Consider the following 129,178-nt stretch of genomic DNA (forward strand, 5'->3'; position numbering starts at 1 on the left):
AATAAGTCCGTAAATCCAGCACGTAATGCCTGGAACTCTAGCTCCGTTTGCCTCATAAATGCTCTTATATCAATTTTGATATGTAGGCATGTAGGGCACGTCCAGTCCAGGTTAGCATTAGATCTAGTGCGATCAGCAATTTGGGCAGCACTGTGCCCAAAGTCTGCACATTTAGCGTGCGCAGTGTTTTCACATAACCAGCAACTAACAATTGGCTGCCGAGAAGTGATTTTACCAACAAATTGGCAACCAACAACACAACAAGCAGACATCGTTTACACGTTGAAGTCAGTTAAATGTAGAATGTAGAAAAAGTAGGAAGCTTTAGATGAGTGCCAACAAACAGCTGTGTGGCTTTGCAGAACGCTGAGGAAAGATTAGAAAAGAGAGCGATAAAACCAATTCAGCAAAGACCCGTTAACTCGAAAATGAGAGCCGGTGACTGAAGTTGGGAGAATGTAGCGGAGCGAACGGCGCGAGAGAGCGCCAAAACAACAATGTAAATAAGAAACAACAACAATGCACAAAGCGTCGTTAACTATTATCCAATATAATAATAAAGATAATGGGTTTAACACAAATAACTAATTTGCATGCAAACGGCGGCCTCAACCGAGTTGAAAATGTAAATTTGGGAATATATCAGATCGGTAATTTAGACACTAGGCGAATAAATGTGGGAGCAAATATAAAACACGCGCGAGTTACCGCCTCAGCACATTCCATCGGCGGTCCCCCACCTAAGCCCCTACGTTTGGCAAGCAGCTAGCAACAAAGTCGCCAACCAAACAAACACCACCAAACGACCACTGCTGAGTCCAAGCCCCAGATAGGCATCCGGTCCAATTACAGATCCATTCCGCTAGGTCAGCACATTGTACGTAAACAATAAGGTTTGAACTAAGAATTATAAAATAAAGACATTCATTCTGGGTTTAACTTGAAACCAGCAAACACCTAACTTTTAATTTGGTCGGGATCTTGTCGGAGACAATCATCAAAGGAACCTACTTATTGATAACTGGCGCAGACGGTAGCTTTCGTCAAAGAACGGATTTAACCAAGGACACAGGAAGGATCCGAGACGGCGAAAGAAAGCAGAAGGAAGGACAGATGTTCTGGATAACGTTTAGCATTATTATGTAAGAGAGTGAGTAGAGTGAAGTGGGTGCAATGGAGTGTAAAAGAAATATATAAAGCTGAAATGAAGAAGAATATAGTAATAAAAAATAAAACTAAACACAATGAGCATAAGGAAATAAATAAATGAAAGAAATAATAACAAGAAAGGAAGTTAGCTTCGGCAAGCCGAAGCTTATATACCCTTGCAGCTATAATTATTAAATTTAAAAACACAAAAAATGATATTCCCAATAGTATAAGATAATATGTCAAAAAACACCGAAGCTATAATTTGTTTCATATTATTTTCCTACCAATTTTCCGATCGTTCCTATGGCAGCTATATGATATAGTCGTCCGATTTTGATAAAATTAAATTCAAAATTCAGAACTAATTAAAAAATCGTATTTCCAAGCGTAGGAGGTTATATGTTAAAAAACACCGAAGCTATAATATGTTTCATATTATTTTCCTACCAATTTTCCGATCGTTCCTATGGCAGCTATATGACATAGTCGTCCGATTTTGATAAAATTTAATTCGAAATTCAGAACTAAATAAAAAATGTTATTTCCAAGCGTTAGAGGTTATATGTTGAAAAACACCGAAGCTATAATTTTTTTCATATTATTTTTCCACAAATTTTCCGATCGTTCCTATGGCAGCTATATGATATAGTCGTCCGATTTCGATAAAATTTAATTCAAAATTCAAAATTATTTAAAAATTGTTATTTCCCAGCTTAGGAGGCCATATGCTAAAAAACACCAAAGATATAATTTTTTTTCACTTATTTGTCCGATTATTCCTATGGGAGCTATAAGATATAGTTGTCCGATCCAGCTGGTTCCGACTTATATACTACCTGCAAAAGATATAAGACTTTTGGGAAAGTTTCAGCCCGATAGCTTTAAAACTGAGAGACTAGTTTGCGTAGAAACGGACGGACAGACGGACAGACGGACAGACGGACAGACGGACATGGCTAGATCGACTCGACTAGTCATGCTGATCAAGAATATATATACTTTATGGGGTCGGAAACGTCTCCTTCACTGCGTTGCAAACTTCTGACTGAAATCAATATACCCTCTGCAAGGGTATAAAAATATGCAAGCAACAAGTTATGAAAAATGGAAATAAAGGCAGTAATTCCAAACGCAGACAAAAATGTAAAGGGGAGTGTAGGACAAGTGCAAAGACCGAAGCTGCACAACAGCAGAGAGAAAAATAAAATAAATAAGTGACCAAGATACAAGTGGAAATGTTTAATAACCAAAGAGTTAGACTAGAATTTTAATTAAATTAAATAGTGTTTGTCTTCGCGAATTAAATGGAAGGTTCGAGTGTAGCACGAACGGTTCGAGGTTGCGTCGAACGGTTCGATCGAACGGTCGGCCGTCGACAAGTGGCGACAGGCGGTCGTGGTTGTCGATGGTTCGATGCGAACCAAACAGCTCGGTCGAACGTTCGATCGCCAACGAAGGGCGGATGAAACATGTTGCAGACAGTTCGTGCTACGACAGCGGTGGTATTCGTTCTTGAGTGATGACAGCCGGGAGAGTGCAGACAGTTTGGGTCGAGTTGGCAACGGCTGGCGGCAAATTCAAGCCAAGACAGAAGAGGGTCGAGCGGTTCGATCGGTGCAGGCACAGTGGGATGTAGACTAGCAGACTAGAGTTCGGGAGCAAGCTTATAAATAGAAAACAATAATAAATAAATAAATTTTCTCCTTTAACATGTATTAGGCGGCAGGCCAAAAATTGGGGCAAAGAAGTTTAGAGAACAGCCCATCCGGAACAAGTATTTTAAATGAAAAGTAATCTCTTATATGTTTAAAATTAAATTTGGTGATGTCAATACCATTTTGATTGGGAAGGGAGAGGTTTGTGACAATATGATGCATCACGTCCTTTACAGTTATTGCTGCATTCAACCTAGACACAAAAATAGATTTTCTAGGTACCATGACAGTGAGTGGTACAGGAGAAGAGAGAGCAGGGCTATGGGTGTTTTTCCTAGGGATCATGCTAGTAAGTGGGACAGGAGGAGGTGCAAGGGTATTAGCTAGAGGCAGTACAAGGTGCGCCAGAGCCCCGGAAGTGGCAACAGCCGGTGAACGGTTAGTGGGCCTTAATGACTCAGGCGAAACTACAGTCCCCGAATCTGGCAGCGATTGCCCCGTGGCGTCATTCGTTGGTGACTCGAGCCCATTGGGATCATCCTCATCGCACGACACATAGCCTGCAGTGGGGCTGGGAAGAGAGAGGTTTGTCGAGAGATCTGGAACATGTAAAGAGACATTAGGCAGTGTAGGACTACGATTTATATTTAATGAAGATTGACTTAGAAGAATCCGACCTTTAAAGTTGGAGTCGCAGACATTAAATCGACTTAATAAGTCCGTAAATCCAGCACGTAATGCCTGGAACTCTAGCTCCGTTTGCCTCATAAATGCTCTTATATCAATTTTGATATGTAGGCATGTAGGGCACGTCCAGTCCAGGTTAGCATTAGATCTAGTGCGATCAGCAATTTGGGCAGCACTGTGCCCAAAGTCTGCACATTTAGCGTGCGCAGTGTTTTCACATAACCAGCAACTAACAATTGGCTGCCGAGAAGTGATTTTACCAACAAATTGGCAACCAACAACACAACAGGCAGACATCGTTTACACGTTGAAGTCAGTTAAATGTAGAATGTAGAAAAAGTAGGAAGCTTTAGATGAGTGCCAACAAACAGCTGTGTGGCTTTGCAGAACGCTGAGGAAAGATTAGAAAAGAGAGCGATAAAACCAATTCAGCAAAGACCCGTTAACTCGAAAATGAGAGCCGGTGACTGAAGTTGGGAGAATGTAGCGGAGCGAACGGCGCGAGAGAGCGCCAAAACAACAATGTAAATAAGAAACAACAACAATGCACAAAGCGTCGTTAACTATTATCCAATATAATAATAAAGATAATGGGTTTAACACAAATAACTAATTTGCATGCAAACGGCGGCCTCAACCGAGTTGAAAATGTAAATTTGGGAATATATCAGATCGGTAATTTAGACACTAGGCGAATAAATGTGGGAGCAAATATAAAACACGCGCGAGTTACCGCCTCAGCACATTCCATCGGCGGTCCCCCACCTAAGCCCCTACGTTTGGCAAGCAGCTAGCAACAAAGTCGCCAACCAAACAAACACCACCAAACGACCACTGCTGAGTCCAAGCCCCAGATAGGCATCCGGTCCAATTACAGATCCATTCCGCTAGGTCAGCACATTGTACGTAAACAATAAGGTTTGAACGAAGAATTATAAAATAAAGACATTCATTCTGGGTTTAACTTGAAACCAGCAAACACCTAACTTTTAATTTGGTCGGGATCTTGTCGGAGACAATCATCAAAGGAACCTACTTATTGATAACTGGCGCAGACGGTAGCTTTCGTCAAAGAACGGATTTAACCAAGGACACAGGAAGGATCCGAGACGGCGAAAGAAAGCAGAAGGAAGGACAGATGTTCTGGATAACGTTTAGCATTATTATGTAAGAGAGTGAGTAGAGTGAAGTGGGTGCAATGGAGTGTAAAAGAAATATATAAAGCTGAAATGAAGAAGAATATAGTAATAAAAAATAAAACTAAACACAATGAGCATAAGGAAATAAATAAATGAAAGAAATAATAACAAGAAAGGAAGTTAGCTTCGGCAAGCCGAAGCTTATATACCCTTGCAGCTATAATTATTAAATTTAAAAACACAAAAAATGATATTCCCAATAGTATAAGATAATATGTCAAAAAACACCGAAGCTATAATTTGTTTCATATTATTTTCCTACCAATTTTCCGATCGTTCCTATGGCAGCTATATGATATAGTCGTCCGATTTTGATAAAATTAAATTCAAAATTCAGAACTAATTAAAAAATCGTATTTCCAAGCGTAGGAGGTTATATGTTAAAAAACACCGAAGCTATAATTTGTTTCATATTATTTTCCTACCAATTTTCCGATCGTTCCTATGGCAGCTATATGACATAGTCGTCCGATTTTGATAAAATTTAATTCGAAATTCAGAACTAAATAAAAAATGTTATTTCCAAGCGTTAGAGGTTATATGTTGAAAAACACCGAAGCTATAATTTTTTTCATATTATTTTTCCACAAATTTTCCGATCGTTCCTATGGCAGCTATATGATATAGTCGTCCGATTTCGATAAAATTTAATTCAAAATTCAAAATTATTTAAAAATTGTTATTTCCCAGCTTAGGAGGCCATATGCTAAAAAACACCAAAGATATAATTTTTTTTCACTTATTTGTCCGATTATTCCTATGGGAGCTATAAGATATAGTTGTCCGATCCAGCTGGTTCCGACTTATATACTACCTGCAAAAGATATAAGACTTTTGGGAAAGTTTCAGCCCGATAGCTTTAAAACTGAGAGACTAGTTTGCGTAGAAACGGACGGACAGACGGACAGACGGACAGACGGACATGGCTAGATCGACTCGACTAGTCATGCTGATCAAGAATATATATACTTTATGGGGTCGGAAACGTCTCCTTCACTGCGTTGCAAACTTCTGACTGAAATCAATATACCCTCTGCAAGGGTATAAAAATATGCAAGCAACAAGTTATGAAAAATGGAAATAAAGGCAGTAATTCCAAACGCAGACAAAAATGTAAAGGGGAGTGTAGGACAAGTGCAAAGACCGAAGCTGCACAACAGCAGAGAGAAAAATAAAATAAATAAGTGACCAAGATACAAGTGGAAATGTTTAATAACCAAAGAGTTAGACTAGAATTTTAATTAAATTAAATAGTGTTTGTCTTCGCGAATTAAATGGAAGGTTCGAGTGTAGCACGAACGGTTCGAGGTTGCGTCGAACGGTTCGATCGAACGGTTCGATCGAACGGTCGGCCGTCGACAAGTGGCGACAGGCGGTCGTGGTTGTCGATGGTTCGATGCGAACCAAACAGCTCGGTCGAACGTTCGATCGCCAACGAAGGGCGGATGAAACATGTTGCAGACAGTTCGTGCTACGACAGCGGTGGTATTCGTTCTTGAGTGATGACAGCCGGGAGAGTGCAGACAGTTTGGGTCGAGTTGGCAACGGCTGGCGGCAAATTCAAGCCAAGACAGAAGAGGGTCGAGCGGTTCGATCGGTGCAGGCACAGTGGGATGTAGACTAGCAGACTAGAGTTCGGGAGCAAGCTTATAAATAGAAAACAATAATAAATAAATAAATTTTCTCCTTTAACATGTATTAGGCGGCCCACTGTGTTACACAAGGCGGCCGCTTAGCATGAGAAAGGGGGCAAAGTAATATGAAGAAATGTCGATTTATAATAAATACTATCGGATTGGGCTTTCATTTGTATTAGGCGGCAAACTGCGGAAGCAGAGCGGCCGCTTAGCAAGGGAAGTACCAGTTCGATGGAACAACTAAAATAAAAGTTTATATAGACCCATTAACATGTATTGGGCGGCGCACTGTAATGCACAAAGCGGCCGCTTAGCATGGGGATGAGGTGATGTACTAGTAAACAAGAACAATATAAGAGACTATCCACATGTATTAGGCGATACACTGTAGAGAACGGGGTACTCGCGTAGCATGGGGATGGCCAAAACAAATACCCTAAGGGCAATGTCTGTCCGCATTTGGTCGTGAGGTTGTATCGCACAGCCGATCGGCTAGCTTCAGCATGTCGGGTAACTTGAAAAAAAAAAAATAATAATAAAATAATAATAATAATAATAAAGAGAATAAGTATACAGCAATCGTAGTTATTTCAATGAGTTTAGACGACAGGAAGACAGGGAAACAATAACAATAACAAGAAATAAATAATAAAATTTTGAGACCCATTGTTGATATTTATTTGTTTAAAAATCGATTAAGAGAAAAGTACTCATTTTAAATTAATTCCAGAACTCCATTACACCACACGGAAGCTCGTTGAACCACGACACACTACCAACAAACAGAAGATAACCTATATAACTAAAACGATAAAATAAGTACATACATGTCGGAGATGTATAAGAAGAAAGAAAATGTAAAGGAAACTGTAAAGCATTAAGAAAGAGAAAGAATAAAGAATAAAATAAACTAGTCATTAGGTTATTTGTGGTTCCTTTTAATTGCACAATTGCTGAGAGTGTGGACTGAGAACGAGAGAGAGTGTCGTCTCAGCCGAGTATGGACTCTGAGAGAGAGAGAGAAGAACCAAAAAGGAATTGCATATGAGAGAGAAAAGAAAGGAATTTGCAATTGGATGAGGCAATACCTTTTGACGTGTGTCAGAAGAAGCCGGCAGAAGGAAGCCGACTTTCACTTTGCTTTTGATATCTAAACGGAGAAGACGTTGACCGCGACTCACTACGCAACTGCAGCAAAAATGCAAGAAGGAGACCAGCAAATGTCTCAGCCCCTGACATCAGAAGTGGGATCGGCTCAGGCCCAGCGTGATAGTGAATGGCGATCTCTGTCGGAAGCACAAAATCTACGATTCATCGAAATATTAAAAACAATGCAGCAGCCTGCTTCAACAACAACAAGTGAAAAATCATTGAGACTACCAAAGTTTAATCCAGACGCGGCTGAAGCTGACGCCAGCGCGTGGCGCAAAACAGCCGACATGATTCTCACGGAGCATCCTCTGGAGGGCAGTGCGCTGGTTATGTCGCTGAGTGGAGCACTAGAAGGGAGCGCTTCCCAATGGCTTGCACAGATCAGCTATGCTCGTATTACCTGGCCACAATTCCAAGAGTTGTTTGTTCAGCGCTACGACGATTCTGAGACGCCGGCCGCCACCTTATTGAACATTCTCAACGGACGGCCGAAAACGGGCGAGTGTTTGTCAGCGTACGGTAGCCGATTAGTGACGTCACTTTTGACAAAATGGAAGTCGATGGACATCGAAGAAATAGCTGTTTCTTTCGTGCTGGCACACACGTCACAAATCGACACTAGACTGCAGCGTCTACTGTTCACCACCAATATAACGAACAGAAATGAACTACAGCAGCAGTTGAAGGCGCATACAGCAAGCGAAGTGAGCATTTGGCTTCAGATCTTTCGATAGGCCCCGACAGGAAGAGATTCAAGGCACACACACCAATGAAGTGCCATTACTGTGGAATTTCTGGACACAAAATGCTGGAATGCCGTAAAAGGAAGGCAGAACAATCAAAACCAAATCAATCGTTTGGAAGACCACTGGCGGGACGAGACAGGACTGGCGTGACTTGCTTTAAATGTGGAATCGTCGGTCATATTGCATCGGCATGTATGAAGGGAACAGCAGCATCGAGTAGCAGTATGAACGAGAAGCGAGTAGATGTCTGTGCAGTGTTGGAGCCGAAAGGAATTTTATATCAATTTGGTGAGGCCTTTCCATTCTTTTTCGACTCGGGTGCCGAGTGCTCCTTAATAAAGGAAAAGTTAGCAAACTGGCCGGAAAAAGATTTAATAATTTAGTCATTCTAAAAGGAATTGGAACAAATGTTGTACACTGTAATTTACAAATACTGTCCACCATATAAATTTGTAAATTTAATTTGGAAATCATGTTTAATGTAGTTATGGACGAGCATTTGAAACATGACATAATGATTGGTCGTGAAATCTTGGCACTTGGCTTTGGCATAACGATGGATGCTGATAAATTTAATATTTTTAAAAGTAAACAAATTAATTCAATATCCGAAGAAACTATTACAAATTATGATAAGCTATTTGATGAAAATTATGATTTAAGTGATAATGATAAGTCTAAATTGAAGAACATTTTTGACCAATACACTGAGCATTTTATTATTGGAATACCGAGCCGACGTGTCACGACTGGAGAATTAGAAATTCGTTTATTAGATGCCAACAAGACTGTGCAGAGACGTCCATATCGACTTGGCGTAGATGAAAAGGAATTAGTTAGAGATAAAATCAAAGAAATGTTGGCGGCAAATGTAATACGTCCAAGTAATTCTCCATTCGCGAGTCCAATCTTGTTAGTTAAGAAGAAAGATGGCAGTGATCGTTTGTGCATAGATTATAAAGAGCTAAACGCAAATACAGTGGCTGACAAATATCCTTTGCCTCTAATATCAGATCAAGTAAACAGACTGCGTGGGGGTAAATACTTCTCTTGTTTAGATATGGCTAGTGGGTTTTATCAGAGTCCAATAGATGTAGGATCTATAGAGCGAACTGCTTTTGTAACCCCTGAGGGCCAGTACGAGTTTCTATCTATGCCATTTGGGCTGAAGAATGCCTCTTCGATTTTTCAGCGAGCTATAGCGCGAGCACTGGGTGACCTGGCGTACTCCTATGCAATTGTTTACATTGATGATGTAGTGATAGTAGCAAGGTCAAAAGAGGAAGCATTTGAAAGATTGACAGTTGTGCTAAAGGCTCTATCGGAAGCAGGATTTTCATTTAATATAAAAAAATGCTCTTTTCTGAAAACTGAAATAGAATATCTTGGCTACTTGGTCAAGGATGGGAGTATTGAACCAAATCCGCGAAAAATACAAGCTCTGGCTGGACTATCTCAACCAAAGAATGTTTCACAATTACGACAATTTATAGGATTAGCGTCGTACTTCCGAAAATTTGTCCCACAGTTCTCTGAACAGATGAAACCGTTATATCAGTTGACTTCCAAAATTAGTAGTTTCGTTTGGAAAGCTGAGCATGAAGAAATACGGCAAAAGATCAACTCAGTACTAACGCATGATCCGGTTTTAATTATTTTTGATCCACAATATCCCATAGAGCTGCATACAGATGCAAGTGCAAGTGGCTATGGTGCCATTCTCATGCACAAAATAGACGGTAAGCCTAGAGTGGTCGAATACTTTAGCAAGTGTACATCGCCCCCAGAATCGAGGTATCATTCATACGAATTAGAAACTCTGGCAGTATACAACGCTGTAAAAAGTTTCCGACATTACCTTCACGGTCGAAAGTTTGTAATATTCACAGATTGTAATTCATTGAAAGCAAGTCGTGCTAAAATAGAACTAACGCCGAGAGTTCACCGTTGGTGGGCATATTTGCAATCATTTGATTTCACTGTAGATTACCGCAAGGGAAATCGCATGGCGCACGTGGACTTTTTATCCAGAAATCCGATTGTCATTGAATGTGAGACAACCAATAGAGTACCCGAAGTCCGCATCGACCTGACAGAGGTGACAGACAACTGGCTTGTAGCTGAGCAGCAGCGTGATTCGTGTGTAAGGGAAATTATAGTCCAGTTGAATGATGGAGAGTTGTTGGAGAGTTTAGCAAAGACGTATGAGCTAAGAGCAGGAATTCTGTATCGGAAAATTCAGAGAAATGGAAAAACACGCTGTCTACCTGTAATCCCAAGAGCCTTTAGGTGGTCTGTAGTAAATCACGTCCATGAAGCAATCATGCATTTGGGGTGGCAGAAAACGTTAGACAAGGTTTATGAGCAGTATTGGTTCGAGCATATGTCCAAGTATGTACGAAAATTTGTAGAAAACTGCATCAAATGCAAACTAGCAAAGCCTCCATCAGGGAAAATTCAAATGGAATTGCATCCAATTCCGAAAGTTGAGATACCTTGGCATAATGTGCACATTGATATTAGTGGAAAGCTGAGTGGTAAAAATGATACCAAGGAATATGTCATAGTACAAATAGACGCATTTACTAAATTTGTTCACCTATATCATACTGTGCATTTAGATGCAGAAAACTGTATTAAGGCTGTAAAATCAACAATATCACTTTTTGGGGTACCTAACCGTATCATAGCAGATCAATGCAGGAGTTTCTCTTGTGGGAAATTTCGTGAGTTCTGTTCAATGCATAAAATAGAGTTACATTTGATAGCAACAGGTGCAAGTAGGGCCAATGGACAGGTTGAAAGAGTCATGAGCACGATAAAGAGTATGTCGACAGCGGTAGAGATAGGTGAACGTTCCTGGCAGGATGCACTCAGTGAAGTACAGTTAGCCATGAATTGTGCAACGAACAGGGTAACAAAGTATAGCCCATTAGAAATATTGATTGGAAGAGAGGCCAGGCCAATGGGCTTATTGCCAATAAATGAAGAGACTAAAATAGATTGTAAGCAAGCGAGGGCTCAGGCCAAAGAAAATATTGAAATAAATGCGAAATATGAAAAGAATCGAGTTGATAAGAATAAGGCCAAAGTTGTAAAACACAAGGTTGGGGATCATGTCTTGCTTAGAAGTGAAGAGCGGCATCAGACCAAATTGGATCCTAAGTTCAAAGGACCTTTTGTGGTTGCCGAGTTGTTGGAAGGTGATCGATACCTGTTAAAATCGTTAACTAGCAAGCGAACCTACAAGTATTCGCACGAGAGTTTGAGAAGGCTGCCGGACGAGCAGATCTTTGATGAGACTATTGAGAAAAGTGACAGTGGTGAAAAAGACACTCGTCGTGAGACATCAAACACAGGGGCCAGATTTGATCAACAATAGTCATGCCTAGTATGGATGATATTGTGTGATGCAGTTTGGATCTGAGCAGATCGTGGCACTAAAGGTGCAAAGCGTCGCGTGGGACGGCAAGAGCCTGTAACTGTGGTTTGATGACAAGGATAGCCAAATGGTCGGGTTTGCGCAGAAGAGTACGAGCTACTGAGAGAAAAATGAACCAGGTCAAGCCGAAGGCACAAGTGTGGAACCAGAAGTGTTCTGTCATGGCGTGTGGCGCGGTTGACTGGTGTGACAAGTTTGATTTGACTCACTGTATGATGTAAAACAGGGAGATAGCCTGCGAAACCGACATTTGATGACGCAATTTACAAAGTTGTGTGTGTAGACTATTTGTTAAGTTAAGAATGATGTTGAGAGATGTAAAAGAGGAAAAGAGAAATAAAGCAAGAATGATACCAACCTAGTGTTACAGTATGCACACGAGGACGTGTGAAAGTCAGGATGGCCGTGTCGGAGATGTATAAGAAGAAAGAAAATGTAAAGGAAACTGTAAAGCATTAAGAAAGAGAAAGAATAAAGAATAAAATAAACTAGTCATTAGGTTATTTGTGGTTCCTTTTAATTGCACAATTGCTGAGAGCGTGGACTGAGAACGAGAGAGAGTGTCGTCTCAGCCGAGTGTGGCGCGGTCATGGTCTAGGTCAAGGACTCTGAGAGAGAGAGAGAAGAACCAAAAAGGAATTGCATATGAGAGAGAAAAGAAAGGAATTTGCAATTGGATGAGGCAATACCTTTTGACGTGTGTCAGAAGAAGCCGGCAGAAGGAAGCGACTTTCACTATGGTTTTGATATCTAAACGGAGAAGACGTTGACCGCGACTCACTACGCAACTGCAGCAAAAATGCAAGAAGGAGTCCAGCAAATGTCTCAGCCCCTGACATACACAATAACACACACATACAATTTAAGAGCACTAATAATTAAGAAACAAACACAGACATAAGCGAGAAGCAAAAACAAGTTAGAAGTAGACGCAAAAGCACAAGCAATCGAATCCATAAACCAATGACAGAAGAAGGAAGGCCTACAAGAATGGCAACAACAAACGTGTTAGAAGCTATCAAGGTAATAGACCTGGTAGAAATCATTCCGAAGTATGAAGGAGAGGCAGGAAAGTTAGACGGTTTTATAGGAGCAGTGGAACAGGTACTGAGCCTCATAAAAGGGGAGGAAAGATCGAATATAGGAATAATCGCTCTTAGAGCGGTAAGGAGTAAGATCATAGGACAAACAGATAAAGTCCTTGACTTGGATGAGTCGGAATTAAATTGGGATCAAATAAAGAAAATATTAATTACTAATTTCAAAGATAAGAGATCCGAACAGGATTTGATTATGGAGTTGACTCATATTAAGGAAAAGAAATTAGATTTGGAAACCCTATACACGAAAGTAATGACCCTGAAGAAGGCCCTAGTGAGCCTAGTTAAATCCAATGAGCAGGGCATCTTGTTGAGGAGCGAGAAGGTTAAATGGTACGAAGAAATGGCGTTAAACGCTTTCGTTTCAGCTTTGAAGGGCCCAATAGGGGTAACTATCAGAAACATGGAGGTGCCCAATATAGCCAAGGCATACGAAATTGCTTGTAGAGAGAAAAATTTGGGTACCTTACAAGAAGCACAGGAAGAGGCAAAGGGCCAGGGACCGACCGAAACCCAGACCAAAGAGGGCAAAGTAATTCCGAAACAGGAGCTGGACAAACAAGACAATCCAGGGCCGGAGTCGCAAACTGGCATGTGGTCTCAATACCGGTGGGCAGCTAATGCCCAACCGCAGTTCCCAATGCCGTTTCCGGTACCAAATATGGATGGATGGCCAGGATTTGGATTTCCGTATCCAATGATGGGGAACCCATTCAGGACAGACAGTAGTAGTCAAGGAGAAACTTCCAACTATCAAAGACCATACCGAAATTATCAAAACAGGAATAATAAGTGGAATTATGGACAGAATAGTCGAGGCAGACAGTGGTATGGAAACAATAATTATAACAACAACAAGCCTAGAGAGGGCCAGCTAGCCATCCAAGCGGCTCGCGACGCAGTAGGCAGTGGCCAGACTAGAATGACTAGGAATTCGAACTTTTCCGGGCAGTTATATAATTCGAACAATTCAAGGCAGTCGAATAACACGATCGATTCAAGACGGTCATATAATTCGACTCAGAGCAGCAACGCAGAGAGGGGCGGAAATCGACCGTCGACAAGCGGTCAGTTACATAATATTCAGGAGGATGATGCAAATTTTTCGCAATCAGCCTCGAACAACCAACAGGATATTTAGGAGCTAGAAGGGGCCACTCCACCCTACCATATGTAAAGATCAAAATCACTCCACAAAAAACAATAAAGTTACTAATTGATACAGGATCTACTTACTCCTTCATTCGTCCCGAATTAGCTCAAGCGCAATACGTGAAGGAGCTGAAAGACCCCATAGCCATTAAAACAATTACACAGTCCCACACTATTCTGCAAGAAGCACACGTACCAATGTTCAGAGAATTCGGAGGAGTAGGAAAAATGAGGTTATTACTTTTCAAATTCCACCAATTTTTTGAAGGTTTAATAGGTATAGATTTGCTGCAACAAATGAAAGCCGTGATCGATATTGAGAAAGGTCGGTTCCGTACGGTAGACACAGAATTGCAGATACATTTCGCTAAGTATAGGCCCAGCGAGGTCCACTCAATAGAAGCAGGGACAAAGACAGTCATTCCTATTCCGGTACAGGTACCCGATGGGGATTTTTTGTTAAACAAAACAATAGTAAAGGAGGATTTGATAATTTCAGAAGGAATTTATAGGGCAGTGGCTGGAAGGAGCCTGGTTGAAATAACAAACTATGCAGAGGAAGACCAGGAATTATTTTTAGAGGAGCCGTTGGAAGGTGCTGAATTCGAAACTGACCAACATTTCGAGCTCAACAATATAGAGGTGACAGACAATGAAAATAGGAGGATACCATTCGATAAGATCAGAACGGAACACTTGAATAGAGAGGAGCTTGAAGAGCTCCAACGAATTTGTAAGAAATATCCGAAAGTATTCCATAAAGAAGGAGACCATTTGTCATTCACTAATGCGGTCAAGCACCAAATTAGAACGACTGACGACATACCGGTGTACGCAAGGCCGTACAGGTATGCATTCCAAGAAAGACAGGAGGTGAGAAGACAACTAGAAAAGCTGTTAGAGCAGAAAATCATTAGACATAGCCATTCTCCTTGGAGTGCGCCGGTGTGGCTAGTGCCCAAGAAAAAGGATGCCTCCGGAGAGAGGAAATGGAGAATGGTGGTGGACTATAGAAAACTCAATGGGAAGGTAATTAAAGACAGATACCCTATGCCATTAATCAATGACGTATTAGATAGCTTGGGTAGGGCTAAATATTTCTCAACTTTAGATCTGGCGAGTGGATACCACCAGATCGAGGTGAAGGAAGAAGACATCCCAAAAACTGCCTTCTCGGCAGAAGGGGGTCACTTCGAATATGTCCGAATGCCGTTCGGGCTAAATAACGCCCCAGCAACATTTCAAAGGTTAATGAATAATATTTTCGGAGAGTTACTTGGGAAGTGTTGTCTGATATATATGGATATATGATTCATACTCACCACAGATGCAAGTAATTATGCTATTGGCGCCGTCCTATCCCAAGGAAATTTGGGAACGGACAGACCAATAGCATACGCCAATAGAACCCTGTCAGAATCAGAAGTAAATTATGCCACAATAGAAAAAGAAATGCTCGCCATTATTTGGGCGATTAAGCATTTTAGGCATTATGTATTTGGCACAAAGTTCAAGATAGTCACAGACCATAGACCATTAACATGGTTAATGAGTGTCAAGGAACCCGATTCCAAGCTGGTGAGATGGAGACTCCAAATGTTGGAGTACGATTTTGAAATTGTATACAAGAAGGGTTCGCTGAATGTGGTGGCTGACGCACTGAGCAGAATTCAGCCGGAGCTCAATGTGTTGGAAGATGCCTCAGAGATGGCAACCAATGGAGAGACAATCCACTCTGCGGGGGAAGATCTCCAGTTGGGATTTCCAATATCAGAGAAACCACTAAACGAGTATAACATTCAGGTGGTCATACAGGAAGGTAGAGTAGGGAAAATAGATAAACGAATTCCATTCAGGAATAAATTAAGAATAACTTGGACGAAAAACTGTTTTGATGAGGAAACAATTGGTCGTAGGCTAAAAGAAATCCTAAAACCCAAAAGAACGGTGGCGCTATTGATCCCAGAAAATCTGGTGATTGTGATCCAAAACGTTTATTGCAAATACTTTGCTTACAGTAAGTTGTATAGGGCAATAAGATGTACAGTCTTATTGCCGGATATAACGGAGAAAAACGAGCAAGAACAGGTTATTAAAGAATATCATGAAAAAAGCAACCATAGGGGGATAGAAGAGACGTTAGCTCACCTCAAAAGGAAGGTGTTTTTCGTACATATGAGACAGGCAATTGCACAAACGATAAATAATTGTGACAGTTGCCAGACTCAGAAGTACGATAGGAGACCAAACAAGATAATATACAGTCTGAAAGAAACACCAGAGAGGCCTATGGAAATAGTGCACATTGACTTGTATTTTGTAAACAAGAAAAGTGTACTAACCTTAATTGACAATTTCTCGAGATACGCTTGGGGATTAACAATTCCAGCAAAAGAAAGCGTAAATATCGTTAAGGCAGTAAAGAGCTTCATGGCCTTATTCGGAGTGCCTAAGAAGAGAGTCTGTGACCAAGGAGTGGAATTCACTTCCAACTTGTTCAAGGATTTTTGTAGACAATACGAATTAGAGCTACACACTACATCCTTTCAGCAATCGTCAAGCAATTCTACGGTCGAAAGACTGCACTCGACGATTACAGAAATATATAGGCTAATAAATGAGACAAGGAAGAAAAACAAACTCGAAAGCAAACATGAGGAAGTCCTGGATAAGGCATTTATAATAATAATAACTTATAATAATAACTAACAAAACCAAACGAACAATAATTACAGGTGGGCCAGGATCACGGCAGCGGAAAGGAAACTTGAGATCCGACCATTGCTAGGGGAAGAACCACTAGCACAAATAAATCTAGGCGAAGCAAGGATAATACAAACACATAAAACATTGGTACACGTGGTAAAATTACAAGAATATCAAGAGGCAATAGAACAGTTAGAACGAACACTTACGGAGGTAATTGAAGACTCGGAAACCAGAGACCTTGTTAGGGTTTTGCAATACAAATTACAGATGATCAAGAACAGATTAGAGGCAATATGCCCCAGGAAGAGGAAAGCAAGAGGACTAATCAATGGATTAGGATCTGTCGTTAAATCCATAACAGGAAACTTAGACGCGGAAGACGCAGAGAGGTTAGAAGAGGAGATAAGGAAGATGCAGGAAGAGGAAAGAAGATTGAAGGAGAATTTGAGTTCACAAGAGAGGACAGGAGCTAAATTCATGATAGGGTTTAAGAACTTGACGAAATATATTAACGATGAACAAAGACGAGTAACGACATTTATTAACAATTACAAAAACGGAATAAGCAAAACATTTTTAGAGGAAGATAAGATTATTTATAAGTTAGAATATATCGACAGAATTTCAGTAACAATAGACATGCTCGGATTAAATATAAATGATGTAGCCGAAAGTTTGTTATAGGCAAAAATTGGATTAATTTCAAAATTCATATTCGACAAGCAGGAAACAGCCAAATGCGTACGAGAATTAGAAGAACAGGGCATACGCATAATATCGGAAGAGCACATGTACGAATTTCTAGAATTCAAAGCGATTATGAATAAGACAGATTTAATATTTGCGATAGAATTACCCATTTTTAAGAAAGGAACGTATTCTTTACAGAGAATTATATCCCTACCTATGAATAAGACAGAATTTGTAATAACGCCAGAATACGTGGTAATGAATAACGAAGAAATGTACTACTACAAAAACAAATGTCAAAAAATTAGAAATTTGTAAACATGTAAGAACAACAAAATTGTAAATCAGTTAAATGAAAATTGTTTAAAAAACCTGATCAGCGGAAAGGAAGCGGACTGCGAAACAAGGGATGCTGGGCTCAGAACCAGGATCTTTGAACCAGAAGAAGGATATATGGCAATTTTCAATGGAGAAAATGTAAAGCTGCAAACGGACTGCGGAGAAGAGAGAACGGTAAATGGATCGGCATTAATCGCATTTGAGGGATGCAGAACCATGGTGAGCAACGTCCAGTACGAGGCGGTAGAGAGACTTGGCACAACAAAGCTAAAATTGGAGATACCTCAAATCGAAGCCATTAAGAAAAATAGAACAACCCAAGAATTGGGAATACACGAGCTGGAGTTGGAAGATATCGAAACAAAGCTACAAATCAACAGAATACAAGCTGTAACAACAATACACACAACAGCGACGTATACAATGCTAACCGTGTTACTGATAGTGGTGTTAGCCGTGGCCGTCTGTTCAAAAAGGACGATCACCTTCACACCAGAGGCTCCGCCGGTAACCTTCACGCCAACCATTGCTCCACCGGTCACCTTCACGCCAACCATTGCTCCACCGGTCACCTTCACACCAACCATCGCTCCACTATGGTCGGTAGTTCAGTTTGAGGGGGGAGGAGTTACCGCCTCAGCACATTCCATCGGCGGTCCCCCACCTAAGCCCCTACGTTTGGCAAGCAGCTAGCAACAAAGTCGCCAACCAAACAAACACCACCAAACACCACCAAACGACCACTGCTGAGTCCAAGCCCCAGATAGGCATCCGGTCCAATTACAGATCCATTCCGCTAGGTCAGCACATTGTACGTAAACAATAAGGTTTGAACGAAGAATTATAAAATAAAGACATTCATTCTGGGTTTAACTTGAAACCAGCAAACACCTAACTTTTAATTTGGTCGGGATCTTGTCGGAGACAATCATCAAAGGAACCTACTTATTGATAACTCGCGTGTACAACAGAGACCGAAATCTGATGATCCTTAACTTCGAGTAAAAGTGTGTTTAATTGGAATAACGAGTTGGAAGATATTAGAAAAAATATTATTGCTATCCATATAAATGAGCCTGTACTTGTTATTTTTGATCCACAACATCCAATAGAGTTACACACAGATGCAAGCTCTTACGGTTATGGTGCAATGTTAATGCATCGAATCAATGGTAGTCCTCATGTAATAGAGTATTTTAGTAAAACTACTTCCCCTGCAGAGTCTAGATACCATTCATACGAATTAAAAACCTTGGCAGTGGTAGAATCCGTTAAACAGTTCCGTCATTATTTAGTTGGTCGTACGTTTGTAGTGTATACTGACTGTAATTCTCTTAAATCATCGCGGACAAAGATTGATATGACACCAAGAGTGCATCGACTGGCTTACTGATATTATTAACAAACTTAACTCTAAAGAGTTGACAGATGATGTTACACAGACTTGAGTTGAGAAAAGGTGTCTTGTTTCGTAAAGTCCAGAGAAATGGAAGAACCCGTTGCTTGCCAGTAGTGCCCCATGCATTTCGATGGGCAGTAATAAATCAAGTGCACGAGTCCATCCTGCATTTGGGATTGAAAAAGACTCTTGAGAAAACTTACCAATATTATTGGTTTGCTAAGATGAATAAATATGTTAGGAAGTTTATCGATAGCTGCATTACATGTAAAACTGTTAAGGGTTCATCTGGGAAGATACAAGCCGAGTTACATCCAATTCCAAAAGTGAATGTGCCATGGCACACGGTGCATATCGACATCACTGGAAAATTAAGTGGGAAGAATGATCTTAAGGAATACGTGATAGTACAAATTGATGCCTTGACAAAATTTGTTTATTTGTTTCATACTTCAAGATTAGATTCTGACAGTTGTATTCAGGCAATGAAAATGAAATCATCTATTTCTTTGATCGGAATACCGCAGCGTATAATAGCTGATCAGGGTAGATGTTTTACTATTGGGAAATTTTCAGAATTTTGTACATCACAGAAGATTAAGCTTCATCTTATAGCTACAGGAGGAAGCCGTGCAAACGGCCAAGTTGAACGTGTGATGAGTACCCTTAAGAATCTACTGTCAGCGGTTGAATCAAGTCACCGATCTTGGCAGGATACTAACTTTGCACAGTTAGTAGTACAACCAAAGCAAGTCCCCTAGAGTTAATTGTCGGCAAGGAGGCTCGTCCTTTAGGTTTGATTCCACCGTATGATACGGAGATGGAGGTAGATAAAGCTAATGCTAGAGATAGGAAAATTGAAAATATGAACAATCAAGCTAGTTACGACAAAATAAGATTCGATAAAAATAAAGCAGCAGTTGAACGACATAAAATTGGAGATTTTGTTTTACTGAAAAATGAAGAACATATAAATATTGTCATGAAGATTTGAAAAAGATGCCAGATGGTTATGTTCCGAGTGAATTGGAGTGCCCGCCTGAGACTTGTTGAAATGGTTATAATATATTCGTGTGAGAGGATATGTTATGTGAAAACAAAATGTTCATATGGAGTATGGAATGGTTGAAATGAAGTTGCAATAGACTTCGATAAGAAAATGTTTGTGAATGGCGGATGTGTTTGAGAATTCGAATGGAAATAACCTGGCGGATGCAAAGTTTATGTATGGTTGATATATGACAATATTTGATTGAAATGTATGAGTTAAAGGTATGGTTTTGAGATTTAAGCTATCTGCGTCATTGGGCGTTCTTGACGGGACTAAGCTCTTAATCAAAAGGAAATCATAGTGACGATAACTAGAGTCGAGTTTTGAAATGCTGAGAAGAAAATGGAATGAATTAAATGTTAAAAAAAAAGTCCCACCCATAGTCAACTTCGAAAGAAGATACAAAATTCATATACCCACCCGTTCAGACTGGGACAACCTCCCACATCAATTCGTAAACGCCGTCAACATATACACGGACGGCTCCAAGTTTAACTCCCAAACAGGTGGGGGAGTCTTCTCCCCCGAATTAGACATAAAAGTCTCATTCCGCCTACCAGACCACTGTAGTGTTTTCCAAGCGGAAGTGATGGCAATTCAGGAAGCCACTACCCACCTGAACACGTCTGTACATAAGGACAGTGATATCTTCATATTCTCGGATAGTCAAGCTGCCCTCAGGGCCCTCGACTCCTACACAACGAGCTCAAAAACAATCTCTGAATGCCGCAAATCTCTTAACGAGATGGCCACTCATCTGAGAATCAACCTCATCTGGGTGCCTGGGCACCGCAACATTGAGGGCAACTGCATAGCAGACGAGCTGGCAAGACAGGGGACAACCGCCGATATCCTTCGTGATAAGGACACGGTAGGGATGCCCATGGCTACCTGCAAGCTCCATCTCAGGCAGAGATTGTATACTCTTTCCAACAACCGTTGGAACTCAATCTCAACATGCCACAATTCTAGACTCACATGGCCAAACTATAACACGAAAAGAACAAAAACTCTCCTACAATGTAGTAGGGAGGACATCTCCACTCTCCTAAATGCCCTCACGGGCCACTGTCTTATAGGGACTCATGCGATAAGGCTGGGTTTAAGTAACCACGACTTCTGCCGCAGCTGCAAGGAGATAGACGAAGAGGAGAGCATCGAACACCTCCTATGCTTCTGCCCAGCGCATAACCTAAAGCGCTTTCAAACCCTAGGTAGCTACACACTTCCGAACCTTGCGGCCATTCAGGACGTAAGCATTCAAAAATTACTATGCTTCTTAAGAAGAACAGAATACTTCGAGAAGGCAGAAAACCCATGAGCTAGGGAAACGGATCTTTCAGAGATCATGTGGTATCACAAGGGGCCCATTGTGGCCTAAGTGAGGGGACTAATATTTAGTCTCCAACCACTCCTACCTAACCTAACCTAACCTAAATGTTAAAATGAATTTGATTATGCAATGAGAATAAGAATTGAAATTTGTTTAGAACGTTGTGTAAAATGTAAAATAATGAAAGATTATGAAATAAGAGAAAAATGTTAAGTGTAAGATAATATATCGAATAAATAAATGATATTTGAAATTGATGAGTAAAAGAAAACACAAGCTATAATCACGGATTTATAAGTCATATTTAAAATATTAAGATTACAGTACACGAGGACGTGTAATTGTCAGAATGGCCGTGTCGGATCTTAAATTAAGGTAGTCAGTGTAAAAGCATTAAATCAACTGTGACATCAGACAATGTGACATAAATCAACCAAGTGACAATTCTCGTCTCTGCACTCTAACGGTTGTTTGTTAGTACGCTTTGTTTCGTCTATTCGCCAGATGGTCAGTATAGTTCGATGGGAACATGAGAGAGAGAGTTGTGTGAGGTTAGAGGTTTGAGAGAGAGATGCGCACTACGATTGTTGTGCGTGTATGCTTGAGCCACTGCGAGAGATAGAGATACAAGTATGGTCGTTGCAGCATTTTCGGGAGAGCATTTTCGGTATGCTAGAAGGCTGGCGCGCATTCTCAAGTCGGCAGTGGCGTGCTCAAGTATATTCGCGGTATACAATCTGCGCAAAAATATGGAAAATCATATCAATAAGCCGACATATACAAATCTGTTGTACTTGTGTAGAAATAGGGGGTTAATAATGGGTAGGAATTTTATCTAAAATACTAAAAATATACTGAAAAGTTGGGTTTAAATCCATGGTAATGACAGTGAAAGGAAAGAAACAAATTTGAATTTTAAATGCAAAAAAAAAATTTGTCTTCTATAAAACAAAATCATTGAATAACAATTTCAATGGAAGAAAATCCCTCAAGAAAGCGAGCAAGGGAGGTGGAAACTAAGCGATGGTCTGAGAGCGAACATAATAAAGTCCTAGATTGCATGTTGGAGCAATACAAAAATTTAAAAGTTATCTTTTTTTTGTACGTCAATTTCCTGCGACGATGTTTTAAAATAGAGGGCGTTCACAATTCTCGTCTGGCAAACTTACAAAGTTTACACTTTTGCAACGCAATTGAATACCCTAAATATATTTATTTTGGCACAATTACAAATAATAAATTAAATAATTGTTATTTTATTTAATTCATTTGTTTGTAGTTTGTATGTTCAATGTACATATGCCCTATTGTACATATGTACTATGTTATTTTATTGTGTTCATATTGAACTAAATTGCCTACACTTTACTTACCTGTGAAAATATTGATGTAAGATTGGTGGCAGAATTTTTTCAAAACACGTGGCACGAACTTCACTTTTCAGAATTAAAAGTGCAACTGACGCGCGCTTCCTTGCATGTTCCCTTTTGTCTTTATTATTTGTTTGTCAAGAGAAAAGTTCCGAAAAAACGATCGTAAAAAAACGGGCATCGGCAACCCTCGGGTTTCATTTTTGTTTTTTTACATTCCCATCAAAATAAACCTGGAACCACATCTGTAAGGCACCGCAAAAGACTGCACCTAGTACGCACATTTGCCTTGGTAAATTTTCATGCGTGTTGTTTTGCGTTAAAGAGATACGACCCAAAATGATTTGTTTCAGAATACGTTTCCGAATTTCCGTTTGGGCATGCATCTGGATGCACTATTTTGAAACACACCCAAATGGCACGCACATTTGCCCTTCTAAATTTGCATGCGTGTTGTTTTGCGTAACAGAGATGCGACCTAGAATAATTTTTTTTAACACGTTCCCGAACTTACGACTGCCTTGCACTGAGCAAAAATATTTTGAACAAAATGGGGGGTATGCTTTTTTCAATTATTTTAAAACGTGGGAAAGAATATAAAACAAATTAAATACGAAATAACGAAAAAAAACCCAAATATTAAAGACCATAGAATCCGCAAATATAAATAATATTTAAAAATAATAATGGGAATTTGGGAAACAAAAAAAAAAATCCAAAAACCATGAAAAAACATTTGATAACGTCTGTCTTTAGGTAGGTAGGTAGGTAGGAGTGGTTGGAGACTAACTATTAGTCCCCTCACTTAGGCCACAATGGGCCCCTTGTGATACCACATGATCTCTGAAAGATCCGTTTCCCTAGCTCATGGGTTTTCTGCCTTCTCGAAGTATTCTGTTCTTCTTAAGAAGCATAGTAATTTTTGAATGCTTACGTCCTGAATGGCCGCAAGGTTCGGAAGTGTGTAGCTACCTAGGGTTTGAAAGCGCTTTAGGTTATGCGCTGGGCAGAAGCATAGGAGGTGTTCGATGCTCTCCTCTTCGTCTATCTCCTTGCAGCTGCGGCAGAAGTCGTGGTTACTTAAACCCAGCCTTATCGCATGAGTCCCTATAAGACAGTGGCCCGTGAGGGCATTTAGGAGAGTGGAGATGTCCTCCCTACTACATTGTAGGAGAGTTTTTGTTCTTTTCGTGTTATAGTTTGGCCATGTGAGTCTAGAATTGTGGCATGTTGAGATTGAGTTCCAACGGTTATTGGAAAGAGTATACAATCTCTGCCTGAGATGGAGCTTGCAGGTAGCCATGGGCATCCCTACCGTGTCCTTATCACGAAGGATATCGGCGGTTGTCCCCTGTCTTGCCAGCTCGTCTGCTATGCAGTTGCCCTCAATGTTGCGGTGCCCAGGCACCCAGATGAGGCTGATTCTCAGATGAGTGGCCATCTCGTTAAGAGATTTGCGGCATTCAGAGATTGTTTTTGAGCTCGTTGTGTAGGAGTCGAGGGCCCGGAGGGCAGCTTGACTATCCGAGAATATGAAGATATCACTGTCCTTATGTACAGACGTGTTCAGGTGAGTAGTGGCTTCCTGAATTGCCATCACTTCCGCTTGGAAAACACTACAGTGGTCTGGTAGGCGGAATGAGACTTTTATGTCTAATTCGGGGGAGAAGACTCCCCCACCTGTTTGGGAGTTAAACTTGGAGCCGTCCGTGTATATGTTGACGGCGTTTACGAATTGATGTGGGAGGTTGTCCCAGTCTGAACGGGTGGGTATATGAATTTTGTATCTTCTTTCGAAGTTGACTATGGGTGGGACGTAGTCTGTATAACGTGGTAGGGGTGAATGTTTTGATAGGATAATGGAGTGACCCGTGGAGCCCGTTGTCCATGCCGCTGCTTCACGGAGCCTCAGCGCTGTTGCAGATGCCCAGCTTTTGGCAAGTAGGTCCAGGGGTTGGAGATCGAGAATTGTGTTTAGAGCCTCAGTGGCGGTAGTGCGCAGCGCCCCACTGATGCAGAGTTCTGCGCTCCTTTGGATCTTGTGAAGGATCCGGAGGTTGCAGTTCTTATCTAGAGAAGGCCACCAAACGATGTTTCCGTAGAGGAGAATGGGCCTGACTATTGCAGTATATAGCCAGTGAACTATCATGGGGGAGAAACCCCACTTCCTCCCTATGGCTTTTTTACAAGCGAAAAGGGCTATGGCCGCTTTGCGTGTGCGATCTAGGATGTTGTCAGTCCAGAGGAGCTTTTTGTCAAGAATGACACCTAGGTACTTTGCTTGGTTGCTGAAGGTTAGGCGCGTTTGGTGTAGTTTTGGGGGAACTAGAATTGGTATCTTGTACTTCCTTGTAAAGAGAACTAGTTCGGTCTTTTCCGGGTTAACTCCCAGTCCACAGCCAGCCGTCCACCGGGAAAGGGTGGATAGGGCTGTCTCCATCAGATTACAAAGGGTTTGCGGGAATTTGCCCTGCAGTAGGATAACCACGTCATCCGCGTAGGCTACCACTTTTGTGCCCGCCTCTTCTAGAAGTGATAGCAGTTTGTTGGCCACCAAAACCCATAGAAGAGGTGAGAGTACTCCCCCTTGTGGGGTTCCTCTACTGACATTCCTGGTCGAGAGGGCCGATCCCATAGTGGAGTGCACTACCCTGCTGGTTAGCATGGTGTGTATGAGTCCCACTATGGGCCGCTCAATGCCCAATTCAGTCAGAGCACCAGTGATCGCCGTTGGGGTGACGTTGTTGAAGGCGCCTTCTATGTCTAGAAACGCTGCAAGAGAGTATTCCTTATTGTGGAAGCCTCGTTCTATACTGTACACTAGAGAGTGGAGGGCGGTATCGGTTGATCTACCCTTACGGTACGCATGCTGTGCGTCAGAGAGTAGGCTATGGTCGATGGTTAGTCTGATATGGGTGTCAATTAGCCTTTCCAGGGTCTTCAACAAGAAGGAAGAGAGACTGATCGGGCGGAAGTCCTTTGGGTTGGTGTGGGAGGGCTTGCCGGCTTTCGGTATAAAAATTACCTTAACGTCCAGCCACCTTGTTGGAATATGGTTTAGAGCAAGGCAGCCGTGGAAGATGGCTGTCAGCCAGGGAAGGGACATATCTAATGTCCGTTGTAGCTGGGCCGGGAAGAACCCATCTGGGCCAGGTGATTTGAAGGGCTTAAAAGAGTTAACAGCCCACTGAATGCGGTCAGGGTTTGAAATGTTGGCAATACTCTGGTCGTCTAGATTCTCCTCTATGTGGAGGTCCTCCACTACCTGGGTATTGTTAGGGAAGTGTGTGTCTAACAGCAGTTCAAGGGTTTCCTGACTGTTTTCCGTCCAGCCATCATCATTGGTTTTAAGATAGCCAATGGTAGCTGGAGCTTTAGCTAGAATTCTTCTGAGTCTGGATGCCTCCGCAGTAGATTCTATGTTACTGCAGAAATTAGCCCAGGCTCTTCGTTTTGATATTCTTATTTCCTTTTTGTATAGGCTTAGTTTTGAATGATATAGATTCCAGGAGGATTCGCTATTGTTATATTTAGCTTTATTGAAGTAAGTTCTACACTCTCTTTTAAGGTTCGACAGGGTTGGGTTCCACCATGGGGGTTTGTGCTTTGTTTTGCCTGTTCTACTTGGGCAAGCCCTTTTTAAGGCCTCCCCGCAGATATCGGTAAAAGTGTTAACTAGGTTATCTAATTCTTGACGGTTGTGTATGCGTGTCGGGGGAGCGAGTAGGTTCCTGCTGAGGAGATTTTTGTAGTATCCCCAGTTGGTTAATCTTAGATTAGTGATGTTCTCGGCTGGAGGATGGTCTAGACTTATTGTAAATTCTATGTACCGGTGGTCTGAGAATGAGTGTTCGGTCCCCACCTTCCACGTTTCAAGTTGGTTAAGTAGGGGATCAGATATTAGAGTAATGTCTAGTACTTCCCTCCTATTTCTAGTGATGAAAGTTGGGTCATTACCTTTGTTGCAGATGAATAGATTTGATTGAAGGAGATAATCGTAGAGTAACTCACCCCTTTCGTTGGTGTTTGTACTTCCCCATTGTGTGTGGTGAGAGTTAGCGTCCCCACCCAGGATGAGTTCCTTAGATGAGTGAGTGTGTATGAGTTGTTGTGTAGTGGTGTTTGGTAGTGGCCCTTCGTGGTCGTGAGCCAGATAGAATGATGCTATGGTGTGATGGGTGTGTTCGCTTAGCTCCAGCCTGACCGTGGTAAGGTCGCCTTCGCTAAACTGTGGAATAAGAGATGTGTTAAAGTGTGTTTTTGTGAGAACGCAGGTTCTGGTTTTACCCTTGTCCTTGGTGTAAAAAAGCTTGTATAGGGGGGTTGATAAGCCACAGATGTTGTTACCAACAATCCATGGCTCTTGAATGAGGACTACGTCTATGTTGCCTGTTGCCAGGCGGGTGAGGAGGGCAGCGGATGCTGCCTTGCTGTGGTGCAGATTAATTTGCAGAAACTGCACCATCTTTGGGACTGGGGTCGGGCTGGGTTCCCTCCGCTTCCTCCGCTATGTCCTGGAGGACAGAGCGCCCTGGTCGGGCTGTGTCCTGGGTGCACAGCTGTTTCAGGCTCTCCGTCAGCTCCGAGTCGGTTGACACGTAGCCGGTGAGGGTGGCCTCCTCGTGATCTGGTTCGTCGTCGCTCGGGGGTTCGTACGACGCACAGGCAGCCAGGTTGTCTGCCGCTATCTTGTCTGTGTCGTAAATACGAAGCTGCACCTTATCGAACCCGTAGTTCACTCGGTGCTGCTGGGCTGCGAGGGGTTCCAAGCATGCCTGGTTCAGGAGGATGACCACGCTCATGGTGACTCGCTCGGTCTTCTCCACCTTGACCACCTTCCAACCGTCTGTTGGAAGTTTTGGGTTGAACCTGGTCAGCAGGCTGAGTATAGCCTCTGGTTCCGATGGTTCAGACGGCAGCCACACCCTCGCTCTCGGTCGAGACGGGATGTCTGCAGCCTCACAAACTGCCAGCTTGGCCCCGGGGTAGACCTCGCCGACTTTGTCAATTGCAGCCTTGTAGAGTGCTGCCGATCTCTCGTCTTCGCAGGCGATCAACTTTACGTTGCCCTGGTACCACCCTGCATCTGTGCAATCGGGTGGCGGTCCTGGGTTTTCGTCCAGCACTTTCAAGGCCACTGTCGCAAGGGCCCGTCTAACCAGACCCCAATGGTTTCTTGGGATCCTTCCGCCTTCATCGCTCTGGTCGATGACTCCAATGATCTTCCGATCCTTTACCACTTCCGCAAAGGATCTCGACCATGTGCCGCGGTTGGTTACTTTGGCCTTCTTGCTCGCTGGTTGAGCTGACTCCATCGACCTCTCACGCTTGTTGCTGGTAGTCATAGCGATGTCGAAATCTGGGATAACTGCCTTCGCCCAGGCTATGTCCTCTTGGATTTTCTGGTAATCCAATTTCGAAGTCTGATCCTCACGTATCGGATTGGTGGCCAGCCGTTTGAGGATCCTGGAAGCCTTCTTTCTTTCAAGAGGTCCAGCCTGGTTAGGTGGAACCCTCTTGAACTCCTTTGCCCTGGTACTCACCACGAGACCGGCTTTGGCGCTCCCCTCAGGTTGGAGTGACTGGTTAGCCACACCTACGCTGGTGGGAGGCTTGGGCTTGTCGCTATGGCGAGTTGGGCTTAGCCGGCTGCGTTGTTCGCTGGCCTTGGCAGGGGTAGACGTCACGTGGACTGGGGTAGTCAGAGCCGTGATCTTGCTCTTTCTTTCGTCGTTGGTTACGACTTCCGACTTTATAAGAGTGTCGGGCTCTCGTTTTGTGCAGTCTGTTTGTTTATTGTTATTTGAGTTCTCCATGTTAAATCCCACGAGCTGCGGAGAAAGGACAGGTCCACCCGGGCAGAGATCCGCCGTACCCGGGTAAGGCTGACTTAGAACAGGCGGTCGCCACTTGCCTGAGCTCACCGTTTGAGACTGAGTTATTTGATGACTCGGGCTCCCAGCCAGATTGACTCTCGGCACGGTACGAGTGACACCTTAGTCCAGCCCGGGGTGAGATGAGTTGTGTGGGTAGGGAAGAGGTAGGTTCAAAGAGTGTGGGAAGGGGGTGTGTGTGAGCTATTTGTCGGAGGCGGCAGCACAAGCGCGACGTCGGTACTGCTACGGCGCAGATACCCGCTGACTGTCCGGGGCTACTTATTTGCGCTTCGTGTTGGGGGCTTGGCGGTAGCCGGGCCGTGTCCAGCTTCCACGCTTATTCGTAGCTACCCTGGAGAACCAGGGCGCTCGCTATCCGCAACCTGCGACCCGTTCGGTAGCCTTCAGCTCGGCGCCCTCAGAGCCATCCCACTAGCTCTTTGGCCGAAACGTCTGTCTTTAAATTTAATAAAAAAAAGCTAAAGCTAACGCTACGACATTAGACGCTCTTTTCAAAGCTAAGTTGTTGTTATTTGGATTCGTATGGGCAATATGATATAGAGAATATTGCGCTTTTATCACTAACAATTTTCCTGCAATTTCCAATATTTTCCATAAAGAAATATTGCATTTCTCAATTTTCATCGAATTTCATTTTTCTCAGTGTGTTTCAAAAAGTTGAGCAGCGTGGTCTCTCTGTGTCGACGGCTCAGCAGCAAGGGATTTTGATTTCTGTCGCCTGTGAAGACGAATGTTCCGTTATGTTCGGCTAGCGACTAATATTTCGGCGGAAAAATTTTCGTAGAGCAGCGACATGTGAATGCCTTAATATATTAGAAGCATTATTGTATATCGAAAAAAACAACTTATATTGTTTTATAAAAGTAAACTATTTGGTTTTAGTAAAATTTAGTAAATTGAATTTACTTATAATTTTATATTTACTTATTATATATTTTTTTTACATAATAATTTTTTAGTTAAGTTATTTAAGTTAAGTCCGTTAAAATTGATTTAAGTATTTAAAAGATTTTAGTGCTAACATTTTTAAAAAACTCGTATTGTATTTTTTACTCAAGAAGTAAAAACTATATAGTCGGATATTTTTGCTTTAGAAAGAGTATAGGTGCAGTGGCACGCGCCAACAGCGAAGAGAAAACAAAAGAAATCAAGTAAAGGGGTGAGAAGAAGACTTGGTGCATTCTGTTTGTGTGATTAAAAGGGAAGCATCCATTTCAATTGTGCGCAGCAGAGTTACTTTAATTGTTTAGTTAATATAATAAAGTCAGGTAAGTGCTACATTAGTTTAAGATGTTGTGCATTGATCTTAGTTTAAAATACCTATATTTTGAAGGTATTCAATGGGTTCCGTTAGCCGAAAGTGGATGACGAAATGTTTTGTGCCAAAAAATCCCGCAAAGTGTTTATACACAGTTATATAAGGTAAATATACAAATTAAAAAGTAAAACGCATTTTTTAATCATATGCCCATACATTTTTTCAGGAGCGTTGGCCAAGGACTCCAAAGACCCGGACAAATGTTTGAGAAAGGCGATGACGAACGTGAAAAACAAACTAACAAAACAAAAAAACAGAAATACTAACAATAATTGTCCCCTTATTGAAAATCTGAATAATACGATCTAATTAAAATGAATTTAAATGTAATTAAAAATGTATGTATTTTAAATTCTATATTATCATAATTGAAAACTCATGGGAAAAATTCTGATTTTCACAAGTGATTTCACTTGGGACGTGTCACTTGCTAGTGATTTCATAAGTGAAAGCTCATGGAAAAATTCTGATTTTCACAAGTGATTCACTTGGGACGTGTCACCGGCACGTTACAGACCATACGAAAAATGAGTATAAGGAACAAGTGAAATCCCGTAGGACTTCAAAAAATTTTCATTTGAATTTTCACTTGTGAAAATGCGGACATCCCATACAATTTTCTATATGGAGCGTCACTTGTTCTTCACTTGTACAAGAGGCCATGTCCCACGTGATTCACAAGTGAAACTTTTTTTTGGACTGAAGGGTTCAGTTCGGAACTGAAAATCAGAATTTTTCCATGAGTTTTCACTTATGAAATCATTGGCAAGTGACACGTCCAAAGTGAAATCACTTGTGAAAATCAGAATTTTTCCATGAGTTTTCACTTGTGAAATCACTTGCAAGTGACACGTCCCAAGTGAAATCACTTGTGAAAATCAGAATTTTTCCTATGAGTTTTCAATTATGAAAATTTTGAATTTAAAGTAAATACATATTTATATACATTTTAATTAGATGGTATTATTCAAATTTTCAACTAATGGACAATTATTGTTTCGGTTTTTTGTAAGCTTATTTTAACATTTGTCATCGCCGTTCTTAAACCTTTGTCCGGGTCCTCTGACTCCTTGGCCAACGCTCCTGAAAAACATATGTTTAAAAAATGCGTTTTATTTGTTTATTTGTATATTTACCTTTTAGAGCTGTGTATAAACCCTTTGCGGGATTTTTTTGGCACAAAACATTTCATCATCCTCTTTCGGCTAACGGAACCCATTGAATACCGTCAGAATTTACGTACTTTAAACTAAGATCAATGCACAACATCTTAAACTTAATGTAGCACTTACCTGACTTTATTATATTAACTAAACGATTAAAGTAACTCTGCTGCGCACAATTAAAATGGATGCTTCCCTTTTAATAACTCAAACAGAATGCACCAAGTCTTCTCATCCCTTTACTTGATTTCTTTTGTTTTCTCTTCGCTGTTGGCGCGTGCCACTGCACTTATACTCTTATTAGGCGAAATATATCCGACTATATAATTTGTACTCCTTAAGTAAAATATACAATACGAATTTTTTAAAAATGTTATAACTAAAATGTTTTAAATACTTAAATCAATTTTAACGGACTAATTTTCTATAACTACACTAAAAAAATATTTACATTATAAGTAAATCCGAATAACTTAATCTTACTATAATCAAAAAATTTACTTTTATAAAACAATATAAGTTGTTTATTTTCGATATACAATAATGCTCATTAAATATTAGAGCATTCACATGTCGCTGCTCCACGAAAATTTTTCCGCCGAAATATTAGTCGCTAGCCGAACATAACGGAGAGACGCAAAAAAAATAACAGACCGGCCGAAATTTGTCTCTGAGAGCGCCGAGTGCAGGCAGATTATAAGACAAGAAAGAGAGGGAAATATCCGAATATCTGTCTGTCTTTGTTGCACGATCGTTTTCGTATGCAGTCTTTTACGCTGCGCCGACTTCTCTGGTGACGTCAACAGCGGCACAGCGTCTTAGGCACACAAAAAAAACAAAAAAGCTCTTTGCCTTGAGCCATCTCACCGCGTCCCTACTGCATATCTGAAGGGAAGGGACGTTACACGTGAGCGAGCAGCGGATCAGCGGCAGAACAATTCCCTATGCCCATTTAATAGGGCGCTGCCGACCGCTGCGTTTAACGGATGGTCCATAAGGTATTGCCGTTTCGAGAATTTCCCAGTTATGGCGTCTTCCCACAGAGATAAATCCGCCATCTACTATCCGTTGAACGGATGGTCCACAAGGTTTTGGCGTTCCCAGAACTTTTTAGTTAGTTTTCCAGCCAAATTTGACGGACTCCACAAAGGAATTGCGGGCGGAGGAGTCACTGCCTGATAAGCACGAAGAGTTTTTAGGCTCTTTGCGAATAGCTCAACTGCTGGTCAAAATGAGAACCTTTCGAATAAGAATAGGGGTGAATAGTTTTAACAACTTTGTAAAACCGCTCATTAAAGTTTACTCCAAATTTTAAATATCCGATGCCGAACCGAATATCATGGGCAAAAGCCGAGCGATGCTCTTTTTTCACCATATCTTCAAATTTTATACGTGAACAAGATACGCTAACCGAAAGGTGGTCTTGTAATTTAATTAAAAGGTAATATTAAGTTAAAGTATCTCTATATTTGATTCCATGACCGATAGTTAGGCGATTTTTTTTGGTGCAACTCTGAGTTCGTCTTGACAGTGGAAATGACAGTGGAAACATTCACTACGAAAACGTTAACAATGATGGCAGGGAACAATCGAAAATGGAATGCGCAGAAGCAAGAGGCGTTGTTTGATTAGCCACAGGTCTTCAAATCAGCTGTTATCGGATGGTAGATGGTGAACGTGCCCTTTGGGAATAGGAGTTTCACATTTGTCAAAAATCCTAACCGTTTCGAGGCTATTGCATACAAGAAAGAATCGACCTGTATTCGGTACGTTAACACTATTTTCAGTGCTAGAAATCGCAAGTAATTAATACGTATACGGCTACGTATATTACGAATGTGTTTCCCTGATGTTGGTCAAGAAGGGGAATAAGAAAATTATTTTGGCGATTTTTGAGTGGAATATTCGTTTTCCTTAATTGCGACGAATAATAACCTGTCTCTGGATATATGTATGATTAACCAAGACACATCGCAATGTATATAAATGTGAAACAGTTGTTATCGCTGGTACGTCTGGTGGTTGGCGTCATTTCTGCATACATATTTACATATGTGCATATATGTACTTTTGCCTTTGTAGTTTTTCGTCGTCAAATTTCTGATGAACTGCAATTATAGTAGTCAAGAAAATCAAGAACTGTGCCTAACAGTTTTGCTAATCGGATCTTCTAACATAAAAAGTGATAAAATATAATATTCCACAGACGTACCAGCAGTCACTCGGAACAAGAAATATATCGCATGGAATAACACAGCTGTAGAAGATGGATCCGCAGAAGATCGCTGAGATGGCCAGCCTTCTACGTCAGAACGGCGACAAAGTATTGAGCTCCGAGTTTACCTTGACGTTATCAGGTGAGAAAGATGAAACAAATCTCAAACGAATCCAAGCAAAAGGTAGCACACTGATCATGCGCATATTGGCTAGTGACTGGGCTTTGTTACAGCCCCCATTTCGAGTCCGTTCACTTATCGCAGCTTTCATTGCACTTGGCATAGGTCCTCTCCTGCGGGCGCTGAACGACTCCTTTACCCTCATCGCAGATATTGAGATTGGTTCCGGCGTCATTCATCAGCAGTCCTTTCAAGTGGTCAGACCCATCAACGCGAAGTCCAGCGTTTTTTCCGACCTGCAGTTGGTTTACGACTTTGTGCAGAAGACGACGCTGCTGAGGCTGTCCTTCTTCCCCAGCGAGGTTTACTTTGAGGGCGTCATGAACATCGCCAAGTTCCGAGCACTGCGGCGGCTCGAAGTGAACAAAATCAACATCGGGCAGGTAGTGGGAATCCAACCGCTGCGGGGCCAGCTGCAGCACCTGATCTGCGTGAGGAGCTTGACCTGTGTAGACGACATAATTATTCGCTGCGGCGGTGACAACTCCAACGGTTTTGTGTGGAACGAACTACAGTCAGCCGACTTCAGCTACAACAGCCTGCGCAGCGTGGACACAGCCCTAGAGTTTGCACAGCACCTGCAACATCTGAACCTACGGCACAACAAGCTCAACAGTGTGGCCGCTATCAAATGGCTGCCGCATCTAAAGACCTTGGACCTAAGCTACAACTGCCTCACGCACCTTCCACAGTTTCACATGGAGGCCTGTAAGCGGCTACAGTTGCTTAACACTAGCAACAACTACATAGAGGAGCTACTGGACGTGGCAAACCTGGACGCTTTAAAAAACCTGGATCTGTCCGATAACTGCCTGCTAGAGCACTCGCAGCTGCTGCCACTAAGTGCCCTGCATGCACTAACCGTGCTGAACCTTCAGGGCAATCCGCTTGCTTGCAATCCCAAACATCGACAAGCAACAGCACAGTATCTGAGCAAGAACTCGGCGTCGGTAAAATTTGTTTTGGACTTTACGCCACTGACTAAGGCGGAGAAGGCGCTGACGGGCAGCCAGACGTGTTGTTACATAGGTTCGCTAAACAACCGACATCCCAGAAGTAGCTCCATGTCCATAAACAGCTCCAGTGCCAACAGCGATGGATCTCAGTTTTCCAGCGTCGGCTCTCGGCGTTCGATGACAGTCAAGGGACATAACTACCCAGTGACGGCAGAACAGTCGATGGCAGTACCAACCTCGCAATTGACCAAAAAGTCTGCATCGAAAAAGATCAGGACAGTAGACATAGAGGAGAATCTTGAGACCGAGTCAGAAGCGTGCGCTATTTCCCCTCAAAAGCTTCAGTCCGACTCCGATGAGGGAACCGATTCCTCCCACCTGGAGACTAAAAAGCAAATTGAGAAACTTCGCCTTACTTATGGCAATGAATGGTTAAAGACCGGCAATGCCGAGATGATGCTGGGAATCGAATCGCCGCAGCCTTCTGAACTAGAGCGCGACAATGCTCGTCAGCTGTTCAATGAGTTCTTGGGGGAATTTTCAGGTTCATCAAGCATAATAGTTAATTCTCAAGCGGATCCTGAACATCTCCAAATTTTCTCTACTCCAGCGAATAACGTTTTGTTAAAAACAACCTTTGACACCACTCTGACCCCTATTAAGTCGGATGCGAACGATACAAGTGGGCTACATTTTTATGAGACCTGCACTGAAGGAGAAGTGACAAACTACGATAGCATCGCCAGCACCACAAAGGAATTGCGGGCGGAGGAGTCACTGCCTGATAAGCACGAAGAGTTTTTTAGGCTCTTTGCAAATAGCTCAAGTGCTGGTCAAAATGAGAACCTTCCGAATGAGAATACGGGTGAATAGTTTTAACAACTTTGTAAATCCGCTCTTTAAAGTTTACTCGTATTTTTAAGTGTCCGATGCCGAATCTGACGAGGAAACCTTCATAGTCTATCATGAGCAAAAGCCGAGCGATGCTCTTTTTTTCACCATATCTTCAAATTTTATACGTGAAAAAGATACGCTAACCGAAAGGTGGTCTTGTAATTTAATTAAAAGGTAATTTTAAGTTAAAGTATCTCTGTCTCTTATTCTATTACCGAGTAGGACTAAAACCAAATGGAGTCTAAAAATACTGGAGTCATGCGAGCGAGTAAAGTGCAATACCTTACGAATAATATTCGACACGATGCGTAAGGATAAACAGGAGAGAATCTATTGTGTTGAGAGTACATTGTGTCGGGTAGGTAAATAGGTGATTTTCTAATAACAGCTAATAAAAAGCTCGAATTTGATCTTAAGTAGGAACTGGAAAAGAAACTGCGAGACATTCTCTGTCAGCGTGATCTGAACGAAATGAACATTTCCATTTATCGCTGCGTGAGTTGTCTAACTCAATTTACCATTGAGCAAAAAAGCAAGCGACATAAAAAAAAAGGTATTACGTAGATCACCTATTAAGAACACTTTATTTTACTTTGAAATTTAAACTTTCTTAGACTTGCGATGTCCAGACTGTCGTAGTGCATATGTGGCCGAAGTAACTGAGTTGTCTTCCTCTTTGACCAAACATTCGGAGGAAGTGGTGGCAGAGCACAAACATTCCCCCCCAGACATATTGATGGAGGAAACGGTTGTTGAGACATTTACAGGGTCAACAAATAAGGAAGAAAGCAAAAGCATTGGCAAGTCCTTACCCAATTTCATTTCTTAACTTAATTAGTTTCTTTCAAATTTGTAAAGATTTTTTCGTTATTTTCAAGTTTTTGGTTTCTGATCCATTTTAACCAGTTGTCAGCACATTTTTTGACATTTGCTTTGGTGCTTGTTCTATTTAGTTAATGTTTGGTGTGGACATAATAACTGAACATTAATTTCATTTCTATATCTTGTTTAGCTTTTTTTTGCATGCGAACACAAATGAAAAAGGGCTAAATCCAACCTATCTTACGTATTGCATTACAATCCATTGTATTTTTTTAGACTTTTTCTCACCCACCGACAAAAATTAAAATGTTTTGATGTGAAAAAAAAGAATACTTTAGTGACAAACTTCAGGCTTACAACTGCTAAAAGCACACAAGCGTAGGAGTTGCATAATGCAAAAGGAATTTAGGGCACTATTAGTGGTTGTTTTAATGTTATATACATTTTTGTAAAATTTGTAACTGGTAAATTAATTTTCGTGTTTGGACTTAAATTTTCCCAATTTATATAAGACAAAACTCCGACAAGTGTATCAAAATTTAAAGCTTTTTAAGCTTAGAGAGCAATGCTGCTTCAACTACAAAAATTAAGTTTACGAGGAATCCTTATTGTAATACATTGAGATTTTAGGTTCCGGCAATTTATTTTCGCACTTTATATAAGACAAAACTCCGACATGTATATCCAAATTCATAGCTTTTTAAGCTTAAACCCATTAAATAAAATAAAGTTTACGAGAGATCCTCATTATAATATATTGACATTTTAGGTTCCGGCAATTCACTAAGCGAGAGCAGCTCTTGCTCGAAAATTACTAACTCGCAGAGCTCTTTTGACTCTAATCAGTCCGTTGTGGGTAGCTCTAACACGGATCGTGATATAGAGTTTCGGGCTAACGAAAGTGATGTGGACATCATCTCCAATCCGAGCCAGTCAAGCATAGAGGTGATAGATCCAAACTACGCACAGAGCACTAGTCGCAAGACCTTAGAAGAGCGCCATCTGTCACATCTCGAAACGATAAGCGATGAAAAAGGGCAATCTAAAAGGTTCTTAGATCGAAAGTTCGATTTAATTCAGGCGGAACAGGGTCAGACTGCAGCTCCCGTATCATTATCTGTGTCCCAAGTTCCGCTCACAGAAAGCAGCTCGTCAGGATCTATTACCGACAGCATTTGTACAACCTACGAGCAGCTGGGCATTGATGGGCCGACAAGTCTTTCAAATTTGCTGCTTTCCGAATCTTTAAATAGTCAAATAAGTAGCTCAAATACGGACTCAATAAGCCGTTTAAAAAGAGCTGATGAAGTCAGCCTTTTACCGTTTGCAGCCGTATTTCGTTCAACTAATCTGCTCATGTCCAGCTCAAAGAAGATGGTAGACTCTGAAGCTAATGTCTTGGGTACTCAGCCCTACAAATTTAACTACATTGACTTTGATGATATCGATCACCGTCTAAAACTCTTCTTCTACCAGAGCAAGTTTAAGGAGGATGGTGAACATTTTAAGTGGTTGGCAAAGGGACGCGTCTTTAACGAGCAGACCCAGGTCCTGGGAGAAGGACTCGTGGTGATGTCCAACTGCAATTGCTTTTTAATGGAATCCTTTGCATTACCCCAAGACGATGTGGCCAAGTGGCTTCGGCAAGTCGTCAGAGTGTCGGTTAGTCGATTAAAGGCGGTTGAACTGCTGCCCTGGAAGCTTGGATTATCCTTTACCTTAAAGGATTGGGGCGGATTTATGTTGCTGTTGCACGACATGCTTACGACCGATAGCTTACTTCTTTTCTTGCGACGTAAGTTATCTTTACACGAAGTTTATTGGACAAAAATTAAATATTTTTTTATAGATCACCCTCTACCAGAGCAGTGCAAACTTAATTACAAACCATCCACCACCCTCAGCAATCCGTTGCAAACTATTGCATCCGAACCAGTTAAAATGTGCTCCCTGCTTCGTAGCAGCCAATGGATTCGTGAACAAGAGAAGAAGAACTTTGAAGACTGTCTGCTCCTAATTACAGAGTCACATTTGTACATATCGGCAAATTTAAAATTCTCGTGGCTTTCAAACAAAATTCAGGATAAATCCACGCAACCGGAACTTACCCTTAGACAGCCCATGAGCAACTTAGTAGACGTGGAACGCATTACGGATAAAAAATATGTGATGAACTTTAGCGACGAGACCCAAAACAAGTGCGAGATGTGGCAGTTGCTGTTCGAAACGCATAACAATTCCACGTGTTGTCTGAATGTCATCGGTAAAACTTGGGAGCAGCTGTTTGGCGTTCCATTCAGCCTATCTGAAACGTAGCAGAGCTCAACGCCAAGGAACCAACTAGAACGGATTACCATACATTTCAATTTATTGTGCAAAGCTTAGAATTGTTGATCTTTATTGACTACGTTATTTAATGTCACATTAGTTTTCTTAACTTAACCTTCGTATTTGTGAGTCGTTGGCTATGTTTTTTTTAGTTATGCAAAAGTGGTGCTTGCCGACCAAATAAATGTAAATATTTTAAAATGTAAAGGTTATTTTCTAAATCGCTGCAATATATACAAACAAAAAATATTAATATGAATAGTTATAAAAATGTTAAAGCAATTTTTGGTAGTATTCTAAACATTAACAAGTATTTTTGCAGTGTGCCGCGTTCAAACTAACAAACACAAATCACATAACTAAAATTGTATGCTCAGAACCTAAATTTAAATTTAAATTCGTTATATCCGTTACTCGTAGAATAAGAGATATTTTATTCATCGGAACGTATGTAACAGGTGGAACGAAGCCTTTCCTACCCTATAAATTAGTGGTGCCCTCTGGCCTGACTCGCAAGTCTGGGAGTCCTCTGCCACGACACCGACTCTGTAAACGCTCCTGTGGCCTTGGCCGGCGTCTTCGGTTTACGCACATACATAAATGATAGTCTTTCATTTCATTGTATTTGTGTGGGTACCACTGCCATGAAGTATATATATTTGTGATCAAGATCGTGAGCTATGTTCGTCTGTCCGTATAAACGCTTAGACCTCGAAAACTATAAATGTTAGAAAGTTGAGATTAAGAATACAGACTCAAGAGATTCTCGCGCATCGCAAACTTATTTCAGTAAGGTGCCACGCCAGTTTCTAGCGAGGACATGGTCAATAACGTCACATACAGTAGATAAAGGTGAAAAGTGTAAAATGTTGAAATCGATGTTTCTTTGCACCTATTCGAAGAATTTTTTCTTGGGAGGCTGGGAGGCTGTCCATTACGACGGACTTTGTTTTTTATGAAATTTGAAACGTCTTACTGACCCCATTATCAATTTCCGTTTGGTATTTAGATAGTAAGTTTCTCGATCCCTGCTAAAAAAAACTGTTATTTGAAGACTTACAGAAAACGTCAAAAATAATTGTTATTTAATGATCAAAAATATATGTCTTAAATATCTGGGGATGACACAGAGAGCTCGTCTGCTGGAACTCGGTTGGTTCCTCTCAAATTCGAGAATTCATATTTTTGGGAATTCATGGATGGCTTAAAATGGCCAGCATTAACAAATTTGTTAACATGGTCATTACTGGTTCCACTTTCTCTGAAGAATTTGCGGTCGCGTTGTGTCGTAGAATTCATGTGTATAAGTAAAAAAAGGCAATTTTAAGAACATACATACGAACAAATTCCAACCGAATTCAAACAAAATCAAGAAAGAGCGCTATAGCCGAGTACCTCTACTATCAGATACCTGTTACTCAGCTAAAGGGACCAAAGGGAAATGGAGATATGCAAGCAGCAAAGCGTGATTGAAATGCACCACCTACCGGCGGTAGACAGATTTAAGCGAAAAAGATCAGGACAGTAGACATAGAGGAGAATATTGAGGCCGAGTCAGAAGCGTGCGCTATTTCCCCTCAAAAGCTTCAGTCCGACTCCGATGAGGGAACCGATTTGTCCCACCTGGAGACTAAAAAGCAAATTGAGGAACTTCGCCTTACTTATGGCAATGAATGGTTAAAGACCGGTAGTGCCGAGATGATGCTGGGAATCGAATCGCCGCAGCCTTCTGAACTAGAGCGCGACAATGCTCGTCAGCTGTTCAATGAGTTCTTGGGGGAATTTTCAGGTTCATCAAGCATAATAGTTAATTCTCAAGCGGATCCTGAACATCTCCAAATTTTCTCTACTCCAGCGAATAACGTTTTGTTAAAAACAACCTTTGACACCACTCTGACCCCTATTAAGTCGGATGCGAACGATACAAGTGGGCTACATTTTTATGAGACCTGCACTGAAGGAGAAGTGACAAACTACGATAGCATCGCCAGCACCACAAAGGAATTGCGGGCGGAGGAGTCACTGCCTGATAAGCACGAAGAGTTTTTTAGGCTCTTTGCAAATAGCTCAAGTGCTGGTCAAAATGAGAACCTTCCGAATGAGAATACGGGTGAATAGTTTTAACAACTTTGTAAATCCGCTCTTTAAAGTTTACTCGTCCGATGCCGAATCTGACAAGGAAACCTTCATAGTCTATCATGAGCAAAAGCCGAGCGATGTTCTTTTTTTCACCACATCTTCAAATTTTATACGTGAAAAAGATTCGCTAACCGATAGGTGGTCTTGTAATTTAATTAAAAGGTAATTTTAAGTTAAAGGATCTCTGTCTCTTATTCTATTACCGAGTAGGACTAAAACCAAATGGAGTCTAAAAATACTGGAGTCATGCGAGCGAGTAAAGTGCAATACCTTACGAATAATATTCGACACGATGCGTAAGGATAAACAGGAGGGAATCTATTGTGTTGAGAGTACATTGTTTCGGGTAGGTAAATAGGTGACTTTCTAATAACAGCTAATAAAAAGCTCGAATTTGATCCTAAGTAGGAACTGGAAAAGAAACTGCGAGACATTCTCTGTCAGCGTGATCTGAACGAAATGAACATTTCCATTTATCGCTGCGTGAGTTGTCTAACTCAATTTACCATTGAGCAAAAAGGCAAACGACATAAAAAAAAGGGTATTACGTAGATCACCTATTAAGAACACTTTATTTTACTTTAAAATTTAAACTTTCTTAGACTTGAGATGTCTAGACTATCGTAGTGCATATGTGGCCGAAGTAACTGAGTTGTCTTCCTCTTTGACCAAACATTCGGAGGAAGTGGTGGCAGAGCACAAACATTCCCCCCCAGACATATTGATGGAGGAAACGCTTGTTGAGACATTTACAGGGTCAACAAATAAGGAAGAAAGCAAAAGCATTGGCAAGTCCTTACCCAATTTCATTTCTTAACTTAATTAGTTTCTTTCAAATTTTGTAAAGATTTTTTCGTTATATTCAATTTTTTGGTTTCTGATCCATTTTAACCAGTTGTCAGCACATTTTTTGACATTTGCTTTGGTGCTTGTTCTATTTAGTTAATGTTTGGTGTGGACATAATAACTGAACATTAATTTCATTTGTATTTCTTGTTTAGTTTTTTTTTGCATGCGAACACAAATGAAAAAGGGCTAAATCCAACCTATCTTACGTATTGCATTACAATCCATTGTATTTTCTTAGACTTTTTCTCACCCACCGACAAAAATTAAAATGTTTTGATGTAAAAAAAAAGAATACTTTAGTGACAAACTTCAGGCTTACAACTGCTAAAAGCACACAAGCGTAGGAGTTGCATAATGCAAAAGGAATTTAGGGCACTATTAGTGGTTGTTTTAATGTTATATACATTTTTCTAAAATTTGTAACTGGTAAATTAATTTTCGTAATTGGACTTAAATTTTCCCAATTTATATAAGACAAAACTCCGACAAGAATATCAAAATTTAAAGCTTTTTAAGCTTAGAGAGCAATGCTGCTTCAACTACAAAAATTAAGTTTACGAGGAATCCTTATTCTAGTACATTGACATTTTAGGTTCCGGCAATTTATTTTCGCACTTTATATAAGACAAAACTCCGACATGTATATCCAAATTCATAGCTTTTTAAGCTTAAACCCATTAAATAAAATAAAGTTTACGAGAGATCCTCATTATAATATATTGACATTTTAGGTTCCGGCAATTCACTAAGCGAGAGCAGCTCATGCTCGAAAATTACTAACTCGCAGAGCTCTTTTGACTCTAATCAGTCCGTTGTGGGTAGCTCTAACACGGATCGTGATATAGAGTTTCGGGCTAACGAAAGTGATGTGGACATCATCTCCAATCCGAGCCAGTCAAGCATAGAGGTGATAGATCCAAACTACGCACAGAGCACTAGTCGCAAGACCTTAGAAGAGCGCCATCTGTCACATCTCGAAACGATAAGCGATGAAAAAGGGCAATCTAAAAGGTTCTTAGATCGAAAGTTCGATTTAATTCAGGCGGAACAGGGTCAGACTGCAGCTCCCGTATCATTATCTGTGTCCCAAGTTCCGCTCACAGAAAGCAGCTCGTCAGGATCTATTACCGACAGCATTTGTACAACCTACGAGCAGCTGGGCATTGATGGGCCGACAAGTCTTTCAAATTTGCTGCTTTCCGAATCTTTAAATAGTCAAATAAGTAGCTCAAATACGGACTCAATAAGCCGTTTAAAAAGAGCTGATGAAGTCAGCCTTTTACCGTTTGCAGCCGTATTTCGTTCAACTAATCTGCTCATGTCCAGCTCAAAGAAGATGGTAGACTCTGAAGCTAATGTCTTGGGTACTCAGCCCTACAAATTTAACTACATTGACTTTGATGATATCGATCACCGTCTAAAACTCTTCTTCTACCAGAGCAAGTTTAAGGAGGATGGTGAACATTTTAAGTGGTTGGCAAAGGGACGCGTCTTTAACGAGCAGATCCAGGTCCTGGGAGAAGGACTCGTGGTGATGTCCAACTGCAATTGCTTTTTAATGGAATCCTTTGCATTACCCCAAGACGATGTGGCCAAGTGGCTTCGGCAAGTCGTAAGAGTGTCGGTTAGTCGATTAAAGGCGGTTGAACTGCTGCCCTGGAAGCTTGGATTATCCTTTACCTTAAAGGATTGGGGCGGATTTATGTTGCTGTTGCACGACATGCTTACGACCGATAGCTTACTTCTTTTCTTGCGACGTAAGTTATCTTTACACGAAGTTTATTGGACAAAAATTAAATATTTTTTTATAGATCACCCTCTACCAGAGCAGTGCCAACTTAATTACAAACCATCCACCACCCTCAGCAATCCGTTGCAAACTATTGCATTTGAACCAGTTAAAATGCGCTCCCTGCTTCGTAGCAGCCAATGGATTCGAGAACAAGAGAAGAACTTTGAACAATTTCTGCTCCTAATTACAGAGTCACATTTGTACATATCGGCAGATTTAAAATTCTCGTGGCTTTCAAACAAAATTCAGGATAAATCCACGCAACCGGAACTTACCCTTAGACAGCCCATGAGCAACTTAGTAGACGTGGAACGCATTACGGATAAAAAATATGTGATGAACTTTAGCGACGAGACCCAAAACAAGTGCGAGATGTGGCAGTTGCTGTTCGAAACGCATAACAATTCCACGTGTTGTCTGAATGTCATCGGTAAAACATGGGAGCAGCTGTTTGGCGTTCCATTCAGCCTATCTGAAACGTAGCAGAGCTCAACGCCAAGGAACCAACTAGAACGGATTACCATACATTTCCATTTATTGTGCAAAGCTTAGAATTGTTGATCTTTATTGACTACGTTATTTAATGTCACATTAGTTTTCTTAACTTAACCTTCGTATTTGTGAGTCGTTGGCTAGGTTTTTTTTAGTTATGCAAAAGTGGTGCTTGCCGACCAAATAAATGTAAATATTTTAAAATGTAAAGGTTATTTTCTAAATCGCTGCAATATATACAAACAAAAAATATTAATATGAATAGTTATAAAAATGTTAAAGCAATTGTTGGTAGTATTCTAAACATTAACAAGTATTTTTGCAGTGTGCCGCGTTCAAACTAACAAACACAAATCACATAACTAAAATTGTATGCTCAGAACCTAAATTTAAATTTAAATTCGTTATATCCGTTACTCGTAGAATAAGAGATATTTTATTCATCGGAACGTATGTAACAGGTGGAACGAAGCCTTTCCTACCCTATAAATTAGTGGTGCCCTCTGGCCTGACTCGCAAGTCTGGGAGTCCTCTGCCACGACACCGACTCTGTAAACGCTCCTGTGGCCTTGGCCGGCGTCTTCGGTTTACGCACATACATAAATGATAGTCTTTCATTTCATTGTATTTGTGTGGGTACCACTGCCATGAAGTATATATATTTGTGATCAAGATCGTGAGCTATGTTCGTCTGTCCGTATAAACGCTTAGACCTCGAAAACTATAAATGTTAGAAAGTTGAGATTAAGAATACAGACTCAAGAGATTCTTGCGCATCGCAAACTTCTTTCAGTAAGGTGCCACGCCAGTTTCTAGCGAGGACATGGTCAATAACGTCACATACAGTAGATAAAGGTGAAAAGTGTAAAATGTTGAAATCGATGTTTCTTTGCACCTATTCGAAGAATTTTTTCTTGGGAGGCTGGGAGGCTGTTTATTAAGACGGACTTTGTTTTTTATGAAATTTGAAACGTCTTACTGACCCCATTATCAATTTCCTTTTGGTATTTAGATAGTAAGTTTCTCGATCCCTGCTAAAAAAAACTGTTATTTGAAGACTTACAGAAAACGTCAAAAATAATTGTTATTTAATGATCAAAAATATATGTCTTAAATATCTGGGGATGACACAGAGAGCTCGTCTGCTGGAACTCGGTTGGTTCCTCTCAAATTCGAGAATTCATATTTTTGGGAATTCATGGATGGCTTAAAATGGCCAGCATTAACAAATTTGTTAACATGGTCATTACTGGTTCCACTTTCTCTGAAGAATTTGCGGTCGCGTTGTGTCGTAGAATTCATGTGTATAAGTAAAAAAAGGCAATTTTAAGAACATACATACGAACAAATTCCAACCGAATTCAAACAAAATCAAGAAAGAGCGCTATAGTCGAGTACCTCTACTATCAGATACCCGTTACTCAGCTAAAGGGACCAAAGGGAAATGGAGATATGCAAGCAGCAAAGCGTGATTGAAATGCACCACCTACCGGCGGTAGACAGATTTAAGCGAAAAAGATCAGGACAGTAGACATAGAGGAGAATATTGAGGCCGAGTCAGAAGCGTGCGCTATTTCCCCTCAAAAGCTTCAGTCCGACTCCGATGAGGGAACCGATTCCTCCCACCTGGAGACTAAAAAGCAAATTGAGAAACTTCGCCTTACTTATGGCAATGAATGGTTAAAGACCGGTAATGCCGAGATGATGCTGGGAATCGAATCGCCGCAGCCTTCTGAACTAGAGCGCGACAATGCTCGTCAGCTGTTCAATGAGTTCTTGGGGGAATTTTCAGGTTCATCAAGCATAATAGTTAATTCTCAAGCGGATCCTGAACATCTCCAAATTTTCTCTACTCCAGCGAATAACGTTTTGTTAAATACAACCTTTGACACCACTCTGACTCGGATGCGAACGATACAAGTGGGCTACATTTTTATGAGACCTGCACTGAAGGAGAAGTGACAAACTACGATAGCATCGTCAGCACCACAAAGGAATTGCGGGCGGAGGAGTCACTGCCTGATAAGCACGAAGAGTTTTTTAGGCTCTTTGCAAATAGCTCAAGTGCTGGTCAAAATGAGAACCTTCCGAATGAGAATACGGGTGAATAGTTTTAACAACTTTGTAAATCCGCTCTTTAAAGTTTACTCGTCCGATGCCGAATCTGACAAGGAAACCTTCATAGTCTATCATGAGCAAAAGCCGAGCGATGTTCTTTTTTTCACCACATCTTCAAATTTTATACGTGAAAAAGATTCGCTAACCGATAGGTGGTCTTGTAATTTAATTAAAAGGTAATTTTAAGTTAAAGGATCTCTGTCTCTTATTCTATTACCGAGTAGGACTAAAACCAAATGGAGTCTAAAAATACTGGAGTCATGCGAGCGAGTAAAGTGCAATACCTTACGAATAATATTCGACACGATGCGTAAGGATAAACAGGAGGGAATCTATTGTGTTGAGAGTACATTCTGTCAGCTAATAAAAAGCTCGAATTTGATCCTAAGTAGGAACTGGAAAAGAAACTGCGAGACATTCTCTGTCAGCGTGATCTGAACGAAATGAACATTTCCATTTATCGCTGTGTTAGTTGTCTAACTCAATTTACCATTGAGCAAAAAGGCAAGCGACATAAAAAAAAGGGTATTACGTAGATCACCTATTAAGAACACTTTATTTTACTTTGAAATTTAAACTTTCTTAGACTTGAGATGTCTAGACTATCGTAGTGCATACGTGGCCGAAGTAACTGAGTTGTCTTCCTCTTTGACCAAACATTCGGAGGAAGTGGTGGCAGAGCACAAACATTCCCCCCCAGACATATTGATGGAGGAAACGCTTGTTGAGACAGTCCTTACCGAATTTCATTTCTTAACTTAATTAGTTTCTTTCAAATTTGTAAAGATTTTTTCGTTATATTCAAGTTTTTGGTTTCTGATCCATTTTAACCAGTTGTCAGCACATTTTTTGACATTTGCTTTGGTGCTTGTTCTATTTAGTTAATGTTTGGTGTGGACATAATAACTGAACATTAATTTCATTTGTATTTCTTGTTTAGTTTTTTTTTGCATGCGAACACAAATGAAAAAGGGCTAAATCCAACCTATCTTACGTATTGCATTACAATCCATTGTACTTTTTTAGACTTTTTCTCACCCACCGACAAAAATTAAAATGTTTTGATGTAAAAAAAAAGAATACTTTAGTGACAAACTTCAGGCTTACAACTGCTAAAAGCACACAAGCGTAGGAGTTGCATAATGCAAAAGGAATTTAGGGCACTATTAGTGGTTGTTTTAATGTTATATACATTTTTCTAAAATTTGTAACTGGTAAATTAATTTTCGTATTTGGACTTAAATTTTCCCAATTTATATAAGACAAAACTCCGACAAGTGTATCAAAATTTAAAGCTTTTTAAGCTTAGAGAGCAATGCTGCTTCAACTACAAAAATTAAGTTTACGAGGAATCCTTATTCTAGTACATTGACATTTTAGGTTCCGGCAATTTATTTTCGCACTTTATATAAGACAAAACTCCGACATGTATATCCAAATTCATAGCTTTTTAAGCTTAAACCCATTAAATAAAATAAAGTTTACGAGAGATCCTCATTATAATATATTGACATTTTAGGTTCCGGCAATTCACTAAGCGAGAGCAGCTCTTGCTCGAAAATTACTAACTCGCAGAGCTCTTTTGACTCTAATCAGTCCGTTGTGGGTAGCTCTAACACGGATCGTGATATAGAGTTTCGGGCTAACGAAAGTGATGTGGACATCATCTCCAATCCGAGCCAGTCAAGCATAGAGGTGATAGATCCAAACTACGCACAGAGCACTAGTCGCAAGACCTTAGAAGAGCGCCATCTGTCACATCTCGAAACGATAAGCGATGAAAAAGGGCAATCTAAAAGGTTCTTAGATCGAAAGTTCGATTTAATTCAGGCGGAACAGGGTCAGACTGCAGCTCCCGTATCATTATCTGTGTCCCAAGTTCCGCTCACAGAAGGCAGCTCGTCAGGATCTATTACCGACAGCATTTGTACAACCTACGAGCAGCTGGGCATTGATGGGCCAACAAGTCTTTCAAATTTGCTGCTTTCCGAATCTTTAAATAGTCAAATAAGTAGCTCAAATACGGACTCAATAAGCCGTTTAAAAAGAGCTGATGGAGTCAGCCGTTTACCGTTTGCAGCCGTATTTCGTTCAACTAATCTGCTCATGTCCAGCTCAAAGAAGATGGTAGACTCTGAAGCTAATGTCTTGGGTACTCAGCCCTACAAATTTAACTACATTGACTTTGATGATATCGATCACCGTCTAAAACTCTTCTTCTACCAGAGCAAGTTTAAGGAGGATGGTGAACATTTTAAGTGGTTGGCAAAGGGACGCGTCTTTAACGAGCAGACCCAGGTCCTGGGAGAAGGACTCGTGGTGATGTCCAACTGCAATTGCTTTTTAATGGAATCCTTTGCATTACCCCAAGACGATGTGGCCAAGTGGCTTCGGCAAGTCGTCAGAGTGTCGGTTAGTCGATTAAAGGCGGTTGAACTGCTGCCCTGGAAGCTTGGATTATCCTTTACCTTAAAGGATTGGGGCGGATTTATGTTGCTGTTGCACGACATGCTTACGACCGATAGCTTACTTCTTTTCTTGCGACGTAAGTTATCTTTACACGAAGTTTATTGGACAAAAATTAAATATTTTTTTATAGATCACCCTCTACCAGAGCAGTGCAAACTTAATTACAAACCATCCACCACCCTCAGCAATCCGTTGCAAACTATTGCATCCGAACCAGTTAAAATGTGCTCCCTGCTTCGTAGCAGCCAATGGATTCGTGAACAAGAGAAGAAGAACTTTGAACACTGTCTGCTCCTAATTACAGAGTCACATTTGTACATATCGGCAAATTTAAAACTCTCGTGGCTTTCAAACAAAATTCAGGATAAATCCACGCAACCGGAACTTACCCTTAGACAGCCCATGAGCAACTTAGTAGACGTGGAACGCATTACGGATAAAAAATATGTGATGAACTTTAGCGACGAGACCCAAAACAAGTGCGAGATGTGGCAGTTGCTGTTCGAAACGCATTACAATTCCACGTGTTGTCTGAATGTCATCGGTAAGACATGGGAGCAGCTGTTTGGCGTTCCATTCAGCCTATCTAAAACTTAGCAGAGCTCAACGCCAAGGAACCAACTAGAACGGATTACCATACATTTCAATTTATTGTGCAAAGCTTAGAATTGTTGATCTTTGTTGACTACGTTATTTAATATCACATTAGTTTTCTTAACTTAACCTTCGTATTTGTGAGTCGTTGGCTAGGTTTTTTTTAGTTATGCAAAAGTGGTGCTTGCCGACCAAATAAATGTAAATATTTTAAAATGTAAAGGTTATTTTCTAAATCGCTGCAATATATACAAACAAAAAATATTAATATGAATAGTTATAAAAATGTTAAAGCAATTTTTGGTAGTATTCTAAACATTAACAAGTATTTTTGCAGTGTGCCGCGTTCAAACTAACAAACACAAATCACATAACTAAAATTGTATGCTCAGAACCTAAATTTAAATTTAAATTCGTTATATCCGTTACTCGTAGAATAAGAGATATTGTGTTCATCGGAACGTATGTAACAGGTGGAACGAAGCCTTTCCTACCCTATAAATTAGTGGTGCCCTCTGGCCTGACTCGCAAGTCTGGGAGTCCTCTGCCACGACACCGACTCTGTAAACGCTCCTGTGGCCTTGGCCGGCGTCTTCGGTTTACGCACATACATAAATGATAGTCTTTCATTTCATTGTATTTGTGTGGGTACCACTGCCATGAAGTATATATATTTGTGATCAAGATCGTGAGCTATGTTCGTCTGTCCGTATAAACGCTTAGACCTCGAAAACTATAAATGTTAGAAAGTTGAGATTAAGAATACAGACTCAAGAGATTCTTGCGCATCGCAAACTTATTTCAGTAAGGTGCCACGCCAGTTTCTAGCGAGGACATGGTCAATAACGTCACATACAGTAGATAAAGGTGAAAAGTGTAAAATGTTGAAATCGATGTTTCTTTGCACCTATTCGAAGAATTTTTTCTTGGGAGGCTGGGAGGCTGTTTATTAAGACGGACTTTGTTTTTTATGAAATTTGAAACGTCTTACTGACCCCATTATCAATTTCCTTTTGGTATTTGGATAGTAAGTTTCTCGATCCCTGCTAAAAAAAAACTGTTATTTGAAGACTTACAGAAAACGTCAAAAATAATTGTTATTTAATGATCAAAAATATATGTCTTAAATATCTGGGGATGACACAGAGAGCTCGTCTGCTGGAACTCGGTTGGTTCCTCTCAAATTCGAGAATTCATATTTTTGGGAATTCATGGATGGCTTAAAATGGCCAGCATTAACAAATTTGTTAACATGGTCATTACTGGTTCCACTTTCTCTGAAGAATTTGCGGTCGCGTTGTGTCGTAGAATTCATGTGTATAAGTAAAAAAGGCAATTTTAAGAACATACATACGAACAAATTCCAACCGAATTCAAACAAAATCAAGAAAGAGCGCTATAGTCGAGTACCTCTACTATCAGATACCCGTTACTCAGCTAAAGGGACCAAAGGGAAATGGAGATATGCAAGCAGCAAAGCGTGATTGAAATGCACCACCTACCGGCGGTAGACAGATTTAAGCGAAAAAGATCAGGACAGTAGACATAGAGGAGAATATTGAGGCCGAGTCAGAAGCGTGCGCTGTTTCCCCTCAAAAGCTTTAGTCCCACTCCGATGAGGGAACCGATTCCTCCCACCTGGAGACTAAAAAGCAAATTGAGGAACTTCGCCTTACTTATGGCAATGAATGGTTACAGACCGGTAATGCCGAGATGATGCTGGGAATCGAATCGCCGCAGCCTTCTTAACTAGAGCGCGACAATGCTCGTCAGCTGTTCAATGAGTTCTTGGGGGAATTTTCAGGTTCATCAAGCATAATAGTTAATTCTCAAGCGGATCCTGAACATCTCCAAATTTTCTCTACTCCAGCGAATAACGTTTTGTTAAATACAACCTTTGACACCACTCTGACTCGGATGCGAACGATACAAGTGGGCTACATTTTTATGAGACCTGCACTGAAGGAGAAGTGACAAACTACGATAGCATCGTCAGCACCACAAAGGAATTGCGGGCGGAGGAGTCACTGCCTGATAAGCACGAAGAGTTTTTTAGGCTCTTTGCAAATAGCTCAAGTGCTGGTCAAAATGAGAACCTTCCGAATGAGAATACGGGTGAATAGTTTTAACAACTTTGTAAATCCGCTCTTTAAAGTTTACTCGTCCGATGCCGAATCTGACAAGGAAACCTTCATAGTCTATCATGAGCAAAAGCCGAGCGATGTTCTTTTTTTCACCACATCTTCAACTTTTATACGTGAAAAGGATTCGCTAACCGAAAGGTGGTCTTGTAATTTAATTAAAAGGTAATTTTAAGTTAAAGGATCTCTGTCTCTTATTCTATTACCGAGTAGGACTAAAACCAAATGGAGTCTAAAAATACTGGAGTCATGCGAGCGAGTAAAGTGCAATACCTTACGAATAATATTCGACACGATTCGTAAGGATAAACAGGAGAGAATCTATTGTGTTGAGAGTACATTGTGTCGGGTAGGTAAATAGGTGATTTTCTAATAACAGCTAATAAAAAGCTCGAATTTGATCCTAAGTAGGAACTGGAAAAGAAACTGCGAGACATTCTCTGTCAGCGTGATCTGAACGAAATGAACATTTCCATTTATCGCTGTGTTAGTTGTCTAACTCAATTTACCATTGAGCAAAAAGGCAAGCGACATAAAAAAAAGGGTATTACGTAGATCACCTATTAAGAACACTTTATTTGAAATTTAAACTTTCTTAGACTTGAGATGTCTAGACTATCGTAGTGCATATGTCGCCGAAGTAACTGAGTTGTCTTCCTCTTTGACCAAACATTTGGAGGAAGTGGTGGCAGAGCACAAACATTCCCCCCCAGACATATTGATGGAGGAAATGCTTGTTGAGACATTTACAGGGTCAACAAATAAGGAAGAAAGCAAAAGCATTGGCAAGTCCTTACCCAATTTCATTTCTTAACTTAATTAGTTTCTTTCAAATTTGTAATAAAGATTTTTTCGTTATTTGCAAGTTTTTGGTTTCTGATCCATTTTACCAGTTGTCAGCACATTTTTTGACATTTGCTTTGGTGCTTGTTCTAGTTAGTTAATGTTTGGTGTGGACAACTGTGTTACAACTGCTAAAAGCACACAAGCGTAGGAGTTGCATAATGCAAAAGGAATTTAGCGCACTATTAGTGGTTGGTTTAATGTTATATACATTTTTGTAAAATTTGTAACTGGTAAATTAATTTTCGTATTTGGACTTAAATTTTCCCAATTTATATAAGACAAAACTCCGACAAGTATATCAAAATTTAAAGCTTTTTAAGCTTAGAGAGCAATGCTGCTTCAACTACAAAAATTAAGTTTACGAGGAATCCTTATTCTAGTACATTGACATTTTAGGTTCCGGCAATTTATTTTCGCACTTTATATAAGACAAAACTCCGACATGTATATCCAAATTCATAGCTTTTTAAGCTTAAACCCATTAAATAAAATAAAGTTTACGAGAGATCCTCATTATAATATATTGACATTTTAGGTTCCGGCAATTCACTAAGCGAGAGCAGCTCTTGCTCGAAAATTACTAACTCGCAGAGCTCTTTTGACTCTAATCAGTCCGTTGTGGGTAGCTCTAACACGGATCGTGATATAGAGTTTCGGGCTAACGAAAGTGATGTGGACATCATCTCCAATCCGAGCCAGTCAAGCATAGAGGTGATAGATCCAAACTACGCACAGAGCACTAGTCGCAAGACCTTAGAAGAGCGCCATCTGTCACATCTCGAAACGATAAGCGATGAAAAAGGGCAATCTAAAAGGTTCTTAGATCGAAAGTTCGATTTAATTCAGGCGGAACAGGGTCAGATTGCAGCTCCTGTATCATTATCTGTGTCCCAAGTTCCGCTCACAGAAGGCAGCTCGTCAGGATCTATTACCGACAGCATTTGTACAACCTACGAGCAGCTGGGCATTGATGGGCCAACAAGTCTTTCAAATTTGCTGCTTTCCGAATCTTTAAATAGTCAAATAAGTAGCTCAAATACGGACTCAATAAGCCGTTTAAAAAGAGCTGATGGAGTCAGCCGTTTACCGTTTGCAGCCGTATTTCGTTCAACTAATCTGCTCATGTCCAGCTCAAAGAAGATGGTAGACTCTGAAGCTAATGTCTTGGGTACTCAGCCCTACAAATTTAACTACATTGACTTTGATGATATCGATCACCGTCTAAAACTCTTCTTCTACCAGAGCAAGTTTAAGGAGGATGGTGAACATTTTAAGTGGTTGGCAAAGGGACGCGTCTTTAACGAGCAGACCCAGGTCCTGGGAGAAGGACTCGTGGTGATGTCCAACTGCAATTGCTTTTTAATGGAATCCTTTGCATTACCCCAAGACGATGTGGCCAAGTGGCTTCGGCAAGTTGTCAGAGTGTCGGTTAGTCGATTAAAGGCGGTTGAACTGCTGCCCTGGAAGCTTGGATTATCCTTTACCTTAAAGGATTGGGGCGGATTTATGTTGCTGTTGCACGACATGCTTACGACCGATAGCTTACTTCTTTTCTTGCGACGTAAGTTATCTTTACACGAAGTTTATTGGACAAAAATTAAATATTTTTTTATAGATCACCCTCTACCAGAGCAGTGCAAACTTAATTACAAACCATCCACCACCCTCAGCAATCCGTTGCAAACTATTGCATCCGAACCAGTTAAAATGTGCTCCCTGCTTCGTAGCAGCCAATGGATTCGTGAACAAGAGAAGAAGAACTTTGAACACTGTCTGCTCCTAATTACAGAGTCACATTTGTACATATCGGCAAATTTAAAACTCTCGTGGCTTTCAAACAAAATTCAGGATAAATCCACGCAACCGGAACTTACCCTTAGACAGCCCATGAGCAACTTAGTAGACGTGGAACGCATTACGGATAAAAAATATGTGATGAACTTTAGCGACGAGACCCAAAACAAGTGCGAGATGTGGCAGTTGCTGTTCGAAACGCATTACAATTCCACGTGTTGTCTGAATGTCATCGGTAAGACATGGGAGCAGCTGTTTGGCGTTCCATTCAGCCTATCTAAAACTTAGCAGAGCTCAACGCCAAGGAACCAACTAGAACGGATTACCATACATTTCAATTTATTGTGCAAAGCTTAGAATTGTTGATCTTTGTTGACTACGTTATTTAATATCACATTAGTTTTCTTAACTTAACCTTCGTATTTGTGAGTCGTTGGCTAGGTTTTTTTTAGTTATGCAAAAGTGGTGCTAAATGTTAGAAATAAATAAATGTTAGAAAGTTGAGATTAAGAATACAGACTCAAGAGATTCTTGCGCATCGCAAACTTATTTCAGTAAGGTGCCACGCCAGTTTCTAGCGAGGACATGGTCATTAACGTCACATACAGTAGATAAAGGTGAAAAGTGTAAAATGTTGAAATCGATGTTTCTTTGCACCTATTCGAAGAATTATTTCTTGGGAGGCTGTCCATTAAGACGGACTTTGTTTTTTATGAAATTTGAAACGTCTTACTGACCCCATTATCAATTTCCTTTTGGTATTTAGATAGTAAGTTTCTCGATCCCTGCTAAAAAAAAATGTTATTTGAAGACTTACAGAAAACGTCAAAAATAATTGTTATTTAATGATCAAAAATATATGTCTTAAATATCTGGGGATGACACAGAGAGCTCGTCTGCTGGAACTCGGTTGGTTCCTCTCAAATTCGAGAATTCATATTTTTGGGAATTCATGGATGGCTTAAAATGGCCAGCATTAACAGATTTGTTAACATGGTCATTACTGGTTCCACTTTCTCTGAAGAATTTGCGGTCGCGTTGTGTTGTAGAATTCATGTGTATAAGTAAAAAAAGGCAATTTTAAGAACATACATACGAACAAATTCCAACCGAATTCAAACAAAATCAAGAAAGAGCGCTATAGTCGAGTACCTCTACTATCAGATACCCGTTACTCAGCTAAAGGGACCAAAGGGAAATGGAGATATGCAAGCAGCAAAGCGAGATTGAAATGCACCACCTACCGGCGGTAGACAGATTTAAGCGAAAAAGATCAGGACAGTAGACATAGAGGAGAATATTGAGGCCGAGTCAGAAGCGTGCGCTATTTCCCCTCAAAAGCTTCAGTCCGACTCCGATGAGGGAACCGATTCCTCCCACCTGGAGACTAAAAAGCAAATTGAGGAACTTCGCCTTACTTATGGCAATGAATGGTTAAAGACCGGTAGTGCCGAGATGATGCTGGGAATCGAATCGCCGCAGCCTTCTGAACTAGAGCGCGACAATGCTCGTCAGCTGTTCAATGAGTTCTTGGGGGAATTTTCAGGTTCATCAAGCATAATAGTTAATTCTCAAGCGGATCCTGAACATCTCCAAATTTTCTCTAATCCAGCGAATAACGTTTTGTTAAATACAACCTTTGACACCACTCTGACTCGGATGCGAACGATACAAGTGGGCTACATTTTTATGAGACCTGCACTGAAGGAGAAGTGACAAACTACGATAGCATCGTCAGCACCACAAAGGAATTGCGGGCGGAGGAGTCACTGCCTGATAAGCACGAAGAGTTTTTTAGGCTCTTTGCAAATAGCTCAAGTGCTGGTCAAAATGAGAACCTTCCGAATGAGAATACGGGTGAATAGTTTTAACAACTTTGTAAATCCGCTCTTTAAAGTTTACTCGTCCGATGCCGAATCTGACAAGGAAACCTTCATAGTCTATCATGAGCAAAAGCCGAGCGATGTTCTTTTTTTCACCACATCTTCAAATTTTATACGTGAAAAAGATTCGCTAACCGATAGGTGGTCTTGTAATTTAATTAAAAGGTAATTTTAAGTTAAAGGATCTCTGTCTCTTATTCTATTACCGAGTAGGACTAAAACCAAATGGAGTCTAAAAATACTGGAGTCATGCGAGCGAGTAAAGTGCAATACCTTACGAATAATATTCGACACGATGCGTAAGGATAAACAGGAGGGAATCTATTGTGTTGAGAGTACATTGTGTCGGGTAGGTAAATAGGTGATTTTCTAATAACAGCTAATAAAAAGCTCGAATTTGATCCTAAGTAGGAACTGGAAAAGAAACTGCGAGACATTCTCTGTCAGCGTGATCTGAACGAAATGAACATTTCCATTTATCGCTGTGTTAGTTGTCTAACTCAATTTACCATTGAGCAAAAAGGCAAGCGACATAAAAAAAAGGGTATTACGTAGATCACCTATTAAGAACACTTTATTTTACTTTGAAATTTAAACTTTCTTAGACTTGAGATGTGCATATGTGGCCGAAGTAACTGAGTTGCCTTCCTCTTTGACCAAACATTTGGAGGAAGTGGTGGCAGAGCACAAACATTCCCCCCCCAGACATATTGATGGAGGAAACGCTTGTTGAGACATTTACAGGGTCAACAAATAAGGAAGAAAGCAAAAGCATGGGCAAGTCCTTACCCAATTTCATTTCTTAACTTAATTAGTTTCTTTCAAATTTGTAAAGATTTTTTCGTTATTTGCAAGTTTTTGGTTTCTGATCCATTTTACCAGTTGTCAGCACATTTTTTGACATTTGCTTTGGTGCTTGTTCTATTTAGTTAATGTTTGGTGTGGACATAATAACTGAACATTAATTTCATTTGTATTTCTTGTTTAGTTTTTTTTTGCTTGCGAACACAAATGAAAAAGGGCTAAATCCAACCTATCTAACTTATTGTATTACAATCCATTGTATTTTTTAGACTTTTTCTCACCCACCCACCGACAAAAACTAAAATGTTTTGAAGTAAAAAAAAAGAATACGTTAGTGACAAACTACAGGCTTACAACTGCTAAAAGCACACAAGCGTAGGAGTTGCATAATGCAAAAGGAATTTAGCGCACTATTAGTGGTTGGTTTAATGTTATATACATTTTTGTAAAATTTGTAACTGGTAAATTAATTTTCGTATTTGGACTTAAATTTTCCCAATTTATATAAGACAAAACTCCGACAAGTATATCAAAATTTAAAGCTTTTTAAGCTTAGAGAGCAATGCTGCTTCAACTACAAAAATTAAGTTTACGAGGAATCCTTATTCTAGTACATTGACATTTTAGGTTCCGGCAATTTATTTTCGCACTTTATATAAGACAAAACTCCGACATGTATATCCAAATTCATAGCTTTTTAAGCTTAAACCCATTAAATAAAATAAAGTTTACGAGAGATCCTCATTATAATATATTGACATTTTAGGTTCCGGCAATTCACTAAGCGAGAGCAGCTCTTGCTCGAAAATTACTAACTCGCAGAGCTCTTTTGACTCTAATCAGTCCGTTGTGGGTAGCTCTAACACGGATCGTGATATAGAGTTTCGGGCTAACGAAAGTGATGTGGACATCATCTCCAATCCGAGCCAGTCAAGCATAGAGGTGATAGATCCAAACTACGCACAGAGCACTAGTCGCAAGTCCTTAGAAGAGCGCCATCTGTCACATCTCGAAACGATAAGCGATGAAAAAGGGCAATCTAAAAGGTTCTTAGATCGAAAGTTCGATTTAATTCAGGCGGAACAGGGTCAGACTGCAGCTCCCGTATCATTATCTGTGTCCCAAGTTCCGCTCACAGAAGGCAGCTCGTCAGGATCTATTACCGACAGCATTTGTACAACCTACGAGCAGCTGGGCATTGATGGGCCAACAAGTCTTTCAAATTTGCTGCTTTCCGAATCTTTAAATAGTCAAATAAGTGGCTCAAATACGGACTCAATAAGCCGTTTAAAAAGAGCTGATGGAGTCAGCCGTTTACCGTTTGCAGCCGTATTTCGTTCAACTAATCTGCTCATGTCCAGCTCAAAGAAGATGGTAGACTCTGAAGCTAATGTCTTGGGTACTCAGCCCTACAAATTTAACTACATTGACTTTAATGATATCGATCACCGTCTAAAACTCTTCTTCTACCAGAGCAAGTTTAAGGAGGATGGTGAACATTTTAAGTGGTTGGCAAAGGGACGCTTCTTTAACGAGCAGACCCAGGTCCTGGGAGAAGGACTCGTGGTGATGTCCAACTGCAATTGCTTTTTAATGGAATCCTTTGCATTACCCCAAGACGATGTGGCCAAGTGGCTTCGGCAAGTCGTAAGAGTGTCGGTTAGTCGATTAAAGGCGGTTGAACTGCTGCCCTGGAAGCTTGGATTATCCTTTACCTTAAAGGATTGGGGCGGATTTATGTTGCTGTTGCACGACATGCTTTCGACCGATAGCTTACTTCTTTTCTAGCGACGTAAGTTATCTTTACACGAAGTTTATTAGACAAAAATTAAATATTTTTTTATAGATCACCCTCTACCAGAGCAGTGCAAACTTAATTACAAACCATCCACCACCCTCAGCAATCCGTTGCAAACTATTGCATCCGAACCAGTTAAAATGTGCTCCCTGCTTCGTAGCAGCCAATGGATTCGTGAACAAGAGAAAAAGAACTTTGAACACTGTGTGCTCCTAATTACAGAGTCACATTTGTACATATCGGCAAATTTAAAATTCTCGTGGCTTTCAAACAAAATTCAGGATAAATCCACGCAACCGGAACTTACCCTTAGACAGCCCATGAGCAACTTAGAAGACTTGGAACGCATTACGGATAAAAAATATGTGATGAACTTTAGCGACGAGACCCAAAACAAGTGCGAGATGTGGCAGTTGCTGTTCGAAACGCATAACAATTCCACGTGTTGTCTGAATGTCATCGGTAAAACATGGGAGCAGATGTTTGGCGTTCCATTCAGCCTATCTGAAAGGTAGCAGAGCTCAACGCCAAGGAACCAACTAGAACGGATTTCCATACATGTCAATTTATTGTGCAAAGCTTAGAATTGTTGATCTTTATTGACTACGTTATTTAATGTCACATTAGTTTTCTTAACTTAACCTTCGTATTTGTGAGTCGTTGGCTAGGTTTTTTTTAGTTATGCAAAAGTGGTGCTTGCCGACCAAATAAATGTAAATATTTTAAAATGTAAAGGTTATTTTCTAAATCGCTGCAATATATACAAACAAAAAATATTAATATATTAAATATAGAATAGTTATAAAAATGTTAAAGCATTTTTTGGTAGTATTCTAAACATTAACAAGTATTTTTGCACTGTGCCGCGTTCAAACTAACAAACACAAATCACATAACTAAAATTGCTCAGAACCTAAACTTAAATTTAAATTCGTTATATCCGTTACTCGTAGAATAAGAGATATTGTGTTCATCGGAACGTATGTAACAGGTGGAACGAAGCCTTTCCTACCCTATAAATTAGTGGTGCCCTCTGGCCTGACTCGCCAGTCTGGGAGTCCTCTGCCACGACACCGACTCTGTAAACGCTCGTGTGGCTTTGGCCGGCGTCTTCGGTTTACGCACATACATAAATGAAAGTCTTTCATTTCATTGTATTTGTGTGGGTACCACTGCCATGAAGTATATATATTTGTGATCAAGATCGTGAGCTATGTTCGTCTGTCCGTATAAACGCTTAGACCTCGAAAACGATAAATGTTAGAAAGTTGAGATTAAGAATACAGACTCAAGAGATTCTTGCGCATCGCAAACTTATTTCAGTAAGGTGCCACGCCAGTTTCTAGCGAGGACATGGTCATTAACGTCACATACAGTAGATAAAGGTGAAAAGTGTAAAATGTTGAAATCGATGTTTCTTTGCACCTATTCGAAGAATTATTTCTTGGGAGGCTGTCCATTAAGACGGACTTTGTTTTTTATGAAATTTGAAACGTCTTACTGACCCCATTATCAATTTCCTTTTGGTATTTAGATAGTAAGTTTCTCGATCCCTGCTAAAAAAAATGTTATTTGAAGACTTACAGAAAACGTCAAAAATAATTGTTATTTAATGATCAAAAATATATGTCTTAAATATCTGGGGATGACACAGAGAGCTCGTCTGCTGGAACTCGGTTGGTTCCTCTCAAATTCGAGACTTCATATTTTTGGGAATTCATGGATGGCTTAAAATGGCCAGCATTAACAGATTTGTTAACATGGTCATTACTGGTTCCACTTTCTCTGAAGAATTTGCGGTCGCGTTGTTTTGTATAAGTAAAAAAAGGCAATTTTAAGAACATACATACGAACAAATTCCAACCGAATTCAAACAAAATCAAGAAAGAGCGCTATAGTCGAGTACCTCTACTATCAGATACCCGTTACTCAGCTAAAGGGACCAAAGGGAAATGGAGATATGCAAGCAGCAAAGCGAGATTGAAATGCACCACCTACCGGCGGTAGACAGATTTAAGCGAAAAAGATCAGGACAGTAGACATAGAGGAGAATATTGAGGCCGAGTCAGAAGCGTGCGCTATTTCCCCTCAAAAGCTTCAGTCCGACTCCGATGAGGGAACCGATTCCTCCCACCTGGAGACTAAAAAGCAAATTGAGGAACTTCGCCTTACTTATGGCAATGAATGGTTAAAGACCGGTAGTGCCGAGATGATGCTGGGAATCGAATCGCCGCAGCCTTCTGAACTAGAGCGCGACAATGCTCGTCAGCTGTTCAATGAGTTCTTGGGGGAATTTTCAGGTTCATCAAGCATAATAGTTAATTCTCAAGCGGATCCTGAACATCTCCAAATTTTCTCTACTCCAGCGAATAACGTTTTGTTAAATACAACCTTTGACACCACTCTGACTCGGATGCGAACGATACAAGTGGGCTACATTTTTATGAGACCTGCACTGAAGGAGAAGTGACAAACTACGATAGCATCGTCAGCACCACAAAGGAATTGCGGGCGGAGGAGTCACTGCCTGATAAGCACGAAGAGTTTTTTAGGCTCTTTGCAAATAGCTCAAGTGCTGGTCAAAATGAGAACCTTCCGAATGAGAATACGGGTGAATAGTTTTAACAACTTTGAAAATCCGCTCTTTAAAGTTTACTCGTCCGATGCCGAACCTGACAAGGAAACCTTCATAGTCTATCATGAGCAAAAGCCGAGCGATGTTCTTTTTTTCACCACATCTTCAAATTTTATACGTGAAAAAGATTCGCTAACCGATAGGTGGTCTTGTAATTTAATTAAAAGGTAATTTTAAGTTAAAGGATCTCTGTCTCTTATTCTATTACCGAGTAGGACTAAAACCAAATGGAGTCTAAAAATACTGGAGTCATGCGAGCGAGTAAAGTGCAATACCTTACGAATAATATTCGACACGATGCGTAAGGATAAACAGGAGGGAATCTATTGTGTTGAGAGTACATTGTAACAGCTAATAAAAAGCTCGAATTTGATCCTAAATAGGAACTGGAAAAGAAACTGCGAGACATTCTCTGTCAGCGTGATCTGAACGAAATGAACATTTCCATTTATCGCTGTGTTAGTTGTCTAACTCAATTTACCATTGAGCAAAAAGGCAAGCGACATAAAAAAAGGGTATTACGTAGATCACCTATTAAGAACACTTTATTTTACTTTGAAATTTAAACTTTCTTAGACTTGAGATGTGCATATGTGGCCGAAGTAACTGAGTTGCCTTCCTCTTTGACCAAACATTTGGAGGAAGTGGTGGCAGAGCACAAACATTCCCCCCCAGACATATTGATGGAGGAAACGCTTGTTGAGACATTTACAGGGTCAACAAATAAGGAAGAAAGCAAAAGCATGGGCAAGTCCTTACCCAATTTCATTTCTTAACTTAATTAGTTTCTTTCAAATTTGTAAAGATTTTTTCGTTATTTGCAAGTTTTTGGTTTCTGATCCATTTTACCAGTTGTCAGCACATTTTTTGACATTTGCTTTGGTGCTTGTTCTATTTAGTTAATGTTTGGTGTGGACATAATAACTGAACATTAATTTCATTTGTATTTCTTGTTTAGTTTTTTTTTGCTTGCGAACACAAATGAAAAAGGGCTAAATCCAACCTATCTAACTTATTGTATTACAATCCATTGTATTTTTTAGACTTTTTCTCACCCACCCACCGACAAAAACTAAAATGTTTTGAAGTAAAAAAAAAGAATACGTTAGTGACAAACTACAGGCTTACAACTGCTAAAAGCACACAAGCGTAGGAGTTGCATAATGCAAAAGGAATTTAGCGCACTATTAGTGGTTGGTTTAATGTTATATACATTTTTGTAAAATTTGTAACTGGTAAATTAATTTTCGTATTTGGACTTAAATTTTCCCAATTTATATAAGACAAAACTCCGACAAGTATATCAAAATTTAAAGCTTTTTAAGCTTAGAGAGCAATGCTGCTTCAACTACAAAAATTAAGTTTACGAGGAATCCTTATTCTAGTACATTGACATTTTAGGTTCCGGCAATTTATTTTTTATATAAGACAAAACTCCGACATGTATATCCAAATTCATAGCTTTTTAAGCTTAAACCCATTAAATAAAATAAAGTTTACGAGAGATCCTCATTATAATATATTGACATTTTAGGTTCCGGCAATTCACTAAGCGAGAGCAGCTCTTGCTCGAAAATTACTAACTCGCAGAGCTCTTTTGACTCTAATCAGTCCGTTGTGGGTAGCTCTAACACGGATCGTGATATAGAGTTTCGGGCTAACGAAAGTGATGTGGACATCATCTCCAATCCGAGCCAGTCAAGCATAGAGGTGATAGATCCAAACTACGCACAGAGCACTAGTCGCAAGACCTTAGAAGAGCGCCATCTGTCACATCTCGAAACGATAAGCGATGAAAAAGGGCAATCTAAAAGGTTCTTAGATCGAAAGTTCGATTTAATTCAGGCGGAACAGGGTCAGACTGCAGCTCCCGTATCATTATCTGTGTCCCAAGTTCCGCTCACAGAAGGCAGCTCGTCAGGATCTATTACCGACAGCATTTGTACAACCTACGAGCAGCTGGGCATTGATGGGCCAACAAGTCTTTCAAATTTGCTGCTTTCCGAATCTTTAAATAGTCAAATAAGTAGCTCAAATACGGACTCAATAAGCCGTTTAAAAAGAGCTGATGGAGTCAGCCGTTTACCGTTTGCAGCCGTATTTCGTTCAACTAATCTGCTCATGTCCAGCTCAAAGAAGATGGTAGACTCTGAAGCTAATGTCTTGGGTACTCAGCCCTACAAATTTAACTACATTGACTTTAATGATATCGATCACCGTCTAAAACTCTTCTTCTACCAGAGCAAGTTTAAGGAGGATGGTGAACATTTTAAGTGGTTGGCAAAGGGACGCTTCTTTAACGAGCAGACCCAGGTCCTGGGAGAAGGACTCGTGGTGATGTCCAACTGCAATTGCTTTTTAATGGAATCCTTTGCATTACCCCAAGACGATGTGGCCAAGTGGCTTCGGCAAGTCGTAAGAGTGTCGGTTAGTCGATTAAAGGCGGTTGAACTGCTGCCCTGGAAGCTTGGATTATCCTTTACCTTAAAGGATTGGGGCGGATTTATGTTGCTGTTGCACGACATGCTTTCGACCGATAGCTTACTTCTTTTCTTGCGACGTAAGTTATCTTTACACGAAGTTTATTAGACAAAAATTAAATATTTTTTTATAGATCACCCTCTACCAGAGCAGTGCAAACTTAATTACAAACCATCCACCACCCTCAGCAATCCGTTGCAAACTATTGCATCCGAACCAGTTAAAATGTGCTCCCTGCTTCGTAGCAGCCAATGGATTCGTGAACAAGAGAAAAAGAACTTTGAACACTGTGTGCTCCTAATTACAGAGTCACATTTGTACATATCGGCAAATTTAAAATTCTCGTGGCTTTCAAACAAAATTCAGGATAAATCCACGCAACCGGAACTTACCCTTAGACAGCCCATGAGCAACTTAGAAGACTTGGAACGCATTACGGATAAAAAATATGTGATGAACTTTAGCGACGAGACCCAAAACAAGTGCGAGATGTGGCAGTTGCTGTTCGAAACGCATAACAATTCCACGTGTTGTCTGAATGTCATCGGTAAAACATGGGAGCAGATGTTTGGCGTTCCATTCAGCCTATCTGAAAGGTAGCAGAGCTCAACGCCAAGGAACCAACTAGAACGGATTTCCATACATGTCAATTTATTGTGCAAAGCTTAGAATTGTTGATCTTTATTGACTACGTTATTTAATGTCACATTAGTTTTCTTAACTTAACCTTCGTATTTGTGAGTCGTTGGCTAGGTTTTTTTTAGTTATGCAAAAGTGGTGCTTGCCGACCAAATAAATGTAAATATTTTAAAATGTAAAGGTTATTTTCTAAATCGCTGCAATATATACAAACAAAAAATATTAATATATTAAATATAGAATAGTTATAAAAATGTTAAAGCATTTTTTGGTAGTATTCTAAACATTAACAAGTATTTTTGCACTGTGCCGCGTTCAAACTAACAAACACAAATCACATAACTAAAATTGCTCAGAACCTAAATTTAAATTTAAATTCGTTATATCCGTTACTCGTAGAATAAGAGATATTGTGTTCATCGGAACGTATGTAACAGGTGGAACGAAGCCTTTCCTACCCTATAAATTAGTGGTGCCCTCTGGCCTGACTCGCCAGTCTGGGAGTCCTCTGCCACGACACCGACTCTGTAAACGCTCGTGTGGCTTTGGCCGGCGTCTTCGGTTTACGCACATACATAAATGAAAGTCTTTCATTTCATTGTATTTGTGTGGGTACCACTGCCATGAAGTATATATATTTGTGATCAAGATCGTGAGCTATGTTCGTCTGTCCGTATAAACGCTTAGACCTCGAAAACGATAAATGTTAGAAAGTTGAGATTAAGAATACAGACTCAAGAGATTCTTGCGCATCGCAAACTTATTTCAGTAAGGTGCCACGCCAGTTTCTAGCGAGGACATGGTCATTAACGTCACATACAGTAGATAAAGGTGAAAAGTGTAAAATGTTGAAATCGATGTTTCTTTGCACCTATTCGAAGAATTATTTCTTGGGAGGCTGTCCATTAAGACGGACTTTGTTTTTTATGAAATTTGAAACGTCTTACTGACCCCATTATCAATTTCCTTTTGGTATTTAGATAGTAAGTTTCTCGATCCCTGCTAAAAAAAAATGTTATTTGAAGACTTACAGAAATCGTCAAAAATAATTGTTATTTAATGATCAAAAATATATGTCTTAAATATCTGGGGATGACACAGAGAGCTCGTCTGCTGGAACTCGGTTGGTTCCTCTCAAATTCGAGAATTCATATTTTTGGGAATTCATGGATGGCTTAAAATGGCCAGCATTAACAGATTTGTTAACATGGTCATTACTGGTTCCACTTTCTCTGAAGAATTTGCGGTCGCGTTGTGTTGTAGAATTCATGTGTAAAAGTAAAAAAAGGCAATTTTAAGAACATACATACGAACAAATTCCAACCGAATTCAAACAAAATCAAGAAAGAGCGCTATAGTCGAGTACCTCTACTATCAGATACCCGTTACTCAGCTAAAGGGACCAAAGGGAAATGGAGATATGCAAGCAGCAAAGCGAGATTGAAATGCACCACCTACCGGCGGTAGACAGATTTAAGCGAAAAAGATCAGGACAGTAGACATAGAGGAGAATATTGAGGCCGAGTCAGAAGCGTGCGCTATTTCCCCTCAAAAGCTTCAGTCCGACTCCGATGAGGGAACCGATTCCTCCCACCTGGAGATTAAAAAGCAAATTGAGGAACTTCGCCTTACTTATGGCAATGAATGGTTAAAGACCGGTAGTGCCGAGATGATGCTGGGAATCGAATCGCCGCAGCCTTCTGAACTAGAGCGCGACAATGCTCGTCAGCTGTTCAATGAGTTCTTGGGGGAATTTTCAGGTTCATCAAGCATAATAGTTAATTCTCAAGCGGATCCTGAACATCTCCAAATTTTCTCTACTCCAGCGAATAACGTTTTGTTAAATACAACCTTTGACACCACTCTGACTCGGATGCGAACGATACAAGTGGGCTACATTTTTATGAGACCTGCACTGAAGGAGAAGTGACAAACTACGGTAGCATCGTCAGCACCACAAAGGAATTGCGGGCGGAGGAGTCACTGCCTGATAAGCACGAAGAGTTTTTTAGGCTCTTTGCAAATAGCTCAAGTGCTGGTCAAAATGAGAACCTTCCGAATGAGAATACGGGTGAATAGTTTTAACAACTTTGTAAATCCGCTCTTTAAAGTTTACTCGTCCGATGCCGAATCTGACAAGGAAACCTTCATAGTCTATCATGAGCAAAAGCCGAGCGATGTTCTTTTTTTCACCACATCTTCAAATTTTATACGTGAAAAAGATTCGCTAACCGATAGGTGGTCTTGTAATTTAATTAAAAGGTAATTTTAAGTTAAAGGATCTCTGTCTCTTATTCTATTACCGAGTAGGACTAAAACCAAATGGAGTCTAAAAATACTGGAGTCATGCGAGCGAAAATGCGAGGGAATCTATTGTGTTGAGAGTACATTGTGTCGGGTAGGTAAATAGGTGATTTTCTAATAACAGCTAATAAAAAGCTCGAATTTGATCCTAAGTAGGAACTGGAAAAGAAACTGCGAGACATTCTCTGTCAGCGTGATCTGAACGAAATGAACATTTCCATTTATCGCTGTGTTAGTTGTCTAACTCAATTTACCATTGAGCAAAAAGGCAAGCGACATAAAAAAAAGGGTATTACGTAGATCACCTATTAAGAACACTTTATTTTACTTTGAAATTTAAACTTTCTTAGACTTGAGATGTGCATATGTGGCCGAAGTAACTGAGTTGCCTTCCTCTTTGACCAAACATTTGGAGGAAGTGGTGGCAGAGCACAAACATTCCCCCCCAGACATATTGATGGAGGAAACGCTTGTTGAGACATTTACAGGGTCAACAAATAAGGAAGAAAGCAAAAGCATTGGCAAGTCCTTACCCAATTTCATTTCTTAACTTAATTAGTTTCTTTCAAATTTGTAAAGATTTTTTCGTTATTTGCAAGTTTTTGGTTTCTGATCCATTTTACCAGTTGTCAGCACATTTTTTGACATTTGCTTTGGTGCTTGTTCTATTTAGTTAATGTTTGGTGTGGACATAATAACTGAACATTAATTTCATTTGTATTTCTTGTTTAGTTTTTTTTTGCTTGCGAACACAAATGAAAAAGGGCTAAATCCAACCTATCTAACTTATTGTATTACAATCCATTGTATTTTTTAGACTTTTTCTCACCCACCCACCGACAAAAACTAAAATGTTTTGAAGTAAAAAAAAAGAATACGTTAGTGACAAACTACAGGCTTACAACTGCTAAAAGCACACAAGCGTAGGAGTTGCATAATGCAAAAGGAATTTAGCGCACTATTAGTGGTTGGTTTAATGTTATATACATTTTTGTAAAATTTGTAACTGGTAAATTAATTTTCGTATTTGGACTTAAATTTTCCCAATTTATATAAGACAAAACTCCGACAAGTATATCAAAATTTAAAGCTTTTTAAGCTTAGAGAGCAATGATGCTTCAACTACAAAAATTAAGTTTACGAGGAATCCTTATTCTAGTACATTGACATTTTAGGTTCCGGCAATTTATTTTCGCACTTTATATAAGACAAAACTCCGACATGTATATCCAAATTCATAGCTTTTTAAGCTTAAACCCATTAAATAAAATAAAGTTTACGAGAGATCCTCATTATAATATATTGACATTTTAGGTTCCGGCAATTCACTAAGCGAGAGCAGCTCATGTTCGAAAATTACTAACTCGCAGAGCTCTTTTGACTCTAATCAGTCCGTTGTGGGTAGCTCTAACACGGATCGTGATATAGAGTTTCGGGCTAACGAAAGTGATGTGGACATCATCTCCAATCCGAGCCAGTCAAGCATAGAGGTGATAGATCCAAACTACGCACAGAGCACTAGTCGCAAGACCTTAGAAGAGCGCCATCTGTCACATCTCGAAACGATAAGCGATGAAAAAGGGCAATCTAAAAGGTTCTTAGATCGAAAGTTCGATTTAATTCAGGCGGAACAGGGTCAGACTGCAGCTCCCGTATCATTATCTGTGTCCCAAGTTCCGCTCACAGAAGGCAGCTCGTCAGGATCTATTACCGACAGCATTTGTACAACCTACGAGCAGCTGGGCATTGATGGGCCAACAAGTCTTTCAAATTTGCTGCTTTCCGAATCTTTAAATAGTCAAATAAGTAGCTCAAGTACGGACTCAATAAGCCGTTTAAAAAGAGCTGATGGAGTCAGCCGTTTACCGTTTGCAGCCGTATTTCGTTCAACTAATCTGCTCATGTCCAGCTCAAAGAAGATGGTAGACTCTGAAGCTAATGTCTTGGGTACTCAGCCCTACAAATTTAACTACATTGACTTTGATGATATCGATCACCGTCTAAAACTCTTCTTCTACCAGAGCAAGTTTAAGGAGGATGGTGAACATTTTAAGTGGTTGGCAAAGGGACGCTTCTTTAACGAGCAGACCCAGGTCCTGGGAGAAGGACTCGTGGTGATGTCCAACTGCAATTGCTTTTTAATGGAATCCTTTGCATTACCCCAAGACGATGTGGCCAAGTGGCTTCGGCAAGTCGTAAGAGTGTCGGTTAGTCGATTAAAGGCGGTTGAACTGCTGCCCTGGAAGCTTGGATTATCCTTTACCTTAATGGATTGGGGCGGATTTATGTTGCTGTTGCACGACATGCTTACGACCGATAGCTTACTTCTTTTCTTGCGACGTAAGTTATCTTTACACGAAGTTTATTAGACAAAAATTAAATATTTTTTTATAGATCACCCTCTACCAGAGCAGTGCAAACTTAATTACAAACCATCCACCACCCTCAGCAATCCGTTGCAAACTATTGCATCCGAACCAGTTAAAATGTGCTCCCTGCTTCGTAGCAGCCAATGGATTCGTGAACAAGAGAAGAAGAACTTTGAACACTGTCTGCTCCTAATTACAGAGTCACATTTGTACATATCGGCAAATTTAAAATTCTCGTGGCTTTCAAACAAAATTCAGGATAAATCCACGCAACCGGAACTTACCCTTAGACAGCCCATGAGCAACTTAGTAGACGTGGAACGCATTACGGATAAAAAATATGTGATGAACTTTAGCGACGAGACCCAAAACAAGTGCGAGATGTGGCAGTTGCTGTTCGAAACGCATAACAATTCCACGTGTTGTCTGAATGTCATCGGTAAAACTTGGGAGCAGCTGTTTGGCGTTCCATTCAGCCTATCTGAAACGTAGCAGAGCTCAACGCCAAGGAACCAACTAGAACGGATTACCATACATTTCCATTTATTGTGCAAAGCTTAGAATTGTTGATCTTTATTGACTACGTTATTTAATGTCACATTAGTTTTCTTAACTTAACCTTCGTATTTGTGAGTCGTTGGCTATGTTTTTTTTAGTTATGCAAAAGTGGTGCTTGCCGACCAAATAAATGTAAATATTTTAAAATGTAAAGGTTATTTTCTAAATCGCTGCAATATATACAAACAAAAAATATTAATATGTTAAATATAGAATAGTTATAAAAATGTTAAAGCATTTTTTGGTAGTATTCTAAACATTAACAAGTATTTTTGCACTGTGCCGCGTTCAAACTAACAAACACAAATCACATAACTAAAATTGCTCAGAACCTAAATTTAAATTTAAATTCGTTATATCCGTTACTCGTAAAATAAGAGATATTGTGTTCATCGGAACGTATGTAACAAGTGGAACGAAGCCTTTCCTACCCTATAAATTAGTGGTGCCCTCTGGCCTGACTCGCCAGTCTGGGAGTCCTCTGCCACGACACCGACTCTGTAAACGCTCGTGTGGCTTTGGCCGGCGTCTTCGGTTTACGCACATACATAAATGATAGTCTTTCATTTCATTGTATTTGTGTGGGTACCACTGCCATGAAGTATATATATTTGTGATCAAGATCGTGAGCTATGTTCGTCTGTCCGTATAAACGCTTAGACCTCGAAAACGATAAATGTTAGAAAGTTGAGATTAAGAATACAGACTCAAGAGATTCTTGCGCATCGCAAACTTATTTCAGTAAGGTGCCACGCCAGTTTCTAGCGAGGACATGGTCAATAACGTCACATACAGTAGATAAAGGTGAAAAGTGTAAAATGTTGAAATCGATGTTTCTTTGCACCTATTCGAAGAATTATTTCTTGGGAGGCTGGGAGGCTGTCCATTAAGACGGACTTTGTTTTTTATGAAATTTGAAACGTCTTACTGACCCCATTATCAATTTCCTTTTGGTATTTAGGTAGTAAGTTTCTCGATCCCTGCTAAAAAAAACTGTTATTTGAAGACTTACAGAAAACGTCAAAAATAATTGTTATTTAATGATCAAAAATATATGTCTTAAATATCTGGGGATGACACAGAGAGCTCGTCTGCTGGAACTCGGTTGGTTCCTCTCAAATTCGAGAATTCATATTTTTGGGAATTCATGGATGGCTTAAAATGGCCAGCATTAACAAATTTGTTAACATGGTCATTACTGGTTCCACTTTCTCTGAAGAATTTGCGGTCGCGTTGTGTCGTAGAATTCATGTGTATAAGTAAAAAAAGGCAATTTTAATAACATACATACGAACAAATTCCAACCGAATTCAAACAAAATCAAGAAAGAGCGCTATAGTCGAGTACCTCTACTATCAGATACCCGTTACTCAGCTAAAGGGACCAAAGGGAAATGGAGATATGCAAGCAGCAAAGCGTGATTGAAATGCACCACCTACCGGCGGTAGACAGATTTAAGCGAAAAAGATCAGGACAGTAGACATAGAGGAGAATATTGAGGCCGAGTCAGAAGCGTGCGCTATTTCCCCTCAAAAGCTTCAGTCCGACTCCGTTTAGGGAACCGATTCCTCCCACCTGGAGACTAAAAAGCAAATTGAGAAACTTCGCCTTACTTATGGCAATGAATGGTTAAAGACCGGTAATGCCGAGATGATGCTGGGAATCGAATCGCCGCAGCCTTCTGAACTAGAGCGCGACAATGCTCGTCAGCTGTTCAATGAGTTCTTGGGGGAATATTCAGGTTCATCAAGCATAATAGTTAATTCTCAAGCGGATCCTGAACATCTCCAAATTTTCTCTACTCCAGCGAATAACGTTTTGTTAAATACAACCTTTGACACCACTCTGACTCGGATGCGAACGATACAAGTGGGCTACATTTTTATGAGACCTGCACTGAAGGAGAAGTGACAAACTACAATAGCATCGTCAGCACCACAAAGGAATTGCGGGCGGAGGAGTCACTGCCTGATAAGCACGAAGAGTTTTTTAGGCTCTTTGCAAATAGCTCAAGTGCTGGTCAAAATGAGAACCTTCCGAATGAGAATACGGGTGAATAGTTTTAACAACTTTGTAAATCCGCTCTTTAAAGTTTACTCGTCCGATGCCGAATCTGACAAGGAAACCTTTATAGTCTATCATGAGCAAAAGCCGAGCGATGTTCTTTTTTTCACCACATCTTCAAATTTTATACGTGAAAAAGATTCGCTAACCGATAGGTGGTCTTGTAATTTAATTAAAAGGTAATTTTAAGTTAAAGGATCTCTGTCTCTTATTCTATTACCGAGTAGGACTAAAACCAAATGGAGTCTAAAAATACTGGAGTCATGCGAGCGAGTAAAGTGCAATACCTTACGAATAATATTCGACACGATGCGTAAGGATAAACAGGAGGGAATCTATTGTGTTGAGAGTACATTGTGTCGGGTAGGTAAATAGGTGATTTTCTAATAACAGCTAATAAAAAGCTCGAATTTGATCCTAAGTAGGAACTGGAAAAGAAACTGCGAGACATTCTCTGTCAGCGTGATCTGAACGAAATGAACATTTCCATTTATCGCTGTGTTAGTTGTCTAACTCAATTTACCATTGAGCAAAAAGGCAAGCGACATAAAAAAAAGGGTATTACGTAGATCACCTATTAAGAACACTTTATTTTACTTTGAAATTTAAACTTTCTTAGACTTGAGATGTCTAGACTATCGTAGTGCATATGTGGCCGAAGTAACTGAGTTGTCTTCCTCTTTGACCAAACATTCGGAGGAAGTGGTGGCAGAGCACAAACATTCCCCCCCCAGACATATTGATGGAGGAAACGCTTGTTGAGACATTTACAGGGTCAACAAATAAGGAAGAAAGCAAAAGCATTGGCAAGTCCTTACCCAATTTCATTTCTTAACTTAATTAGTTTCTTTCAAATTTGTAAAGATTTTTTCGTTATATTCAAGTTTTTGGTTTCTGATCCATTTTAACCAGTTGTCAGCACATTTTTTGACATTTGCTTTGGTGCTTGTTCTATTTAGTTAATGTATGGTGTGGACATAATAACTGAATATTAATTTCATTTGTATTTCTTGTTTAGTTTTTTTTTGCATGCGAACACAAATGAAAAAGGGCTAAATCCAACCTATCTTACGTATTGCATTACAATCCATTGTATTTTTTTAGACTTTTTCTCACCCACCGACAAAAATTAAAATGTTTTGATGTAAAAAAAAAGAATACGTTAGTGACAAACTTCAGGCTTACAACTGCTAAAAGCACACAAGCGTAGGAGTTGCATAATGCAAAAGGAATTTAGCGCACTATTAGTGGTTGTTTTAATGTTATATACATTTTTGTAAAATTTGTAACTGGTAAATTAATTTTCGTATTTGGACTTAAATTTTCCCAATTTATATAAGACAAAACTCCGACAAGTATATCAAAATTTAAAGCTTTTTAAGCTTAGAGAGCAATGATGCTTCAACTACAAAAATTAAGTTTACGAGGAATCCTTATTCTAGTACATTGACATTTTAGGTTCCGGCAATTTATTTTCGCACTTTATATAAGACAAAACTCCGACATGTATATCCAAATTCATAGCTTTTTAAGCTTAAACCCATTAAATAAAATAAAGTTTACGAGAGATCCTCATTATAATATATTGACATTTTAGGTTCCGGCAATTCACTAAGCGAGAGCAGCTCATGTTCGAAAATTACTAACTCGCAGAGCTCTTTTGACTCTAATCAGTCCGTTGTGGGTAGCTCTAACACGGATCGTGATATAGAGTTTCGGGCTAACGAAAGTGATGTGGACATCATCTCCAATCCGAGCCAGTCAAGCATAGAGGTGATAGATCCAAACTACGCACAGAGCACTAGTCGCAAGACCTTAGAAGAGCGCCATCTGTCACATCTCGAAACGATAAGCGATGAAAAAGGGCAATCTAAAAGGTTCTTAGATCGAAAGTTCGATTTAATTCAGGCGGAACAGGGTCAGACTGCAGCTCCCGTATCATTATCTGTGTCCCAAGTTCCGCTCACAGAAGGCAGCTCGTCAGGATCTATTACCGACAGCATTTGTACAACCTACGAGCAGCTGGGCATTGATGGGCCAACAAGTCTTTCAAATTTGCTGCTTTCCGAATCTTTAAATAGTCAAATAAGTAGCTCAAGTACGGACTCAATAAGCCGTTTAAAAAGAGCTGATGGAGTCAGCCGTTTACCGTTTGCAGCCGTATTTCGTTCAACTAATCTACTCATGTCCAGCTCAAAGAAGATGGTAGACTCTGAAGCTAATGTCTTGGGTACTCAGCCCTACAAATTTAACTACATTGACTTTGATGATATCGATCACCGTCTAAAACTCTTCTTCTACCAGAGCAAGTTTAAGGAGGATGGTGAACATTTTAAGTGGTTGGCAAAGGGACGCTTCTTTAACGAGCAGACCCAGGTCCTGGGAGAAGGACTCGTGGTGATGTCCAACTGCAATTGCTTTTTAATGGAATCCTTTGCATTACCCCAAGACGATGTGGCCAAGTGGCTTCGGCAAGTCGTAAGAGTGTCGGTTAGTCGATTAAAGGCGGTTGAACTGCTGCCCTGGAAGCTTGGATTATCCTTTACCTTAATGGATTGGGGCGGATTTATGTTGCTGTTGCACGACATGCTTACGACCGATAGCTTACTTCTTTTCTTGCGACGTAAGTTATCTTTACACGAAGTTTATTAGACAAAAATTAAATATTTTTTTATAGATCACCCTCTACCAGAGCAGTGCAAACTTAATTACAAACCATCCACCACCCTCAGCAATCCGTTGCAAACTATTGCATCCGAACCAGTTAAAATGTGCTCCCTGCTTCGTAGCAGCCAATGGATTCGTGAACAAGAGAAGAAGAACTTTGAACACTGTCTGCTCCTAATTACAGAGTCACATTTGTACATATCGGCAAATTTAAAATTCTCGTGGCTTTCAAACAAAATTCAGGATAAATCCACGCAACCGGAACTTACCCTTAGACAGCCCATGAGCAACTTAGTAGACGTGGAACGCATTACGGATAAAAAATATGTGATGAACTTTAGCGACGAGACCCAAAACAAGTGCGAGATGTGGCAGTTGCTGTTCGAAACGCATAACAATTCCACGTGTTGTCTGAATGTCATCGGTAAAACTTGGGAGCAGCTGTTTGGCGTTCCATTCAGCCTATCTGAAACGTAGCAGAGCTCAACGCCAAGGAACCAACTAGAACGGATTACCATACATTTCCATTTATTGTGCAAAGCTTAGAATTGTTGATCTTTATTGACTACGTTATTTAATGTCACATTAGTTTTCTTAACTTAACCTTCGTATTTGTGAGTCGTTGGCTATGTTTTTTTTAGTTATGCAAAAGTGGTGCTTGCCGACCAAATAAATGTAAATATTTTAAAATGTAAAGGTTATTTTCTAAATCGCTGCAATATATACAAACAAAAAATATTAATATGTTAAATATAGAATAGTTATAAAAATGTTAAAGCATTTTTTGGTAGTATTCTAAACATTAACAAGTATTTTTGCACTGTGCCGCGTTCAAACTAACAAACACAAATCACATAACTAAAATTGCTCAGAACCTAAATTTAAATTTAAATTCGTTATATCCGTTACTCGTAAAATAAGAGATATTGTGTTCATCGGAACGTATGTAACAGGTGGAACGAAGCCTTTCCTACCCTATAAATTAGTGGTGCCCTCTGGCCTGACTCGCCAGTCTGGGAGTCCTCTGCCACGACACCGACTCTGTAAACGCTCGTGTGGCTTTGGCCGGCGTCTTCGGTTTACGCACATACATAAATGATAGTCTTTCATTTCATTGTATTTGTGTGGGTACCACTGCCATGAAGTATATATATTTGTGATCAAGATCGTGAGCTATGTTCGTCTGTCCGTATAAACGCTTAGACCTCGAAAACGATAAATGTTAGAAAGTTGAGATTAAGAATACAGACTCAAGAGATTCTTGCGCATCGCAAACTTATTTCAGTAAGGTGCCACGCCAGTTTCTAGCGAGGACATGGTCATTAACGTCACATACAGTAGATAAAGGTGAAAAGTGTAAAATGTTGAAATCGATGTTTCTTTGCACCTATTCGAAGAATTATTTCTTGGGAGGCTGGGAGGCTGTCCATTAAGACGGACTTTGTTTTTTATGAAATTTGAAACGTCTTACTGACCCCATTATCAATTTCCTTTTGGTATTTAGGTAGTAAGTTTCTCGATCCCTGCTAAAAAAAACTGTTATTTGAAGACTTACAGAAAACGTCAAAAATAATTGTTATTTAATGATCAAAAATATATGTCTTAAATATCTGGGGATGACACAGAGAGCTCGTCTGCTGGAACTCGGTTGGTTCCTCTCAAATTCGAGAATTCATATTTTTGGGAATTCATGGATGGCTTAAAATGGCCAGCATTAACAAATTTGTTAACATGGTCATTACTGGTTCCACTTTCTCTGAAGAATTTGCGGTCGCGTTGTGTCGTAGAATTCATGTGTATAAGTAAAAAAAGGCAATTTTAATAACATACATACGAACAAATTCCAACCGAATTCAAACAAAATCAAGAAAGAGCGCTATAGTCGAGTACCTCTACTATCAGATACCCGTTACTCAGCTAAAGGGACCAAAGGGAAATGGAGATATGCAAGCAGCAAAGCGTGATTGAAATGCACCACCTACCGGCGGTAGACAGATTTAAGCGAAAAAGATCAGGACAGTAGACATAGAGGAGAATATTGAGGCCGAGTCAGAAGCGTGCGCTATTTCCCCTCAAAAGCTTCAGTCCGACTCCGTTTAGGGAACCGATTCCTCCCACCTGGAGACTAAAAAGCAAATTGAGAAACTTCGCCTTACTTATGGCAATGAATGGTTAAAGACCGGTAATGCCGAGATGATGCTGGGAATCGAATCGCCGCAGCCTTCTGAACTAGAGCGCGACAATGCTCGTCAGCTGTTCAATGAGTTCTTGGGGGAATTTTCAGGTTCATCAAGCATAATAGTTAATTCTCAAGCGGATCCTGAACATCTCCAAATTTTCTCTACTCCAGCGAATAACGTTTTGTTAAATACAACCTTTGACACCACTCTGACTCGGATGCGAACGATACAAGTGGGCTACATTTTTATGAGACCTGCACTGAAGGAGAAGTGACAAACTACGATAGCATCGTCAGCACCACAAAGGAATTGCGGGCGGAGGAGTCACTGCCTGATAAGCACGAAGAGTTTTTTAGGCTCTTTGCAAATAGCTCAAGTGCTGGTCAAAATGAGAACCTTCCGAATGAGAATACGGGTGAATAGTTTTAACAACTTTGTAAATCCGCTCTTTAAAGTTTACTCGTCCGATGCCGAATCTGACAAGGAAACCTTTATAGTCTATCATGAGCAAAAGCCGAGCGATGTTCTTTTTTTCACCACATCTTCAAATTTTATACGTGAAAAAGATTCGCTAACCGATAGGTGGTCTTGTAATTTAATTAAAAGGTAATTTTAAGTTAAAGGATCTCTGTCTCTTATTCTATTACCGAGTAGGACTAAAACCAAATGGAGTCTAAAAATACTGGAGTCATGCGAGCGAGTAAAGTGCAATACCTTACGAATAATATTCGACACGATGCGTAAGGATAAACAGGAGGGAATCTATTGTGTTGAGAGTACATTGTGTCGGGTAGGTAAATAGGTGATTTTCTAATAACAGCTAATAAAAAGCTCGAATTTGATCCTAAGTAGGAACTGGAAAAGAAACTGCGAGACATTCTCTGTCAGCGTGATCTGAACGAAATGAACATTTCCATTTATCGCTGTGTTAGTTGTCTAACTCAATTTACCATTGAGCAAAAAGGCAAGCGACATAAAAAAAAGGGTATTACGTAGATCACCTATTAAGAACACTTTATTTTACTTTGAAATTTAAACTTTCTTAGACTTGAGATGTCTAGACTATCGTAGTGCATATGTGGCCGAAGTAACTGAGTTGTCTTCCTCTTTGACCAAACATTCGGAGGAAGTGGTGGCAGAGCACAAACATTCCCCCCCCAGACATATTGATGGAGGAAACGCTTGTTGAGACATTTACAGGGTCAACAAATAAGGAAGAAAGCAAAAGCATTGGCAAGTCCTTACCCAATTTCATTTCTTAACTTAATTAGTTTCTTTCAAATTTGTAAAGATTTTTTCGTTATATTCAAGTTTTTGGTTTCTGATCCATTTTAACCAGTTGTCAGCACATTTTTTGACATTTGCTTTGGTGCTTGTTCTATTTAGTTAATGTATGGTGTGGACATAATAACTGAATATTAATTTCATTTGTATTTCTTGTTTAGTTTTTTTTTGCATGCGAACACAAATGAAAAAGGGCTAAATCCAACCTATCTTACGTATTGCATTACAATCCATTGTATTTTTTTAGACTTTTTCTCACCCACCGACAAAAATTAAAATGTTTTGATGTAAAAAAAAAGAATACGTTAGTGACAAACTTCAGGCTTACAACTGCTAAAAGCACACAAGCGTAGGAGTTGCATAATGCAAAAGGAATTTAGCGCACTATTAGTGGTTGTTTTAATGTTATATACATTTTTGTAAAATTTGTAACTGGTAAATTAATTTTCGTATTTGGACTTAAATTTTCCCAATTTATATAAGACAAAACTCCGACAAGTGTATCAAAATTTAAAGCTTTTTAAGCTTAGAGAGCAATGCTGCTTCAACTACAAAAATTAAGTTTACGAGGAATCCTTATTGTAATACATTGTGATTTTAGGTTCCGGCAATTTATTTTCGCACTTTATATAAGACAAAACTCCGACATGTATATCCAAATTCATAGCTTTTTAAGCTTAAACCCATTAAATAAAATAAAGTTTACGAGAGATCCTCATTATAATATATTGACATTTTAGGTTCCGGCAATTCACTAAGCGAGAGCAGCTCTTGCTCGAAAATTACTAACTCGCAGAGCTCTTTTGACTCTAATCAGTCCGTTGTGGGTAGCTCTAACACGGATCGTGATATAGAGTTTCGGGCTAACGAAAGTGATGTGGACATCATCTCCAATCCGAGCCAGTCAAGCATAGAGGTGATAGATCCAAACTACGCACAGAGCACTAGTCGCAAGACCTTAGAAGAGCGCCATCTGTCACATCTCGAAACGATAAGCGATGAAAAAGGGCAATCTAAAAGGTTCTTAGATCGAAAGTTCGATTTAATTCAGGCGGAACAGGGTCAGACTGCAGCTCCCGTATCATTATCTGTGTCCCAAGTTCCGCTCACAGAAAGCAGCTCGTCAGGATATATTACCGACAGCATTTGTACAACCTACGAGCAGCTGGGCATTGATGGGCCGACAAGTCTTTCAAATTTGCTGCTTTCCGAATCTTTAAGTAGTCAAATAAGTAGCTCAAATACGGACTCAATAAGCCGTTTAAAAAGAGCTGATGGAGTCAGCCTTTTACCGTTTGCAGCCGTATTTCGTTCAACTAATCTGCTCATGTCCAGCTCAAAGAAGATGGTAGACTCTGAAGCTAATGTCTTGGGTACTCAGCCCTACAAATTTAACTACATTGACTTTGATGATATCGATCACCGTCTAAAACTCTTCTTCTACCAGAGCAAGTTTAAGGAGGATGGTGAACATTTTAAGTGGTTGGCAAAGGGACGCGTCTTTAACGAGCAGACCCAGGTCCTGGGAGAAGGACTCGTGGTGATGTCCAACTGCAATTGCTTTTTAATGGAATCCTTTGCATTACCCCAAGACGATGTGGCCAAGTGGCTTCGGCAACTCGTCAGAGTGTCGGTTAGTCGATTAAAGGCGGTTGAACTGCTGCCCTGGAAGCTTGGATTATCCTTTACCTTAAAGGATTGGGGCGGATTTATGTTGCTGTTGCACGACATGCTTACGACCGATAGCTTACTTCTTTTCTTGCGACGTAAGTTATCTTTACACGAAGTTTATTGGACAAAAATTAAATATTTTTTTATAGATCACCCTCTACCAGAGCAGTGCAAACTTAATTACAAACCATCCACCACTCTCAGCAATCCGTTGCAAACTATTGCATCCGAACCAGTTAAAATGTGCTCCCTGCTTCGTAGCAGCCAATGGATTCGTGAACAAGAGAAGAAGAACTTTGAACACTGTCTGCTCCTAATTACAGAGTCACATTTGTACATATCGGCAAATTTAAAATTCTCGTGGCTTTCAAACAAAATTCAGGATAAATCCACGCAACCGGAACTTACCCTTAGACAGCCCATGAGCAACTTAGTAGACGTGGAACGCATTACGGATAAAAAATATGTGATGAACTTTAGCGACGAGACCCAAAACAAGTGCGAGATGTGGCAGTTGCTGTTCGAAACGCATAACAATTCCACGTGTTGTCTGAATGTCATCTGTAAAACATGGGAGCAGCTGTTTGGCGTTCCATTCAGCCTATCTAAAACTTAGCAGATCAAAGCCAAGGAACCAACTAGAACGGATTACCATACATTTCAATTTATTGTGCAAAGCTTAGAATTGTTGATCTTTATTGACTACGTTATTTAATGTCACATTAGTTTTCTTAACTTAACCTTCGTATTTGTGAGTCGTTGGCTAGGTTTTTTTTAGTTATGCAAAAGTGGTGCTTGCCGACTAAATAAATGTAAATATTTTAAAATGTAAAGGTTATTTTCTAAATCGCTGCAATATATACAAACAAAAAATATTAATATGAATAGTTATAAAAATGTTGAAGCAATTTTTGGTAGTATTCTAAACATTAACAAGTATCTTTGCAGTGTGCCGCGTTCAAACTAACAAACACAAATCACATAACTAAAATTGTATGCTCAGAACTCTAATTTAAATTTAAATTCGTTATATCCGTTACTCGTAGAATAAGAGATATTTTATTCATCGGAACGTTTGTAAAAGGTGGAACGAAGCCTTTCCTACCCTATAAATTAGTGGTGCCCTCTGGCCTGACTCGCAAGTCTGGGAGTCCTCTGCCACGACACCGACTCTGTAAACGCTCGTGTGGCTTTGGCCGGCGTCTTCGGTTTACGCACATACATAAATGAAAGTCTTTCATTTCATTGTATTTGTGTGGGTACCACTGCCATGAAGTATATATATTTGTGATCAAGATCGTGAGCTATGTTCGTCTGTCCGTATAAACGCTTAGACCTCGAAAACGATAAATGTTAGAAAGTTGAGATTAAGAATACAGACTCAAGAGATTCTTGCGCATCGCAAACTTATTTCAGTAAGGTGCCACGCCAGTTTCTAGCGAGGACATGGTCATTAACGTCACATACAGTAGATAAAGGTGAAAAGTGTAAAATGTTGAAATCGATGTTTCTTTGCACCTATTCGAAGAATTATTTCTTGGGAGGCTGTCCATTAAGACGGACTTTGTTTTTTATGAAATTTGAAACGTCTTACTGACCCCATTATCAATTTCCTTTTGGTATTTAGATAGTAAGTTTCTCGATCCCTGCTAAAAAAAAATGTTATTTGAAGACTTACAGAAAACGTCAAAAATAATTGTTATTTAATGATCAAAAATATATGTCTTAAATATCTGGGGATGACACAGAGAGCTCGTCTGCTGGAACTCGGTTGGTTCCTCTCAAATTCGAGAATTCATATTTTTGGGAATTCATGGATGGCTTAAAATGGCCAGCATTAACAGATTTGTTAACATGGTCATTACTGGTTCCACTTTCTCTGAAGAATTTGCGGTCGCGTTGTGTTGTAGAATTCATGTGTATAAGTAAAAAAAGGCAATTTTAAGAACATACATACAAACAAATTCCAACCGAATTCAAACAAAATCAAGAAAGAGCGCTATAGTCGAGTACCTCTACTATCAGATACCCGTTACTCAGCTAAAGGGACCAAAGGGAAATGGAGATATGCAAGCAGCAAAGCGAGATTGAAATGCACCACCTACCGGCGGTAGACAGATTTAAGCGAAAAAGATCAGGACAGTAGACATAGAGGAGAATATTGAGGCCGAGTCAGAAGCGTGCGCTATTTCCCCTCAAAAGCTTCAGTCCGACTCCGATGAGGGAACCGATTCCTCCCACCTGGAGACTAAAAAGCAAATTGAGAAACTTCGCCTTACTTATGGCAATGAATGGTTAAAGACCGGTAATGCCGAGATGATGCTGGGAATCGAATCGCCGCAGCCTTCTGAACTAGAGCGCGACAATGCTCGTCAGCTGTTCAATGAGTTCTTGGGGGAATTTTCAGGTTCATCAAGCATAATAGTTAATTCTCAAGCGGATCCTGAACATCTCCAAATTTTCTCTACTCCAGCGAATAACATTTTGTTAAATACAACCTTTGACACCACTCTGACTCGGATGCGAACGTTACAAGTGGGCTACATTTTTATGATACCTGCACTGAAGGAGAAGTGACAAACTACGATAGCATCGTCAGCACCACAAAGGAATTGCGGGCGGAGGAGTCACTGCCTGATAAGCACGAAGAGTTTTTTAGGCTCTTTGCAAATAGCTCAAGTGCTGGTCAAAATGAGAACCTTCCGAATGAGAATACGGGTGAATAGTTTTAACAACTTTGTAAATCCGCTCTTTAAAGTTTACTCGTCCGATGCCGAATCTGACAAGGAAACCTTCATAGTCTATCATGAGCAAAAGCCGAGCGATGTTCTTTTTTTCACCACATCTTCAAATTTTATACGTGAAAAAGATTCGCTAACCGATAGGTGGTCTTGTAATTTAATTAAAAGGTAATTTTAAGTTAAAGGATCTCTGTCTCTTATTCTATTACCGTGTAGGACTAAAACCAAATGGAGTCTAAAAATACTGGAGTCATGCGAGCGAGTAAAGTGCAATACCTTACGAATAATATTCGACACGATGCGTAAGGATAAACAGGAGGGAATCTATTGTGTTGAGAGTACATTGTGTCGGGTAGGTAAATAGGTGATTTTCTAATAACAGCTAATAAAAAGCTCGAATTTGATCCTAAGTAGGAACTGGAAAAGAAACTGCGAGACATTCTCTGTCAGCGTGATCTGAACGAAATGAACATTTCCATTTATCGCTGTGTTAGTTGTCTAACTCAATTTACCATTGAGCAAAAAGGCAAGCGACATAAAAAAAAGGGTATTACGTAGATCACCTATTAAGAACACTTTATTTTACTTTGAAATTTAAACTTTCTTAGACTTGAGATGTCTAGACTATCGTAGTGCATATGTGGCCGAAGTAACTGAGTTGTCTTCCTCTTTGACCAAACATTCGGAGGAAGTGGTGGCAGAGCACAAACATTCCCCCCCAGACATATTGATGGAGGAAACGCTTGTTGAGACATTAACAGGGTCAACAAATAAGGAAGAAAGCAAAAGCATTGGAAAGTCCTTACCCAATTTCATTTGTTAACTTAGTTAGTTTCTTTCAAATTTGTAAAGATTTTTTCGTTATATTCAAGTTTTTGGTTTCTGATCCATTTTAACCAGTTGTCAGCACATTTTTTGACATTTGCTTTGGTGCTTGTTCTATTTAGTTAATGTATGGTGTGGACATAATAACTGAATATTAATTTCATTTGTATTTCTTGTTTAGTTTTTTTTTGCATGCGAACACAAATGAAAAAGGGCTAAGTCCAACCTATCTTACGTATTGTATTACAATTCATTGTATTCTTTAGACGTTTTCTCACCCACCTATGATGTAAGAAAAAAGAATACTTTAGTGACAAACTACAGGCTTACAACTGCTAAAAGCACACAAGCGTAGGAGTTGCATAATGCAAAAGGAATTTAGGGCGTTATTAGTGGTTGTTTTAATGTTATATACATTTTTGTAAAATTTGTAACTGGTAAATTAATTTTCGTATTTGGACTTAAATTTTCCCAATTTATATAAGACAAAACTCCGACAAGTGTATCAAAATTTAAAGCTTTTTAAGCTTAGAGAGCAATGCTGCTTCAACTACAAAAATTAAGTTTACGAGGAATCCTTATTGTAATACATTGAGATTTTAGGTTCCGGCAATTTATTTTCGCACTTTATATAAGACAAAACTCCGACATGTATATCCAAATTCATAGCTTTTTAACCTTAAACCCATTAAATAAAATAAAGTTTACGAGAGATCCTCATTATAATATATTGACATTTTAGGTTCCGGCAATTCACTAAGCGAGAGCAGCTCTTGCTCGAAAATTACTAACTCGCAGAGCTCTTTTGACTCTAATCAGTCCGTTGTGGGTAGCTCTAACACGGATCGTGATATAGAGTTTCGGGCTAACGAAAGTGATGTGGACATCATCTCCAATCCGAGCCAGTCAAGCATAGAGGTGATAGATCCAAACTACGCACAGAGCACTAGTCGCAAGACCTTAGAAGAGCGCCATCTGTCACATCTCGAAACGATAAGCGATGAAAAAGGGCAATCTAAAAGGTTCTTAGATCGAAAGTTCGATTTAATTCAGGCGGAACAGGGTCAGACTGCAGCTCCCGTATCATTATCTGTGTCCCAAGTTTCGCTCACAGAAAGCAGCTCGTCAGGATCTATTACCGACAGCATTTGTACAACCTACGAGCAGCTGGGCATTGATGGGCCGACAAGTCTTTCAAATTTGCTGCTTTCCGAATCTTTAAATAGTCAAATAAGTAGCTCAAATACGGACTCAATAAGCCGTTTAAAAAGAGCTGATGGAGTCAGCCTTTTACCGTTTGCAGCCGTATTTCGTTCAACTAATCTGCTCATGTCCAGCTCAAAGAAGATGGTAGACTCTGAAGCTAATGTCTTGGGTACTCAGCCCTACAAATTTAACTACATTGACTTTGATGATATCGATCACCGTCTAAAACTCTTCTTCTACCAGAGCAAGTTTAAGGAGGATGGTGAACATTTTAAGTGGTTGGCAAAGGGACGCGTCTTTAACGAGCAGACCCAGGAGTAGTATGGAAACGCGGATTCTGGGACAATTAGCATATTAATGGCCCCCGCCCCCTTACTAATTAGCATATTAATGACCCCGCCTCTCACTGATTAACATATTAATGACCCCCGCCTCTTCATTAACGTATGCGGGTTCTGGGACAATTAGGATAATCCAATAAATTAAGTGATTTTAATGGACTTTGAACTCATAAAAATGTCACGATCATGTCTATAAAGAGTATACTTAATTGCCCCCAACCCCACACCACCATGTGACAATACTGATCACGTGACCTTTTTGCCTCATTATCAACAATAAATATTCAGCAGGTGTTGCTGTACACGGGAGAAAGGTCGCACACTTTCCCCACATCCCCATGTGACAATATTGATCATGTATCCTTTTCCTCATTATTAGCAATTAATATTCAGCAGGTGTTGCTGTGCACGTGAGAAAGGTCGCAAACCCAAAACATCTAAAGATGGTTGCCTTAGAGGAACATGTCCGATCATGTTGGGGAATAACGTTTCCTATGACTGTAAAATTAATTTAGAAATCAAAAGAACCCCAATAAAATGAATCCCACAAGTTAATAATTCTCAGATGTCAAATATTTTCAAACAGACATTTTTGTTTCCGCCCCAGAAGGTTTAACTGGTAAATTCTCTAAGATTCTCTCCTTTCCACAAACGGGTCATAAACATATCAAAAAAGGGATTCAAGCAAGAGCTACCCGAACATGCGCACCTGTCTATTACCTGACCGGAATAAAAGGGACACATGCACAAGTCTGAAGGCGCACGCCCATTGACAAGATCATGGGCCTCACGCCAACGACCTCACGGCTGACTGCTAGCTCTAATACGTTCCCATAATAGGGGTTGAAATCACGACCGCGCAACAACTCGCAAGTAGCCGACATATCTCAGTCAAGGAAATATTTTCCATTCTCCATACCTGTAAATTTAACTCGAAATAAAAAGTCAGAAGTGTATTTTGTAGCATAATAATACATTTATTCATTATATTGGTATTGCGAACATGTTTGATTATATATTGAAATTAATTTGATTCTTGCTTTGATTCCGACGATTTGCATAGAAGAAGCAGGCGCACGTTTCCGACGTCATTTCTGGATTACAAAATGTAAAGTGTTCACCATAATTCGTAGTAGTGAGATCATGTCCACCTCGATTCATGAACATAGTTTTTGTGTTTAGAAGGTATTGAAAATGCTGACCAATTATCTCTCCTTTAAATTGTTTAATAAATTGGTCAACTTCCTCATGAAACTTCATTTGGTTAATTTTATTTTCTTAAGAGCACAAACCCCGCCCTTAAGGTGTGTTTCACAATAGGGAAACCGGTTTCCTTTAAACCTGTTTAATGACGGACACCCCATTTCCTCGATATCAATGAGCTGACGACTCCCAAAAAACTTCTCTAGAAATCGTTTCTTTTCCACACCTTTACAAATAATTTGTTTTCCGCTTGTAATTGTCCTTAGATACTTTCGAGTTTGTGGAAATCTATTTTAAAAATTTTGTGATGTGTATTGGTTAACCAAATTGCAGTCTTTCGAGATTTGGTATTTAGCATAGTAAAATCATATGGTGGTTCTATTAAAAAACTATTATTCAAGTTTGGATCTTTTTCGAATACAATTCCAATTTCCTTTAGAATAAAATTATTATTATTATCAAAGAAACCTTGAACATCAATCGATACAATATCTTTCAACATTTTTCTAATGTTAAACAACTCGTTGTACTAGTCCGTTTAGTGGGTTATATTCAACTAAACGGTCATATATGAGGAGACAGTAAGCTTGGATATTTTCATGACTTGGTGTCCTTAGTTCTATTAAAATTCTCACATCAATAGGACCAATTTTTACTGATTCGTTTTGATATGAAAGCTTAACCACAATAATAAGGGTCTTCAAAATAAATTTATTTGGGGTCAAAAATGGTTGTGATTAACGATTATAGTAACTAGATTGAAATCTTGTATACATTTCATATAGGTGAGCATACTAATTCTTACTAAAATCAACATTCAGATTAATTTTTATGACTTGGTGTCTTTAGTTCTATTGAAATTCTCACATCAATAGGACCAATTAATTTACTGATTCGTTTTGATATGAAAGATCAACCACAATAATAGGGGTCTTCAATTTAAATTCATTTGGGGTCAAAAATGGTTTTGATTCACGATTATAGTAACTAGATTGAAATCTTGTATACATTTCATATAGGTGAGCATACTAATTCTTACTAAAATCGACATTCAGATTATTATGGAAATGACTCAGAATTCATGTGAACTTTCAAGTTTGATAAGTTATTTGTGATAAGTTCTCCATTTAGTGTAAATCCAATTATGGCAAATCTTGGTTTTTCAAGGTTAACCGACAATTTCACATTTCAGCTCTATTGATTCCCATACCCCAATTTGGGGTTAACATATAAATCCCAACTCTGGAATGCGATTGGTAGGTTTACACAACTTTTAATAATATCGTACATCTTAATTTTTGCAAAATAGCTCAGAGTTACATGGGGAACTTTCCAGGTTTTTTTCGTAATTTTCAGTTTAAAAGTTTTTTCATTTCTGGTTTGTTCAAGACTCACCACGATTCTTAGTTAGCATCATTACAATTTAACAAAACTTTTTTATAAACCTCAGCCAATCCCAACAAAATTTGATTGGTACAGAAAAGATGAAGTGGGGTCCTGTAGAAATTTCATCTCCACTGCTCCATCCAGAATTTAATAGGTATTGACTTTGAAGATTATCCAGAGATATATAATTTTTTAGGGTAGTACTCATATTGACATGGACTTGACACGTTGAACACGTTGTATTTAGTTGTTACTTAGCAGTATTTTGATGGTTACTTTCTGTTTAGTATTGTTTTTGGATGGTTACTTTTTGTATAGTACCTGTACAGTACTTGGTTTTGGATGGTTACTATCTGTATAGTATCTGTAAAGTACTTGGTTTTAGATGGTTACTAAATGTTAACAAGTATTATGAGATGCTATAGTCTCTTATTAAGAATTATCAAAGAACACAAGTTAAAGTTTCTAAATGTGTTAGCCAAACACACTTTCAGTGAACTATCATTACCTGACCGTCATCAAAGTCACATGCCCAAGACCCAAGGACATTGAATAAAATCCTTCCCCTTCATTTGTACCTGTAGTTTTAATTACAGTCAGAAGCAAAATTTGTAGGATAATTCAATATTTTTTTTTATATTTAATTATTGTAAACATATTTCATTAAATTCATAATTAATTATATTTTATGTATATTTGTATATAATTAATTTTCTTACTCAATCCCTCTGTAAGAAACATGCCGGTTATTCCAAACGCAGATTTTCGCTTGGTTCCCATAGATAGATGTAAAATAGGTCTCACAATGTAATCTTTCTCAGATGTTGGATTATTTTTAAAGCATTCATTTGTTCTAACCCATAATAATATTATATCATATTTCGAAAGCATCATTAGCTAGCATAGGAGCGTCTTTCAATTTAATTTCTGATTCAAGTTTATGATAGAGGTGTTGGGACCTGGTAATATCGGTTTTTGTTGTCAACTATTTTTCTAGTTCTAGTTTTCTAGTTCTATTCTAATTGTATACTATTTGTATGAGTAAGGCATCATTGTGTAAGATTCTGAATAAGTTTAATAAACTCTTTTATTACAATACTCATCTGGTTTTCGTGATTCATGATGGCGGTTGAACTGCTTGGACTTTGATTACTAGCTATTATTAGATGGTTACTATCTGCTTGGTAGATGTCTATTAGTTGCTTACTAGTTTTTATTAGCTGGTTACTATATGTTTAGTAGATGTATACAAGTTGTTTAGTAGATGTATACAAGTTGTTTACTAGATGTATACAAGTTGTTTACTAGATGTATACAAGTTGTTTTCTAGCTGTTTAGTATCTGGTTTTATATGTTTAGTAGATGTATAAAAGTTGTTTAGTAGATGTATACAAGTTGTTTAGTATCGGGTTTCTATATGTTTAGTATCTGTTTACTTGATGTTTACTAATTATTATTAGCTGGTTACTAGTTGTTATTAACGTCTACGAGGTTTTATAGTCTTTTGTTAAGAATGATCAAAAATTCTTGATCACTAGACGACTTTCGATGTGAAGTAAAAACTTACACTCTGATTTTCAATGTGTTTGCTATGTACATGAGAAAGAACGCAAAGCCAAAATATCTCAGGACTGATATATAAATCTTAGAGGAACATATCCGATTATGTTGGGGGACACTCTGATTTTCAATGTGTTTGCTATGTACATGAGAAAGAACGCAAAGCCAAAATATCTCAGGACTGATATATAAATCTTAGAGGAACATATCCGATTATGTTGGGGGAAGATGTATCCTGTGATTGTAAAACTAATTAAGAAATAAATTGTTCACAAGCTGTCTAAAAACTGTTAAGAAGCTCTTTTGATAAACAATTTTGATTTATAATGACAGATATTAAGAATATATAATAATATCATCCACTTTAACTAGTATATTGTTAAAATAAAACATTTCCATTTTCATGTTTTTTCATCTTATGTAGGTATAATAAATGTAATCTTAACTAGCTAGCCTTACATCCCATAACTATAGTTATAAGCTACAATAAAATGTCTAGAAAGAACAAAATATATGAATGTCAAAAACGATTTAAAACTAACTATAATTGGGAAAGTAATTGAAATCACTCCGGCGTAATACAGTAAAAAGAAAAAACACTGTGATTATCCCATATTCTATCACCATAACAAATGTGTATACCCACACCTAAATGACCAATTGTATCCTTTGTCCAAAAATGTCTGTGACTTTCACTTATAAATTTGTCACCGATAATTTAAATCCCATTAAGCAAACCACCCATTGCTAACCATACCATAACCCCAGAGTCAAGTTGGTTACCTACAATAAACATAGGTGATGGTGTAAAGGATTGCTAAAATGCCTCGACGGAGGCGCAAAGGTCATAAAAAATGGTCATAAAAATGTTAATTAGGAAAGTATTTTTTATTTGCGAGCCATTTATAACTGTTGCCAACGACACAAACAGTTGTTACAAAGGATTTGCTTAAATGCCTCGACGCAGGCGCAAAGGTCAAGGTATTGGAAAAAATTCATGGAATATTATCCCTTCATAAAAGAGGTCATAAAACATATAATTAGGAAAGTATTTTTTTATTTGCGAACAAATTATAACTGGTACCAACAACACAAATAGTTGTTACAAAGGATTGCTAAAATGCCTTGATGCAGGCGCAAAGGTCAAGGTAATTAAAAAATTCCTGGAATATTATCCCTTGACCAAAAACGAAAATTTCTTCTATTTGGATAATAAAAAAATATATATTTATTCAATACTTTGATTTTTCCATCAAGCTGCTTGATAAATCTAGTTGTTTGATATTCTCTAACTAATTGAGTAATAAGTTTTCATGTGTCTATTTAATTTACCAAAAGCAGTATTAGTCTTCTCTCATAAAATTGAACTTTTGGATCTCTCTAATTCCCCACCGGTGAAATATATGTTCCTCATATTTAAAAATTATGGTTTGCCAACCCCGACCAACCTCCGCAACATAGATGGGTACTTGTAATTCATATTTAAGATATTTCCTCCTTCTCTAACTAATATCCTTTTATCCATCATGTAAACAGGTTTAGAATTGTATTGCATGCTTCAACCCCTAGCCACACCCACCACTGTTACAGATTTGACTTTTCCAATGGCTGCCCCAGCTACCTAAGCTGTACATTTCTTTTGATTTTCTCTTTTTCTTTCTAAGCAATGTACACAATTTTTAAACTGGTTCTGACCTCCCTCTTTAATGGCATCCTCTACTTTATTTTCGTTATATTTCTGATCTTTTCGTAACAGTAGGTTGTTGCTCTTTTATCATTTTATGGGATTACTGAGCACCCGAAATCCCAGATATTAACTCATAACATGTAATTAGCAGAATATAGTCAAAGATATCACACTCTAAAAAGACAAGATTTACCTACAATTCAATTTACCATCTACAATCCCTGGAGAAGATTTTAGTATTTGCAGTTTAATTTTCTAATTTATTGATTTCACAGATTCCCGCTGGTAAATACCAATTTTTAACAAATGGCTTCCAACTTCATACCATTCAGACAACCAACATAATAGAACTGACTCTCAAGGTATCTGTAACGCACAATATATTTCCGTCTCTTTTCTTCTAATCAATATTAAAAAATTTCAAAAACTGTTTTTTGGAGTTCATTTTATTCTTAGAATTGAATTATTAAAAATCATTAAGCCAACAGAGATAATAATGTTTTTGTGATAATATCCCATGAATAATACATAATTCTTATTTGTATATTTTCAAAATTATTTATTTCAGAAAATTATTCATTAATCGCATTCAAATAATATTCATAATATATCTTACAATTTTTCAGATTTATCAATAGAGTTTGCCAATTATTAATATTAAATGATATTGCATCATATCTATTTTTAAGATTAAATATTATGAATAAAAATTCTGTACCATTCCTCTTACTTAATGATGACCATTATAAAATTATAATTATCAACAACTAATATATTAAATACAATTAAATGTACGCATACTCTTATAACAACAGTTCTCAATATCGATATGTATTGGGCTACAATCTTACTTTGCCTTTGATTTCCGGTTTCTTATGTATTCTTCTTCTCACTTTGACACAGTGTGGAATGGTTTTACTTAAGCCAATCGCATGGGATGGTGGTTTGATTCTTGGGGAGGGGGTTTGATCCTTGGATATAAAGTACCTGCTCGATTCTACGTTCTGTCTTTTCCTGGTTGATGAGATTACAAAACCTAAAACAGTACAAAATTTAAATCGAAAGACAAAAGATGACTGAAATCAATAACCAAATCAACCAGTGTGACTTTAAAATAAATGAAGATTTGATGATTGAAATAAGAATCTTTAAGGAAATTTTAAAGGTTTCCAAGGAGTTGCGACGAGAATTCGGTAGTATCTATTACGATAATATAGAAGAGTTGGATATCCTGAAATGGCGCTTGGTGGATTTGCAGAGCGAAAACAATACCGATTCCCATCTATTTGATATTGAGAACGTGGAAAATCGAATCACCGAGCTGATGATGGAGACAACCAAGTTACAACACCAAATTGATCTTCACGATGCGGAAATCGAAAATAATCCGCTGTCACGACTGCTACTGCAAGTTAAGGAGATGATTTTTCGTATAGGGGATTCAGTATCAGACTTAGAATGCCTTAAATTTAATGGTGAGGCAGACCAATGTGAGTTGGTCAGCGCTATGTCTCGCGAGGACGACCCTATCTTAATATTTAATCTTAAAAATAGATATGATGCAATATCATTTAATATTAATAATTGGCAAACTCTATTGATAAATCTGAAAAATTGTAAGATATATTATGAATATTATTTGAATGCGATTAATGAATAATTTTCTGAAATAAATAATTTTGAAAATATACAAATAAGAATTATGTATTATTCATGGGATATTATCACAAAAACATTATTATCTCTGTTGGCTTAATGATTTTTAATAATTCAATTCTAAGAATAAAATGAACTCCAAAAAACAGTTTTTGAAATTTTTTAATATTGATTAGAAGAAAAGAGACGGAAATATATTGTGCGTTACAGATACCTTGAGAGTCAGTTCTATTATGTTGGTTGTCTGAATGGTATGAAGTTGGAAGCCATTTGTTAAAAATTGGTATTTACCAGCGGGAATCTGTGAAATCAATAAATTAGAAAATTAAACTGCAAATACTAAAATCTTCTCCAGGGATTGTAGATGGTAAATTGAATTGTAGGTAAATCTTGTCTTTTTAGAGTCTGATATCTTTGACTATATTCTGCTAATTACATGTTATGAGTTAATATCTGGGATTTCGGGTGCTCAATAATCCCATAAAATGATAAAAGAGCAACAACCTACTGTTACGAAAAGATCAGAAATATAACGAAAATAAAGTAGAGGATGCCATTAAAGAGGGAGGTCAGAACCAGTTTAAAAATTGTGTACATTGCTTAGAAAGAAAAAGAGAAAATCAAAAGAAATGTACAGCTTAGGTAGCTGGGGCAGCCATTGGAAAAGTCAAATCTGTAACAGTGGTGGGTGTGGCTAGGGGTTGAAGCATGCAATACAATTCTAAACCTGTTTACATGATGGATAAAAGGATATTAGTTAGAGAAGGAGGAAATATCTTAAATATGAATTACAAGTACCCATCTATGTTGCGGAGGTTGGTCGGGGTTGGCAAACCATAATTTTTAAATATGAGGAACATATATTTCACCGGTGGGGAATTAGAGAGATCCAAAAGTTCAATTTTATGAGAGAAGACTAATACTGCTTTTGGTAAATTAAATAGACACATGAAAACTTATTACTCAATTAGTTAGAGAATATCAAACAACTAGATTTATCAAGCAGCTTGATGGAAAAATCAAAGTATTGAATAAATATATATTTTTTTATTATCCAAATAGAAGAAATTTTCGTTTTTGGTCAAGGGATAATATTCCAGGAATTTTTTAATTACCTTGACCTTTGCGCCTGCATCAAGGCATTTTAGCAATCCTTTGTAACAACTATTTGTGTTGTTGGTACCAGTTATAATTTGTTCGCAAATAAAAAAATACTTTCCTAATTATATGTTTTATGACCTCTTTTATGAAGGGATAATATTCCATGAATTTTTTCCAATACCTTGACCTTTGCGCCTGCGTCGAGGCATTTAAGCAAATCCTTTGTAACAACTGTTTGTGTCGTTGGCAACAGTTATAAATGGCTCGCAAATAAAAAATACTTTCCTAATTAACATTTTTATGACCATTTTTTATGACCTTTGCGCCTCCGTCGAGGCATTTTAGCAATCCTTTACACCATCACCTATGTTTATTGTAGGTAACCAACTTGACTCTGGGGTTATGGTATGGTTAGCAATGGGTGGTTTGCTTAATGGGATTTAAATTATCGGTGACAAATTTATAAGTGAAAGTCACAGACATTTTTGGACAAAGGATACAATTGGTCATTTAGGTGTGGGTATACACATTTGTTATGGTGATAGAAAATGGGATAATCACAGTGTTTTTTCTTTTTACTGTATTACGCCGGAGTGATTTCAATTACTTTCCCAATTATAGTTAGTTTTAAATCGTTTTTGACATTCATATATAATTCTTAATAAGAGACTATAGCATCTCATAATACTTGTTAACATTTAGTAACCATCTAAAACCAAGTACTTTACAGATACTATACAGATAGTAACCATCCAAAACCAAGTACTGTACAGGTACTATACAAAAAGTAACCATCCAAAAACAATACTAAACAGAAAGTAACCATCAAAATACTGCTAAGTAACAACTAAATACAACGTGTTCAACGTGTCAAGTCCATGTCAATATGAGTACTACCCTAAACAATTATATATCTCTGGATAATCTTCAAAGTCAATACCTATTAAATTCTGGATGGAGCAGTGGAGATGAAATTTCTACAGGACCCCACTTCATCTTTTCTGTACCAATCAAATTTTGTTGGGATTGGCTGAGGTTTATAAAAAAGTTTTGTTAAATTGTAATGATGCTAACTAAGAATCGTGGTGAGTCTTGAACAAACCAGAAATGAAAAAACTTTTAAACTGAAAATTACGAAAAAAACCTGGAAAGTTCCCCATGTAACTCTGAGCTATTTTGCAAAAATTAAGATGTACGATATTATTAAAAGTTGTGTAAACCTACCAATCGCATTCCAGAGTTGGGATTTATATGTTAACCCCAAATTGGGGTATGGGAATCAATAGAGCTGAAATGTGAAATTGTCGGTTAACCTTGAAAAACCAAGATTTGCCATAATTGGATTTACACTAAATGGAGAACTTATCACAAATAACTTATCAAACTTGAAAGTTCACATGAATTCTGAGTCATTTCCATAATAATCTGAATGTCGATTTTAGTAAGAATTAGTATGCTCACCTATATGAAATGTATACAAGATTTCATTCTAGTTACTATAATCGTGAATCAAAACCATTTTTGACCCCAAATGAATTTAAATTGAAGACCCCTATTATTGTGGTTGATCTTTCATATCAAAACGAATCAGTAAATTAATTGGTCCTATTGATGTGAGAATTTCAATAGAACTAAAGACACCAAGTCATAAAAATTAATCTGAATGTTGATTTTAGTAAGAATTAGTATGCTCACCTATATGAAATGTATACAAGATTTCAATCTAGTTACTATAATCGTTAATCACAACCATTTTTGACCCCAAATAAATTTATTTTGAAGACCCTTATTATTGTGGTTAAGCTTTCATATCAAAACGAATCAGTAAAAATTGGTCCTATTGATGTGAGAATTTTAATAGAACTAAGGACACCAAGTCATGAAAATATCCAAGCTTACTGTCTCCTCATATATGACCGTTTAGTTGAATATAACCCACTAAACGGACTAGTACAACGAGTTGTTTAACATTAGAAAAATGTTGAAAGATATTGTATCGATTGATGTTCAAGGTTTCTTTGATAATAATAATAATTTTATTCTAAAGGAAATTGGAATTGTATTCGAAAAAGATCCAAACTTGAATAATAGTTTTTTAATAGAACCACCATATGATTTTACTATGCTAAATACCAAATCTCGAAAGACTGCAATTTGGTTAACCAATACACATCACAAAATTTTTTGGAATGATGGAGAAAATAGATTTCCACAAACTCGAAAGTATCTAAGGACAATTACAAGCGGAAAACAAATTATTTGTAAAGGTGTGGAAAAGAAACGATTTCTAGAGAAGTTTTTTGGGAGTCGTCAGCTCATTGATATCGAGGAAATGGGGTGTCCGTCATTAAACAGGTTTAAAGGAAACCGGTTTCCCTATTGTGAAACACACCTTAAGGGCGGGGTTTGTGCTCTTAAGAAAATAAAATTAACCAAATGAAGTTTCATGAGGAAGTTGACCAACTTATTAAACAATTTAAAGGAGAGATAATTGGTCAGCATTTTCAATACCTTCTAAACACAAAAACTATGTTCATGAATCGAGGTGGACATGATCTCACTACTACGAATTATGGTGAACACTTTACATTTTGTAATCCAGAAATGACGTCGGAAACGTGCGCCTGCTTCTTCTATGCAAATCGTCGGAATCAAAGCAAGAATCAAATTAATTTCAATATATAATCAAACATGTTCGCAATACCAATATAATGAATAAATGTATTATTATGCTACAAAATACACTTCTGACTTTTTATTTCGAGTTAAATTTACAGGTATGGAGAATGGAAAATATTTCCTTGACTGAGATTAGAGCTAGCAGTCAGCCGTGAGGTCGTTGGCGTGAGGCCCATGATCTTGTCAATGGGCGTGCGCCTTCAGACTTGTGCATGTGTCCCTTTTATTCCGGTCAGGTAATAGACAGGTGCGCATGTTCGGGTAGCTCTTGCTTGAATCCCTTTTTTGATATGTTTATGACCCGTTTGTGGAAAGGAGAGAATCTTAGAGAATTTACCAGTTAAACCTTCTGGGGCGGAAACAAAAATGTCTGTTTGAAAATATTCGACATCTGAGAATTATTAACTTGTGGGATTCATTTTATTGGGGTTCTTTTGATTTCTAAATTAATTTTACAGTCATAGGAAACGTTATTCCCCAACATGATCGGACATGTTCCTCTAAGGCAACCATCTTTAGATGTTTTGGGTTTGCGACCTTTCTCACGTGCACAGCAACACCTGCTGAATATTAATTGCTAATAATGAGGAAAAGGATACATGATCAATATTGTCACATGGGGATGTGGGGAAAGTGTGCGACCTTTCTCCCGTGTACAGCAACACCTGCTGAATATTTATTGTTGATAATGAGGCAAAAAGGTCACGTGATCAGTATTGTCACATGGTGGTGTGGGGTTGGGGGCAATTAAGTATACTCTTTATAGACATGATCGTGACATTTTTATGAGTTCAAAGTCCATTAAAATCACTTAATTTATTGGATTATCCTAATTGTCCCAGAACCCGCATACGTTAATGAAGAGGCGGGGGTCATTAATATGTTAATCAGTGAGAGGCGGGGTCATTAATATGCTAATTAGTAAGGGGGCGGGGGCCATTAATATGCTAATTGTCCCAGAATCCGCGTTTCCATACTACTCCCAGGTCCTGAAAGAAGGACTCGTGGTGATGTCCAACTGCAATTGCTTTTTAATGGAATCCTTTGCATTACCCCAAGACGATGTGGCCAAGTGGCTTCGGCAAGTCGTCAGAGTATCGGTTAGTCGATTAAAGGCGGTTGAACTGCGACGTAAGTTATCTTTACACGAAGTTTATTGGACAAAAATTAAATATTTTTTTATAGATCACCCTCTACCAGAGCAGTGCAAACTTAATTACAAACCATCCACCACTCTCAGCAATCCGTTGCAAACTATTGCATCCGAACCAGTTAAAATGTGCTCCCTGCTTCGTAGCAGCCAATGGATTCGTGAACAAGAGAAGAAGAACTTTGAACACTGTCTGCTCCTAATTACAGAGTCACATTTGTACATATCGGCAAATTTAAAACTCTCGTGGCTTTCAAACAAAATTCAGGATAAATCCACGCAACCGGAACTTACCCTTAGACAGCCCATGAGCAACTTAGTAGACGTGGAACGCATTACGGATAAAAAATATGTGATAAACTTTAGCGACGAGACCCAAAACAAGTGCGAGATGTGGCAGTTGCTGTTCGAAACGCATAACAATTCCACGTGTTGTCTGAATGTCATCGGTAAAACATGGGAGCAGCTGTTTGGCGTTCCATTCAGCCTATCTAAAACTTAGCAGAGCTCAACGCCAAGGAACCAACGAGAACGGATTACCATACATTTCAATTTATTGTGCAAAGCTTAGAATTGTTGATCTTTATTGACTACGTTATTTAATGTCACATTAGTTTTCTTAACTTAACCTTCGTATTTGTGAGTCGTTGGCTAGGTTTTTTTAGTTATGCAAAAGTGGTGCTTGCCGACCAAATAAATGTAAATATTTTAAAATGTAAAGGTTATTTTCTAAATCGCTGCAATATATACAAACAAAAAATATTAATATGAATAGTTATAAAAATGTTGAAGCAATTTTTGGTAGTATTCTAAACATTAACACATACATTAACATTATACAAACAAAAAATATTAATATATTAAATATAGAATAGTTTTAAAAATGTTAAAGCATTTTTTGGTAGTATTCTAAACATTAACAAGTATTTTTGCACTGTGCCGCGTTCAAACTAACAAACACAAATCACATAACTAAAATTGTATGCTCAGAACCTAAATTTAAATTTAAATTCGTTATATCCGTTACTCGTAGAATAAGAGATATTGTGTTCATCGGAACGTATGTAACAGGTGGAACGAAGCCTTTCCTACCCTATAAATTAGTGGTGCCCTCTGGCCTGACTCGCAAGTCTGGGAGTCCTCTGCCACGACACCGACTCTGTAAACGCTCGTGTGGCTTTGGCCGGCGTCTTCGGTTTACGCACATACATAAATGATAGTCTTTCATTTCATTGTATTTGTGTGGGTACCACTGCCATGAAGTATATATATTTGTGATCAAGATCGTGAGCTATGTTCGTCTGTCCGTATAAACGCTTAGACCTCGAAAACTATAAATGTTAGAAAGTTGAGATTAAGAATACAGACTCAAGAGATTCTTGCGCATCGCAAACTTATTTCAGTAAGGTGCCACGCCAGTTTCTAGCGAGGACATGGTCAATAACGTCACATACAGTAGATAAAGGTGAAAAGTGTAAAATGTTGAAATCGATGTTTCTTTGCACCTTTTCGAAGAATTATTTCTTGGGAGGCTGGGAGGCTGTCCATTAAGACGGACTTTGTTTTTTATGAAATTTGAAACGTCTTACTGATCCCATTATCAATTTCCTTTTGGTATTTAGATAGTAAGTTTCTCGATCCCTGCTAAAAAAAACTGTTATTTGAAGACTTACAGAAAACGTCAAAAATAATTGTTATTTAATGATCAAAAATATATGTCTTAAATATCTGGGGATGACACAGAGAGCTCGTCTGCTGGAACTCGGTTGGTTCCTCTCAAATTCGAGAATTCATATTTTTGGGAATTCATGGATGGCTTAAAATGGCCAGCATTAACAAATTTGTTAACATGGTCATTACTAGTTCCACTTTCTCTGAAGAATTTGCGGTCGCGTTGTGTCGTAGAATTCATGTGTATGAGTAAAAAAGGCAATTTTAAGAACATACATACGAACAAATTCCAACCGAATTCAAACAAAATCAAGAAAGAGCGCTATAGTCGAGTACCTCTACTATCAGATACCCGTTACTCAGCTAAAGGGACCAAAGGGAAATAGAGATATGCAAGCAGCAAAGCGAGATTGAAATGCACCACCTACCGGCGGTAGACAGATTTAAGCGTTATGGGCGTTAGAGTGGACGGCAGAACAGTCGATGGCAGTACCAACCTCGCAATTGACCAAAAAGTCTGCATCGAAAAAGATCAGGACAGTAGACATAGAGGAGAATCTTGAGACCGAGTCAGAAGCGTGCGCTATTTCCCCTCAAAAGCTTCAGTCCGACTCCGATGAGGGAACCGATTCCTCTCACCTGGAGACTAAAAAGCAAATTGAGAAACTTCGCCTTACTTATGGCAATGAATGGTTAAAGACCGGCAATGCCGAGATGATGCTGGGAATCGAATCGCCGCAGCCTTCTGAACTAGAGCGCGACAATGCTCGTCAGCTGTTCAATGAGTTCTTGGGGGAATTTTCAGGTTCATCAAGCATAATAGTTAATTCTCAAGCGGATCCTGAACATCTCCAAATTTTCTCTACTCCAGCGAATAACGTTTTGTTAAATACAACCTTTGACACCACTCTGACTCGGATGCGAACGATACAAGTGGGCTACATTTTTATGAGACCTGCACTGAAGGAGAAGTGACAAACTACGATAGCATCGTCAGCACCACAAAGGAATTGCGGGCGGAGGAGTCACTGCCTGATAAGCACGAAGAGTTTTTTAGGCTCTTTGCAAATAGCTCAAGTGCTGGTCAAAATGAGAACCTTCCGAATGAGAATACGGGTGAATAGTTTTAACAACTTTGTAAATCCGCTCTTTAAAGTTTACTCGTATTTTTAAGTGTCCGATGCCGAATCTGACGAGGAAACCTTCATAGTCTATCATGAGCAAAAGCCGAGCGATGCTCTTTTTTCACCATATCTTCAAATTTTATACGTGAAAGAGATACGCCAACCGAAAGGTGGTCTTGTAATTTAATTAAAAGGTAATTTTAAGTTAAAGTATCTCTGTCTCTTATTCTATTACCGAGTAGGACTAAAACCAAATGGAGTCTAAAAATACTGGAGTCATGCGAGCGAGTAAAGTGCAATACCTTACGAATAATATTCGACACGATGCGTAAGGATAAACAGGAGAGAATCTATTGTGTTGAGAGTACATTGTGTCGGGTAGGTAAATAGGTGATTTTCTAATAACAGCTAATAAAAAGCTCGAATTTGATCTTAAGTAGGAACTGGAAAAGAAACTGCGAGACATTCTCTGTCAGCGTGATCTGAACGAAATGAACATTTCCATTTATCGCTGCGTGAGTTGTCTAACTCAATTTACCATTGAGCAAAAAAGCAAGCGACATAAAAAAAAGGGTATTACGTAGATCACCTATTAAGAACACTTTATTTTACTTTGAAATTTAAACTTTCTTAGACTTGAGATGTCTAGACTATCGTAGTGCATATGTGGCCGAAGTAACTGAGTTGTCTTCCTCTTTGACCAAACATTCGGAGGAAGTGGTGGCAGAGCACAAACATTCCCCCCCAGACATATTGATGGAGGAAACGCTTGTTGAGACATTTACAGGGTAAACAAATAAGGAAGAAAGCAAAAGCATTGGCAAGTCCTTACCCAATTTCATTTCTTAACTTAATTAGTTTCTTTCAAATTTGTAAAGATTTTTTCGTTATTTGCAAGTTTTTGGTTTCTGATCCATTTTAACCAGTTGTCAGCACATTTTTTGACATTTGCTTTGGTGCTTGTTCTATTTAGTTAATGTTTGGTGTGGACATAATAACTGAACATTAATTTCATTTGTATTTCTTGTTTAGTTTTTTTTTTGCTTGCGAACACAAATGAAAAAGGGCTAAATCCAACCTATCTTACTTATTGTATTACAATCCATTGTATTTTTTAGACTTTTTCTCACCCACCTACCGACAAAAACTAAAATGTTTTGATGTAAAAAAAGAATACTTTAGTGACAAACTACAGGCTTACAACTGCTAAAAGCACACAAGCGTAGGAGTTGCATAATGCAAAAGGAATTTAGCGCACTATTAGTGGTTGGTTTAATGTTATATACATTTTTGTAAAATTTGTAATTGGTAAATTAATTTTCGTATTTGGACTTAAATTTTCCCAATTTATATAAGACAAAACTCCGACAAGTATATCAAAATTTAAAGCTTTTTAAGCTTAGAGAGCAATGCTGCTTCAACTACAAAAATTAAGTTTACGAGGAATCCTTATTGTAATACATTGAGATTTTAGGTTCCGGCAATTTATTTTCGCACTTTATATAAGACAAAACTCCGACATGTATATCCAAATTCATAGCTTTTTAAGCTTAAACCCATTAAATAAAATAAAGTTTACGAGAGATCCTCATTATAATATATTGACATTTTAGGTTCCGGCAATTCACTAAGCGAGAGCAGCTCTTGCTCGAAAATTACTAACTCGCAGAGCTCTTTTGACTCTAATCAGTCCGTTGTGGGTAGCTCTAACACGGATCGTGATATAGAGTTTCGGGCTAACGAAAGTGATGTGGACATCATCTCCAATTCGAGCCAGTCAAGCATAGAGGTGATAGATCCAAACTACGCACAGAGCACTAGTCGCAAGTCCTTAGAAGAGCGCCATCTGTCACATCTCGAAACGATAAGCGATGAAAAAGGGCAATCTAAAAGGTTCTTAGATCGAAAGTTCGATTTAATTCAGGCGGAACAGGGTCAGACTGCAGCTCCCGTATCATTATCTGTGTCCCAAGTTCCGCTCACAGAAGGCAGCTCGTCAGGATCTATTACCGACAGCATTTGTACAACCTACGAGCAGCTGGGCATTGATGGGCCAACAAGTCTTTCAAATTTGCTGCTTTCCGAATCTTTAAATAGTCAAATAAGTAGCTCAAATACGGACTCAATAAGCCGTTTAAAAAGAGCTGATGGAGTCAGCCTTTTACCGTTTGCAGCCGTATTTCGTTCAACTAATCTGCTCATGTCCAGCTCAAAGAAGATGGTAGACTCTGAAGCTAATGTCTTGGGTACTCAGCCCTACAAATTTAACTACATTGACTTTGATGATATCGATCACCGTCTAAAACTCTTCTTCTACCAGAGCAAGTTTAAGGAGGATGGTGAACATTTTAAGTGGTTGGCAAAGGGACGCGTCTTTAACGAGCAGACCCAGGTCCTGGGAGAAGGACTCGTGGTGATGTCCAACTGCAATTGCTTTTTAATGGAATCCTTTGCATTACCCCAAGACGATGTGGCCAAGTGGCTTCGGCAACTCGTCAGAGTGTCGGTTAGTCGATTAAAGGCGGTTGAACTGCTGCCCTGGAAGCTTGGATTATCCTTTACCTTAAAGGATTGGGGCGGATTTATGTTGCTGTTGCACGACATGCTTACGACCGATAGCTTACTTCTTTTCTTGCGACGTAAGTTATCTTTACACGAAGTTTATTGGACAAAAATTAAATATTTTTTTATAGATCACCCTCTACCAGAGCAGTGCAAACTTAATTACAAACCATCCACCACTCTCAGCAATCCGTTGCAAACTATTGCATCCGAACCAGTTAAAATGTGCTCCCTGCTTCGTAGCAGCCAATGGATTCGTGAACAAGAGAAGAAGAACTTTGAACACTGTCTGCTCCTAATAACAGAGTCACATTTGTACATATCGGCAAATTTAAAATTCTCGTGGCTTTCAAACAAAATTCCGGATAAATCCACGCAACCGGAACTTACCCTTACGGATAAAAAATATGTGATGAACTTTAGCGACGAGACCCAAAACAAGTGCGAGATGTGGCAGTTGCTGTTCGAAACGCATAACAATTCCACGTGTTGTCTGAATGTCATCGGTAAAACATGGGAGCAGCTGTTTGGCGTTCCATTCAGCCTATCTGAAACGTAGCAGAGCTCAACGCCAAGGAACCAACTAGAACGGATTACCATACATTTCAATTTATTGTGCAAAGCTTAGAATTGTTGATCTTTATTGACTACGTTATTTAATGTCACATTAGTTTTCTTAACTTAACCTTCGTATTTGTGAGTCGTTGGCTAGGTTTTTTTTAGTTATGCAAAAGTGGTGCTTGCCGACCAAATAAATGTAAATATTTTAAAATGTAAAGGTTATTTTCTAAATCGCTGCAATATATACAAACAAAAAATATTAATATGAATAGTTATAAAAATGTTAAAGCATTTTTTGGTAGTATTCTAAACATTAACAAGTATTTTTGCAGTGTGCCGCGTTCAAACTAACAAACACAAATCACATAACTAAAATTGTATGCTCAGAACCTAAATTTAAATTTACATTCGTTATATCCATTACTCGTAGAATAAGAGGTATTGTGTTCATCGGAACGTATGTAACAGGTGGAACGAAGCCTTTCCTACCCTATAAATTAGTGGTGCCCTCTGGCCTGACTCGCCAGTCTGGGAGTCCTCTGCCACGACACCGACTCTGTAAACGCTCGTGTGGCTTTGGCCGGCGTCTTCGGTTTACGCACATACATAAATGAAAGTCTTTCATTTCATTGTATTTGTGTGGGTACCACTGCCATGAAGTATATATATTTGTGATCAAGATCGTGAGCTATGTTCGTCTGTCCGTATAAACGCTTAGACCTCGAAAACTATAAATGCTCGAAAGTTGAGATTAAGAATACAGACTCAAGAGATTCTTGCGTATCGCAAACTTATTTCAGTAAGGTGCCACGCCAGTTTCTAGCGAGGACATGGTCATTAACGTCACATACAGTAGATAAAGGTGAAAAGTGTAAAATGTTGAAATCGATGTTTCTTTGCACCTATTCGAAGAATTATTTCTTGGGAGGCTGGGAGGCTGTCCATTAAGACGGACTTTGTTTTTTATGAAATTTGAAACGTCTTACTGACCCCATTATCAATTTCCTTTTGGTATTTAGATAGTAAGTTTCTCGATCCCTGCTAAAAAAAACTGTTATTTGAAGACTTACAGAAAACGTGAAAAATAATTGTTATTTAATGATCAAAAATATATGTCTTAAATATCTGGGGATGACACAGAGAGCTCGTCTGCTGGAACTCTGTTGGTTCCTCTCAAATTCGAGAATTCATATTTTTGGGAATTCATGGATGGCTTAAAATGGCCAGCATTAACAAATTTGTTAACATGGTCATTACTGGTTCCCCTTTCTCTGAAGAATTTGCGGTCGCGTTGTGTCGTAGAATTCATGTGTATAAGTAAAAAAAGGCAATTTTAAGAACATACATACGAACAAATTCCAACCAAATTCAAACAAAATCAAGAAAGAGCGCTATAGTCGAGTACCTCTACTATCAGATACCCGTTACTCAGCTAAAGGGACCAAAGGGAAATGGAGATATGCAAGCAGCAAAGCGAGATTGAAATGCACCACCTACCGGCGGTAGACAGATTTAAGCGTTATGGGCGTTAGATTGGGTGTGGCAAATACCCAGTGACTGCAGAACAGTCGATGGCAGTACCAACCTCGCAATTGACCAAAAAGTCTGCATCGAAAAAGATCAGGACAGTAGACATAGAGGAGAATATTGAGACCGAGTCAGAAGCGTCCGCTATTTCCCCTCAAAAGCTTCAGTCCGACTCCGGTGAGGGAACCGATTCCTCCCACCTATAGACTAAAAAGCAAATTGAGAAACTTCGCCTTACTTATGGCAATGAATGGTTAAAGACCGGCAATGCCGAGATGATGCTGGGAATCGAATCGCCGCAGCCTTCTGAACTAGAGCGCGACAATGCTCGTCAGCTGTTCAATGAGTTCTTGGGGGAATTTTCAGGTTCATCAAGCATAATAGTTAATGCTCAAGCGGATCCTGAACATCTCCAAATTTTCTCTACTCCAGCGAATAACGTTTTGTTAAATACAACCTTTGACACCACTCTGACTCGGATGAGAACGATACAAGTGGGCTACATTTTTATGAGACCTGCACTGAAGGAGAAGTGACAAACTACGATAGCATCGTCAGCACCACAAAGGAATTGCGGGCGGAGGAGTCACGAAGCACGAAGCACGAAGAGTTTTTTAGGCTCTTTGCCAATAGCTCAAGTGCTGGTCAAAATGAGAACCTTCCGAATGAGAATACGGGTGAATAGTTTTAACAACTTTGTAAATCCGCTCTTTAAAGTTTACTCGTATTTTTAAGTGTCCGATGCCGAATCTGACGAGGAAACCTTCATAGTCTATCATGAGCAAAAGCCGAGCGATGCTCTTTTTTTCACCATATCTTCAAATTTTATACGTGAAAGAGATACGCCAACCGAAAGGTGGTCTTGTAATTTAATTAAAAGGTAATTTTAAGTTAAAGTATCTCTGTCTCTTATTCTATTACCGAGTAGGACTAAAACCAAATGGAGTCTAAAAATACTGGAGTCATGCGAGCGAGTAAAGTGCAATACCTTACGAATAATATTCGACACGATGCGTAAGGATAAACAGGAGAGAATCTATTGTGTTGAGAGTACATTGTGTCGGGTAGGTAAATAGGTGATTTTCTAATAACAGCTAATAAAAAGCTCGAATTTGATCTTAAGTAGGAACTGGAAAAGAAACTGCGAGACATTCTCTGTCAGCGTGATCTGAACGAAATGAACATTTCCATTTATCGCTGCGTGAGTTGTCTAACTCAATTTACCATTGAGCAAAAAAGCAAGCGACATAAAAAAAGGGTATTACGTAGATCACCTATTAAGAACACTTTATTTTAATTTGAAATTTAAACTTTCTTAGACTTGCGATGTCCAGACTGTCGTAGTGCATATGTGGCCGAAGTAACTGAGTTGTCTTCCTCTTTGACCAAACATTCGGAGGAAGTGGTGGCAGAGCACAAACATTCCCCCCAGACATATTGATGGAGGAAAAGCTTATTGAGACATTAACAGGGTCAACAAATAAGGAAGAAAGCAAAAGCATTGGCAAGTCCTTACCCAATTTCATTTCTTAACTTAATTAGTTTCTTTCAAATTTGTAAAGATTTTTTCGATATATTCAAGTTTTTGGTTTCTGATCCATTTTAACCAGTTGTCAGCACATTTTTTGACATTTGCTTTGGTGCTTGTTCTATTTAGTTAATGTTTGGTGTGGACATAATAACTGAACATTAATTTCATTTGTATTTCTTGTTTAGTTTTTTTTTGCATGCGATCACAAATGAAAAAGGGCTAATCCAACCTATCTTACGTATTGTATTACAATCCATTGTATTCTTTAGACTTTTTCTCACCCACCTACCGACAAAAATTAAAATGTTTTGATGTAAAAAAAAAAGAATACTTTAGTGACAAACTACAAGCTTACAACTGCTAAAAGCACACAAGCGTAGGAGTTGCATAATGCAAAAGGAATTTAGCGCACTATTAGTGGTTGGTTTAATGTTATATACATTTTTGTAAAATTTGTAACTGGTAAATTAATTTTCGTATTTGGACTTAAATTTTCCCAATTTATATAAGACAAAACTCCGACAAGTATATCAAAATTTAAAGCTTTTTAAGCTTAGAGAGCAATGCTGCTTCAACTACAAAAATTAAGTTTACGAGGAATCCTTATTCTAATACATTGACATTTTAGGTTCCGGCAATTTATTTTCGCACTTTATATAAGACAAAACTCCGACATGTATATCCAAATTCATAGCTTTTTAAGCTTAAGCCCATTAAATAAAATAAAGTTTACGAGAGATCCTCATTATAATATATTGACATTTCAGGTTCCGGCAATTCACTAAGCGAGAGCAGCTCTTGCTCGAAAATTACTAACTCGCAGAGCTCTTTTGACTCTAATCAGTCCGTTGTGGGTAGCTCTAACACGGATCGTGATATAGAGTTTCGGGCTAACGAAAGTGATGTGGACATCATCTCCAATCCGAGCCAGTCAAACATAGAGGTGATAGATCCAAACTAAGCACAGAGCACTAGTCGCAAGACCTTAGAAGAGCGCCATCTGTCACATCTCGAAACGATAATCGATGAAAAAGGGCAATCTAAAAGGTCCTTAGATCGAAAGTTCGATTTAATTCAGGCGGAACAGGGTCAGACTGCAGCTCCCGTATCATTATCTGTGTCCCAAGTTCCGATCACAGAAAGCAGCTCGTCAGGATCTATTACCGACAACATTTGTACAACCTACGAGCATTGATGGGCCGACAAGTCTTTCAAATTTGCTGCTTTCCGAATCTTTAAATAGTCAAATAAGTAGCTCAAATACGGACTCAATAAGCCGTTTAAAAAGAGCTGATGAAGTCAGCCTTTTACCGTTTGCAGCCGTATTTCGTTCAACTAATCTGCTCATGTCCAGCTCAAAGAAGATGGTAGACTCTGAAGCTAATGTCTTGGGTACTCAGCCCTACAAATTTAACTACATTGACTTTGATGATATCGATCACCGTCTAAAACTCTTCTTCTAACAGAGCTAGTTTAAGGAGGATGGTGAACATTTTAAGTGGTTAGCAATGGGACGCGTCTTCAACGAGCAGACCCAGGTCCTGGGAGAAGGACTCGTGGTGATGTCCAACTGCAATTGCTTTTTAATGGAATCCTTTGCATTACCCCAAGACGATGTGGCCAAGTGGCTTCGGCAAGTCGTAAGAGTGTCGGTTAGTCGATTAAAGGCGGTTGAACTGCTGCCCTGGAAGCTTGGATTATCCTTTACCTTAAAGGATTGGGGCGGATTTATGTTGCTGTTGCACGACATGCTTACGACCGATAGCTTACTTTTTTTCTTGCGACGTAAGTTATCTTTACACGAAGTTTATTGGACAAAAATTAAATATTTTTTTATAGATCACCCTTTACCAGAGCAGTGCAAACTTAATTACAAACCATCCACCACCCTCAGCAATCCGTTGCAAACTATTGCATCCGAACCAGTTAAAACGTGCTCCCTGCTTCGTAGCAGCCAATGGATTCGTGAACAAGAGAAGAAGAACTTTGAACACTGTCTGCTCCTAATTACATAGTCACATTTGTGCATATCGGCAAATTTAAAATTCTCGAGGCTTTCAAACAAAATTCAGGATAAATCCACGCAACCGGAACTTACCCTTAGACAGCCCATGAGCAACTTAGTAGACGTGGAACGCATTACGGATAAAACATAGGTGATGAACTTTAGCGACGAGACCCAAAACAAGTGCGAGATGTGGCAGTTGCTGTTCGAAACGCATAACAATTCCACGTGTTGTCTGAATGGCATCGGTAAAACATGGGAGCAGCTGTTTGGCGTTCCATTCAGCCTATCTGAAACGTAGCAGAGCTCAACGCCAAGGAACCAACTAGAACGGATTACCATACATTTCAATTTATTGTGCAAAGCTTAGAATTGTTGATCTTTATTAACTACGTTATTTAATGTCACATTAGTTTTCTTAACTTAACCTTCGTATTTGGGAGTCGTTGGCTATGTTTTTTATACCCGTTACTCGTAGAGTAAAAGGGTATACTAGATTCGTCGGAAAGTATGTAACAGGCAGAAGGAAGCGTTTCCGACCCCATAAAGTATATATATTCTTGATCAGGATCACTAGCCGAGTCGATCTAGCCATGTCCGTCTGTCTTTCCGGATGAACGCTGAGATCTCGGAAACTATAAGAGCTAGGCTATTGAGATTTGGCGTGCAGATTCCTGAGCTTCTTACGCAGCGCAAGTTTGTTTCAGTAGAGTGCCATGCCCACTCTAACGCCCACAAACCGCCCAAACCTGTGGCTCCTACAGTTTTGATGCTAGTAAAAAATTTTAACTGAAATGTATTGTTCTCATCAATACCTATCGATTGATAAAAAAAGTTTGCCACGCCCACTGTTTATGGGGAAGACAACAAATATGCCACCATTATATTTATAATTAATAACGGAGCGGCAGACGGACTGTGAATGTGTAAAAAGCTTGGCTCCAAGATCTTCATATAGACATATGCAGGCTTACAAAGTAGTTGCTGAATAGATAAGCGACAGCTTTAGTGGTATAAGAAAGAAGGCGACAAAGATAAGCAGAGAGCGCTGCAGGAGCCGTCTTACACCTATGCGCGCATGACTAGGCGCTGGCGATCTGCTCCGAACATACTCCCCCCGTTGGAAGAGGTAAGGTTCCAACTATCTCGGAATCGATGGGCAGAACGGCTAGCTTGGCGACGGCTCTCTTGATCAGACCCGTAGCTGTACGGACCATAGCTACTCTGATGACTCCGTCCCCGCCGGGTATGACTTCCTGGATGCACCCAAGCTGCCATCTCAAGGGTGGAACTTTGTCCTCCTTCAGCAAAACTATGCGTCCAACCTTGATGTTAGACGTTTCGACGCGCCACTTGCTCCTCTCTTGAAGTAGGGACAAATACTCGCTGCTCCACCTTTGCCAGAAATGTTGCTGCATCTGGGTAACCCGCTGCCATCTGCTGAGGCGGTCTTCGCGGAGATGAGTAATGCCAGGCTCAGGAAACTTAGTGTAGCTGGAACCCTTCAGGAAATGCGCCGGTGTTAGCACCTCAAGGCTTTCAGCATTTTCTGAAATTGGACAGAGTGGACGGGAGTTAAGGATGGCAGAAATCTCATATGCAAGAGTTCTTAATTCATCGATGGCTAAGATGGATGCACCGATGACTCTGTAGAAGTGAAATTTAGCTGACTTCACAGCGGCCTCCCATAAACCACCGAAGTGCGGGGCACGCGGAGGGATGAACTTCCAATCGATCCCATCAGCTAAACAGACGGAAGATATCGATGCTGTGTGCTGCTCGCTCAAAAAGAGCTCCTTCAGCTCGGCAAGCTCTCTCTTTGCACCGACAAAGTTTGTAGCATTGTCGCTCCAAATGGTACGCGGACTGCCTCGTAGGCTGATGAATCTCCTCAGCGCTGCGATGAAAGAATCCGTCGTGAGATCCTGGACCACTTCCAAATGAGCAGCCTTCGTGGAAAAACAGACAAAGACGGCAATATAGCACTTGTGTGGTGCCTTATTTCTGGCCTCTGCCTTATGATAGAATGGCCCACAATAGTCCACTCCTGTGGTATGAAAAGCTGGATTAGGCTGCACTCTATTTGCTGGAAGGCTACCCATGACGTGCTCCCAAGTAACAGGCTTCATTCGGAAACATCGGACGCATTTGTTGATAACGCTGGCGATGAACTTGCGGCCTCCAATCGGCCAGTACCTTTGCCGTAATGCGGCAAGCAGCGCCTGCGATCCTCCATGCAAATATTTCTCATGATAATAAACGATGATCGCCTTGGTGACTGGATGATCCTTGGGCAACAGTATCGGATGCCTCGTATCGTAGTCCAAGTTTGCGTTCTGAAGCCTTCCACCCACGCGAAGTAACCCATCGGAGCCGAGTATAGGCCTAAGCGAAACCAGCTTGCTTTTCTGTGGAAACGGCTTGCCCTGGCTAAGAGATCCATACTCCTTCGCCAAGTTAACCTGTTGGATGCTCCTCAGAAGAAGTACAGTTCCAGAGTTGATCTTTTCCACCGAAAGTCGACCTTTTAACGGCGCAGATTTGGCTCTGCAATTTGAAATGAATCGATAAATGTATGCAAATACGCGCTGCAATTTATCGAAAGAGTTGAGGAATTTGCAGTTTGATGAACTGTCTATGCAAACAGTCCCAATTAGAGCCACAGAACGGCGCTCTGGAAGATCCTTTACTGAGTCTAGCAGGGACGGCCAAATTGACGAGCTTCCAACAATTCTCTTGGGGTACATCCTCGCGATACGACGTCTGCCGGGTTCAAGTTTGTAGGAACGTGATGCCAAGACATGGGTTTCGTCATCTCCTGAATTTTCGCGATTCTGTTTGATACGAAAACGTTAAACTCCCTCGGAGGTTGCCGAATCCACGCCAACACAATGGACGAGTCCGACCAGCAATGAAAGGTGCAATCGAAATCTATGGCTTCCTTGGCGTTTACGATTAGCTCAGCCAATAAAAGCGCTGCGGAAAGTTCTAATCTTGGAATTGTTAAGTCCTTCAATGGAGCTACCCTTGACTTGGCACAGAGCAGATGGACTTTCGATTCTCCATTGGTTTCCGATCGCAAGTATAGACACGCTCCATAAGCTGACATGCTAGCATCGCAGAATCCATGCAACTCAACGGAAGCCCTTGGTTGCAGCACGAATCGTGGGAATTTTAAATTCTGTACGACCGATAACTGTGAGGTCAACTCCCCCCATGACGAAAGAATGGGCTCTGGCAGTGCATCATCCCAATCCACGTTCGCACTCCATAGAGATTGCAGAAAAATCATAGATTTTGTGATAATACGAGTTATTAAACCGAGTGGATCATAGAATTTGGCAATCGTCGACGATGCAACCCGCTTAGTGGGTCGTTGATTGGTTGGCAGTTGAAAAAAAATGAAATAGGAGCTGATCAGAAGATGGATCCCAGACTAGTCCCAATGCCTTGGCGACATCCGATCCATCGTGAAATTTGATTAACTGCTCCTTGTCGCATTCAGACTCTCCTTCCATGGCTGCTGACCCATTCGAACACCATTTGCGAATTGAAAAGTGGCCTCGCGACAGTAGTTCCTCCACCTGACGACGAATTTCTCTCAACTCCTCAACTGAGTCCCCACCAGATATTAAATCATCCACATAGAAATTTCTACGAACAATTTTTGCTCCAATAGGAAATGATTCCTCCTCATCGTAAGCGAGTTGATGCATGGCTCTTATAGCCAAGAAGGCAGCTGGCTTGGTTCCATAAGTCACCGTGTTCATTTTAAAAACACTCAACTCTTCCAAACGATGCACTGCAAGAAATCATCCGGGTACGAAACACGCACGCAACGGTACATCTTGCAAATATCTCCACAAAGGGCTACTTTAAAAAATCGAAAGCGAAGCAGTATATTAAAGATTTTTTGTTGAATTGTTGGTCTTGCCAGAAGTAAGTCGTTCAGAGAGCTACCAGAAGTTGATTTAGCAGATCCATCAAAAACGACACGATGCTTCGTACTCGTGCTCTCCTGCTTATGTACGCAATGGTGGGGCAAAAAGAATTGTGCTTCTGGCGGTTCCTTAGTTACAAGAGACATGTGACCTAGATCGATATACTCCCTCAAAAATGCTGAATACTGAGCTTTCAGGGCTGGGTTTCTATCTAGTTTAGCTTCCAAACTCTTGAAACGACGACGAGCCAAGCAATAAGAATCACCTAAAGATTCGAATCCGGAAGTGGACAAGAGACGAACAGAGTATTGGCCGTTTCCAAGTCTAATGCAATTTTTAGTAAATAGTTGCTCACATCGCAAGTCTTCCGGCAATAAAGATGGCTTAGACGAAGTAAAGTCCTCAATTTCCCAAAATCGCTTTACAATGGCGGAAAGTGTGTCATCGGAATGATCAGCTGGGTCCGTGATGCTGGCTTGTAAAACCGATTTATGAGTTGGCATGTTCGATGATAACCCTCCAGAGACTATCCAACCAAGCTTGGTGTTCTGAAGAGTTGGCAAAGCCCTATCCAAATGAATTTGTCCCATAGAAATTATTTCGAAAAACAACCCAGCGCCGAGTAAAAGGTCAATTCGTTGTGATTGATTGAATTTAGGGTCAGCGAGTGAAATGTTTTGCGGTATCCTCCACGATGTTGCATTTATATTGAAATGGGGTTGATAATCAGTAATACTGTGAGTCACAACCGCTGTGAATGCCGCACGATAGCTTGCATACCATGATTGCACAAGAATATCGACAGTCTTATCAGAGATCATGGAAGATTCTCCTATCCCAGAAATCGACGTTTGCGATCTTCTATGATTCAAGTTTAGTTGGCTAGCTAAGCGAGAGGTTATGAAGTTTAGCTGGGAGGCCGAATCTAAAATTGCTAGGCAAGGCAAGAATGCTCCAATTCTATTTCTAACGTAGATAATAGCAGTTGGAAGCAACACGTAGTCGATCGGCAAAATATTTAAGGTTTTGGGTGGAGGGCTTGGTATATGATGATCAGGATGCGATGATGTATGCGAACATGATACTAATGCTGATGAAGTAGATGGTAATGGCTGAGAGCTCGAAGATGGATCGCATGATGGAGATGAAAATGAGGTTGATGTTGCGGATGGGTCATGGTTCATGTGTAATAATGAATGGTGCTTTATGCGACAATACTTGCAGTGAGTCGACTTGCATTGCTGCAAACTATGCCCCTTGCGCAAACAGTTGAGGCATAGGTGCAACTTCTTTGCTTCTCTATATCGAAGATTCGGACTCAAATTTAAAAATCGAGAACACTTTGGCAAATAATGATCCCGTGCATCGCAAAATAAGCATGTCAAATGATTTGAGTTAGTAGCAGAAGCAATAAGTGTATTTTGGTTATATTTGTGCAAGTTTTTTCCCACCTGCTGGCCTGGTGTTTGAGTTACCAAGGCTTGATCCAAGTTTTCCATCATCCTGCACCTCTTTTCCAAAAACGACTCCATAGCATCCCAGGTAGACAGCTCAGTGATTGACAAATCCTCTTCCCATTTTTCCCGCGTCCTCTGATCCAGTTTTCGAGTGACGATGTGAATTAAAAGCCCGTCCAAAATTTGTTGCGTATTGGCCAGGGTTCGAATTGCTCGCAGATGCGAATTCATGCAATCGCTCAGCTCCCGAAGACCCTTCGAAGATCCCTTCTCGACACCCTTTAAACCGAATATTGCCTGAACATGTGCCTGAAAGTGTAAAACTTTATTATCAAATCGATTAACCAGCAAATTCATAGCCTTTTTAAAATTAGCATTCGAGGGTTCGAGCGAGCGTATGGTTTCCAGAGCCACGCCGCCCAAACTCGAACGCAAATATTGTAATTTTTCAATGTCGCTTAGCTCATCATCATTTCCGATGACCGTAGTGAAAGTCGCAAGAAAATCCGGCCACTCAGAGTAGGATCCATGAAAACGAGCAATTTCCAAATTTTGCAACCGAGGCTTCCTTGATGGAAAAGAAAGCTCCGCATTATTAGTGATGTCAATAGATGTTGAATTTGCAGAGTTGAAGCCGGCAATTGTGACTTGCAATGAGCCGCCAAGCCTCGGCTTAGTTTCGCCTTCACATCCATGAAAACCTCAGCAAATTCAATCCGATGGTCGCTCTGCAAAATCCAGTCTTTCCAACGATGTCTGCGCAGAATCAAATGCCTGATTTAAGGAATTGATCCAATCCATTCGCGCCAGCAAATCAGCTTGGTAAAAACGATTAACCGCATCAGCGTTTAAATAGCATTTCATCGAGCTCATTTGCCGCAAAATAGATTGGGCTTTGATTCGGTAGTAGTCGACGTCACTTGTGGATTCATTTTGAGCCCGAACCGAGTTTTCCGTATCAGACATTTTTTAATCACGAGAAAAAAAATGAAATAAAATAAAATGTCCGACCGCGTTAGAGGCACAAAACACCGAATACCCTTTACCGCGATAACGTAAAGGTTAACAAGCGTCGCCGAGATGCAACGGAACCTTTAACTTGGTTGTTGTTGCTCTTGCCGATAAATTGCCTGCCTAGCAACAGCGGATTATGTAACTGGGAAACGAATGTATGTATGGCTATATGTACATATATATATGTAATATGCGCTATTAACAAAGATTAAATGCGATTCACTTTGTTAAGAATTATTTGCACAACACAGTTTTGGTGTTTTTTCACAGCGCAAAATGTACAAAAAATCAAACGGCCGGCTGTGTACTTTAATATGCACATATGTACGGTATGTTCGTATGTTTGTGACCGAATGCACGATAACGACAGCGAAACAAAGCGTTTGTTTAAACTATATTAAACAATCGCGAGACCGAGTTGCAGACTCCGATAAAAACTGCTATCACGTCGGGGTCACCAAATGTTTATGGGGAAGACAACAAATATGCCACCCTTATATTGATAATTAAAACCGCACGAATAGTTTATATTAAAATGTATAGCGTTTATTCGGAGCGGCAGACGGATTGTGAATGTGTAAAAAGCTTGGCTCCAAGATCTTCATATAGAAATATGCAGGCTTACAAAGTAGTTGCTGAATAGATAAGCGACAGCTTTAGTGGTATAAGAAAGAAGGCGACAAAGATAAGCAGAGAGCGCTGCAGGAGCCGTCGTACACCTATGCGCGCATGACTAGGCGCTGGCGATCTGCTCCGAAAACCCACTTTTAGGCCCACAAACCGCCCACCAACTTCAAAAAAACATAAATATGAACGTGGATATCTCGGAAACTATCAATGATAGAGAATTGGGATCTCAGATTTAGATTCCGTAGCCTTGTGCGCAGCGCAAGTTTGTTACGCAAATATGCCACGCCCACTCTAACGCCCACAAACCGCCCAAGCCTGTGGCGCCCACAATTTTCATGCTAGATACAAAATTTAAACTGAACTGTATTGGTCTCGTCAATACCTATCGATTGACCCAAAAAAAATTTGCCACGCCCACTCTAACGCCCATAACGCTTAAATCTGTCTACCGCCGAAAGGTGGCGCATTTCAATCTCGCTTTGCTGCTTGCATATCTCCATTTCCCTTTGGTCCCTTTAGCTGAGTAACGGGTATCTGATAGTCGAGGTACTCGACTATAGCGTTCTTTCTTGTTTTAGTTATGCAAAAGTGGTGCTTAACGACCAAATAAATGTAAATATTTTATAATGTAAAGGTTATTTTCTAAATCGCTGCAATATATACAAACAAAAAATATTAATATGAATAGTTATAAAAATGTTAAAGCATTTTTTTGGTAGTATTCTAAACGTATATTAATTTATTAACAAGTATTTTTGCAGTGTGCCGCGTTCAAACTAACAAACACAAATCACATAAATAAAATTGTATGCTCAGAACCTAAATTTCAATTTAAATTCGTTATATCCGTTACTCGTAGAATAAGAGATATTGTATTCATCGGAACGTATGTAACAGGTGGAACGAAGCCTTTCCTACCCTATAAATTAGTGGTGCCCTCTGGCCTGACTCGCAAGTCTGGGAGTCCTCTGCCACGACACCGACTCTGTAAACGCTCCTGTGGCCTTGGCCGGCGTCTTCGGTTTACGCACATACATAAATGATAGTCTTTCATTTCATTGTATTTGTGAGGGTACCACTGCCATGAAGTATATATATTTGTGATCAAGATCATGAGCTATGTTCGTCTGTCCGTATAAACGCTTAGACCTCGATAACTATAAATGCTAGAAAGTTGAGATTAAGAATACAGACTCAAGAGATTTTTGCGTATCGCAAACTTATTTCAGTAAGGTGCCACGCCAGTTTCTAGCGAGGATATGGTCATTAACGTCACATACAGTAGATAAAGGTGAAAAGTGTAAAATGTTGAAATCGATGTTTCTTTGCACCTATTCGAAGAATTATTTCTTGGGAGGCTGGGAGGCTGTCCATTAAGACGGACTTTGTTTTTTATGAAATTTGAAACGTCTTACTGACCCCATTATCAATTTCCTTTTGGTATTTAGATAGTAAGTTTCCCGATCCCTGCTAGAAAAAACTGTTATTTGAAGACTTACAGAAAACGTCAAAAATAATTGTTATTTAATGATCAAAAATATATGTCTTAAATATCTGGGGATGACACAGAGAGCTCGTCTGCTGGAACTGGGTTGGTTCCTCTCAAATTCGAGAACTCATATTTTTGGGAATTCATGGATGGCTTAAAATGGCCAGCATTAACAAATTTGTTAACATGGTCATTACTGGTTCCACTTTCTCTGAAGAATTTGCGGTCGCGTTGTGTCGTAGAATTCATGTGTATAAGTAAAAAAAGGCAATTTTAATAACATACATACGAACAAATTCCAACCGAATTCAAACAAAATCAAGAAAGAGCGCTATAGTCGAGTACCTCTGCTATCACATACCCGATACTCAGCTAAAGGGACCAAAGGGAAATGGAGATATGCAAGCAGCTAAGCGAAATTGAAATGCACCACCTACCGGCGGTAGACAGATTTAAGCGTTATGGGCGTTAGAGTGGGCGTGGCAAATTTTTTTTTTATCAATCGATAGGTATTGACGAGACCAATACATTTCAGTTAAGTTCTTTATCTAGCATGAAAATTGTGGGCGCCACAGGTTTGGGCCGTTTGTGGGCGTTAGAGTGGGCGTGGCATATTCGCGTAACAAACTTGCGCTGCGTAAGAAGCTCAAGAATCTGCACGCCAAATCTCAATAGCCTAGCTCTTATAGTTTCCGAGATCTCAGCGTTCATCCGGACGGACGGACAGACGGACATGGCTAGATCGACTCGGCTAGTGATCCTGATCAAGAATATATATACTTTATGGGGTCGGAAACGCTTCCTTCTGCCTGTTACATACTTTCCGACGAATCTAGTATACCCTTTTACTCTACGAGTAACGGGTATAACAAGAGAGAACGCTCTAGTCGAGTACCTCGACTATCAGATACCCGTTACTCAGCTAAAGGGACCAAAGGGAGATGGTATCTCCGAGATGCGAGCAGCAACGCGAGATTGGAAAGCGCCACCTACCTGCGATCTCAATATATGGTTATGTAAGCGGTAGAAAGATTTAAGCGTTATGGGCGTTAAAGGGGTCGTGGCAAACTTTTGGTCAATCGATAGGTATTGACGAGACTAATACATTTAAGTTAAAATTTTTCTGCTAGCACGAAAACTGTGGGCGCCACAGGCTTGGGCGGCTTGTGGGCCTTAGAGTGGGCGTGGCAAAGTTTTCATATTGGCTAGTGACTAGGCTTTGTTACAGCCCCCATTTCGAGTCCGTTCACTTATCGCCGCTTTCATTGCACTTGGCATTGGTTCTCTCCTGCGGGCGCTGAACGACTCCTTCACCCTCATCGCAGATATTGAGATTGGTTCCGGCGTCATTTATCAGCAGTCCTTTCAAGGGATCAAACCCATCAACGCGAAGTCCGGCGTTTTTTCCGACCTGCAGTTGGTTTACGACTTTGTGCAGAAGACGACGCTGCTTAGGCTGTCCTTCTTTCCCAGCGAGGTTTACTTTGAGGGCGTCATGAACATCGCCAAGTTCCGAGCACTGCGGCGGCTCGAAGTGAACAAAATCAACATCGGACAGGTAGTGGGAATCCAACCGCTGCGGGGCCAGCTGCAGCACCTGATCTACGTGAGGAGCTTGACCTGCGTAGACGACATAATTATTCGCTGCGGCGGTGACAACTCCAACGGTTTTGTGTGGAACGAACTACAGTCAGCCGACTTCAGCTACAACAGCCTGCGCAGCGTGGACACAGCCCTAGAGTTTGCACAGCACCTGTAACATCTGAACCTACGGCACAACAAGCTCAACAGTGTGGCCGCTATCAAATGGCTGCCGCATCTAAAGACCTTGGACCTAAACTACAACTGCCTCACGCACCTTCCACAGTTTCACATGGAGGCCTGTAAGCGGCTACAGTTGCTTAACACTAGCAACAACTACATAGAGGAGCTACTGGACGTGGCAAAGCTGGACGCTTTAAAAAAACCTGGATCTGTCCGATAACTGCCTGCTAGAGCACTCGCAGCTGCTGCCACTAAGTGCCCTGCATGCACTAACCGTGCTGAACCTTCAGGGCAATCCGCTTGCTTGCAATTTCAAACATCGACAAGCAACAGCACAGTATCTGAGCAAGAACTCGGCGTCGGTAAAATTTGTTTTGGACTTTACGCCACTGACTAAGGCGCTGACGGGCAGCCAGACGTGTTGTTACATAGGTTCGCTAAACAACCGACATCCCAGAAGTAGCTCCATGTCCATAAACAGCTCCAGTGCCAACAGCGATGGATCTCAGTTTTCCAGCGTCGGCTCTCGGCGTTCGATGACAGTCAAGGGACATAATTACCCAGTGACGGCAGAACAGTCGATGGCAGTACCAACCTCGCAATTGACCAAAAAGTCTGCATCGAAAAAGATCAGAACAGTAGACATAGAGGAGAATATTGAGACCGAGTCAGTATCGTGCGCTATTTCCCCTCAAAAGCTTCAGTCCGACTCCGATGAGGGAACCGATTCCTCCCACCTGGAGACTAAAAAGCAAATTGAGAAACTTCGCCTCACTTATGGCAATGAATGGTCAATGCCGAGATGATGCTGGCAATCGAATCGCCGCAGCCTTCTGAACTAGAGCGCGACAATGCTTGTCAGCTTTTCAATGAGTTCTTGGGGGAATTTTCAGGTTCATCAAACATAATAGTTAATTCTCAAGCGGATCCTGAACATCTCCAAATTTTCTCTACTCCAGTGAATAACGTTTTGTTAAGTACAACCTTTGACACCACTCTGACCCCTATTAAGTCGGATGCGAACGATACAAGTGGGCTACATTTTTATGAGACCTGCACTGAAGGAGAAGTGACAAACTACGATAGCATCGTCAGCACCACAAAGGAATTGCGGGCGGAGGAGTCACTGCCTGAGAAGCACGAAGAGTTTTTTAGGCTATTTGCAATTGTAGAAATGTAAATTTTCACCATATCTTCAAATTTTATACGTGAAAAAGATTCGCTAACCGAAAGGTGGTCTTGTAATTTAATTAAAAGGTAATTTTAAGTTAAAGTATCTCTGTCTCTTATTCTATTACTGAGTAGGACTAAAAGCAAATGGAGTCTAAAAATACTGGAGTCATGCGAGCGAGTAAAGTGCAATACCTTACGAATAATATTCGACACTATGCGTAAGGATAAACAGGAGAGAATCTATTGTGTTGAGAGTACATTGTGTCGGGTAGGTAAATATGTGATTTTCTAATAACAGCTAATAAAAAGCTCGAACTTGATCTTAAGTAGGAACTGGAAAAGAAACTGCGAGACATTCTCTGTCAGCGTGATCTGAACGAAATGAACATTTCCATTTATCGCTGTGTGAGTTGTCTAACTCAATTTACCATTGAGCAAAAAAGCAAGCGACATTAAAAAAAGGGTATTACGTAGATCACCTATTAAGAACACTTTATTTTAATTTTAAATTTAAACTTTCTCAGACTTGCGATGTCTAGACTGTCGTAGTGCATATGTGGCCGAAGTAACTGAGTTGTCTTCCTCTTTGACCAAACATTCGGAGGAAGTGGTGGCAGAGCACAAACATTCCCCCCCAGACATATCGATGGAGGAAACGCTTGTTGAGACATTTACAGGGTCAACAAATAAGGAAGAAAGCAAAAGCAGTGGCAAGTCCTTACCCAATTTCATTTCTTAACTTAATTAGTTTCTTTCAAATTTGTAAAGATTATTTCGTTATTTTCAAGTTTTTGGTTTCTGATCCATTTTAACCAGTTGTCAGCACATTTTTTGACATTTGCTTTGGTGCTTGTTCTATTTAGTTAATGTTTGGAGTGGACATAATAACTGAACATTAATTTCATTTGTATTTCTTGTTTAGTTTTTTTTTGCATGCGAACACAAATGGAAAAGGGCTATGTCCAACCTATCTTACGTATTGTATTACAATCCATTGTATTTTTTAGACTTTTCTCACCCACCTATGATGTAAGAAAAAAGAATACTTTAGTGACAAACTACAGGCTTACAACTGCTAAAAGCACACAAGCGTAGGAGTTGCATAATGCAAAAGGAATTTAGGGCGTTATTAGTGGTTGTTTTAATGTTATATACATTTTTGTAAAATTTGTAACTGGTAAATTAATTTTCGTATTTGGACTTAAATTTTCCCAATTTATATAAGACAAAACTCCGACAAGTGTATCAAAATTTAAAGCTTTTTAAGCTTAGAGAGCAATGCTGCTTCAACTACAAAAATTAAGTTTACGAGAAATCCTTATTGTAATACATTGAGATTTTAGGTTCCGGCAATTTATTTTCGCACTTTATATAAGACAAAACTCCGACATGTATATCCAAATTCATAGCTTTTTAAGCTTAAACCCATTAAATAAAATAAAGTTTACGAGAGATCCTCATTATAATATATTGACATTTTAGGTTCCGGCAATTCACTAAGCGAGAGCAGCTCTTGCTCGAAAATTACTAACTCGCAGAGCTCTTTTGACTCTAATCAGTCCGTTGTGGGTAGCTCTAACACGGATCGTGATATAGAGTTTCGGGCTAACGAAAGTGATGTGGACATCATCTCCAATCCGAGCCAGTCAAGCATAGAGGTGATAGATCCAAACTACGCACAGAGCACTAGTCGCAAGACCTTAGAAGATCGCCATCTGTCACATCTCGAAACGATAAGCGATGAAAGAGGGCAATCTAAAAGGTTCTTAGATCGAAAGTTCGATTTAATTCAGGCGGAACAGGGTCAGACTGCAGCTCCCGTATCATTATCTGTGTCCCAAGTTCCGCTCACAGAAAGCAGCTCGTCAGGATCTATTACCGACAGCATTTGTACAACCTACGAGCAGCTGGGCATTGATGGGCCGACAAGTCTTTCAAATTTGCTGCTTTCCGAATCTTTAAATAGTCAAATAAGTAGCTCAAGTACGGACTTAATAAGCCGTTTAAAAAGAGCTGATGAAGTCAGCCTTTTACCGTTTGCAGCCGTATTTCGTTTAACTAATCTGCTCATGTCCAACTCAAAGAAGATGGTAGACTCTGAAGCTTATGTCTTGGGTACTCAGCCCTACAAATTTACCTACATTGACTTTGATGATATCGATCACCGTCTAAAACTCTTCTTCTAACAGAGCTAGTTTAAGGAGGATGGTGAACATTTTAAGTGGTTGGCAAAGGGACGCGTCTTTAACGAGCAGACCCAGGTCCTGGGAGAAGGACTCGTGGTGATGTCCAACTGCAATTGCTTTTTATTGGAATCCTTTGCATTACCCCAAGACGATGTGGCCAAGTGGCTTCGGCAAGTCGTAAGATTGTCGGTTAGTCGATTAAAGGCGGTTGAACTGCTGCCCTGGAAGCTTGGATTATCCTTTACCTTAAAGGATTGGGGCGGATTTATGTTGCTGTTGCACGACATGCTTACGACCGATAGCTTACTTCTTTTCTTGCGACGTAAGTTATCTTTACACGAAGTTTTTTGGACAAAAATTAAATATTTTTTGTAGATCACCCTCTACCAGAGCAGTGCAATCTTAATTACAAACCATCCACCACCCTCAGCAATCCGTTACAAACTATTGCATCCGAACCAGTTAAAATGTGCTCCCTGCTTCGTAGCAGCCAATAGATTCGTGAACAAGAGAAGAAGAACTTTGAACACTGTCTGCTCCTAATTACAGAGTCACATTTGTACATATCGGCAAATTTTAAATTCTCGTGGCTTTCAAACAAAATTCAAGATAAATCAACGCAACCGGAACTTACCCTTAGACAGCCAATGAGCAACTTAGTAGACGTGGAACGCTTTACGGATCAAAAATATGTGATGAACTCTAGCGACGAGACCCAAAACAAGTGCGCGATGTGGCAGTTGCTGTTCGAAACGCATAACAATTCCACGTGTTGTCTGTATGTCATCGGTAAAACATGGGAGCAGCTGTTTGGCGTTCCATTCAGCCTATCTGAAACGTAGCAGAGCTCAACGCTAATGAACCAACTATTACCATACATTTCAATTTATTGTGCAAAGCTTAGAATTGTTGATCTTTATTGACTACGTTATCTAATGTCACATTAGTTTTCTTAACTTAACCTTCGTATTTGTGAGTCGTTGGCTAGGTTTTTTTAGTTATGCAAAAATTGTGCTTACCGACCAAATAAATGTAAATATTTTAAAACGTAAAGGTTATTTTCTAAATCGCTGCAATATATACAAACATAAAATATGAATATGAATAGTTATAAAAATGTTATACAATAGCATTTTTTGGTAGTATTCTAAACGTATATTTATTTATTAACAATTATTTTTGCAGTGTGCCGCGTTCAAACTAACAAACACAAATCACATAACTAAAATTGTATGCTCAGAACCTAAATTTCAATTTACTACGTTACTCGTAGAATAAGAGATATTGTGTTCATCGGAACGTATGTAACAGGCGGAACGAAGCCTTTCCTACCCTATAAATTAGTGGTGCCCTCTGGCCTGACTCGCAAGTCTGGGAGTCCTCTGCCACGACACCGACTCTGTAAACGCTCGTGTGGCTTTGGTCGGCGTCTTCGGTTTACGCACATACATAAATGATAGTCTTTCACTGCTATGAAGTATATATATTTGTGATCAAGATCATGAGCTATGTTCGTCTGTCCGTATAAACGCTTAGACCTCGAAAACTATAAATGCTAGAAAGTTGAGATTAAGAATACAGACTCAAGAGATTCTTGCGCATCGCAAACTTATTTCAGTAAGGTGCCACGCCAGTTTCTAGCGAGGACATGGTCATTAACGTCACATACAGTAGATAAAGGTGAAAAGTGTAAAATGTTGAAATCGATGTTTCTTTGCACCTATTCGAAGAATTATTTGTTTCTAAGTAATTTTTAGGGAAATAAACGATTTTAAATATGAAATATTTATAGCAGTTGTAAGTTTTTACTACTAATATGCTTTTATAACTAAATAAGATCGACTGAGAACTTGTGAGATCGTTCCAAAGTCGCCTAGCTGGGGCAACCGAGCGGGTCGCAGATTGCGGATAGCAGACGACCTCTCTCGAGGCCAATAGTGAATTAGCTGGTGGAGGAAGTCAAACACGGAACAGTCCCGGACAGCCAGCGGGTATCCAGCAACGAAGCAATACCGACGATGCGAATTGTTCAGCCGCATCTAAATAGTTGCTTTACACAAACCGATACCCAACACAACGCCTACCCATCTCCCTTCCCAAAACAACATCTAACTCCGGGCCGATTTACGGTGTAATACGGACCGTGCCAAGAGTCAGCCTGGCTGGAGGCCCGGATCAAAAACTAGCCCAGTCTCAAACGGTGTGCTCAGGGACATGGCGACCCCCTGTTCTAACTATCGCCTTATTCCCTTACCCGGGCATCGCGGATCTCTGCCCGGGCTGACATTTCCCCTTCTCTGCAACTCGTGGGACCAACTACGGACAACAAGACTAACACACAACAGAAAACAGGGACGGGAACTCTTAAAAAACCCACGAAAATGCCGAACATTGGTTCCAGCATCCGCACCAGCACGGTCCCGAAAGGGCCGCATCCCAAACTGGGGATGGCGGATGGCAGAAAGCCAGCCGCGAAAGCCTCCGCCACTGGCACTTCTGCGCCTAAAACAGCGGTAAGCACAGCCAAGGTGCTCGGGCCTCCCGCTGGCGCTAACAAATACACATACGCAGAAAGGCGGACTGCCGCCCAGACTCTGCGCTCTCATGACAGGAGCAATATTGCCACACCTTCGCCTGAATGACTAAAGAAGGTGGAATGGGCAAGGAAGGTGCTTCCTAATTACGGGCAGGATAAGCCCACCCAAGATGGAGCTCAGGCGAAAGGCAGCGATCCCTCGATCTACCCGGACCATCGGCGAAGAGATCAAAAATCCAGCCATCGGTCTCTTTTGCCGAAATTACCAAGGACCGAGTCTTACTCGGTCTCATAGACAAGGGCAATCCGGAGGGCAGGATTCCCAGGAACAATTGAAAGGCAGTGGAGTCCCACCTTTCCCTCATTTGCCTCCCCAGTAGGCCCCGACTTGGATTTGGCTCCCAGCAGCGATCAAGGCGCCGGAGGACATCCTCTTCATGTTGCAAGAATGCAACGCGCACCTCACCACGAAGGACTAGAAAGCCGTCAAGGTGGAGGAGCATGAAGGGGATGTCAACCAGGCGGTGTCGGAGTCAAGGAGTCAGTTGCTCCAATCGAGACTGCTCGAGGAGTGCTGAGCTTCGGGTTTAGTGCAATCCACATAAAGATCTACAAGGGCGACTCCAACGCCGCTGGAAGCTCTGCCGGCAACCCAGCCGAGCAAGTTCTCGCTGAGGAGTTAGAGGCACCTGGTGGGTCGGAGGACGGCTACTCTACTGATTCGTCGCTGAACAGAGAGATTCGAGCGCATGGACCGGCAATCGAGGTCGTGGACCTCGGCGACACAGAGGAAGCCGACGTCACCATGGTGGAGGTTGCAGCTGAAGATGTCAATAAGACTTCTACAAATCAACCTTCACCACAGTAAAGCAGCTTCTGCTGCACTTTTGCTTCGCCTGACCTAAGGCGGAGCCGACCTAGTCCTAGTACAGGAACCTTGGGTATTAGGAGGCAAGGTTGCTGGACTAGGAACAAAGGAATACAATCTTATGCTTGACCCCAAAGAAGGTAAAATTCGAACCTGCATATTAGCCAAAAGGCATTGTCGGGTCACGCAGCCGCAGCAGCCAACTAACGTCTTAGTTCGATCTCTTATATTAATGGCATCGCGAAAGGTAGTTCTCTTTATCTAGCTCTCTCGTTTTTTGTGTACTTGCATTCTTGGGCCCAGCATTCGGCTGGCTGTCCCTTTGTAAAATCAGTACGAATTCTGATCTCGACATTAAATGCATTCTCGTCTCGCCTGCTGTACTCTCTCTCGCTAATAAATTGTTAACAAGCCTAAAGCAACCTAAAATTCGTATTTTAATTTAGCAATAACTAATAAAAAAGCTTATTAGTTCAACAGGCATCTTAGTATATTTCTGCTTCGCAATTACAGCAACGGAGATAACACCGCAGTAAGTCTGGAGCTGCAAAGTGGCTCTATAAGGATACTTTCGGCCTACTTGGCCTTTGAAAAGGAAAACCCCCCAGATGCGCTGGTCAGAGGACTGACAGAGGAATTCGAGAAGCTCAGGAAAGGTTTGGTAATAGGGTGTGACGCCAACGTCCATCATACCCAGTGGGGTTGAACAAACAATAAAGACATAGGTGAGTCTCTATTTGATTTTATTCTAAATTCGAACCTATTCTTATATAATAGGGGCAATGCCCCTACCTTGCCAAACGATCATAGATCTAACATTGGTATCAGATTCACTCGTAGGCGCAGTCAAAAACTGGGCCGTCTCTGACGGGCACTCTTTTTCAGACCATAGATTCATAGAAACAATATTTGCCCTTGACAATATGAGGACTTTAACTGGCGGAACAGGTACAAGGCGACAGGATTAGGCGTCAGGCCTAAGCGAGAGTCATCCACACGCCACGCAGAAAGGTCAATCATAAGGATAGGTCACAAGGTCATGGATAAGGATCTCACATTGATCCGGACTGCGAGGCCACAGGATTATGCGTCAGGCCTAAGCGGAGTCATCCACACGCCACGCAGAAAGGACAATTACAAGGATAGGTCACAAGGATAAGGAGGAATGGTGATCCTGACCGCAAGGCAACAGGATTCAGCGCCGGGCATTTGCCAGAGTCATCCGCGATTACGCCAGGCGGTAAGGACACTTACGAGGACGATACAAAGACACCAGTAACGATAAGTGATCCACCCGCAAGGCAACAGGTTTCAGCGTCGGTCGCGAGCCAGAGTCACCCGATTACGCCACGTAGAAGAGAGTATGCGGGGAGGGAGACAAGCAACACAAGTCGCGCAGTACAGACATACGCCGTAGCATCCGGAGATTCTTTACGGAATGCACCGGACGAGCTCGTCTAGTTGTTACCCGAGGAAAGGAGGAGAACGGTGCCGGTTCAATTAAAAGTGCAACTCACCACGGGCAGAAAAGCTCTGCTGCAAACGAAGGCCAAACGTTATTCAAGGCCGCTGGCGCCATTGTACTTGGGGTTAAGAACAACGAACTGAATAGGCTGGAAAGAGCTGAGAAAATAAAATGAAAAAGAGAAGTCAGCCAGAAGTTGCAAAATCACCACGAGCCAGGGAAGGGGGCGCCTCGATAGGCGATCGATTGGCACTGGACGATAGTGCTATCGATGGGCACACGCAAACTGGAAATATCGGCAAAAAGTTGAAAATTTCGCAACGAGCAGGTCGCAACGCCGCACCGTCGGTATCGATAGTCGATGAAAAATCGATCACGCACGGATGGTTTGACCAGGCGGAGGAACCATGGAAAGGAGTGGGACGCAGCAATGAGCAGCGAGCTGGGGATCGATAGCCCATGAGTATCGATGTCCCAGTGGAAACATGGGAAATATCGGCGCGGGAGATTTCAAGTTGCTACAAGGAGGATGACCAGCGCTGTAGAAACTCAATGGAGTTAAGAGCGTCGAGGGAGCATTGAGGGAGCAACGAGGGAGAGCTGCGGGAATCGGAAGGAGCATCACAAGGACTCGAAGCCTAGGATGTGCAAGGAAACGCCAGAGAGTAGGAACGAGTTTTATGTTTCCCGAAGAAAGGGGGGAATGTGAGGAGTTGAATAACTCCCCACAAATCTAGGCAGTAACAGATGGCCGGTCGCTTACCAGATACGCGGCGAATTCGCGTAGTAACGGCGCTATGTCCATGCCTAGCCATGTTCGTCTGTCCGTCTGTCCGTCCGTTTCTACGCAAATTAGTCTCTCAGTTGTAAAGCTATCGGGCTGAAACTTTCCCAAAAGTCTTATTTATTGCAAGTAGTATATAAGTCGGAACAAGTCGGATCGGACATCTTATAGCTCCCATAGGAATAATCGGAAAAAAATGTCAACAAAAATATTTTGTTCTGTCCCACGGTACTTGCTTCGTATACACAGCTGATAGCCTTGCCAACTGAATACGACGGTCAGGACATCTGGCAACTCTACAGAACTTGCGAGAAGAAAGGAGAGAACTACTAGCTTCAGCGACCGGAACAACATTGTCTCCTTTTACTTTTCTGTCCATTGCGACCCATTTTTTGTAAATTTAATTAATGAACAAGAGTGAAGTGTACACATTATAAGCTAATGAATTAAAGGCTAAGCTGTTATATTTGAACTTAAGTCGTTTACCTACTCCCAAGAGCCCCTCTTACGATGACACGGCGTCACAACTGAACATGGTGGCCCATTAGGGAATTCTTGCTTGAAGTTTAAAAATCTCCGTTTTATCTTTTAATTGTTTGTAATAAAGCATAACACCCATTACTCTATCTGACACAAATTGCGATCGTCTCCGTTTGTGCCCCCAACACGTGCTCTCACACCGACAGAGCACACTCATCAATACCAACACACCCGGTCGCCTGACAGCGCTTCTCCACACACACACACACGCGTACTGCCCGTTATAATTTCGCAACCAAGGCAAAACTCCTTCTCAAAACGGAATCGGAAAACAGTACAGCCTGCGCTCACGCTATAGTCAACGTTACGCAAGTTCAGGTGTAAGCAGAAGGGAAAGATCACGTGAGTACGGGTGCTTTTTTGATTTATCAAGCAGCAAGCTAGGTTCAAAACAAATTGATAAAAAAAAATTCTCATAATATGTCTGACCACGAAGCTGATGATCCGGCCTTAGAAGGTTTTGTTACACTTCAAAAGAAGCGTCTTCAAAATCTAACACGTCTGCAGCAGAACTATAAGAAGGATTCCGCGTCTCGAAAAACTGAAAGCTATTATATGAAGCGCCTGCAGCAAATCGAGAGTTTAAACTCGGCTTTTGAGACCACCCATCAAGTAATCATCTGCACCGAGGGATATGTCAAAACGGACTATCACGCCAAGAAGATCGCCGTCAGTTTTGAGGATCTGTACATGGAAACCTATTGTCTTGTAGCTAAAGCCCAACGAATAAAGTTCCCGGTGATGCCGTCCTCAGCCTCTTCACCAACCGCCGTGTCGACGGTTGCCGACATGCCACAACTGCCAGTGCCCTAGTTTAGCGAAAACTGCGTGGACTGGCCAGGATATTATGACGCCTTTACTCGGTTAATTCATCAAAATGAGCAGCTTGACAATATTCAACGGTTTCATTTCCTCAGGGAATCTCTGCCAGCTGGTCGAGATTGCGATATTCGTCAAATTCCTTTGACGGCCGCTTATTATTCGGTGGCATGGGACACACTAATTTAGCGCTATAACAATCCACGCGTGGTCTTCTCCAATCACATGAGCATGTTGTACCAGTTGCCAAGTCTAAGCAAGGAGAAGCCCGATGATATTCGATCCATGATAAGTGCAGTCAACGTCTGCGCAGCCGCCTGTAGCACCAACAACGCGTCATTGCAGGACGGGGATCACAGGCTCGCCCATTATTTGACTGCAAAATTACCGAAAGAAAGAACATCATCTCGGCGGTCAAGCCCACATTCCCTCGTACAAGGATCTCGAAAAGTTTCTCAACAACCGGTTAATCACCCTAGACGCTATTGAAAATAGAAACTGTTCCGGCACCAGCAAATCTGGATCATCACTGGATCAGCACACTACAAAACGTATTTCGGTTCATAACGCCCACGCGCAACCAAGCCCCCCTGTGCTTCGTTGCCCACACTGCAATGGTAATCATATCCTTCGTCGATGTCAGCGATTACTAAGCTTGGATTGCTTACAACGTAAGAAGGTAGTAAGTAAGTCAAACCAATGCCTCAACTGCCTAAGCAAATCGCACATGCTTGCCCGCTGTTCAAGTGTAAAGAATTGCTACCACTGTGGACAACGTCACCATTCTCTACTTCATCCGGCAGCAAGCCAAGCATCACTCAAGCACCCCAACCTTACT

General features: G+C 39.9%; 12 protein-coding genes, 1 long non-coding RNA gene and 2 pseudogenes across 18 annotated transcripts; all 15 read left to right on the top strand.

Moving 5' to 3' along the window:
- Positions 1–4,203: 4,203 nt before the first annotated feature.
- On the top strand, positions 4,204–7,288 carry LOC119561748. The gene is made up of 3 exons (XR_005221441.1): positions 4,204–4,396; positions 4,470–4,661; positions 7,061–7,288. It is a non-coding gene; the product is annotated as an uncharacterized LOC119561748 (long non-coding RNA).
- A 25,493-nt stretch (positions 7,289–32,781) lies between these two features.
- On the top strand, positions 32,782–39,462 carry LOC119561763 (serine/threonine-protein kinase 11-interacting protein-like). Of its 6 annotated transcripts, XM_037875244.1 has the most exons (10): positions 32,785–32,957; positions 33,398–33,548; positions 33,693–35,087; positions 35,154–35,408; positions 35,467–35,611; positions 35,660–35,795; positions 35,858–35,990; positions 36,052–36,237; positions 37,029–38,054; positions 38,109–39,462. In XM_037875244.1, exons 2-10 carry the CDS (start codon positions 33,458–33,460, stop codon positions 38,573–38,575), a joined length of 3,834 nt encoding a protein of 1,277 aa, XP_037731172.1. In that variant the 5' UTR covers positions 32,785–32,957; positions 33,398–33,457; the 3' UTR covers positions 38,576–39,462. The 6 variants fall into 6 exon arrangements, with proteins under 6 accessions (XP_037731173.1, XP_037731172.1, XP_037731168.1 ...); XM_037875240.1 differs by having other exon boundaries at positions 32,787–32,957; positions 33,693–35,408; XM_037875243.1 differs by having other exon boundaries at positions 32,787–32,957; positions 33,693–35,408; positions 35,467–35,587.
- Positions 39,463–39,708: 246 nt separating this feature from the next.
- LOC119561742 lies at positions 39,709–44,115 on the top strand. The gene is made up of 8 exons (XM_037875224.1): positions 39,709–39,739; positions 40,095–40,664; positions 40,738–40,864; positions 40,937–41,072; positions 41,135–41,267; positions 41,329–41,514; positions 42,307–43,332; positions 43,387–44,115. The coding sequence occupies exons 1-8, from the start codon at positions 39,709–39,711 to the stop codon at positions 43,848–43,850; spliced, it is 2,673 nt and encodes an 890-aa protein (XP_037731152.1). The 3' UTR covers positions 43,851–44,115.
- Positions 44,116–44,983: 868 nt separating this feature from the next.
- LOC119561749 lies at positions 44,984–49,308 on the top strand. Its single transcript, XM_037875228.1, is given in 9 exon segments — positions 44,984–45,014; positions 45,370–45,759; positions 45,762–45,929; positions 46,003–46,129; positions 46,202–46,335; positions 46,368–46,502; positions 46,564–46,709; positions 47,433–48,522; positions 48,577–49,308. Coding segments are annotated over 9 exon segments (2,688 nt in total). The 3' UTR covers positions 49,044–49,308.
- Positions 49,309–50,177: 869 nt separating this feature from the next.
- On the top strand, positions 50,178–57,268 carry LOC119561750. Its single transcript, XM_037875229.1, is given in 10 exon segments — positions 50,178–50,208; positions 50,563–50,952; positions 50,955–51,122; positions 51,196–51,322; positions 51,395–51,530; positions 51,593–51,725; positions 51,781–51,966; positions 52,563–53,588; positions 53,643–56,053; positions 56,116–57,268. Coding segments are annotated over 9 exon segments (2,664 nt in total). The 3' UTR covers positions 54,110–56,053; positions 56,116–57,268.
- On the top strand, positions 54,815–59,086 carry LOC119561751. The gene is given in 10 exon segments (XM_037875231.1): positions 54,815–54,858; positions 55,075–55,475; positions 55,478–55,645; positions 55,719–55,845; positions 55,918–56,053; positions 56,116–56,248; positions 56,310–56,407; positions 56,409–56,481; positions 57,275–58,300; positions 58,355–59,086. Coding segments are annotated over 10 exon segments (2,673 nt in total). The 3' UTR covers positions 58,822–59,086.
- Positions 59,087–59,483: 397 nt separating this feature from the next.
- On the top strand, positions 59,484–64,287 carry LOC119561752. Its single transcript, XM_037875232.1, is given in 8 exon segments — positions 59,484–59,488; positions 60,314–60,714; positions 60,717–60,884; positions 60,958–61,084; positions 61,157–61,290; positions 61,323–61,688; positions 62,476–63,501; positions 63,556–64,287. Coding segments are annotated over 8 exon segments (2,694 nt in total). The 3' UTR covers positions 64,023–64,287.
- A 397-nt stretch (positions 64,288–64,684) lies between these two features.
- LOC119561753 lies at positions 64,685–69,445 on the top strand. The gene is given in 9 exon segments (XM_037875233.1): positions 64,685–64,689; positions 65,529–65,929; positions 65,932–66,099; positions 66,173–66,299; positions 66,372–66,459; positions 66,522–66,654; positions 66,716–66,886; positions 67,680–68,705; positions 68,760–69,445. Coding segments are annotated over 9 exon segments (2,586 nt in total). The 3' UTR covers positions 69,227–69,445.
- Positions 69,446–69,888: 443 nt separating this feature from the next.
- Positions 69,889–74,719, top strand: LOC119561754. The gene is given in 10 exon segments (XM_037875234.1): positions 69,889–69,893; positions 70,741–71,141; positions 71,144–71,311; positions 71,385–71,511; positions 71,584–71,719; positions 71,782–71,914; positions 71,976–72,088; positions 72,090–72,162; positions 72,954–73,979; positions 74,034–74,719. Coding segments are annotated over 10 exon segments (2,649 nt in total). The 3' UTR covers positions 74,501–74,719.
- Positions 74,720–75,162: 443 nt separating this feature from the next.
- Positions 75,163–79,789, top strand: LOC119561755. The gene is given in 10 exon segments (XM_037875235.1): positions 75,163–75,167; positions 76,015–76,415; positions 76,418–76,585; positions 76,659–76,785; positions 76,858–76,993; positions 77,056–77,188; positions 77,250–77,362; positions 77,364–77,436; positions 78,228–79,253; positions 79,308–79,789. Coding segments are annotated over 10 exon segments (2,649 nt in total). The 3' UTR covers positions 79,775–79,789.
- Positions 79,790–81,474: 1,685 nt separating this feature from the next.
- LOC119561756 (serine-rich adhesin for platelets-like) lies at positions 81,475–84,251 on the top strand. The gene is made up of 4 exons (XM_037875236.1): positions 81,475–81,565; positions 81,727–81,876; positions 82,508–82,693; positions 83,467–84,251. The coding sequence occupies exons 1-4, from the start codon at positions 81,475–81,477 to the stop codon at positions 84,249–84,251; spliced, it is 1,212 nt and encodes a 403-aa protein (XP_037731164.1).
- A 12,293-nt stretch (positions 84,252–96,544) lies between these two features.
- LOC119561766 lies at positions 96,545–97,363 on the top strand. Its single transcript, XM_037875246.1, has 2 exons — positions 96,545–96,674; positions 96,729–97,363. The coding sequence occupies exons 1-2, from the start codon at positions 96,554–96,556 to the stop codon at positions 97,193–97,195; spliced, it is 588 nt and encodes a 195-aa protein (XP_037731174.1). The 5' UTR covers positions 96,545–96,553; the 3' UTR covers positions 97,196–97,363.
- A 1,064-nt stretch (positions 97,364–98,427) lies between these two features.
- On the top strand, positions 98,428–102,822 carry LOC119561757. Its single transcript, XM_037875237.1, is given in 10 exon segments — positions 98,428–98,458; positions 98,828–99,277; positions 99,280–99,480; positions 99,539–99,607; positions 99,610–99,658; positions 99,731–99,866; positions 99,929–100,061; positions 100,123–100,308; positions 101,102–102,127; positions 102,182–102,822. Coding segments are annotated over 10 exon segments (2,709 nt in total). The 3' UTR covers positions 102,610–102,822.
- A 1,360-nt stretch (positions 102,823–104,182) lies between these two features.
- LOC119561773 lies at positions 104,183–107,975 on the top strand (annotated as a pseudogene).
- An 8,416-nt stretch (positions 107,976–116,391) lies between these two features.
- Positions 116,392–122,170, top strand: LOC119561759 (annotated as a pseudogene).
- Positions 122,171–129,178: the final 7,008 nt, after the last annotated feature.

This window comes from Drosophila subpulchrella, unplaced genomic scaffold (assembly GCF_014743375.2).
Source record: "Drosophila subpulchrella strain 33 F10 #4 breed RU33 unplaced genomic scaffold, RU_Dsub_v1.1 Primary Assembly Seq36, whole genome shotgun sequence".
NCBI classification, from domain to species: Eukaryota; Metazoa; Arthropoda; class Insecta; order Diptera; family Drosophilidae; genus Drosophila; species Drosophila subpulchrella.

Coding starts and splice junctions, on each gene's coding strand:
- LOC119561756 (XM_037875236.1), top strand. CDS start 81,475: ATGATGCTGGGAATCGAATCGCCGCAGCCTTCTGAACTAGAGCGCGAC. Junction 81,566..81,726: donor GTTCTTGGGGGAATTTTCAG/GTTCATCAAGCA, acceptor CCTGCACTGAAG/GAGAAGTGACAAACTACGAT. Junction 82,694..83,466: donor GGAAGAAAGCAAAAGCATTG/GAAAGTCCTTAC, acceptor TTGACATTTTAG/GTTCCGGCAATTCACTAAGC.
- LOC119561766 (XM_037875246.1), top strand. CDS start 96,554: ATGTCCAACTGCAATTGCTTTTTAATGGAATCCTTTGCATTACCCCAA. Junction 96,675..96,728: donor AAAGGCGGTTGAACTGCGAC/GTAAGTTATCTT, acceptor ATTTTTTTATAG/ATCACCCTCTACCAGAGCAG.
- LOC119561763 (XM_037875240.1), top strand. CDS start 33,458: ATGGATCCGCAGAAGATCGCTGAGATGGCCAGCCTTCTACGTCAGAAC. Junction 35,409..35,466: donor CCTTCCGAATGAGAATACGG/GTGAATAGTTTT, acceptor CGTATTTTTAAG/TGTCCGATGCCGAATCTGAC. Junction 35,991..36,051: donor CAAGCGACATAAAAAAAAAG/GTATTACGTAGA, acceptor AAACTTTCTTAG/ACTTGCGATGTCCAGACTGT.
- LOC119561742 (XM_037875224.1), top strand. CDS start 39,709: ATGACACAGAGAGCTCGTCTGCTGGAACTCG. Junction 39,740..40,094: donor AGCTCGTCTGCTGGAACTCG/GTTGGTTCCTCT, acceptor GACAGATTTAAG/CGAAAAAGATCAGGACAGTA. Junction 40,665..40,737: donor TGCAAATAGCTCAAGTGCTG/GTCAAAATGAGA, acceptor CGCTCTTTAAAG/TTTACTCGTCCGATGCCGAA.